This window comes from Phocoena sinus, chromosome X, assembly GCF_008692025.1.
Source record: "Phocoena sinus isolate mPhoSin1 chromosome X, mPhoSin1.pri, whole genome shotgun sequence".
Classification (NCBI taxonomy): domain Eukaryota; kingdom Metazoa; phylum Chordata; class Mammalia; order Artiodactyla; family Phocoenidae; genus Phocoena; species Phocoena sinus.
The window spans coordinates 5,361,238-5,505,416 of NC_045784.1; the positions used below are offsets into that span (position 1 = coordinate 5,361,238).

The following is a 144,179-nucleotide window of genomic DNA, read 5'->3' on the forward strand; positions in this document are numbered from 1 at the left end:
AGCGCAGAGAGTCCCATACAGGATAAATCCAAGGACAAACATGGCAAGACACATATTAATCAAACTATCAAAAATTAAATACAAAGAAAAAATATTGAAAGCAGCAAGGTAAAAGCATCAAATAACATACAAAGGAATCCCCATAAGGTTAACAGCTGATCTTTCAGCAGAAACTCTGCAAGCCAGAAGGGAGTGGCAGGACATATTTAAAGTGATGAAAGGGAAAAACCTACAACCAAGATTACTCTACCCAGCAAGGATCTCATTCAGATTCGACGGAGAAATTAAAACCTTTACAAACAAGCAAAAGCTAAGAGAATTCAGCACCACCAAACCAGCTTTACAACAAATGCTAAAGGAACTTCTCTAGGCAGGAAACACAAGAGAAGGAAAAGACCTACAATAACAAACCCAAAGCAATTAAGAAAATGGTAATAGGAACATACGTATCGATAATTACCTTAAACGTAAATGGATTAAATGCTCCAACCAAAAGACAGAGACTGGCTGAATGGATACAAAAACAAACCTGTATATATGCTGTCTACAAGAGACCCACTTCAGACCTAGGTACACAAACAGACTGAAAGTGAGGGGATGGAAAAAGATATTCCATGCAAATGGAAATCAAAAGAAAGCTGGAGTAGCAATTCTCATCTCAGACAAAATAGGCTTTAATATAAAGACTATTACAAGAGACAAAGAACGACACTACATAATGATTAAGGGATCAAACCAAGAAGGAGATGTAACAATTGTAAATATTTATGCACCCAACATAAGAGCACCTCAATATACAAGGCAAATGCTATCAGCCATAAAAGGGGAAATCGACAGTAACACAATCATAGTAGGGGACTTTAACACCCCGCTTTCACCAATGGACAGTTCAACCAAAATGAAACTAAATAAGGAAACACAAACTTTAAATGACACATTAAACAAGGTGGACTTGATATTTATAGGCCATTCCATCCAAAACCAACAGAATACACTTTCTTCTCAAGTGCTCATGGAACATTCTCCAGGATAGATCATATCTTGGGTCACAAATCAAGCCTTGGTAAATTTAAGAAGATTGAAATAATATCAAGTATCTTTTCCAGCCACAATGCTATGAGAGTAGATATCAATTACAGGAAAAACTGTAAAAAATACAAACACATGGAGGCTAAACAATACACTACTAAATAACCAAGAGATCACTGAAGAAATCAAACAGGGAATCAAAAAATACCTAGAAACAAATGACAATGAACACATGACGACCCAAAACCTATGAGATGCAGCAAAAGCAGTTCTAAGAGGGAAGTTTATAGCAATACAATCCTACCTCAAGGAACAAGAAACATCTCAAACAACCTAACCTTACCCCTAAAGCAGTTAGAGAAAGAAGAACAAAACCCCCCCCAAAGTTAGCAGAAGGAAAGAAATCATAAAGATCAGATCAGAAAAAAATGAAAAAGAAATGAAAGAAACAATAGCAGAGATCAATAAAACTAAAAGCTGTTTCTTTGAGAAAATAAACAAAATTGGTAAACCATTAGCCAGACTCATCAAGAAAAAAAGGAAGAAGACTCAAATCAACAGAATTAGAAATGAAAAAGGAGAAGTAACAACTGACACTGCAGAAATACAAAGGATCATGAGAGATTACTACAAGCAACTCTATGCTAATAAAATGGAAAACCTGCAAGCAATGGACGAATTCTTAGAAAAGCACAACCTTCTGAGACTGAACCAGGAAGAAATTGAATATATAAACAGACCAATCACAAGCACTGAAATTGAAACTCTGATTAAAAATCTTGCAACAAACCAAAGCCCAGGACCAGATGGCTTCATAGGCGAATTCTATCAAACATTTAGAGAAGAGCTAACACCCATCCTTCTCAAACTCTTCCAAACTATAGCAGAGGGAGGAACACTCCCAAACTCATTCTGCGAGGCCACCATCACCCTGATACCAAAACCAGACAAAGAAGCCACAAAAAAAGAAAACTGCAGGCCAATATCACTGATGAACATAGATGCAAAAATCCTCAACAAAATATTAGCAAACAGAACCCAACAGCACATTAAAAGGATCATACACCATGATCAAGTGGGGATTTTTCCCCAGGAATGCAAGGATTCTTCAATATATGCAAATCAATCAATGTGATATAGCATATTAACAAACTGAAGGATAAAAACCATATGATCATCTCAATAGATGCAGAAAAAGTTTTTGACAAAATTCAACACCCATTTATGATAAAAACTTTCCAGAAAGTAGGCATAGAGGGAACTTACCTCAACATAATAAAGGCCATATATGACAAACCCACAGCTAATATCATTTTCAATGGTGAAAAACTGAAACCATTTCCACTAAGATCAGGAACAAGACAAGGTTGCCCACTCTCACCGCTATTATTCAGCATGGTTTTGGTAGTTTTAGCCACAGCAATCAAAGAAGATAAAGAAATAAAAGGAATCCAAATTGGAAAGGAAGAAGTAAAACTGTCACTCTTTGCATATGACATGATATTATACATAGAGAATCCTAAAGATGCTACCAGAAAACTACTAGAGCTAATCTATGAATCTGGTAAAGTAGCAGCATAAAAAATTAATGCATAGAGATCTCTTGCATTCCTATACACTAATGATGAAAAATCTGAAAGAGAAATTAAGGAAACACTCCATGGCAAGAAAAAGAATAAAATACCTAGGAATAAACCCACCTAAGGAGACAAAAGACTTGTATGCAGAAAACTATTAGACACTGATGAAAAAAATTAAATATGATACAAACAGATGGAGAGATATACCATGTTCTTGGATTGGAAGAACCAACATTCTGAAAATGACAGATTCAATGCAATCCCTATCAAACTACCAATGGCGGGCTTCCCTGGTGGCGCAGTGGTTGGGAGTCTGCCTGCTGATGCAGGGGACGCGGGTTCGTGTCCCAGTCTGGGAGGATCCCACATGCTGCGGAGCGGCTGGGCCTGTGAGCTGTGGCCGCTGAGCCTGCGCGTCCGGAGCCTATGCTCCGTGATGGGAGAAGCCACAACAGTGAGAGGCCCGTGTAACACCAAAAACAAGAAACAATAAAAAAACAAACAAACAAAAACTACCAGTGGCATTTTTCTCAGTACTAGAACAAAAAGTTTCTCAATTTGTATGGAAACACAGAAGACCCTCAATAGCCAAAGCAATCTTGGGAAAGAAAAATGAAGCTGGAGGAATCAGGTTCCCTGACTTCAGACTGTACTACAAAGCTACAGTAATCAAGACAGTATGGTACTGGCACAAAACCAGAAATATAGATCAATGGAACAGGATAGAATGCCCAGAGATAAACCCATGCACATATGGTCACCTTATTTTTGATAATGGAGGCAAGAATATACAATGGAGAAAAGACAGCCTCTTCAGTAAGTGGTGCTGGGAGAACTAGACAGCTACATGTAAAAGAATGAAATTAGAACACTCCCTAACACCATACACAAAAATAAACTCTAAATGGATGAAAGACCTAAATGTAAGGCCAGACACTATCAAACTCTTAGAGGAAAACATAGGCAGAACACTCTATGACATAAATGACAGCAAGATCCTTTTTGACCCACCTCCTAGAGAAATGGAAATAAAAAGAAAAATAAACAAGTGGGACCTAATGAAACTTCAAAGCTTTTGCACAGCAAAGGAAACCATAAACAAGACAAAAAGACAACCCTTAGAATGGGAGAAAATATTTGCAAGTGAAGCACCTGACAAAGGAATAATCTCCAAAATATACAAGCAGCTCATACAGGTCAATATCAAAAAAAAAATAAAATAAAATAACCTAATCCAAAAATGGGCCAAAGACCTAAACAGGCATTTCTCCAAAGAAGATATACAGATTGCCAACAAACACATGAGAGGATGCTCAACACCAGTAATCATTAGAGAAATGCAAATCAAAACTATAATGAGGTATCACCTCACACCAGTCAGAATGGCCATCATCAAAAGGTATACAAACAGTAAATGCTGGAGACGGTGTGGAGAAAAGAAAACTCTCCTACACTGTTGGTGGGAATGTAAATTGGTATAGCCACTATGGAGACCAGTATCAAGGTTCCTTGAAAAACTAAAGATAGAGGTCCCATATGACCCAGCAATCCCACTACTGGACATATACCCTGAGAAAACCATAATTCAAAAAGAGTCATGTACCACAATGTTCATTGCAGCACTATTTACAATAGCCAGGACAGGGAAGCAACCTAAGTGTCCACTGACAGATAATTGGATAAAGGAGATGTGACACATATATATAATGGAATAGTACTCAGCCATAAAAGAAATGAAATTGAGTTATTTGTAGTGGGGTGGATGGAGCTAGAGTTTGTCATACAGAATGAAGTAAGTCAGAAAGAGAAATACCATATGCTAACACATATATATGGAATTTAAGAAGAAAAATGTCATGAAGAACTTAGGGGCAAGACGGGAATAAAGACACAGACCTACTAGAGAATGGACTTGAGGATATGGGGAGGGGGAAGGGTAAGCTGGGACAAAGTGAGAGAGTAGCATTGACATATATACACTATCAAATGTAAAATAGATAGTGCAAAGCAGCCGCATGGCACAGGGAGATCAGCCTGGTGCTTTGTGACCACCTGGAGGGGTGGGATAGGGAGGCTGGGAGGGAGACGCAAGAGGGAAGGGATATGGGGATATATGTATACGTATAGCTGATTCACTTTGTTATACAGTAGAAACTAACACAACATTGTAAAGCAGTTATACTCCAATAAAGATGTTTAAAAAAAATAAAAAAGACAGTCTCACTTAATGAACTAGAAGGGACAGATGTTCCTAAACTATTCACAGATTAACTCAGAAATAGATTGCAGCCAACAGACCTGCCAGGTCACATCCTCTGCATTTCTCATCCCCGCCCCCCCCCCCCACCTTTTTTTTTGTTGAAGTATAGTTGATTTACAATGTTGTATTAATTTCTGCTGTACAGCAAAGTGATTCAGTTCTTTGGCAGGAACGAGTCTGTTCTCTGTGTCTGTGAGTCTGTTTCTGTTTTATAGATAAATTCATTTGTGTCATTTTTTAGATTCTATATAGAAGTGATATCATATGGTGTTTGTCTTTCTCTGTCTGACTTACCTCCTTTAGTATGAGCATCTCTAGATCTATCCATGTTGCTGCAAGTGGCATTATTTCATTCTTTTTTATGGCTGAGTACTATTCCATTGTGTATATGTACCACATCTTCTTTATCCATTCCTCTGTCAATGGACGTTTAGGTTGTATCCTTGTCTTGGCTATTGACAATAGTGCTATGAACATAGGGGTACATGTATCTTTTTGAATTATAGTTTTGTCTGGATATATGCCTAGGAGTGGGACTGCTGGATCATATGGTAGTTCTGTTTTCAGTTTATTGAGGAACTTCCATACAGTTTTCCATAGTGTCTGCACCAATGGACATTCCCACCCACAGTGTAGGATGTTTCCCCTTTCTCCACACCCTCTCCAGCACTTATTATTTTTAGACTTTTTGATGATGCCCGTTCTGACCGGTTTGAGGTTGTACCTCATTGTAGTTTTGATTTGCATTTCTCCAGTACTTAGCGATGTTGAGCATCTTTTCATGTGCCTGCTGGCCATCTGTATGTCTTCTTTGGAGAAATGTGTATTTAGGTCTTCTGCCCAGTTTTCTATTGGGTGGTTTGGTTTTTTGTTGTTGAGTTAGATGAGCTGTTTGTGTATCTTGGAAATTAAGCCATCATCAGTTGCCCCCGACTTCTAAACAAGCCTTGCCGTTTTCCCATACACCAAATCTTCCTCCTAATCATAGACAAGTCTGGTCCTGATTGTCACCATCTATATTGGGTTGAGGTGATGAGAATTCTTAAAGGTTTTTTTTTTTTTTCCTCATAGTAAATACTGCTTTATAAATGATCATGCATATGTGTTGATGACACATATTTGGACTTGACCTACCTAGTCTACCTCATTTGGGCACCCATCAGTCATACTCATTATTTAATCTTGGCCATGATGACAATGATACTATTAATATATTGTGGCCTTATGGATATCCTCTTCCATGTCACAAAGCCAAGTACGTCTTCTACGTCCACACGTCTGGGACTCTGGCTGAAGCGCAGACAGGGTCAAAGTCACCCCACAGAAGGATCTTCAACACCATGTTGTTATATGTGGGAAAATGAAAAGCAAAGGGTCCAAGTACCCATGGTACCTGCATAAAATGGATATTACGCAGGTGCTCAGAATGTTTTCAGTGCATTTCAGTTCACGGGTAAGGGTTCAAAAATAGAATATTAATCGAAAAATACAGGCTATAATGCTATCTCTATAGAATCAATTAAATTTTGGAAGATCTGTATGTACATATCTAGAAGACCTATGTCTTTGAGACCCCTATATACACTCCCTCATGTACATCCCCATCCACATCTGACAGAGACAGAAACAGAGAGAGGCGGAAGAGGGAGGAAGGTGGAGAGAAGGAGGGAAGGAAAAACATTCAGAATCTTGAGAGATATTAATAAGTATCTCTAGTAAAGACATCATAGGTTACTTTTACTTTCTTCTTTGCCTTTCAGGATTTCTAAAATACAGTTAAATATGATCTGACGTGTGATTTTGTAAAATCAACCATGTATGACAATGCTGAAACTGCACAGTTTCTGCAAAGCATGACATGGGAATCAAAACCTGCCGAGGAAAAAGAAGTACTGCCCCAAGTACGAGAGAGTCAGTGTTTTCTGATTGATGTGACACTGGGGTTCAGACGTGAGATTCTGCCCTTGCTCTCAGTAATGGAGGGCAGGACACTGCATGCTCATCTAAGAGTCAAGATTAGGGACTACGGCTTCCTTTTAACACGTCCCAGGGCCCAGCATGGCCCCTGTCTCCCCAGCAAGCTCCCATTAATTAGCCAGGAGGCACAGAAAGGTCACAACAGAACTTAGCCCTGGAATGATACCAGCCACCATCAATGTAGAGAGGACATTCGGTAGATTCAGAAGCCAGTGAACGCTGCTATAAACCTGACTGTCCTGCACACAGTTGACTTGGTGTCCTGCTATGTCTCCCCGAGAAGTGCCTCTCGCCCTGATCATCAGGGAGAATAGCGACGTGTGCTTTGGACGTGCATCAGGAAAGTACCAGTCGTTAAATCTGTGGCTTGAAAGCTCACCCAGAGTACTCTGCTCTTACACAACTAGTGGTAATCTGAACAGTTTTCCTATTCCAAGGTGTTGTTTTAGGAGGGAACTTAGATGATCTTGACCAAACGTCAGCAGATGCATAATTGCCAGGCAGGTGTCGTTTCAGCCTCTCTGTGATGTCTGACGTCAGGCTGAGTTGCCATCTGGCGTTCATTTGAGATGGTCACCTGGGAAGCCTAAATTAACGGCATGGCAGAGATCAGGTAATGGGGTACCATCATTTGTCAGGTAGGCACTCTGGATTTGAAGCACCAAAGATGAACCTGGAAGGTGCGGAGGTGATGGTAGTGACATTGGAAGAAAGACCTTGCCCTTGACTTCTTTCTGTCGACTCAAGAAAATAAAGACGCATATTTCAGAACTTAGATCTCTCACTGGAGCAACTGTCAGGAAAATTAACCTCCTCATGCTACGTGAAAAAGATTTCTTTCAGAAGTTTTTCGAACAGCGGAGATTCCTTTCTTTGACACACACACATACACATAAACAGGTATGAAAAATAGAGATGTGTATGTATTTTATTGTTATAAATTTGACTGCTCTTAAGTTAAACCTGGAGAATTTTTTAAAGCGTTTTAAATTCTTTAGCTGTGATTCTTCAGTTTTATTCTTCTTTTCCATCAAACCATTTCTCTTGTAAACACGTTTTCTCATCTCTGGTGGTAGCACACACTTACACAGTTTTTCTCACGTTCTTTGCCACCTCCTCTTCCTCTGAGTTCTCACGGTGGACTTTCCCAGGGCTCCAACTTTGGCCCCCATTTTCCCTCTGGCGGTGCTGTCTCCAGAGGCAATGTTATATAGCATTTACATCACGATGACTCCCAAATTCTCATCTCTGACCTCGTCCCTAAAATCCTGAATCCAACTACCTAATTGATCTCTATCCTTGGACACCTACAGGGCAACTCAACAGGAATGTATCCAAGATAAAGCTACTGCTTCCATAACCCACCAATACTCAAACTCTCTTTTCCCCAGTATCTCCATGTCATTCACCAGCATGGGACCCCGGATTCACACATGTGATTCCTTTCTTTCTCTCTTCCCACATCCGTTCATAGACTCCATTACTAAGCCTTGTCAACTCTACTTTTAAATTGTATTCCAGATCAGTCCAGTTTTCTTCATTTCGACTAGTGACAGCTTTCTCTAGGCCGCCATCATTTCATCTTTGTTGTTACAAGAGCTTCCGAGGGGCCTCCCAGTCACCACTCCTACACAATCCCGTATCAGTTTGCCAAAAATTCCACAGTTTGCGTGATAAATTATCACTATTGCTCCAAACCCTGCAGGACTTCAGTCACACTTCGATGAAAGCGAAAACTCCTAGACTAGCATAAAAGGCCGTCCATGACCTGCCTTTCCTCACCTCTTCTAGCCCATCCCTCCACGACGAGGTTTCAGCTCCACAGGTTCCTCCAACATGCTATGCTAATTCCTGCCTATGGGCCCCATCCCTGAGGGCTCCCTCTGCCTGGAATCATCTTCCCCAGTGTGTCCACATGCCTGAGTCCTTAACTTTCAGGTTTCAGTTTATATATCCACTCTAAAAAAGCCAGCCTTAACCGTACAATATGAAGGAAATCTACCAGTCAGTCTCCAGAACGTTTTCCTGATTTATTTTCTTCATAGCACTTACCACTTTCTATTTATTTGACGTTGAACAAAGGATCTTTTTACACCTCGTTTTCTTGGTCTTTAAAAAAGGCACAATGATACTTCATAAAGCTGCTCTCAGGATTAAAGGAGTTCATACACAGCAGTTAATTAGAGCCGTGTTCACATTGGCAATCAATACATTTATTTGTGTACACAGAATTCAATAAATATTATCTGTCTAGTATTAAGTATCATATTATCAAGGATATGAACTAACTCTTTTATTGGGGCACAGTTGATTTACAACGTTATGTAAGTTTCAGATGATTCAGTAGTTTTATAGATTATAGTCCATTTAAAGTTATTATAAAATATGGTTTATATTCCCCGTGTTGCACCCTACAACCTTGTATTTTTTTTCTATCCAGTAGTTTGAACTAACTTGTTTTAAATCACAGGTAATAATTAGGCAATAATTCTGCAATGAAGTGCCCAACCAAGGCCTTAACTTCACTCTCAAAAGTCTGTAGCTTAAAAATACTACAGAATGGCCCTCTAACCATTCCTGCACGTGTCTTTTGGTGAACTCACATAAAAACACGTTGCATATTTACCCAGGAGTGGGGATGCTGGGTCACAGCATAAGCATGTCTTCAGTTGCACATAGCTCCCGACAGTTTTCCAAAGTTTATTTTCCCAATGACATGCTTACATTATATTTTAAGTTCAGTCAAATGGTTTTCACATTAGCAATGTTGCAAAATAAGTCCTCCAGAATGTAATCCATATGACAAAATATATTCCTATTAGCTCAGAAGCTTATTAGAATTAAGAAGAAATGTATCAGCATAAAAACGATAAAGAAATTACAAACGACCTATCACTCTGCATTTGTATTGCATGAATCATTTAGAATATCTCATTGTTTTAATTGCAACCAATTACCCCAGTCGCAACAGACACAGTATTATTATATATTTTAGGAATAAATTAAATATATCATCTAGTAGCTCATCCTAATATCCTGCTCTTGGACTCATTAAATGATCAGAGCTTCCATGGATGCTCATCGGAATTTCAAACCCACATGAATACATCATTGGGCTGAAGGTGAACGTCTTGAAGGCAGATTTACCGGAAGGCTAGGATGTTAGGACGATAGGTCATGTGCATTTCTATTTCTATCACGTGCAGCAACACGCATAGCGATTGTACCATCTGGAAGGTTTAAAGATAACTAAACATGAAGGTGATATCTGTAATTGTTTTATTGGGTTTTTATTGTATGTGAATCCAATATTGCCTTCATCTGACTCCTTAGGTAAATAACTAATTTTCCAGTTTCTTAAAGTAGACAAATACATTTAGTCAATAAGAGAAATGAATATTTTGAGAACAATTTTGAATAGGAATATCCTGTGTTTGAGACAGAATTTCACAGACTGTGGTGTGACGTAATCATTGGATCTAATAATGTGCCTTCCTCCTTCACTTCTCCTCCAAAATGAAAATCCTTAGAGGTCACCTTCATGGTTTGGAGCTAGTATTAGAAACTTATTGCTTTCTTATATTTTGGTACTTCTTCCCAGCCTACCAGCACAACATACTTAATCTGAGTTGTATGAAATGTGTTGTTCGGTTAACTCACCGTCCCAGTTGATGCGTAGGTTTGCTAATTATGTTTAGTTTGACGTTTCACTTTCGCTGTTTAACCAGATTCTAGCTACATCAACAGCCCGCTTTTAGGTAAACTCATTCTCTTCCTGTGTTTTCCAACTGCCCTTTTTTTTTTTTATCAGTTTCCTCTTTTGTTTGTACTGTTTCTTGTGCGTCTTTAAATTGGTGTACATTAATTTATAAAGATTAAGAAACAGATCTTACAAAAGTAAAAATATATTTCTCATAGGCTCAGTATTGGGGGAACTAACCAGTTTAGCTTCGTTGTATGGAATTTGTGCCTTTCTTTTCCATTGTGGATTTAGAAGTGGATAGAAACTAAATCCGTTTGGAACATAAGCCCAGTGTTGGTCTAAACTTCTTCACAGGTGGTTTGTATCCTAACCCATGAAAAACCCAAACCCCTTGTCTTAGTTCATTTGGGCTGTTATGAAAGAATACCATTTGCCTGGGTGGCTTATAAGCAAACAGACATTTATTTCTCAGATATCTGGAAGCCTGGAGGTCCAAGATTACAGTGTCAGCAGACCCAGTGTCTGGTGAGAACCCACTTCCCAGTTCATAATCTTCTCACTCACTGTGTCTTCTCTCTGGGGTCTCTTTTTTAAGGGCACTGATCCCATTCTTGAGGGCTCCACCCCCATGATCTCATCACCTCCCAAAGGTCCCACCTCCTAATCCCAACACGTGGCGGGTTAGGATGTCAGCATCTGGCGCTGGCAGGGGGTGGGGACACAGACATTCAGTCTACAGAACACATTTTAATAACACAAAGCATTATTGTGAAGGAATCAGAATGCCATGGCGTGTTTCCCCATAACATTGTCATTTCTTAGAGGAATACCAACAGTGATATTTTGTACAACGTTGGTATATAGTAGCTATTTCTAAAATAGATGTGCATTCTGGTGCCTAGTTCTTGCATTATAAGCAAGTCCCATTTTTCTATAAGGAAAACTCAAGCACCCTAACACTGTGTGACTTGTATTTGTATCTCGGCTTTGGTGGGAGGGAGCTGCAGTGGTAAGAAGAAGAGCTTGGAGCCAGGCAGATGTGGGATCAGGAGCAAGCTCTGACATGGGGCTTTAAGTCCATCCCTTTACCTCTCTAGGCTACCATTCCATCCTCTGTGGGACAGAGACAATAAGACTTCAAAACATATCTGTAAAGCACTTAGCAGAGTGGAAGGCGAATTGCCCTTCAAAATAGCTGTAGCGATTGACAGCCTTCCGGGGCCACGTGGGGATTCCACTGAATCCTCTCCCTCGTGGCCCATAACCAAGCAGCTGCTAAGTTCCTACTCTTGGATCTAGAGTAGAGTGAGGAAGGGCGGCATGGCTGGAGCTTAGACTGCGCAGGCGGGTGGGTGATGAGAGATGACGCTCAATGATGCTGACAGCCCGGCAGGGTCTAGTTCATGGAGAGCCTCAGGTCGTATTCAGTTAAAGCCAGTCTTGACCCTACAGGGTGAGACCTTTGAGCGTGTTCTTCCCTCTGTCTGGACATCTTTTGTCCCATTTTCACTCACTCCTCCCTATTCTCTCTGCATCTTTACATGTCTAATGCCAAGTGCTATTTCAAGTCTTCCCCAAGATGGAACCTCTTTCATTTTTCTGTGATGCACTTCATCTCGTCCTTTTCAGATTCCTGCTTCGTCACAGATGTGATGCTCTTCAGAAAACTTGGCTAGTATCGGTAGTTGACTGTGGGGCCTCTGAGTGAATGAGCATGGCCTTAGATTCAGACATTCATCACACAGTCCTGCAACAGCTTTTAAAAAATGTGTCTGTTTCTCCCATGCACTTGGCATCCCAGACAGGACTGGCTTCACCACACTACCATCCTTTCCCCACTCCTCCACAACTCTCTCTGGTTAACACCCCCTTCCCCTTCCAAGACCTCTGTCCCACCAGCCTTGGGCCTTCCTTTGACAAACTCACTCTCCTACTTGAGGACTTGAGTATCGTTCCTTATGGGAACAAGCCCCAACAAATACTGATTGAATGACACAAGAATGTGAAAAATACATGGAACACAGGGCTGTTCTTGACATGCCTTGAATGAGCTGTGTTTACAGCTTAGTTTATTGTTGTTTCAGCTACTATTTACAACTCAGTTTATCATTATTTATGCTACCGCTGCTTAGAATTTGCTTCCTTTTTCTTCCATTTCCTTTTTAGTGACTTTTCTAGTTTTCCCTAAAGACATATTTAATCATAGATATTGTAGCACTTAATTAATTTCTATTGACTATGGTCTCAAAATACCTAACACGTAAATGCAAAGTCTACTGTTTCCATCAGTGACTTCCTTGGCAAATATTGAGTTATTTACCCACAGAGCAGTAAATGTAAACAACCTCATTACTCTCTACTCTGCCTGACCCAGGGCCCCCTCCTCCCAGACCTCAATGTAAAACTTACTGAGTATCCAGTCTCATATATTATTTACAGAGTACCATTGATTTATACAGCTTTTCCTAGGTCAGAAGTCTGGTGATTCATTGGCCCCATATCCAGTTTGACTGCAGGAAGAGGAACCGTTTGCGAGGATACTATTTCCCAATGCGTGAAACTGTTGTAGTGGGTTTCTTCTGGTTTAGCCAAACAAGAATGCTCTGTAGGAATAATAACCTGAAACATGTGTGGACTCTGGCGAATAGATTCTCTAAGTAACAACTGAAAAGAAATTGCAACAACTATTAAAGTGAAAAGCCTTACCCAGAATCAGAAATTATTTCATCACCAGTGCTTACGTGAAGATATTTGAAGGCCATATAGACATTTCTAGACCTTCCGGCAGTAGGGATGAACAAATAGGATATGTACAGAGCTACCTGCCACTTTTTGTATTAGACAAGTGCCCATTCCCTCCTCAGAAGTCCACAGGAAACTTCTACTGTTGCTTTCTTGTGCTTGTCTTAAAATACGGATATTAGCTCATTTAACTTCCTGAAGTTATCTGAACACAAATCTTGGCTCATTCTGTATTTTTTTAAAAATATTTATTTATTTATTTGGCTGCGCCGGGTCTTAGTTGCGGCACGCAGGATCTTTAGTTGTGGCTCGCGGGATCCAGTTCCCTGACCAGGGATCAAACCCAGCCCCCCTGCAGTGGGAGCATGGAGTCTTCACCACTGGACCACCAGGGAAGTCCCTCATTCTGTATTTTTTAATGTTTGCAAATTAAAAAGAAAATAAAATGTAAATAGGGCAGGAAAAAAATGCCATAATCTTAACACACATGGAAAAGAAAGGGTTAGTGGCAGTCTGGGAATCCATTGTCTTTTTTTAACTAGGGACACTGAGAAAAAGAATGAAAGGTGACCAGGGCAGTACTTCCTGTGAGCTTGTCAATGTCAGACCTCTTGGCAAATCACTGAAACGGTAGTTCCTTATCGTAGAGTCTATATCCATCCACTTTTAGCAGAATGTAACTGGTCTACCTGGTATTGTTTATGAGTTCAGGGACATGGCTCCCCAGATGATGTTACATAAGTGATGGAAATATCTGAGTATAAAAAAAGGTGGTTCATGAAACTAGTTGCTCCCTTCTGTATAGAGGATACGCTTCCACAATTTCACAAGCATCACTTAGAGACCTTATATGTTAAACCTGGATCAGAGTGTCAAATGAAACAAAAAAGGATTCTACAAGTATTAATGATCCGAAAACTGCTTTGCCCATGTGGAATTATTAGTGAAGTTTGATACTAGGTAAGATTTCAGAGTGAATCTCATTTGATAATCCGGTGCATCTTATCTTCACGCTGATTTTATTTTAGTAGATATTCCTCACCTTTGTCCGTAAACACAAATATGACATTTTAATATTTCGTACCATAATGTTCACGTAGCTCTGTCATTTTTTTTTTTAAAGAAGAAAGACTCAACATTAAAGCAAAAAGCATCCAACTTTAGAAGATAAAAGAAGAAATAGTAGCGATAGGTTTCCTTAAATTTCCCTTTCCTCTGAGTTCCGTTTTTATCTCCTTTTTGTTTGTTTTTGGTCTATTCACCTTGTTAAAACTTAGGCTATTTGGTCATCCTGAGCTATCCAGTCCATGTGGACAGTGACACACTAAAATGTCACCTGACAGCTTTTGTTTTCTCATGGTGGACTTTAAAATAGAATCGTTTTCATCATAGTGAAAGCAGGACAGTTTTATTAAATATATACATAACTTTAGTACACGTTTACGCTAAACATTTTTATAAAATAAAAAGATTGAGACACTCCCGCTTTCCAGAAACACCCTCAATTTCCAACTCCTGAATGGCTTTTCTACCACAAGCACCCAAACCATCCTCAATGTATGAAATGACTCACAGGAGGATATAATCACTTTGGGGCATCACGTGATGGTGTTTTTATCTTACTAACTCTTTCTGTGAAGTACGAACCAATCTCAGTTTTTTTTTTTCATACTGCCAAAGGAGTACATGCATTGTCCTATGTAAATGAAACAGTTTAATTTGCATAACCTTTTAAAATTCTGTCACTTCTAAATTTTGGTGCCATTCAGCAAAGCTGTGTCCCCCTGTTCTAAAGTTCTCTACCGGGGAACAAAGCCTGTCAAAATCTGGCCTCACTTTTCTTTTTTAATTGAAGTAGAGTTGATTTACAGTGCTGTGTCAGTCTCTGCTGTACGGCAGAGTGACTCAGTTATACACACAGAGACATTCTTTTTTTTAAAAAATTCTTTCCCATTATGGTTTATCCCAGGAGATTGGATACAGTTCCCTGTGTTCTACATTTGGACCTTGTTGTTTATCCATTCTAAATGTAACAGTTTGCATCTACCAACCCCAAACTCCCAGTCCATCCCTCTCTCTACTCCTCTCCCCCTTGGCAACCACCAATCTGTTCTCTATGTCTGTGAGTCTGTTTCTGTTTTGTAGATAAGGTCATTTGTGTCATTTTAGATTCCACATAGAAGTGATATCATGTGATATTTGTCTTTCTCTGTCTGACTTACTTCACTTAGTATGATCATCTCTAGGTCCATCCATGTTGCTGCAAATGGCATTGTGTCATTCTTTTTTATGGTTGAGTAATGTTCCATCGTGTATATGTACGATAGTGGCTGCACCAACTTACATTCCCACCAACAGTGCAGGAGGGCTCCCTTTCCTCCACACCGTCTCCAGCATTTGTTATTTGTAGGACTTTTTGATGATGGCCATTGTGACTGGTGTGAGGTGATACCTCATTGTAGTTTTGATTTGCATTTCTCTAATAATTAGCAACGTTGAGCATCTTTTCATGTGCCTGTTGACCATCTATATGTTTTCTTTGGAGGAATGTCTATTAAGGTCTTCTGCACGTTTTTTGATTGGGTTGTTTGTTTTTTGTTGTTGTTAAGTTGCGTGTGCTGTTTGTATATTTTGGAGGTTAAACTCTTATTGGTCGCATCATTTGCAAATATTTTCTCCCATTCCGTCGGTTGTCTTTTCGGGTTTTTTGTTTGTTTTATGATTTTCTTTGCTGTGCAAAACCTTGTAAGTTTGATTAGGTCCCATTTGTTCATTTTTGTTTTTATTTCTATTGGCCTCACTCTTTTTCAGATTACCTTTGTTCCATCCTCTCCCTTGTCTCCACCTTGGCCATGTTGAAACTGTCCCTAAGCTTTGTCACACCGTGCACCTTCATTAAGTTCCTTGACTCACCCCAAGAGAATGAAGAATTTACAGCGCATTTGGTAAGTTTTTAATCCTTCAAGACCAGTCAGTTCCTTCCTGCCTTCTCTGCCCACAGTACTATGTAGTTCCATTCTCTCTCCCTTCCCCTGAGGAATTAATACTTAAGCATTTACATGTTTTCCTTTCTGAACTGAGAACCTCAAAGGTAGAGAAGGAGCCTTCATCGTCTTTCTGTTCCCAAGGTCAGCGCAGGACAGTACCAGACTCTTAGCAGAAATGCAGTCAATGAATAAAGAGTGAGTGAATATATGGCAAGGAGCTTAGTGGACAAATGACCAGCCTCCATATAGCGTAAGGAGAGAGGGGTCGTGATTCTTCTTGTACGTGTAATATCTGCCCAGGCACTACTGTCGGCAGTGTCTGGAAACAAAACATTAAAAAACAAAAAAACTCCACAGTGACACAAACCATTGTTCAGACACTGTTTTTACAAAGACAGAAAAGAATTAGCTCCTTTATCAATTCTCCAAACATGCCATTTTGTGCAAAAATATGATGCCATTTTAATGAGATAGTTGCCATACTTGAGGTAATTGTGTCTATCCACAGAATAAAACTGTTTCTATAATGGAAATCAAACAAAATACCACAAGATGTACGTGTTCAGTCAGCCTGAACTCCCTGAAATAGTTTTCTTGAGATATCATTGGTGTTTTACACTTTGTCTGTCCTCGCCATATAATTATGCATTATACAGATGGAATATCAGTCACAGAAATCGTTTCTGAATGTTCCAGGGAAATTATGTGCAAAGTTCTTTGAGTTGATTGTGAGCTGCTGTTAAACTTGTCTGGTTTTTTAATGTGTGGAAGGGCATGTTGAGTGTGATAAATCTGTGCATGTTTACGTGGAGTTCTGTGCTTGTCCCGTCTTAGCAATGGAAACTGAATTGTTCTCCCCCTGCCCATCCTGTCTTTCACGCACATCATTGTAAATGCACTGACCAGGGGGGCTGAGTCCCCAGTCACTTTTACACACTCAGCACCCAATACACTGATCGTGTGTTGCACAGTATGTGCTCATTAATTTTTTAAAATGAATTAACGTAGTGAAGAAATGCAGGCTCTATAGATGAAGGAAACTCAAATATACCAACATGTTGATGGTGATAAATTAAAAACGAAATAATTTCTTTTTTTTCTTTTCACATTTCGGTATGTCTTCACATTTCTAAAGGTTAAAAAAACACCCTCTCAGGACCCTCTGCTCAAATCGTAGCCCAGTTGTGTTCTGGATATCACCTGGGAGCCTGTTAGAAAGGCAAATCCTTGGTCCTCTCTCCAGCGCTGCTGAATCTGAATTTCCAGTTTAATAAGATCCCCATGTGTTTCATATGCACATTTAAGTTTGAGAAGCACTGCTCCAACACATTTTGTCTTAATATCTAACGAAATGTGTCTCCATTAAGAAAAGATGTACTTGATACGGCTAACACCACTTTCAGTTTTCTTACTGTAAATTCAAAATACTGAGAAATACTTGGTGCAAAGTGTCACTGCCTATTTCACTGGACCATGGAGGAGGTCACATTTCAGACAACCTAGAAGGTGGTGAAGAAGCAGCCATGCGGCTTTCTGGGGAAGAGCATTCTGAGAAGCAGGCATCCTCCATGCCTTGGAAGGGTGACTGGAGTGTCCAAGGGTCAGCTCAGGGCTTATGTGGCCCCTTGCTGTGGGTGGAATGAGCAAGAGAAGAGTGATGAGAAGTCACGGAAGGTGGTCGTGTAGGGCCTTTCAGCACTTTGTAAGGACATTGATGTTTACTGGCAGGAACACAGTGAACCATTGGAAGTTTGGGCCACAGGCTGGCATCATCTGTTCCGTGGGTCTCTGCCTGCTGTGTTGGAGGTAATCTGTAGGAGGGAAAGTTTGGAAGGAGGAATCCAATTAGACTATGACTCCTGTCCCCCAGGAGGGCAATGATGATGCTCCAGAGAGGGTGGTGAAGGAAGCAGATGCTTTGTGTCCTTGGAAGATGGATGCTATAGGGCTTCAGAAAACAATGCATGGGTGGCTATGAAGAAAAGAAAGCTCACAGATAGTTCCTGAGTCTTGGTCTGAGTAGAGATGACACAAAGGTGGAGAAGAGTGCAAAGGAAGCGAAGACCTTTTCTTTTCCTTTTTTCCATGTATGTGTTTGTTGGTGGGGGTGGGGTGGGATTATGGCGTGGGTGAAGTGATGAGGACATTAGCTTTTTTAAAAAAAAATTAACTTATTTATTTTTGGCTGTGTTGGGTCTTCAGTGCTGCGTACGGGCTTTTCTCTAGTTGCAGCGAACGGGGCTCCTTTTCGTTGCGGTGCGCGGGCTTCTCATCGTGGTGGCTTCTCTTGTTGCGGAGCACGGGCTCTAGGCACGCGGACCTCAGTAGTTGTGGCCCGCGTGTTCAGTAGTTGTGGCTCGCAGGCTCTAGAGAGCAGGCTCAGTAGCTGTGGCTCACGGGCTTAGTTGCTCCGCGGCATGTGGGATCTCCCCGGACCAGGGCTCGAACCCGTGTCCCCTGCATTGGCAGGCGGATTCTTAACCACTGCGCCACCAGGGAAGTCCCGACATTAGCTTCTGACATGTTGAGATTAGGATGAGTAGTTTCTTCTTCCTCATGGCTGAATAAGCCATTTGTGACAACATGGATGAGACTTGAGGGCATTCTGCTAAGTGGAAGAATTCAGACAGAGAAAGAAATGCTGTTCTGTGGAATCTTAAAAGGCAGAACTCACAGAAAAAGAGAATAGAATGGTGATTGCTAGGGCTTTGGGGCATTGGGGAAATGGAGACATGACAGTCAAAGGGTACAAACTTCCCAGTTACTAAGATGAGTAGAAGTTCTGAGGCCTAACGTACAGTATGGTGACTGTAGTTACCAATTCTGTATTAGGTACTTGGAAGCTGTTAAGAGGGCACATCTTAACTGTCCTTACCATAAAAAGGAAATGGTAATTATGTGAGGTGATGGAGGTAGTAACTAACCCTATTGTAGTCATCATTTCACTATATGTATGTGTATCAAATCATCACCCTGTACAACTTAAACTTACAGTATGTTATATGTCAATTATGTCTCGATAAAGCTGGAAAAAAAGATGGAGATGAGTAGCATCCATGTAAAACTACCAACAGAGAGTTGAATGCGTGAATCTAGCACTCAGGGGAGAGATACAACCTGAAGATAGAAGTATTGTCAGCAGAGGTAAGGTTTCGAGCCATCAGGCTCGCTGAGATCCTGGAGGGAGTACGTGTAGATTGGAAACAATCAGTATTCACAGACTGAGACTGGACCACAGCAACGTTTCAAGGTTGTGAAGCTAAGGAAAAGAGACAAAGGAGCCTGGGGAGAAACACCCAGTGAGGGAGGGAGGAGAAGAGCAGAGAGCAAGCAGCCAAGGTATGCACTTGAGGAAAGCTTTCCAAGGTAGGGAAAGGGATGCTTGTATCCAATGATCCTGGTAGGTCCAGTCCACGGAGGACTGAGTTTGGCATTGCCTACAGCAGCATGGAGGTCACTGGTGACCTCAAAAACTCCAGTGTCGCTGGAGAGGTGTGAAGAAATCCTGGTTTAAGAGAAACATGGAAAAGAGAATTAATTGGAAGGTGACAAGATAAATCATTTTTTCCCGAGGTGCCTTAATGTCAAGGAGAGAGCTTAGGGGCAGTTCCTGAAAGAGAAGGTGGGCATAGGAAGAGATTTATGTTTTCCCTTTTAGGGGGGTGCAGGGTTATCCTAGGAGAGTCATAGCCTACTTCTGAATGGAGGGCTCTAGTTCAGCATGTGTATAGATAACCATAGAAAGAGAGGGAGAATCGTGGGGGTGATATAGAAGTCCCTTCTGGTGTGTTTTCAGTCATGCGAGCAATGGGTGGTCTGAGGTCATGAGAGGGAATGGTGGATGCTGTGGGCTTGAAGGCTGGTAAGTGGGTAGACTGGAAGGCAGAGCTTGAGGAATCTCTCTACTGATGGCGTGGATTTTCCCCCCGACGTAGGACGGTCATGAACTGAGACCAAGGATGGGGAGAAGGGATTGGACTACTGGACCCTGAAGGAGAGAGGACAAGCTGGGATCCTCTAGACCCCTGCCATTCAGAGTGTGGTCTGTACACCAGCAGCAGCAGTATGACCCGGGGGTTATGTATTTACCACCAGCCTCTGCTGCACTGAACAAACCAGAATCTGCACTTCATCAAGATGTCTGGGTGATTTCTAAGTTCTCGGATTTGCGCTCCATTGTAGCTGTTCTACATTTTAGTTTTCTGAAAAGATGTAAAAGTAAGTTTTTAAGAGTTGAATGTACTGCTTTGCACGGTGCTTCTTTTTACTGTGGTCATCAGATTTTCCCATCAGAGTTAAGCAAACATCTGATAATATAATGGATTCCCCAATCCTGTGTGTGTGTGTGTGTGTGTGTGTGTGTGTGTGTGTGTGTGTGTGTGTGTACATGTATGCATGGGATTGATTTTATTGTTTGAGCTGAATAAACTCAAAAACGCATCAGTAAATGTATGTGACCCCAGAGCCCTGACTATCATATCTTTTCTTTTTTTTTTTTGTTTGTGGCTTTATTTCCTTTTTTTTTTTTTAAACTGTTATTGCTTTATACAGATTTCCAACTTCTTCTACAATTGTTGATTTAATCTTGGTCATTTGTATTTTTCAAGGATATTGTCCCTTCTCTAAAATTTTCCAGTTTATCTGTAGGGATTTGTACATAGTAGTGCCTTATAAATCTTTCATCTCTTCTCCGTGTCTGCCACATTCAGTTCCTCATGCCTAACGGTATTGATTTCTTTTTCTGCTTTTTTTCATGCCTTTTCATTAAAATCTACAAAGTTGTCTATTTGTTTTAAAAGTATTTTTTCTTTAAGCATGATTTATTTATTTACTGAATTTTATTTTTGGCTGCACCACGTGTTAGTGGTGGCATGCGGGGATCTTCATTGAAGCACGCGGGATCTTTCATTGCGGAGCGTGGGCTGTTCCTTGCAGCACGCGGGCACCTCTTTAGTTGTGGCACGCGGGTTTTCTCTCTAGTTGTGGCGCGCAGGTTTAGGGCGCAGGGGCTCTCTAGTTGTGGCGCGTGGGCACCAGGGCATGTGAGTTCTGTACTTTGCGGCACGCAGGCTCTCTCACTGAGGCGCGTGAGCTCAGTAGTTGTGGTGCACGGGCTTAGTTGCCCCCCGCGGTATGTGGGATCTTAGTTCCCCGAACAGGGATCGAACCCACGTCCCCTACATTGGAAGGTGGATTCTTTACCACTGGACCACCAGGGAAGTCCTGAGTTTTGTCTGTTTTACTGATTGATTCAAAGAATAATTTCCTGGGCTTATTTATAATCATTAGGTTTTCTTCTTCTATTTTATGAAATTTAAAAAATTATATATAGTATCTTTCTAGTAGACAAATTAGACTGTACATGTAGGAACAAGGAGGGGCAAGCAGTTATTAGAGAGTACCTGTGTGACATTTGATAGCTCTCTGCAAAGATGTTTTCCTGTGCGTTTATGTGCAGACGCCATCCACCTACATGTATTTAAATTAGCCTCATAGTATATATGTACTGGCTTAATCACCTGCTCTGTTTGCGTCTTCTCAGTTCAATAGTTGAGAAAGTGATGGGGTTATAGGGAGCCTGGAATTAAAATTCTCAGCCTGTCACTGTGCTTTGTAACAAGAAGCACATTTCTTATCCACTCTGAAAGGCTCCCCCCGCCCAAGTATTTTCTGTGAAAGACAGAGTCACACCTACCCCACAGGGATGATGATGAGACCGTGGTGATGAGAAGTTTCTACCTTAGGAAATAGGCATCGATGTCAATGGTTGTTTCACAAGCATCGCCTGTTATACCTTAGCTTGCTTCGATCCTTATTATTATAAACAAATTATTTCTAAATCCCTCAATAGGCATTTTGAGTATTTATCTGACAATCTTTGCATTTTCTAGAAGTCCAACTGGTCAATAAAAGGCCTGAAAGGGTTTTAAATTGATAACCCTTCTGAAAATTCAATAGTTGATATGATAAACAATACTTGACAGTATAATACCGCATTTTCATAGGTGAAACACATCCTGTTGTTTTAATATGAGCTCATTTGAACGCGGGGGATTTAAACGTTCAGGAATATTGAGTAAGAATATACCCATGAAGAGTGAGTCCATGTAGCTGTCTCCAACCCAGATTCGTTGAAAGAATTAGGCCCTAAAGTAATGATTTTTCGTCTGTGCATCTACATTCCTACTAGTTTTAAGAAAATAATCACTAAAATCATGTTTTCACTATTTTCTGGTGCACATAAACTACCTGGTTGAGAAAAAAATAGGAAAATTTGATTCAAATTCATTTAACATATTTAAGATGAATTTTCTTTTTGGAAAATTTGGTGAATTGAACATATTCAAAGGCAGTAAATTGCCTTAGAAGAACCAACTGGTTTTCAATAATTTGGCATTAGATGAATTAAATTGTGAAAAATTGGTTATTTAATAAAGAGATTTGGAGCCACAGTTTCATATACAATAATTAATTAAATCTTATTAATTATTCACATTTTCCTTGTTTATTTTTGCCTTTTAATCTGTCACGAGCAGAATATGTTACATCTTCAACTGTCATGTTTCTGTTAATTTGCAAATTATTTTTTCTTATTTATTATTTATTTGCGGTACGCGGGCCTCTCACTGTCGTGGCCCCTCCCGTTGCGGAACACAGGCTCCGGACGCGCAGGCTCAGCGGCCATGGCTCACGGGCCCAGCCGCTCGGCGGCAAGCGGGATCTTCCCGGACCGGGGCACGAACCCGTGTCCCCTGCATCGGCAGGCGGACTCTCAACCACTGCGCCACCAGGGAAGCCCTGTTTTTTCTTTTTTTAGATTCACATTTCCCTGAACTCATTAGTTCCCACGTTTATCTATATTTAGTTCACTGTGCTTTTTCTGTTTTGTTCACTTTTCCTTTGTGTAACTAATTAAACTGAAACAATAGTGAATATATTTTTGATTTCCTGTATGTTTGCTTGTAAGTATGAACTTGCCCCTAACTACACCTTTGACCAAATCCCATGTGCATCAATATGTAGCCGTTTCTGAACAAAGACATTACTAATTCCCACTGTCCTGCTTGTCCGTCGTGTCCCAGTCACATCATGCTTCTAAAGGAGATGAGTGGGGGGGCTTCCCTGGTGGCGCAGTGGTTGAGAGTCCGCCTGCCAATGCAAGGGACACGGGTTCGTGCCCCGGTCCGGGAGGATCCCGCGTGCCGCGGAGCGGCTGGGCCCGTGAGCCATGGCCGCTGAGCCTGCGTGTCTGGAGCCTGTGCTCCGCAACGGGAGAGACCACGACAGTGAGAGGCCCACGTACCGCAAAAAAAATAAATAAGTAAAATAAAGGAGATGAGTGAATGAATGCAGTTGATATTTTGCTTCTCTCTTTAACCCAACCTCCAAATCATTTATTTAAAAATATTTATTTATTGATGCATTTTTAAAAAATATTTTTTATTTATGTATTTGGCTGTGCCAGGTCTTAGTTGCGGCATGCGGGATTTTTGTTGCCTCGTGCAGGATCTTCAGTTGCCGCATGTGGGATTTTTTAGTTGTGGCATGCGGGATCTAGTTCTCTCACTAGGGATCGAACCCAGGCCCCCTGCATTGGGAGCGTGGAGTCTTAACCACTGGACCACCAGGGAAGTCCCTTGATGCAGTCTTGAAGAAAACAAAGAGTGGGGAAATAGCCAATATATACGTAAGCAACTGAATTAAAAGATACTTCATGATCAAGACAGTGTGGTATTGGCAAAAGAACAGACAAATGTATGAAACAGAACAGAGAGCTGAGAAACAGACCTTCACAAATATAGTCAAGTGATCTTTGAAAAAGGAGTAAAGGAACCAACCACAATGGGGCAAAGATAGTCTTTCAGCAAAAAGATGGTGCTGGAACAACTAATTGGACATCCACATGTAAAAAAATGAATCTAGACACAGACCTTACACCCTTTAAAAAGTCAGCTCAAATGTGTCATAAACCTAAATGCAAACGCAAAACCAGGGGAAAGTCTAAATGACTTGGAATTTGGTGATAGCATTTTAAAGACAACACCAGTCCATGAAAGAAATAATTGATAAGCTGGACTTCGTTACAATTAAAAACTTCTGCTCTTCAAAAGACTGTCAAGAGAATGAGAAGATAAGCCACAAGCTGGAAGAAAATATTTGCAAAAGATATTTGGTCAAGGACAGTTGTCAAAAATATACAAAGAACTTTTAAAACTCAACAATAAGAAAACAAACAGGCTGATTTTAAAATGGGCAAAATATCTGAACAGACATCTCACCAAAGAATATATACAGAGGGCAGATACTCATATGAGAAGAATGTTCCACATCATATGTCATTAGGGAATTGCAAATTAAAACAATGAGATGCCACTCCACAACTCTTAGAATGGTGAAAAGCCAAAACCACGATAACACCGAATGCTGGTGAAGATATAGAGCAACAGGAACTGTCATTCATCGCTAGTGGGAATGAAAAGCAGTACAGACACTTTGGAAGACATCTGGATCGTTTCTTATAGAACTTACTCTTACCATATGAACCAGCAACTGTGCTCTTCAGTATTTACCCAAAGGAGCTGAAAACTTAGGTCCATACAAAAAAACTGCAAATGGATGCTTGCAGCAGCTTTATTCACAGTTGCCAAAACTTGGAAGCAACTAAGATGTCCTTCAGTAGTTGAACGGGGGAAATCAACTGTGGTCCATTCAGACAATGGGATATTATTCAGCAATTAAAAAGAAGGGAACTGTCAAGCCAAGAACAGACATGGAGGAATCTTAAATGCATATCACTAAGTGAAAGAAACCAATCTGAATAGGTTACATGCTGTATGATTCCAACTCTGTGACACTCTGAAAAAGGCAACACTGTGGAGATATTTTTAAAAACTATGGAGTCTCTTTTAAAAAGGTATTTCAGGTAAGTGTTTTGAAGAAAATGCCTGAAGCTAATATGATAGGACGTAGGTAGAGGGGACAAATTGTGGTCGGTTATACCTCTCAGGGTATTTAAATTCCTCTGTTTTGGGTGAAAACAGGTTGTCTAATATCCCAGGGTCTGCTTCTGCTGTTGTGGTGACGGTAGTATTGTTATTACCATATTGTTATAAAATTGTGTGTGAGTGTGTGTTCAGGTCAAAGAATATTTTCAGAATTATTCCTTTTTAGAAAAATTAGTATAAAATTCCTTATCACCTAACATAAAGATTCCTTTGGTGGCTCAGTGTGCATACACTTGCATGCTCTGCTTCTAGGACTCACAATTTAATTTGTAACTATTAACAGACATTATTGATCACAGTATACATATTCTCTACATTTTCATTTATTTCTGTTGACTTATTCTGTCAAAGGCTGGGAAATGCAAACCGTATCTTTGCATTTCAAAATACATTTTGTTAAGTACATTTCAAATGTATTTGGATGCTTTGTCATTCACCTCATAAATATTCATGACTATAATACCTCCACTGACATTTTATCTTAATTGATGAGTGGTTTCGAATTTTGTCCTTGAGATGTTTTAGTATCAAATGTTTGAGCAAATCAAGCTTTCATCCGTCTAAGAGTCCTGGTTTTTTAAACCTTCTTTTTGTGCAGATGAATTGGGTAAAGACTTGGAACATTCATTTTTTATGAATTTCAAAAAAGATTTGAAAAAAGATAAAGCTAGATAGAATTACTTAAAATCAATCTCAGTTTATTAAAATACAGAAAAATGAAAAAGAGTGAAAAATACTCATGAATAACCTGAGCTCACATTTTTTAAAAAAAAGAGAACGAATAAGTAAAAACACTGATACACACATTTTTTGGTTAAGATATTGATACTTTTTATTCACACCGCTTTCAAGTGTCTGATGAGATCATGGTTTCCATTTTACTATCTGATATAATTCCACTGTAGAGAAGATTCGTTTTGTTGCATTTACGTATTATGACACGGTTCGTTTTGTTGCATCTATGTATTATTTCACTTGGCAAATTGGTAAATATTAGTGTTTGCACTCTAAGAGGTTTAAAAATAAATGCATGCAATGTTTTCAAGTGTACAGTGTGCAAAAGGTACACAGAATTCATTTAACAACCATTATCCTATTGGAAATATAGATCAAAATTATACATACATGTGCAGGTGACAAGAGCATAGTTTTAAGACCGTCAATATCATGGGGTTTTAGGAGTAAAATAAACATTTTGTTCCTTAAACATCAACCACATAAACCCTATACATTTCAGTTTCAAATATGTGAAATCTAAGGAATTAGATGGTTGCTACTGTAGGCAGAAATAATGGCCTTTCCGACAAAGAAGTCCACGTCCTAATTCCCAGAACCTGGGAATATGTTCCCTTGGACAGCAGAGGGGAATTACAGTTGCGGATGGCAGGAAGGCTGCTAGGGGGCAGACCTTAAATAGGGGGAAGAGTGGATTATGCAGGTGGACCCATGGCATCGTGAAAGTCCCTCCACGGGGAGGTGGGCGGCAGAGTCAGTGTTAGAGGAGACACCCACGATTTGTGGGGTCTTTGCTGGCATTCTGAAGACAGAAGAAGCCCCAAACCAAAATATGTGATCCACCTGTATAAGCTGGAAAAGGCAAGAAACGTGTCCTCGTATACGGCCTCCAGAAAGGACCTCAGCTTTGCTGGCCTGTGAATTGTCATCCCCGAGAAGCCCAAGACAGACACCAAACTCCAGAACTGTGAGAGCTTCTGTACGTGTCTATCCTTTCTCTTGTTTATCCATTTGCGCTTAGTAGGTTCACTTGCTTACAATTTCAGTATTTGCCTAAAAGCCAGCAGACCTTCTGGATGTCAAGAGTTGATCTCCTTCTGTTCTCACAGCCACAGAGTAATGGTTAAGTCAAGAAATGGCTCCTTTGGGGAGGAGTCACCATTTGTACAAAGCAGCTCTATTGGAACTTCTTTTACACCCTCCATGCTTAGTTCAGACAGTCCTTTTTTTTTTTCTTTTTTTGTGGTATGCAGGCCTCTCACTGCTGTGGCCTCTCCCGCCGCGGAGCTCAGGCCCAGCGGCCACGGCTCACGGGCCCAGCCGCTCCACGGCACGCAGGATCCTCCCGGACCGGGGCACGAACCCGCGTCCCCTGCATCGGCAGGCGGACTCTCAACCACTGCGCCACCAGGGAAGCCCCAGACAGTCCATTTTTTAAAAGGTAACATGATTCCAGTTTTGCAAACTCAAGGTTTGAGAGTTTCACTGGAAACGTTTTGTGTTCTGGTCATTGTTGTCACTGCTTGCTCACATCCATGCTGCAGTTAGATTGAAATACAAGGGTAAGAGCTTAATTATTTTGCTTTCTATGTTATGATTTTCTTTTAGTTCGTAGTAGTAATGAAATGAAGCACACTTCTGAAGTTAGCAGAAAGTCTCCTAGATAATGACTTCTTTTAGGCATCATTGAATTTTCTCATTTGTCAATGATTTCATTTTATGTGGGGTTTAGTAAACCACCCCCTTCTCTGCGATTGTCTGTGTATCTCCAGTCTTCTTGTTTTAAAATGTTAGTTCCTGTCAAAACTATTTTTATTATTTTAAGATATCATAAAGACTCACGTTTATTTCCTGTTAGCATGCTATTGTGGCTATATTATGAAATACCATTATTTAGATCTGAAATTTTTTTGCGGTACGCGGGCCTGTCACTGCTGTGGCCTCTCCCGCTGCGGAGCACAGGCTCCGGACGCGCAGGCTCAGCGGCCATGGCTCACGGGCCCAGCCGCTCCGCGGCATGTGGGATCTTCCCGGACCGGGGCACGAACCCGCGTCCCCTGCATCGGCAGGCGGACTCTCAACCACTGCGCCACCAGGGAAGCCCTAGATCTGAAATTCTGACAACTGACCAGAACTCTCTTGATTTGTTCCTTCACGTTATAGGGAAGGATATTATTGGTTGCAATGATGCTGAGCTTTGAAACAGTGCTCTCTTGAGCAAATACGAGTCCTGGCTTTGCCTCTGTTTTAGCATCTGGTGTTGGCTACCATGCAGTTTGGTACAACGACCCAGGACTCCAGAAGGAAAGCAAACGTCAAGGAGGGTATGCAGGGCCATTTTCCTCAGTATGTATTGGTCGTACCCACCTAGATGTCACAGAAGGAGATTCACAGGTAACATGCAATCTCCTCTTGTGAAATTTAAGAATTTTTTTAGGGGGGGAATGTACTTTTAGTTTCTCTGACTTCGGTAAGAAACTTGGCACGTAAGAAAAAGATGAAACTTACAGCGACTGAGTGGAACTATTTTACGGGCAGATCTATCTTCCTCCTGAAGTAAAGTTTGAACATGGCTCCTCCTTCTATATGTATGTAAGGATGCTTCTCCCTGTGACAGTTCCTCCTGCCTTTTGTCTCTGCATATATCTTTTAAAAACAAAGGCTTCAGAGTTTTGCAAGCTCACAAAAACCTCTTCCGTTACAAATCTTAAACTTAAAGGAATTTTAAACCGTTTTTGGGTTCAATTCTTCTCCATAGGGAGACATAAGGACATCCTCCTTATGTCAAGGTGACTTCAAGAGTGAGGTCTGCGTAGGTAATTAATTTCTGCAGTAGAGAAAAAGCTGATTGGCATTTTGGTCCCCAAATGTCCAGATGGCATTTTTGATCGAAAAATCGACAAAGGCACTGATAGGTATTTTAGGATGAAAGGAAAAGGAAGCCGTGTCTGCCCTGGTTGGTGCTCCCCTTTGAAGGGGAGCCTGCATTTATTATTTTTCCAGGGAAGGAAACAAGTTTGTTGGGCTGCCATCCTTCCCCATGTTTGTCATCCTCATAACAACTTCAAAATAAGTCCTATATTCATTTGACAGATGAATACATTTTGGTTCAGCAGATTAAGTGATTTACAAGCTAAGAGAGGATTCAAATTTGGGTTCGTCTTTCTATAAAGTCCGGGCTTTTGTGTCTGTCTTCTCTCTTATTTTCTGTCAGAGAATAAATATGATTAACTGGGCAACACACTTCATTGTACGGCTTGCAGGGATTCTCAGACCAACCACTTAAAGCTCCCGCTTCCTCTAGGAAAACTAGAGAGGATGGAGTTAAACAGATAAAAATAGCACAGTCATTTTAGAAATCTAGATCTAAAACAGGAATAGATGCACAAGGGAAGGTGGTGTTTGATTATGATACATAATGGATTCCTGAAACGCTTAAAGGTAATTAAAGATATAAAAGGGATAGAGGGAAACGTACAACCATTATGAATATACAGCACTGTAACGAGTTGATCTTTTGAGACATAGCACTAGCTGCAGCCTCTTGTCCGTTTAAAAAAAAAAAAGAAAAAAAGAAGGCAGCTTAGGAGGACAAAGACGATGTAACTGCGGAGCTGGGTGCAGGCGGTGTTGGTGGGGAAAGGGAAGGAGGTGAGGGAAGTAAATACAATCGAGGGAGCCTTAAAGGAGACCCCCTGAACGACAGAAACACTCTCTGGGGTGCTAGGTAAATTTCATGACTTCACTGGCAATCTAACACAAACGAATACAAGTCAATGGCAGTCTATATCCTGAAGATTTAGTATATTTAATTCTATTTTGCAGGGAGTCACGAGTCCAGAATGTATGTTTGGCAGTACCTTCAAGAAAGCAACGTTTCTCTTGATGCACCTGCTCTGATAATTTGCTCATCTGACTACACAGATGCGCCTGCAACTGATAGGCGGGTCCAGTTATGCTGGATTAAAGATTCCTATGTAGTAGAGAGCCTGGAACCTTCCCAGAGTTTCTCCCACTTTCAGAAGTCACAAATTCAGATTGACAAGAGCATTTCTAAAAACTAGAGTCTTGGATTGTCTAGCTCCAGATAAATGATGGTGGTGGTCATTACTGTGAGATTTTGAAAGTCACATCTCTTGCTCCAGAACACACTTCATGAAAGGGCACTGGACTATTATATACGGTAAGGAAAAAAAAAAATCTTAAAGGTATACTCCTTTTGAGGAAAAAAAAATTGCAATTTTTAATCTTAAAAACACTACTGGCATTCCGAAGCAGTGACAAGGTCTTTTACGTGTCTATCAGTGAGAGCAGATAAGCATAAAAGGAAATTATACGTGCATTATAACTCTAGCGTGAGAGCAGGGTTTCTTAACCTCAGCACCACCGCCACTTGTGTCCAGATACTTCTTTGTGGAGGGCCTCCCTGTGCGTTGCAGGATGGGGAGCAGTACCCCTGACCTCCACCCGCTGGATGCAGTAGCAGCCCCACCCCACCCCACTGCAGATGATACCCCCACAACGACCCAGACATTGTTGACTGTCCCATCGTGGGCAACGCTGCCCCAGGTGAGAACGAACCACTGTTTTGGAGAGATGACATTGTTTCTTTTGATTCTGCTCTTGGGGGGAGTTGTTTTCCTTTTCTCTTATTTCTTATCATCCAAAAGCTTCCTACTCTCACTTCCCAGAAAATGTAAATTCCCTGAGAACAGGAAGCTTGTCCAACTTGCTTAGCGTACTCAGAGCTTATCAGCTTGAGTAAATACTTTGTGAATAAATGGATAGAAACAAAATCAAAATCAATCTGCTCGTGCTTTATCTGGGTGGATAAAACATGCGATTTCATTAACAATATGTTTAAACCTATGCGAGTTACTCAGCTTTGTATCAGATGGAATTTTATGGATTAATTTTACCAATAATAGAAATCTTTCACTTTTACCCAGTGTCCTGCCTCCGAATTGGGTTAGAAACTCATCTAATGACCATTGTGTGCAAGAGAAATAAGTAAGAAACGTAACAGATCCTGTGATTGCTTTGCAGTTTATAATCTGGGGAAAACTACAGAATCGAGGCATGATGTCGATCGAAAGGGCAAAAGCAATGCCCACATTTAAACTGTTTTTAGGCTCTGCTTACTTTTCAGTGGGATGTTCTGGGGATTGAAATGACGTGTTCTAACACACGGGAAGACATCCGTGGTGAAGGAGCTCGCAGGCTTCAAGAGGAAATGGAGGAATGAGGGCAGCTGCGGGACACGCTACCCAGGTAAGCCAGAGGGTCGAGGGTGGGAGCAAAACGAGGGCACGACCGTTATTAAATCCAGCCTCCAAGGGTGTAGGGACGGGAGTGCTAACCTCAGTCGGAAGCTAGCCGTTGCAAAGCTCAAGGGCCAGGAGCAGAAGCCCCAGCAGTATCTGAGATCTAACGTGGTTATCCGTGAGACGGTGCAGTAAGGGCTGGCAGGTTTGGAAACAGAAGGCAGCTACTGCTGGGGGTTCCCAGCAGCAGAGAAACTCCCCATTGCCGGAGAGCAGGGGTGAAGCAGGAATTCAGCCTTCCTGGGTGCCAGGGCTCCACCCTGCATGCAGACATGGGGGCTCAGAGTCCGGCTGCCTCAGAGGGCCGTGAGGGGCTCTCACGTAAGTGTGTTCTAAGACTCTCGGGTGTCTAGTTTTGGGGGTTTCGTGCTTATTTTCTCTGAAGATTTCATCCAGTTGTAGTAGAGCCATGAAGTGAGGAACGTCTTGGGCTGCAGTGGCCAGTAGGCACGTTGCAGCCGCTGCAGGCTGGGCCGTCTCCCTTCCAGCTCATTGTGGGCTCAGAGACACACACACTGTCTTTGGGGTTGCCTTTGGGGACCCAGGGGTAACTTGTTCCCGTTGTTCTGGAACGAGGGAGAATGGAAATAGGGATGGAGGGAGAAAGGAAGATAATGGGAGAACAGAATATACTCTGTAAACATAAAAATCTTAGATCGTTCATGGATTTTATGCTGAAGTTAAAAGTACAGATAACCCAGTTGCAAATCCAAAGTATGTGCAGAGTCATTTCCTGTCGTTGTTTTATGGACTCCACAACGTTCTGAGTGTAAAGAGCCCTCCCCGGAATTTTTCAGACAGAATTCCCCAGAACAGAAGTATGCTTCCTCTGCATGGTGCCAGTACCCCAGCTCCTGGAGCGGACAAGACGTGATGAGCTCTTACGGAATGCCACGTAATAAGAATGATTTCCACTCGCAATGTGATGGTAGCTTTCTACAAATGTAAGTGATTATGTCTTCTTTGACTATACATGTATTCAGCTGCACTTCGGGGACAACAGTGCTTCCCAAAATATCCCCTCAAGACAGAACTTCCTGCCACCGTATTTCATGGCTGAACAACCCAAGTGGGAGTTTCCTCTTGCTGTATCTATCTATTCAATTCTTACCCTTTCATTTCTCCTCCTTTAAAACCCTCTTCCTTGTCCCACGGCTTTCCTGAAATGGCTCTCTGGGGTCACTTGTGGACCTGCACTCCTCCTGGACTTCTTGGTCTCCGCCTGGCCTCCGAGGGTTCAGCTGCTTCTCTGTTCCCTCCTCGATGGGAACCGCATGAGCCTGAGTGACTTTCCTGCTGCCTCTCTTATGGTAAAGCTGACATTGCTGAACTCCCCGGATCCTTGCAGCCGGGCTCTCTGCCTGTGCCCCAGCAGTGGCGGGCTCCTTCCGACAGCTCCACCGGTAGTTAACAGAGCTACCTGACTCCTTGCCCTCCCGGTCTCCCTCTGTCCACTCTTGGTTCCTCCTGAGGGCACTTCACTTGAATACACCCCTTGCACGTGAACCTGGTTCTGGGAGAAGGTGACACGCCCTGTCTCCTTATCCTTCATCTCTGCCCCTCCTGTTGCATCTTTGGGTCTGGTCCTCTCCTGGTGAGTGCGTCCGCCCCACTCCTTCAGAAATCTCACCCCTCCCACAGTTCTATCCATGGCAACACAGCCTAAATATAACCTTTCTCCCCTAGCTCCCAACTGGGTTATTTTCAGCCGGGTGCCAACAGTACCCACTTTGCATTTGTACAAAAGCAAATCTACCCCACCTAGACCCATTTCCCAAAGACGCATGGCTGTTGTTGTTTATTGTGTCCTCCTCTTTTCCTCTGCTCTGGTCCAAAGCAGCCTTCTGTGCGGTGCTGAGGTTGGAGTGGGGTTTGGCTGGTTCAGTTCTGATTTGCATCTACCTTAGGCTCAAACTTAGAGACTCCAGGCCCCAAGGGTAGGGTGAAGGCGCCACTGAAACCCAAACCCAAATGAGTGGCCACAGCCCATCATCACTTGAGCCAAAGCAGCTTCAAAGCTCCAACACTCACCTGATTTCTCTGGGTTTTGGCTCTTCCCCAAAATGACTAGTCTGGCAATTCCAGAGTCTTTTTTTTTTTTTTTTTTTTAGTTATTAGAAAAAAGTTTTATTTTATAATGGAGTACACTTGATTTACAATGTTTTGTTAATTTCAGGTGTACAGTGATTTAGTTATACATATACATGTATCAATTGTTTTTCAGAATTTTTTCCCATATATAGGTTATTACAGAGTATTGAGTGGAGTTCCCTGTGCTACACAGTAAGTCCTTGTTGACTATTTTATATATAATAGTGTATATTTGTTAATCCCAAACTGCTAATTTACCCCTCCCCACCTCTTCCCCTTTGGTAACCATAAGTTTGTTTTCTATGTCTGTGAGTCTGTTTCTGTTTTGTAAATAAGTTCATTTGTATCATTTTTCTTAGATTCTGCATGTAAGTGATATCATGAGATACTTGTCTTTCTCTGGCTTACTTCACTTAGTATGATAATCTCAAGGTCAATCCGTGTTCCGGCAAATGGCGTTATTTCGTTCTTTTTCATGGCTGGGTAGTATTCCATTGTGCATATATATATACCACATCTTCTTTATCCATCCCTCTGTGGATGGATCCATAGGGTCATTACAGCTCTTGCATGCTCCTAAGAAGCCTTTAAAAGGACATTCAGTGATATCTGTTCTCCACCATTACTTTAATTCAGACCCTCAAATCCTCTCACGGAATTATAATCATCCCTACAACTGGTTCCTGAAGTCTTGTTTCGTTCCCACTCAGTGATTTCAGACTTACCCTCCTGAAATGTAACTGTGATGCCTTCCTCCTTCCACACTCAAGAATCATCGATGTCTTTCCACTGTTCAGGGAGCCATCACACGCTCCTCAGGCCGGCCAGGCCAGCACAAGTTTATTTCCAGAACATGCCCTAGTCTTATCTCCTGCGGTTCACCATCCTGTATTTAGAAGACGCTTCAGATAAATGAATTACACATTAGCGTGGGCTCTGCTTCCAGATATCTTTGTACAACCTGTTCCTTCTGCCCAGAGAGGTCCTCTTGCTTCTTCTCCTTCCCTACTACTTCACCAGCCAGGCTAGCCCACAAAACATTCCTACACACACACACACACACACAAGTTCTCGCTGCTTTCTTTTCTCAAGACTTATCTTCTACATGCCAACTGGTATCCCAGGGTTCTTTGTAATGTAGCCATCATCTCCTTGAATACTGGAGCTGTGTACCACCATTTGGGTACCCCTTCTCACCCTGCTACACGTGGCACAGTGCATACTGCACATGGAGTGACCCATCCTTCATTTGAAGCTACCCTTTTTTTGGAAAACTATTCTAGCCCATATGAATTAATCTCTGTATGCCTTTTTAACAATGAGGAAAGTGTCAATGCAGGTGAGTGTCACTCTTACCAGGGTTAATTAGGCATTAACCCCATTAACAGGCAAGCAAACCAGGTGCTTAAAAATCCTGAGGAGGGGTATAAGGGGGAAAAAAAAGAAAAGAAGCCTAAATACAAGTGGACTTTTAGAAGAGACCTTGGGGAAAGGAGATGCTGAGAGAAAGCAAATCCAGGTCTTTTAACTGTCTTCCTGTGTCTGTTAGGAGGGAGAACGCTCACATCCAAATAAGGGGGACCGAGGGACTTCCCTGGCAGTCCAGTGCTTAGGACTCCGCGCTTTCACTGCCGAGGGTGCAGGTTCATTCCCTGGTCGGGGAACTAAAATCCCACAAGCCAAGTGGCCAAAAAAGAACCCCACAAATAAGGGGAACCGAGCATGTGTGTGTCAGCACAAAATTAGCATGGGCAGAGCCAAGGCTATCAGACAAATTGGAATTGCAGGCTGAGTCGGTTAAAAACAGTCTGCACTTGGTTGTTTGTCCATTTTAAGCACGCACAGATTTCTTCTGGGACAGTAGTAGGAACCAGCAGACGAAGCGTAATAACTGCAAGTCTTAAACTCAGAAAGACCAAGAACACCTGGCTCAAGGAAAAGACAGGAAAATTACGGCCCTCCTTTACCATAAAGGATGCAACTTCTAAGCATTAACTTGAAGCCCAAGGAAGAACAGATCGCATGAGCAAGAGATGGAAAATGGTAATCAATAACAGAATTCCCCTTATTTCTACGTTAATAGCATTAACATGCCCTGCAGGCAGTAAGGTGGCTTGTTTTATTTTAATGAAAGATTGTAACCATCTGAGATGTCAGTGATTTACTTGTTACCTTGGTTCCTCAAACTTTTTCCACCCGGTCTTAAATTTTGCATCCAAAAAGTATTCCACATGCTTATATGTTGTACTTGGAGATACACTGTGACCTCGGCATGGAATCAATGTATAGTGAATGAATGAATACTGGAATGTTCTATGAACATCTCACTTGCATTTCTTCCTCTTCAGATCCTACCTGCACTTGGAATAAGATTTAAATTAGCAGAGAAACTGGATTTATTATCTTCTTGGGCATGGCACTGCTTTCCAATTCTGTTCATAATTTTCTGTAATTTTACAGGAACCCTAAACAAATATCAAATTGTTAGGCTGATGATTTGTATAATGTTGACTGATTAGTACTTAAACACATATTGACAGAGCCTGTTTGTAAAAATATGACATATATACATCGCCTTCCTTCTGAATGATAGAGATGTTTTAGTGTTATGTAGAATGCATAGCACACTTACTGTGAGATGAGCCAGCTCCAGGAGAAATATCTGTTTACACAGAAATTTAACTTTCTTATCAAAAGGTTGTCTTCAGGGCTTCCCTGGTGGCGCAGTGGTTGGGAGTCCACCTGCCGCTGCAGGGGACACAGGTTCGTGCCCCGGTCCGGGAGGATCCCGCATGCCGCGGAGCGGCTGGGCCCGTGAGCCGTGGCTGCTGAGCCTGTGCGCCGCAACGGGAGAGGCCACAGCAGTGAGAGGCCCACGTACCCAAAAAAAAAAAAAAAAAAAAAAAAGGTTGTCTTCAGATTTTAGGCACCTTTTGGGAAACTGGCAAATTCCCTTTGTCATGTAAAAAAGTATTCTTTCTGATCTCATGTTAGAAATATATCTAAAATTAGAAATATTAATTCAAATATCACATCATGCTTATGATTTTTGGTTATATATACACAATCTGAATCAATGTAGCAACTGTCCTCCAGTTGGATACCCTTTGGGTACAAAGAAATCCAATATGGTAAAATTTCACAAATCAGATTCATCGTGTATGAGCACAATATTTGGCTCAAATACTTTGAGGACCAGGGGGTGTTAGTATTTAAGAGGACAGGAGACGTATGCTAAAGCTCACACAAAGGAACTCATGTGAGGCTCGGCATGAAGTCTGTGTCTCCAAATTGTAGGATGTCTTATGTATTTGAGGATGAATTAGCCTTGAAGAATCTTCTCACCTCCCAAGCCACCCCGACCCCATTCCAACGTTAGAACCCGCCTTTGGAAAAACCGGAGCCAGCAGAGCAAGTTCCAAACGTAGCTGCCAAAGCTGGACACATGCAAGATCATAGTCTTTGTGACGTCTTTCACGCAAAGAAGAGAACCAGAAGGAGGTGGGCCTCCTGTGTGTGGACTTGGCAGGGGGAGCTGGCAGGGAGTGAGCTGGCCTCTCTCTGAAGGCAAGGGTGAGCTTCTGAGAGAGAAAGGGAATGAATGAGAGTCTGAACCCAGGGCCACGCCAAACGTCCTCTACATGGGGATCACCTTGGAGAAAAGTTGTCTGAGACAGATGTGAAAGGAGGAGTAAGAAAGAGGTAGTGCAAGTCTGTCCCCGGCAGGCATCCCTTTTAAACCACGGAGCAGAGGATTTGTTCTCGATGGAAATAGGAAAAGGAATAATAGGAATAATGGAATAAAGCAATAATGCCTGACCTCCCCCACCAGGACCAAGAAGCAAAGAAACACATTACTAAGGAATTCCAAGAGAACACATGGTGTTCTTACTGCGTGAGTTTCTGAATATGGACAAAGTGGATCCCACAGACCCAACAGAAGATTAATATGTTCTCTCTATTAAAACAAGGTGCACATCCCATTTACTTTGGTCTACATGATCACCAAAATTTGAAAAGATTGATACTATCCATTGTTAATAAAGGTGGGGAGCAAAATGCTCTCAGAAGCTGTTTAGAGCGTGTGTCTTCCTACCACCTTCTTTGAAGGGGAATTTGCCTAGAACTTTTCAGAGTTTCAATTATGTATTCCCTTCGAGCCAGCACTTCTTCCCGTAGTGGTTTCTCCAATGGAAATATTTGCAGAATGCAGTGATAGATGCATAAAGACTGAAGAGACTCTAAGGGACCACGAGTAGGAGATGATAGTGTCAGTGTCCGGGTACGCAGACAACGGCAACTTAAAACTAACAAGTTAATTCAAAAGAATTATTTCTTTAACAGCAACAAAAACAACCCAATCAAAAAATGCGCGGAAGACCTAAATAGACATTTCTCTAGAGAACACATACGGATGGCCAAGAGGCACATGAAAAGATGCTGAACATCGCTAATTATTAGAGAAATGCAAATCAAAGCAAACTACGACGAGGTTATCACCTCACACCAGTCACAATGGCCATTATCAAAAAGTCTACAAATAACAAATGCTGGAGAGGGTGTGCAGAAAAGGGAACCCTCGTGCAGTGTTGGTGGGAATGTAAGTTGGTGCAGCCACTATGGAGAACAGTATGGAGGTTCCTCAAAAAAGCTAAAAATAAAACTACCATATCATCCAGCAATCTCACTCCTGGGCATATATCCAGACAATACTCTAATTCAAAAAGATAAATGCACCCCTATGTTCATAGCAGCCCTATTCACAATAGCCAGGACATGGAAGCAACCTAAAGGTCCATCAATGGATCCATGGATAAAGAAGATGTGGTACCTATATGCAATGGAATATTACTCAGCTATAAAAAAGAATGAATTAATGCCATTTGCATCAACATGGATGGACCTAGGGATTATCATAGTAAGCGAACTAAGTCAGAAAGAAACAAATACCATATGATGTTACTTATATGTGGAGTCCAAAATATGACACAAATGAACTCATCTACAACACAGAAACAGACTCACAGACATAGAGAACAGACTTGTGGTTGTCAGGGGGAGGGGGGCAGGGAAGGACTGGGAGTGTGGGATTAGCAGATGCAAGCCAGTATATACAGAATGGACAAGCAACAAGATCCTACTGTATAGAACAGGGAACTATATTCAGTATCCTGTAATAAATCATAACGGAAAAGAATATGAAAAAGAATGTATGTATATAACTGAATCACTAGGCTGTAGAGCAAAAATTAACACGTTGTAAACTAAGTATAAAACTTAAAGATTTCTTTGAAAGGGTACTGAACAGGGAAAAAAATTAAAGTTGCAGGAGAATATACATTCTATAGAAAGTATGAACCAAATCTATTTTTGTGCTAAAAAAATAAAGATGTACTTTTGTGTCCATGTTTCTGCACTCAAAGAAACAATCATATGCCTAACAGATAATAATGAATATTCCTAATATATGCATATTGGAGATATTTGAAGACTTTGTTTTTTAATGTACATACACTTGTTTTCCAATGTGCCTATACCATTCTGAATGAAAACACCAGGATTATTTTCAAGTAAGGTTTTCTGTCAGATGTGAACATTCTAAAAACCCTCAGAATCCATTGTGTAGAAGGCAGCTATCCACTGCAAAACTTGTAGCTTGAGAGCCTCAAAGCTTCTCCCGTATTTTTTTTTTTTTACTAAGTCTTCTGACTTGTGTGAAGGAAGTAAACGCACCTGAAACTAACATGTCGCATGTTGTCAGGCTCGGAAACTTCTCTATCTTCAAAATAACCCTGAGGGGGGAAATACTTCAGCCCACGTGATAACAGTTTGGAAATGCTTTGCATGTAGAAGGGGGATATAAAAATAAGTGACGTTTACCTCTGCAAAATTTTAGGACTACAGTATTTTTATGAATATTGTTGCAGATTATCTGGTGTTATAAGAGGTAAAAAGATATGGAAAATGTACAGAACGTGAACAGAACTTTAAGAGTATTCATCAAGAGTATGAAGATACATCGTTTATAAAAACACCACCACGGTCAAAAGACATTAGCCAGTACAAAACTAAGGGTACTACAGGTGTCAATACCTATGTGTAGTAATTCAGTACCTTGCATTATTCTATAGCCATCAATTCTGCTTTGTATCATTCTGTATTCATCGATTTTCTACATTTTCATAAGCCATAAATAAAAATTTGTTTCCCTTTTTCATGCCTGTTCTCCCAAAAACAACCTTCTACTGATGGTCATAGATTATTCAGGAAGAACAAGAAAAATAATGGGAACTAAAATAAGTAGGTAAGGAGTATTTTTCTCTACCCTAAACATTCCATCTGTGTAACTATATTTATGGGATGTAAAACACCTGTTTTTATTTCTAAGGGACCAGTCTGGTTCTAAAGTCGCAGCTGGTGATAGTCTGTGAGGGTGTTCAGATACTGTTTCTCGAGCTAGGCAGATGGCAGTGAAAAGCAACTTCATAATTTATTTCTTACCACCATCCAAGAATTTGGACAGACTCCTGGGGACAGAACTGGCAGTACGTCAGCTTAAACGGTGCAGGACATGTGTTCCGTATGTGTGCATCAGGGATAACTGTAAGCATGTACTAGTCTAAGGGACCAAACACCAAGGATGATAATCTCATCATAATAATGGTCAGTAATCACAGAAGTCAATACCCAGGACTAAATTGCAGATGGGAGAGAACAGTAATTTCGAAGAGCACCACTGACCTAAACTTTCCGACGTAAATGGGCTTGACTAGGTCCCCCTCAGAGCAAGCAATGGCAAAGAAGGCTTACTCCAGTTTGTATAATGAAGGGAAAGTGGTACTAAATTAAGGTGTTAATGAATTGTACTAAAGAGCTGAGATGTCCAGATCAAGTGACAGCTTGGGATAAAAGCTGGGGTTACCAGAAAATACAACTGACCAACTATTGGGAACAGTGATTTGGACAGTTCCTTATATAAAGGACAATAGTGACCTCTAAAAGGAGGGCCTCTCTTGTTGAGTCAGGAAGTCAGGTAAAATCACCTTGGAAGACGCAAACAATCCTCATGACCTACACCAGGAATAAACTGGTTGATAAATCAGATCTTTCAACTGTGGGCAGCTAGAATGCTCATCTTTAGAGTGTGTAGGATTATTGAAACACTGGACACGTGTACAGTTGGTGAAACTGATGAAAACAAGAGAGACAACCCTAAAAATGAGTAAGAGGGAGTAAGAATATAAAAGTAAAGAAACACCCTTAAATCTATTAGCACTTTTGACCTGATTAGCCTAAGTGAACCAATCCAATTTTCAGCAAGTTTAATAGTATGTGTGTATTGTGTCTGCTTCATACAGCACTTAAAGCATTTAAGAAAATCAGACACAGCAGACTGTGGTTTGAACTAGAGAAAAATTGATCAGGTGTGCAATCGACATTTAAGTGCTGATAGAAATCTAATCTGTTTAATAAGCTTTTGCTTTATTGATTATAAAATATGGATATTTAGAAGAACGCTATACAGGTAAATTAGGTATCAAAGTAAAAACAGTGGTCTATCAAAATTAAAAAGGACGGACGCAGTAATATCTCACATGGTTTACAGCTAGTAGAAATGGATAAGATTAAAACTAAACTCTGGAAATACATGTTGGTAAAGGACATAAAACTAAGGATACAATGTCCTCTGGAATATGGTCAGTAGATCCTGTAAATGCAGAGGATATCATCACTAATTGAAAATATGTGATCTAAAAATATTTATATTAGGTAACAGGACACAAACAAGATTACTCCATGAAAGTATTTGTTGGTTATTAATAGAATTAATTCGTAACACAGATGTTCACTGTCGAAAGGAAAGTAGGTGGTATAATTCAGCATTTGAAAGAATAAGATGAAAAAACGAAAAGTCAAAGGACAATAAGTAAAATTGAAGACTATATATGCTTAATCCTACATCTGGATGGAAGGTGGGTGCGACTTGAAAAAGAAAAACATAACTGAGGGTTTCAAAGCCATGGTGGGGATAAAGGTAAGTTTAAGCTGTGTCAGAGACCGCCACATTGAGGCATATTCAATAGGCAGTTGGATAAATGGGGCTAGGGGTCAGATAATGGCAAGTCTGGACCAGAGCTAGAGCTTGGGTGTCGTCAACTGATCACATCTGTAGTTCCACTAACCTACTAAGAGTGAGTGGGAAAGGCTAAGGGCTAGCAAGATGATCTGAGATGCCCCAACATTAAGAGGTTGTGTTGAAGGAAACAAAAAGCTAACACAGGATGCTAAGAACATCATCTAGGGACATAGGAGGAAAACCATAGGAGAGCATGCATGTTTGGGGAGAGCATGTGGAATACTGCCAGGACATCAAGCAAAATCAACAATGAAAACGCCCCTGGGTTTGTCTCCTTACACCTTTCCACTTGGCAGGAGTAGTTTTGATGGAGGGACAGTGCACACGCCAGACTAGGGTTTATGGAAAGTAAGCAATGGAGGTGGGACGAGTCTGGCTCTGAATAGGAGTACAGAGAAATGGTGGTGCCTCAAAGGCGAGTGGGGCCCTGGAGAACTTTTTTTCACTTGTCATGTGAGAGATACTGAAGCCTGGTGGTGATGGAAAGTATGAAAGAGAAGGGGAGAGGTTGATGATGCAGGAGAGAGTAGGTGAAGGATAGAAAGAGCTCCCTGAAAGGGTAAGAGGTGTGGGGCAACAAACTAAATGCACAAATTTTGCTTTAGGAGGCAGGGAGAGACATTCTCTCCATTTTAGTAAGAGGGAAGGAAAGGAAAATAGGAGTGAGTACAGGAAGATTTAATAGATTGACTACGAGAAGGGGATGGAGTTCCCATCAGATGCATTTTATTTCCTCATGGTGTGGAAGGTGAGGATACAGGCTGATTCTGAGAAGGACTGGGGGAAGCATGATATCTAAGCAGATGAAGAAGGGAACAAAACTGTTATGACAGTGGAGTAGCAGAAGAGTGAATTCACTAGGAAACATTCTGAAACATTAAAACTAATTTAAGGGCTTCCCTGGTGGCGCAGTGGTTAAGAACCCGCCTGCCAATGCAGCGGACACACGTTCGAGCCCTGGTCTGGGAAGATCCCACATGCCGCTTAACAACTAAGCCCGTGAGCCACAACTACTGAGCCTGCATTCTAGAGCCCGTGAGCCAAAACTACTGAAGCCAATGTGCCTAGAGGCCGTGCTCCGCAACAAGAGAAGCCACTGCAATGAGAAGCCCGCACACCACGACAAAGAGTAGCCCCCACTCATGGCAACTAGGGAAAGCCTGGGCACAGCGACAAAGACCCAACACAGCCATAAATAAATAAATAAATTTTAAAAAATTAATTTAACAGAATTTAAAATCAGAAAAATCAGTTTACAATTTAAATTCAGTTTAAAATCAGGAAACTGATTTTTGCAAAATTTGGGTACAATAAAAATATAACACAAACTATTTTGTAAAGTCTTAAACTTTAAATTATTAAGTAAACTGCTAACGTGATTCTACCATTGGTGGTAGAAAGATGAATACTGTCATTACTAATCATTAAAATAAGTTACTGCAGAAACATCCTATCACCTATTAATAGACTTTTTCCTCAAATGGTCATGGAATTTGGATATTCATTTTCTATTAATGTCAAAGGTAAAGCAGTTTTCTCTAATGAGTTTAGAATCTGGCTCACCAACACTACAGTTCTATGTACAGAATGTTTTATGGACTTTCACATCAGAAGGAATACATCCTGCGGTTGTGGTATTTCCATGTTTCTCTCCCAGACCCACACCCCATTTCTCCCAATCAGTTATTCCATCCATCCGTATCCAGGGCAGCTCTGGCACCAGAGTGCTTTCTTAGCATCCTAGGATCCTTCACATCATGACCTTCCACTCTCCTATCTCCAATTCCCCACCATCAGAGTCCTTATTCTGTTTGCACGTGTTGGCTCTTTAATTGTGGTACAAAGCAACTTACTGGTTTCATGAATAGTCAAAATAAATGATCTTGGCTAGTCTGGCAGGCACACATTTTGTTTTTTTTTGTTTTTACATAGCTGTTCTACACTTAGATGCTTTGTCTTTTGTTCTGAAATGAAAGCCAACACCCTGTTCACTCTCTCTTTTCTACCCAACCAATCTGTTCTAGTCCATGTCTCCCTGCCTGAGATCTTGATTCTCTAAAGGAGCTCCTTCTCAGTCTTGCACCAGTGCCTTCGACTCAGCCTGTTCCAACTTTCACCAGAAACTTGCTCAATAAATGGACACTCTTGGTGTTCTCTTCCTTTCCTCCATCCACAGGATCTTGCTCATGTGCTGACAAAGATGCCAGATACTTCTTTCCCAATTTCCTTACTGACCCCGACCAAAAATAACATCTATCCACACATCTAACTTTCAAGTTTACTCTCCTCTCTCCATCTCTTTAATAACAAGCACCTTGGAAAAATCAGTCTATAAAATATAGCAGCACAGTATAACCTGCCATTTACTACCCTCGCAGAACAATTTCTTATTCCAATCACTGTGGAATGCACCATCTAAGAAGCATTTCTCAAGACTCAATGAATCTCTTGGGAATGTAGTTCAAATGCAGACTCTTGTTTGTGAGGTTGGGGATGAACCTTGAAATTCTACATTTCTAACAAGTTGCTAAGCAACGCCCAGGACCACAGTTTGAAATGCAGGAGCCTAAAGCATCATTACTCAAAGACATATTGGGTTTTTTCCCACAAGCTGTCATTTCACAATGAAGATTAGAACTTTGTTTTCATACTTTCATCTCTTTTCACTCTTCAACTCATTGCTATTATTTTCCAGAGCCCATCCCTCCAACAAAACAGGCTCTCACCACTAGTCTGTCTCTATGATGTCACATCCGGTGGCTTTCCCATCTGTATTTTAAATGACCTTCTCTGTTGAATTCAACACACTTGACTACTCATATGATGAAAATGTACAACTCTGGCTTCCCTGGAGGAAGAGATTCTTTTAACAGCATTACTGAGCAAACATCAATTTTATTCTTTATAAAAAGCCAGTAATGAAAATATTTCAGTATTTACCTCTTTCCATAGTGTTTGAGCCTCATGCCAAAAAGGTGAACATGGCCTCAAAGCCTGAAGTGTCAGAATATCCAGCCCCAAGCCCACAGGACATCAGAGATGGCATGTGACCCAATCACACCCCATCAGAATTGCCTCTTGGAATTTTCTATTAAGTCTATTAAAAACAATATTCTCCTTATGCCCTGTGGCCACTAATATGGTAAAATACAAGTTTTGCTCAGAGAGCAGCCACTTTTCTCACCTTCTGGGGAGAACCGGTACTAAATATAGTGACTACCTGGTGATTTCACCTGGGCAGTTGTGTGTTCCAGATAGATCCTGGTCTGTGTGCCATATGTTCCAGTGATTCCTCCTCCTTTCTTTTAACCGTCTTTGGCTGAAGGTCATTGGAACCGGGGTTCCCTCATGTGCAACAAAAAGTTTTGATAATTAATTGTCCTAAAAATTATCTCTTTATTTGGCTTCCCTTAAATAAGAAACATCCCTAATGCTTCCTTAGAAAATCAGACAAAAGACACTAAGAAATTACTTATCCTTTTTTGCTGATTGTTTGGATTTGTTTTTCTGTTTGTTTGTTTTTGTTTCGGCTGCGCCACTCGGCTTTTGGGATCTTAGTTCCCTGACCAGGATATCATACCACAGCTGATGGCAGTGAAAGTGTCAAGTCCTAACCACTTGACTGCCAGGGAATTTCCTATATTTGTTTTTGTAGTTCTGTTTTCTTCCTTTCTTCTTTTGTCCTCTTTAATCAAAACGTGTGAGCAAAAGCAGTTCTAAGAGGAAAGTTTATAGCAATACAAGGTTACCTCAGGAAACAAGCAAAATCTCAAACAACCTAACCCTACACCTAAAGCAACTAGAGAAAGAAGAATAAACAAAACCCAAAGTTAGTAGAAAGAAAGAAATCATAAGATCAGAGCAAAAATAAATGAAATAGAGACTAAGAAAACAATAGAAAAAAATCAATGAAAGTAAAGGCTGGTTCTTTGAAAAGATAAACAAAATTGATAAACCTTTAGCCAGACTCATCAGGAAAAAAAGGGAGAGGGCCCAAATCAATAAAATTAGGAGTGAAAAAGGAGAAGTTACAACTGACACCACAGAAATACAAAGGACCATAAGAAACTACTACAAGCAACGGTATGCCACTAAAATGGACAACCTAGAAGCAATGGGCAAATTCTGAGAAAGGTTCAATCTTCAAAAAAAAAAAACCAGGAAGAAAAGAAAAATATGAACAGACCAATTACAAGAACTGAAATTGAATCTGTGATTTAAATACTCCCAGCAAACAAAAGTCCAGGACCAGATGGCTTCATAGGAGAGTTCTATCAAACATTTATAGAAGAGTTAACACTCATCCTTCTCAAACTCTTCCAAAAAACTGCAGAAGAAGGAATATTTCCAAACTCATTCTATGAGGCCACCATCACCCTGATACCAAAATTAGATAAAGATGTCACAAAGAAGAAAATTACAGGCCAACATCACTTATGAACATACAGGCAAAAATCCTCAACAAAAAACTAGCAAACTGAATCCAACAGTACATTAAAAGGATTTCACACCCTGATCAAGTGGGATTTATCCCAGGGATGCAAGCATTTTTCAATATTTGCAAATCAGTGTGATACACCACATTAACAAATTGAAAAATAAAAGCCATGTGATCCTCAATAGAAGCAGAAAAAGCTTTTGATAAACTTCAACATTCATTTATGATAAAAATTCTCCAGAAAGTTGGCATAGAGGGAAACTACCTCAACATAATAAAAGCCATATATGACAAACCCACAGCTAACATCATACTCAACAGTAAAAAGCTGAAATCATTTCCTCTAAGATCAGGAACAAGACAAGGTTGTCCACTCTTGCCACTTTTATTCAACATAATTTTAGAAGTCCTAGCCATGGCAATCAGAAGAAAACGAAATAAAAGGAATCCAATTTGGAAAAGAAGTAAAACTGTCACTGTTTGCGGATGACATGATACTATACAAGGAAAATCCTAAAGACACTACCAGAAAACTACTAGAGCTCATCAATGAATTTGGTAAAGTTGCAGGATAAAAAATTCATACACAAAAATCTATTACATTGTTATACACTAACAATGAAAAATCAGAAAGAGAAATTAAGGAAACATTCCTATTTACCACTGCATCAGAAAGAAAATACCTAGGAATAAACTTACCTAAGGAGGCAAAAGACCTGTACTCTGAAAACTATGTGATGCTGATGAAAGAAACCGAAGATGACACAGATAGAAAGATATACCATGTCCTTGGATTGGAAAATTCAAATTGTCAAAATGAATATACTACCCAAGGCAATCTACAGATTCAATGAAATGCCTATGAAATTACCAATGGCATTTTCCACAGAACTAGAACAAAACATTTTTAAATTTGTGTGGAAACACAAAAGACTCCAAAGAGCCAAAGCAATCTTGAGAAAGAAGAACAGAGCTGGCAGAATCAGGCTCCCTGACTTCAGAGTATACTACAAAGCTACAGTCACCAAAGCAGTATGGTACTGGCACAAAAACTGACATATAGATCAATGGAACAGGATAGAAAGCCCAGAAATAAACCCACATACCTATGGTCAATTAATCTACAACAGAGGAGGCAAAAATATACAGTGGAGAAAAGACAGTCTCTTCAATACATGGTGCTGGACAGCTACATGGAAAAGAATGAAATCAGAACATTCTCTAATACTATACACAAAAAATAAACTTAAAATGAATTAAAGACATGAATATAAGACCATATACTATAAAACTCCTAGAGGAAAAAATAGGCAGAACACTCTTTGACATAAATTGCAGCAATATCTTTTTGGGTCCATCTCCTGGAGTAAAAATAAACAAAAGGGACCTAATTAAAGTTAAACGCTTTTGCACAGCAAACCATAAACAAAACACAAAAACCACCTACAGAGTGGGAAAAAAATATTTGCAAATGATGCGACCAACAAGGGTTTAGTTTCCAAAATATACAAACAGCGTATATAACTCAATATCAGAAAAAGAAACAACCCAATAAAAAAATTGACAGAAGACCTAAATAGACATTTCTCCAAAAAAGAAATACAGATGGCCAGTAGGCATGTGAAAAGATGTTCAACATCGCTATTTATTAGAAAAATGCAAATCAACACTACAATGAGATATCACCTCACACCAGTCAGAATGGCCATTATCAAAAAGTCTACAAATAAATGCTGGAGAGGGTGTGGAGAAAAAGGAACCCTCCTACACTGGTGGTGGGAATGTAAAAAGTGGTACAGCCACTATGGAGAATAGTTATGAAGTTTCCTTAAAAAACTAAAAATAGAGCTACCATATGATCCTGCAGTCTTATTCCTGGGCATATATCTGGAGAAAACCATAATTCAAAAAGATACATGGAGCTTCCCTGGTGGCGCAGTGGTTGAGAATCTGCCTGCCAATGCAGGGGACACAGGTTCGAGCCCTGGTCTGGGAAGATCCCACATGCTGCGGAGCAACTGGGCCCACGAGCCACAGCTACTGAGCCTGTGTGTCTGGAGCCAGTGCTCCGCAACGAGAGGCCACGATAGTGAGAGGCCCACGCACCGCGATGAGTGGCCCCCGCTCGCCGCAACTAGAGAAAGTCCTCGCACAGAAACGAAGACCCAACACAGCCAAAAAAAAAGATACAGGCACTCCAGTGTTCATTGCTGCACTATTTACAATAGCCAAGACATGGAAACAACCTAAATGTCCATCAACAGATGAATGGATAAAGAAGATGTGGTAATATATGTACAATGGAATCTTACACAACCATAAAAAAGAATAAAATAATGCCATTTGCAGCAACATGGATGGACCTAGAGATGATCATACTAAGTGAAGTAAGGCAGACAGACAAGTATCACATGATTATCACTTATATGTGGAATCTAAAAAAAAAAATGATACAAATGAACTTACATACAAAACAGAAAGAGACCCACAGACATAGAAAACAAACTTATGGTTACCAAAGGGGAAGAGGGAGGGAGGGATAGATCAGGAGGTTGGTATTAACAGATACACACTACTATATATAAAATAGATAAACAACAAGGACCTACTGTATAGCATAGGGAACTATATTCAATATTTTGTAATAACCTATAAGACAAAAGAATCTGAAAAAATAGATGCATACATATATATGTATAACTGAATCACTTTGCTGTACACCTGAAACAAACACAATATTGTAAAGCAACTATACGTTAATAAAAAATGAAATATAAAGAAAAAAAATCACTTATCCTTTCTTGGCTGTCATTGAGCATTTATTCTGCCAGATGAATGTTACCATCTATTTGTCACATTTTGAAAATAAAAAATATTGATCATGTGATCCAAGTCTGTAAAATGTGTAGCTTAATAAGACTATACACCACACAGGGTATAATCTGCCTGTCTCAGAAGATTTTATGTCATTATAACATAAGTAGGCAAATATGTAAAGTTTTCATATATGTCTTGCACGTTTTTAAGAGGTTATGCATCTTTTTTGCTACAGTGAATTCACTGTTGCACTTTTTAAATTCTGCTGGTATAAAAGTACTATTAATTTTTGTATATTATTGTAGCATTTTTAATGAATTCTTTAACTTTTTGTAATACTGTTTCAGTTGATTATCTTGGATTTCTAGGCACAGAATCATTCACTGATTACTCAACTATTGAGCATCTGTGGTGTGTTACCTCATGGGCATAATGCTGGACGCAACTTACAAATGATACTGGTTTTGCTATTTTTTTCCACATTTTCTTATTTATCTTTGCTTCTGTGTTTCCTAGAGCTTCCAAAACCTGAGGCACAGTAGCAGAGATGCCAGGCATACTTGTCTTATTCCTGATTTAATGGAATGTCTTTCACACTATTACTATGCAGAGGCTTGTCATTTGCCTGTGAATAATTTTTTGAATGATTTTTTTATTGAAACCTCTTTATTCTTAATTGTCACTTTTTTATTAATCTAGCATGCATATTGCAAGTTATCAAATTAATGCCTCAGACCAAAACTTTTTTTTTTTGGCAATTTGCATATGACTTAATTTAGAATTTTACTGCTGAACTATCAAAATCCAATTGTTGAATGATGGACAGGCAAGACATCACAACCAAGTTGGCAAAGAAGGAGAGCTTACATATATTAGATAGGTAAAAACAGATACAGAGACATAGAAATAAATATACTTAGATGTAAACGTTGGTATGTCCATGCACACGTACATATACGTCCAAATTCCCTATCCCTATTCTCTGAGAGGACCTGGGAGCTGCATCCCACCAATAAGACTGTTATCTGGCTGATAAGTTTTTGTTTATAGGTACCATAAATATAAATACCATTTTCTACTATAAGGAATTACAACCTTTGGAGAAGTAGCTGATTCCAGAGCTGGGGCAGAGAAGGGACAAGATAAGCCTGGAGAGTATTGTTCCACAAAGCAAGGAATTGTTCAAAGAGTGATGAGGATATGTCAAATAGCCGAAACTTAGAAACAACCTAAATGTCCATCGACAGATGAATGTATAAAGAAGATGTGCTACATATGTACTGGGTGGGCCAAAAAGTTCATTTACGTTTTTCCATAACATCTTACGGAAAGACCCAAACAAACTTTTTGGCCAACCCAATACAGTGGAATACTATGCAGCCATTAAAAATGAAATAATGCCATTTGCAGCAACTTGGATGAAGCAATAAATGATCATACTAAGTGAGTCAGACAGAGAAAGACAAATACCGCATGATGTCACTCATATGTGGAATCCGAAATATGGCACACACTAACAAACGTAGTAAGGTAGATAGCTAGGGGGAAGCAGCCGCAAGGCACAGGGATATTAGCTCGGGGCTTTGGGACAGCCTGGAGGGGTGGGATGGGGAGAGTGGGAGGGAGGGAGACGCAAGAGGGAAGACATATGGGAACATATGTATATGTATAGCTGATTCACTTTGTTATAAAGCAGAAACTAACACACCATTGTAAAGCAATTATACCCCAATAAAGATGGTTAAAAAAAACAAAACAAAATATGGCACAAATGAACTTATCGATGAAATAGAAACAGACTCATAGCCATAGACAACAGACTTGTGGTTGCCAAGGAGGATGGGGGAAGGGAGAGGGATGGACTGGGAGTTTGGCATTGGTAGATGCAAACTAGTACATTTAGAATGGATAAACAACAAGGTGTTACTATGCAGCACAGGGAACTATACTCAATATCCTGTGATAAACCATAATGGAAAATAATATAAAAAGTATATATATATATATATATATAAAAAACTGAGTCACTTTGCTGTACAGCAGAGATTGGCCCAACATTGTAAACTACATTTCAATTGAAAAGAAGAAAAGGACAAAGGAATCGGCCAAAATAGGCTCCCATTGACCAAACTGAGGAAAATCTGAGCATAAAAATGCACGATGATCATCGATTATCATCCATTAAATAGAAGAGGGAAGCACAAGTCCATACACATCTAAACAAATGGAAATCGTAGTAAAGAACATGATATTTATGTGATTTAAAAATACTTCCCCACAAGGTAGTTAATATAAAAGGGAGTAGAGTAAGTTCATTGGGAAGAAGCTTGGCAGATATCACTTTTAACTAAGGTTAAGCCACTTCTCATCTGGTAAGATGCAATGAGAAGGTAGCATCACCTACCTCAATGAGAAGGAAGCATCACCTACCTCAATGAGAAGGAAATCACCTGTGATTTCCCTGCCAATCATGAGAACACAGCAGATAAACTCCAAAGGAGGGAAATCCTATAAAACAGTGTAGTGGGTTGAATAGTATATCCCTCTGATATTTATGTCCACCCAGCGTCTCAGAATGTGACCTTGTTTGGAACTAGGTCTTTGCAGATATAATTCATTAAGAATATCAAGATGAGATCATCCTAAATTTAGGGAGAGTCCTAAGTCCAGTGACTGATGTCCTTATGAGAATATAAGAGGACAGAGACACACAGGGAAGAATATCCTGAGAAGAAAGAGGTAGATATTAAAGTGATACTGCCACAAGCCAAGAAACGCCCAGGATTGCCAGCAACCACAAGAAGTTAGGGGAGAGGCCCTGGAGCAGCTCTTCCTTCAAAGCCTCCAGCAGGAACCAACCTCGCCAACACCTTGATTTTTGGACTTCTGGTCTACTGAACTGTGAAAGAATAATTTTGTGCTGTTCTAAGCTACCCAGATTGTGGCAGTTGTTATAGCAGCCCTAGGAAACTAACATAATAACAGAACCATAATTTTCCAAACTCCCAGGTACATGAATTCAAAAAAAAAAAAAAAAAGACTATAATATGGTCTAGACTGAAGGAAACTGAAGAGATGTGAAGACCAAGTGGAACCTAAGATTCTTACCTGAGTTCTTTTGTCATAAAAGACATTCATTCTTGGGACAACTGGTGAAACACGAATCAACTCTGAGGACACACATCAATATTAATTCCCTGATTTTATTATATTGTGCATGTGTAGGAGAATGTCCCTATTTATATGAAGTATAAGGGAAAGTGCTTGACAGCTGGTGGGACAGCAGGTGGGGGAACTGACTCACAGGTGATTGGGGATAACTTCCTACTCAATAGCCAATATTTATGATTCTTTAAAGTTGCTATTGTTTAAAAATGTCCACCTGTCTAGTAATCAGGGAAAGGTAAGTTGAAGCAAAAATAGGATTAGAAAAAATTAGTAAGTCTGAGGAAGCCGAGTATCGATAAAAATAAGGAGTGGTAGGACTTCCTGCTCAGTGCTATGTGTGTGAAAGAGGTGTGTCTGCCTTAGAGTGGAGTTGGCAGTATCTACCCAAGTTCAAGCTATGTGTAACCTGTGACAACTCAGCAGTCGCACTTGTGCATAGGTACCCTTGAGTTTTACACACATTGTACAAGAAAACATGTCTGAAGGGGGTCGCAACAACGTTATTTCTGAAGCTTGGAAACTTGAAATGACTGAAATGTCCATCGATAGAAACATGGATAAAGAAATTGTGATATGTTGATAGAATAGTTGAAAGGATTGAGCCTGACGTACAGTTATAACAGGGATCCATCTTGACGATAAAAGGTCAAGTGAGAAAAATGAGTTAAAAAGGAAACAACCCGGGCTTCCCGGGTGGCGCAGTGGTTGGGAGTCCGCCTGCCGATGCAGGGGACGCGGGTTCGTGTCCCGGTCTGGGAGGATCCCACATGCCGCGGAGCGGCTGGGCCCGTGAGCCATGGCCGCTGAGCCTGCGCGTCCGGAGCCTGTCCTCCGCAACGGGAGAGGCCGCAACGGTGAGAGGCCCGCGTAACGCATAAAAAAAAAAAAAAAAAAAAGGAAACAACCCAATCCAAAAAAAGGCAGAAGATCTAAATAGACATTTCTCCAAAGAAGATACACAGATTGCCAACAAACACATGAAAGAATGCTCAACATCATTAATCATTAGAGAAATGCAAATCAAAACTACAATGAGATATCATCTCATACCAGTCAGAATGACCATCATCAAAAAATCTAGAAACAATAAATGCTGGAGAGGGTGTGGAGAAAAGGGAACACTCTTGCACTGTTGGTGGGAATGTAAATTGATACAGCCACTATGGAGAACAGTATGGAGGTTCCTTTAAAAACTACAAATAGAACTACCATATGACCCAGCAATCCCACTACTGGGCATATACCCTGAGAAAACCGTAATTTAAAAAGAGTCATGTACCAAAATGTTCATTGCAGCTCTATTTACAATAGCCAGGGTATGGAAGCAACCTAAGTGTCCATCAACAGATGAATGGATAAAGAAGATGTGGCATATATATACAATGGAATATTACTCAGCCATAAAAAGAAACGAAATTGAGCTATTTGTAATGAGGTGGATAGACCTAGAGTCTGTCATACAGAGTGAAGTCAGAAAGAGAAAAACAAATACCGTATGCTAACACAAATATATGGAATCTAAGAAAAAAAAAGTCATGAAGAACCTAGGGGCAAGATGGGAATAAAGACACAGACCTACTGGAGAATGGACTTGAGGATGTGGGGAGGGGGAAGGGTAAGCTGGGACAAAGTGAGAGAGTGGCATGGACATATATACACTACCAAACGTAAAATAGAGAGCTAGTGGGAAGCAGCCGCATAGCACAGGGAGATCAGCTCGGTGCTTTGTGACCACCTAGAGGGGTGGGATAGGGAGGGTGGGAGGGAGGGAGATGCAATAGGGCCCAGATATGGGAACATATGTATATGTATAACTGATTCACTTTGTTATAAAGCAGAAACTAACACAACATTGTAAAGCAGTTATACTCCAATAAAGATGTTAAAAAAAAAAGATACGCAATGAATGATGACATTATATAAACATTAAAAGGCACACAGAAATACTTTATTTTGTTATATCTGTATGTGTGTTTGTGTATGCATATGGATATGTGTTTATTACAGGCCAATTTCAGTACAAGTGTTACCTTTGGGAAACGGGAGAAAAGGGGAATAAAAGAAGAGGAGCTTTCGATTTAAAATGTAATAATTTTGTGTGTTTTTTAAATGTCGAAGCCAATGTGCTAATTGCCAACAGTTGAATTAAGGTATGAAATATGAGGCTGTCCCTTTTAAGGCTGTCTATGTTTTTCTTTTTCCAGTATGGAAAAATACTGTACAAGGGAATAAACTGTTTTCCAAAGGAGAGTTCATTCTGACAAAAAAAAAAAAAAAAAAAAAACAAGGGTGGGGTCATGCCATAAAAGGAGAGATGTGTGGACATGGATGCCTATCTCTCTGATGCAGCATTCAGAACATTTCTGACCACCCACATGCAACAAAATGAAAAAGAAAATGCATTATTATTATTCATGATTTTGCATTATCTGCACCCACACCTTATCAAGCTAACCCAAGAGGAAAAGCATGCAAAGAAGGTCCATCACCAACAGTACCACCCCCACCACAGACACAGCCAAAGTACTGCAAGGCGGCATCTCTAACAACATCTACACAATGGCACCTGCGTGTGGCTGGGCAGGTGTTATGCACAACAAAAACATGGAAGATCGGCAGTACAATGAGAAAAATACAGTAACTTCCCAGCAGATGGCAAGAAAACACCTTGAGGAAATGGAGCCATGGTTTGAACTCCTAGGAAGGTGCCAGTGGAAGAAATGGTGACACTTTATCTGAGGCCACTCGTGTTATTCTATAGCACACTATTCTATTTGTTTTTGTGATTTAATACCATCTGCCTTTCTTAAACCTTGTTTATTTGCACAGCTACTTGTTACTATCTTCTACTGTCTTACCCTTTAAACAAATACTCCATGAAGTCAGGGACCTATTCCGTTTGTTCACTTTCCCATCTCAACCATCTAGCACAGATGCTGGCACCCACTAACTTCTCAATCAATACTGATGGCATAGACCCAAAAACAACAGATGAAACATCTTCTATCCGGTCCTTCTAAGGCATGTAAACATCTTGCAGATCACTGGTATTTTGAAATGTACATTAAAACTACATTGGCGCTGGGCTTCCCTGGTGGCCCAGTGGTGGAGAGTCTGCCTCCCGATGCAGGGGACACGGGTTTGTGCCCGGGTCTGGGAAGATCCCACATGCCATGGAGCAGCTGGGCCCGTGAGCCATGGCCACTGAGCCTGTGCGTCCGGAGCCTGTGCTCTGCAACGGGAGAGGCCACGACAGTGAGAGGCCCGCGTACCGCAAATAATAATAATAAATTTAAAAAAATTTTAAACTACATTGGTGCCATACCAACACTTAAATGACACTGAAAAATAATATGGATGTTAATGAATGAATTATTGCCTCTGAGCAAATGGGACAGATCAGTGTAAAACCTGACCTTTAAGCAATGTATTTCACCATATTGCATACGAAGTTGATTCTAACTCCATATGCATTCATTTTTAATAGCAAGCTTATATTCTACTGACAAGGAGAGTACAGGCATTGTAAAACATAACAAAGTATATTGTTGGTGTATAAAATAACAAATGGCAATGAAATCAACTGTACTCTTTCATACAAAAATTGTATGAGCTTGCAATACTAAATTGTTCAAGACAGAATCTAGCCAACTGATTATATAATCACTGTTCAAAGGTGACCATGACCTATATAAGATATCAACTATTTACATATTTAAAGCTAAAGTCACTATTTGAAAACACACAATGTGGCTGAAAAATAAAAATTACTTTTTGAGTTATATTATTAATTGAGTAAAGACTTACATTATGGGATTACTATCACCACTTCAGTAGATATTTATAGATGAAATAAACTAAGGAATTTTTATTTACAGCTCTCTTACAGCAGGTAGTAAAATAATATATTAATAGAAAATTGTTGCGGTTTTGGAGTAGAAGTTATTTCTGTGCAATGTTCTACAGCCATAAAATTAGATAAAATATATTTAAGAACTTAGGCTGAGATGATAAGAGAGGGAGGAACCAAGATGGCGGAGTAGAAGGACGTGCTCTCACTCCCTCTTGCAAAAACACCAGAATCACAACTAGCTGCTGGACAATCATCGACAGGAAGACACTGAAACTCACCAAAAAAGATACCCCACATCCAGAGACAAAGGAGGAGCCACAATGAGACGGGAGGAGGGGCGCGATCACAGTAAAATCAAATCCCATAATTGCTGGGTGGGTGAGTCACAGACTGCAGAACACTTATACCACAGAGGTCCACCCACTGGAGTGAAGGTTCTCAGCCCCACGTCAGGCTTCCCAACTTGGGGGTCCAGCAACAGGAGGAGGAATTCCTAGAGAATCAGACTTTGAAGCCTAGTGGGAATTGATTGCAGGACTTCGACAGGACTGGGGGAAACACAGACTCCACTCTTGGAGGGCACACACAAAGTAGTGTGCGCATCAGGACCCAGGGGAAGGAGCAGTGATCCCATAGGAGTCTGAACCAGACCTACCTGCTAGTGGTGGAGGGTCTCCTGCAGAGGCAGGGGGTGGCTTTGTTTCACTGTGGGGACAAGGATACTGGCAGGAGAAGTTCTGGGAAGTACTCCTTCACATGAGCCCTCCCAGTGTCCGCCATTAGCCCCAGCAAAGAGCCCAGGTAGGCTCCAGTGTTGGGTTGCCTCAGGCCAAACAACCAACGGGGAGGGAACCTAGCCCCACCCATCAACAGTCAAGTGGATTAAAGTTTTACTGAGCTCTCCCCACCAGAGCAACACCCCGCTCTACACACCACCAGTTCCTCCCATCAGGAAACTTCCACAAGCCTCTTAGATAGCCTCATCCACCAGAGGGCAGAGAGGAAAAGCAAGAAGAACTACAATCCTGCAGCCTGTGGAACAAAAACCACATTCACAGAAAGAGAGACAAGATGAAAAGGCAGAGGGCTATGTACCAGATGAAGGAACAAGATAAAATCCCAGAAAAACAACTAAATGAAGTGGAGATAGGCAACCTTCCAGAAAAAGAATTCAGAATAATGACAGTGAAGATGATCCAGGACCTCGGAAAAACAATGGAGGCAAAGATTGAGAAGATGCAAGAAATGTTTTAAAAAGACCTAGAAGAATTAAAGAACAAACAAACACAGATGAACAATACAATAACTGAAATGAAAACTGCACTGTAAGGAATCAATAGCAGAATAACTGAGGCAGAAGAACGGATAAGTGACCTATAAGACAGAATGGTGGAATTCACTGCTGTGGAAGAGAATAAAGAAAAAAGAATGAAAAGAAACGAAGACAGCCTAAGAGACCTCTGGGACAACATTAAACGCAACAACATTCGCATCATAGGGGTCCCAGAAGAAGAAGAGCGAGCGAAAGGACCCGAGAAAATATTTGAAGAGATTATAGTCAAAAAATTCCCTAACATGGTAAAGGAAATAGCCACCCAAGTCCAGGAAGTGCAGTGAGTCCCATACAGGATAAACCCAAGGAGAAACACACCGAGACACACAGTAATCAAATGGGCAAAAATTAAAGACAAAGAAAAATTATTTAAAGCAGCAAGGGAAAAATGAAAACATACAAGGGAACTCCCATAGGTTAAGAGCTGATTTCTCAGCAGAAACTCTACAAGCCAGAAGGGAGTATCATGATATACTTAAAGTGACGAAAGGGAAGAACCTACAACCAAGATTACTCTATCCAGCAAGGATCTCATTCAGATTTGATGGAGAAATCAAAAGTTTTACAGACAAGCAAAAGCTAAGAGAATTCAGCACCACCAAACCAGCTCTACAATAAATGCTAAAGGAACTTCTCTAAGTTGGAAACACAAGAAAAGGATCTACAAAAACAAACCCAAAACAATTAAGAAAATGGTCATAGGAACATACATTGATAATTACCTTAAACTTGAATGGATTAAATGCTCCAACCAAAAGACACAGGCTTGCTGAATGGACACAAAAACAAGACCCAACTATATGCTGTCTACAAGAGACCCACTTCAAACCTAGGGACACATACAGACTGAAAGTGAGGGGATGGAAAAAGATATTCCATGCAAATGGAAATCAAAAGAAAGCTGGAGTAGCTATACTCATATCAGATAAAATAGACTTTTAAATAAAGAATGTTACAAGAGACAAGGAAGGACACTACATAATGATCAAGGGATTAATCCAAGAAGAAGATATAACAATTATAAATATATATGCACCCAACATAGGAGAACCTCAATACATAAGGCAATTGCTAGCAGCTATAAAAGAGGAAATCAACAGTAACACAATAATAGTGGGGGAACTTTAACACCTCACTTACACCAATGGACAGATCATCCAAAATGAAAATAAATAAGGAAACAAAGCTTTAAATGACACAACAGACCAGATAGATTTAATTGATATTTATAGGACATTCCATCCAAAAACAGATTATACTTTCTTCTCAAGTGTGCACCGAACCTTCTCCAGGATAGATCATGTCTTGGGTCACAAATCAAGCCTCAGTGAATTTAAGAAAATTGAAATCATATCAAGCATCTTTTCTGACCACAACGCTATGAGATTAGAAATGAATTACAGGGAAAGAAACGTAAAAACCACAAACACATGGAGGCTAAACAATACGTTACTAAACCAAGAGATCATTGAAGAAATCAAAGGGGAAATCAAAAAATACCTAGAGACAAATGACAGTGAAAACACGATGATCCAAAACCTATGGGATGCAGCAAAAGCAGTTCTAAGAGGGAAGTTTATAGCCATACAAGCCTACCTCAAGAAACAAGAAAAATCTCACATAAACAATCTAACCTTACACCTAGAGGAACTAGAGAAAGAAGAACAAACAAAACCCAAAGTTAACAGAAGGAAATAAATCATAAAGATCAGAGCAGAAATAAATGAAATAGAAACAAAGAAAACAATAGCAAAGATCAATAAAACTAAAAGCTGGTTCTTTGAGAAGATAAACAAAATTGATAAACCACTGGCCAGATGCATCAAGAAAAGGAGGGAGAGGACTCAAACTAATAAAATTAGAAATAGGAGAAGTTACCAGAGACACTGCAGAAATACAAAGCGTCCTAAGAGACTACTGCAAGGAACTCTATGCCAATAAAATGGACAACCTGAAAGAAATGGACAAATTCTTAGAAAGGTATAACCTTCCAAGACTGAACCAGGAAGAAACAGAAAATATGAACAGACCAATCACAAGTAATGAAATTGAAACTGTGATTAAAAATCTTCCAACAAACAGAAGTCCACCAGGACCAGATAGAATTCACCTGTGAAGCCATCAAAGATTTTGAGGAGAGCTAACACCCATCCTTCTCAAACTCTTCCCAAAAATTGCAGAGGAAGGAACACTCCCAAACTCATTCTATGATGCGACCGTCACCTTGATACCAAAACCAGACAAAGATACTGCAAAAAAATAAAATTACAGACGAATATCACTGATGAATATAGTTGCAAAAATCCTCAACTAGCAAACAGAATGCAACAACACATTAAAAGGATCATACACTATGATCAAGTGGGATTTATCCCACGGATGCAACGATTCTTCAGTATATGCAAATCAATCAATGTGATACACCATATTAACAAATTGAAGAATAAAAACCATATGATCATCTCAGAGGCAGAAAAAAATTTTGACAAAATGCAACACCCATATATATTAAAAACTCTCCAGAAAGTGGGCATAGAGGGAACCTACTTCAGCATAATAAAGGCCATATACTACAAACCCACAGCAGACATAATTTTCAATGGTGAAAAACTGAAAGCATTTCCTCTAAGATCAGGAACGAGACAAGGATGTCCACTCTCACCACTATTATTCAACATAGTTTTGGAAGTCCTAGCCATGGCAATCAGAGAAGGAAAAGAAATAAAAGGAATACAAATTGGAAAAGAAGAAGTAAAACTGTCACTGCTTGCAGATGACATGATACTGTACATAGAGAATCCTAAAAATGCCACCAGAAAACTACTAGAGCTAATCAATGAATCTGGTAAAGTTGCAGGAGACAAAATTAATGTACAGAAATCTCTTGCATTCCTATACACTAATGATGAAAAATCTGAAAGAGAAATTATAGATATTATGGAAACACATTTACCATTGCAACAAAAAGAATAAAATATCTAGGAATAAAACTACCTAGGGAGACAAAAGACCTGCATGCAGAAAACTATAAGACACTGATGAAAGAAATTAAAGATGACACCAACTGATGGAGAGATATACCATGTTCTTGGATTGGAAGAATCAACATTGTGAAAATGACTATACTACCCAAAGCAATCTACAGATTCAATGCAATCCCTATCAAATTACCAATTGCATTTTTTACAGAACTGGAACAAATCGTCTTAAAATTTGTATGGAGAGGCAGGCAGAAGATGGTGGAAGAGTAAGAAGTGGAGATCACCTTGCTCCCCACAGATACATCAGAAATACATCTACACGTGGAACTGCTCCTACAGAAGACCCACTGATTGCTGGCAGAAGACCTCAGACCTCCCAAAAGGCAAGAATCTCCCCACGTACCTGGGTAGGGGAAAAGAAAAAAAACAGAGACAAAAGGATAGGGACAGGTCCTGCACCAGTGGGAGGGAGCCGTGAAGGAGGAAAGGTTTCCACACACTAGGGGAGCCCCTTCGCGGGTGAAGACTGCAGGTGGCGGAGGGGGATGCTTCGGGTCCACGGAGGAGAGCACAGCAACAGGGGTGTGGAGGGCAAAGCGGAGAGATTCCCGCATGGAGGATCGGTGCTGACCGGTGCTCACCAGACCGAGAGGCTCATCCACTACCCTGCCGGGGCAGGCGGGGCTGGGAGCTGAGGCTCGGACTTCAGTTGGAGCAGAGCGCAGGGAGAGGACTGGGGTTGGCTGCGTGAACACAGCCTGCAGGGGGTTAGTGCGCCACGGCTGGCCGGGAGGAAGTCCGGGGAAAAGTCTGCACCTGCGGAAGAGGCAAGAGACTTTTTCTTCCCTCTGTTTCCTGGTGCGCGAGGAGAGGGGATTAACAGCGCTGCTTAAAGGAGCTCCGGAGACGGGCGTGAGCCGCAACTAAGCACGGACCCCAGAGACGGGCATGAGACGCTAAGGCTGCTGCTGCCGCCACCAAGAAGCCTGTGTGCGAGCAGAGGTCACTATCCACACCCCCCTTTCTGGGGAGGCTGTGCAGCCTGCCACTGCCAGGGTCCCGGGATCCAGGGACAACTTCCTCAGGAGAACGCACGACGCGCCTCAGGCTGGTGCAACGTCACGCTGGCCTCTGCCGCTGCAGGCTCGCCCCGCACTCCGTGCCCCTCGCTCCCCCGGGCCTGAGTGAGCCGGAGCCCCTGAATCAGCGTCTTCTTTAACCCCATCCTGTCTGAGCGAAGAACACACGCCCTCTGGTGACCTACATGCAGAAGCGGGGCCAAATCCAAAGCTGAGACCCCGGAGCTGTGCCAACAAAGAAGAGAAAGGGAAATCTCTCCCAGCAGCCTCAGAAGCAGCGGATTAAAGCTACACAATCAACTTGATGTACCTGCATCTGTGGAACACATGAATAGACAACGAATCATCCCAAATTGAAGAGGTGGACATTGAGAGAAAGATTTATGATTTTTTCCCCTTTTCCTCTTTTTGCGAGTGTGTATGTGTATGCTTCTGTGTGAGATTTTGTCTGTATAGCTTTGCTTCCACCATTTGTCCTAGGGTTCTATCCGTCCATTTTTTTTGTTTACTTAAAAATTTTTTTTCTTAATAATTATTTATTTTAATACCTTTATTTTACTTTATCTTACTTTTTAATTTATCCTCTTTCTTTTTTTCTACTTTTTCTCCCTTTTATTCTGAGCCGTTTGGATGAAGGGCTCTTGGTGCTGCAGCCAGGAGTCAGTGCTGTGCCTCTGAGGTGGGAGAGCGAACTGCAGGACACTGGTCCACAAGAGACCTCCCAGCTCCACGTGATATCAAACAGCGAAAATCTCCCAGAGATCTCCATCTCAATACCAACACCCAGCTTCACTCAACAACCAGCAAGCTACAGTGCTGGAAACCCTATGCCAAACAACTAGCAAGATAGGAACACAACCCCACCCATTAGCACAGGGGCTGCCTAAAATCATAGTAAGGCCACAGACATCCCAAAACACACCACCAGATGTGGACCTGCCTACCAGAAACACAAGATCCAGCCTCAGCCACCAGAACACAGGCACTAGTCCCCTCCACCAGGAAGCCTACAAAACCCACTGAACCAACTGGGGGTAGACACCAAAAACAATGGGAACTACGAACCTGCAGCCTGCAAAAAGGAAACACCAAACACAGTAAGATAAGCAAAATGAGAAGACAGAAAAACACACAGCAGATGAAGGAGCAAGATAAAAACCGAGCAGACCTAACAAATGAAGAGGAAATAGGCAGTCTACCTGAAAAAGAATTGAGTGATGATAGTAAAGATGATCCAAAATCTTGGAAATAGAATAGACAAAATGCAAGAAACATTTAACAAGGACCTAGAAGAACTAAAGAGCAAACAAGCAATGATGAGCAACACAACAAATGAAATTTAAAATACTTTAGATGGGATCAATAGCAGAATAACTGAGGCAGAAGAACACATAAGTGACCTGGAAGATAAGATAGTGGAAATAACTACTGCAGAGCAGAATAAAGAAAAAAGAATGAAAAGAACTGAGGACAGTCTCAGAGACCTCTGGGAAAACATTAAATGCACCAACATTCGAATTATAGGGGTCCCAGAAGAAGAAGACAAAAATAAAGGCACTGAGAAAATAGTTGAAGAGATTATAGTTGAAAACTTCCCTAATATAGGAAAGGAAACAGTTAATCAAGTCCAGGAAGCACAGAGAGTCCCATACAGGATAAATCCAATGAGAAACATGCCAAGACACATATTAATCAAACTGTCAAAAATTAAGTACAAAGAAAACATATTGAAAGCAGCAAGGGAAAAACAACAAATAACACACAAGGGAATCCCCATAAGGTTAATAGCTGACCTTTCAGCAGAAACTCTGCAAGCCAGAAGGGACTGGCAGGACATATTTAAAGTGATGAAGGAGAAAAACCTACAACCAAGATTACTCAAGGATCTCATTCAGATTTGATGGAGAAATTAAAACCTTTACAGACAAGCAAAAGCTGAGAGAGATCAGCATCACCAAACCAGCTTGACCACAAATGCTAAAGGAACTTCTCTAGACAAGAAACACAAGAGAAGGAAAAGACCTACAATAACAAACTGAAAGCAATTACGAAAATGGGAATAGGAACACATATATCGATAATTACCTTAAATGTGAATGGATTAAATGCTCCCACCAAAAGACACAGACTGGCTGAACGGATACAAAAACAAGACCCATATATCTGCTGTTTACAAGAGATCCACTTCAGACCTAGGGACACATACAGACTGAAAGTGAGGGGATGGAAAAAGATATTCCATGCAAATGGAAACCAAAAGAAAGCTGGCGTAGCAATTCTCATATCAGACAAAATAGACTTTAAAATAAAGACTATTACAAGAGACAAAGAAGGACACTATATAATGATCAAGGTATCAGTCCAAGAAGAAGATATAACAATGTAAATATTTCTGCACCCAACACAGGAGCACCTCAATACATAAGGCAAATACTAACAGCCATAAAAGGGGAAATCGACAGTAACACATTCATATTAGGGGACTTTAACACCACACTTTCACCAATGGACAGATTATCCAAAATGAAAATAAATAAGGAAACACAAGCTTTAAATGATACATTAAACAAGGTGGACTTATTTGATATTTATAGAACATTACATCCAAAAACAACAGAGTACACATTTTTCTCAAGTGCTCATGGAACATTCTCCAGGATAGGTCATATCCTGGGTCACAAGTCAAGCCATGGTAAATTTAAGAAAATTGAAATGGTATCAAGTATCTTTTTGGACCACAACGCTATGAGACTAGATATCAGTTACAGAAAAAGATCTGTAAAAAATACAAACACATGGAGGCTAAACAACACACTACTTAATAACGAAGTGATCACTGAAGAAATCAAAGAGGAAATCAAAAAATACCTAGAAACAAATGACAATGGAGACACGACAACCCAAAACCTATGGGATGCAGCAAAAGCAGTTCTAAGAGGGAAGTTTATAGCAATACAATCCTACCTTAAGAAACAGGAAACATATAGAATAAACAACCTAACCTTGCACCTAAAGCAATTAGAGAAAGAAGAACAAAAAAAACCCAAGTTAGCAGAAGGAAAGATATCATAAAGATCAGATCAGAAATAAATGAAAAAGAAATGAAGGAAACGATAGCAAAGATCAATAAAACTAAAAGCTGGTTCTTTGAGAAGATAAACAAAATTGATAAGCCATTAGCCAGACTCATCAAGAAAAAAAGGGAGAAGACCCAAATCAATAGAATTAGAAATGAAAAAGGAGAAGTAACAACTGACACTGCAGAAATATAAAAGATCTAGAGAGATTACTACAAGCAACTCTATGCCAATAAAATGGAAAACCTGCAAGAAATGGACAAATTCTTAGAAAAGCACAACCTGCCAAGACTGAGCCAGGAAGAAATACAAAATATGAACAGACCAATCACAAGCACTGAAATTGAAACTGTGATTAAAAATCTTCCAACAAACAAAAGCCCAGGACCAGATGGCTTCACAGGCGAATTCTTTCAAACATTTAGAGAACAGCTAACACCTATCTTTCTCAAACTCTTCCAAAATATAGCAGAGGGAGGAACACTCCCAAACTCATTCTACGAGGCCACCATCACCCTGATACCAAAACTAGACAAGGATGTCACAAAGAAAGAAAACTGCAGGCCAATTATTACTGATGAACATAGATGTAAAAATCCCCAACAAAATACTAGCAAAGAGAATCCAACATCACATTAAAAGGATCATACACCATGAACAAGTGGGGTTTATTTCAGGAGTGCAAGGATTCTTCAATATACGCAAATCAATCAACGTGACACACCATCTTAACAAATTGAAGGAAAAAAAAAACCATGATCATTTCCATAGATGCAGAGAATGTTTTCGACAAAATTCAACACACATTTATGATAAAAACCCTGCAGAAAGTAGGCATAGAGGGAACTTACCTCAACATAATGAAAGCCATATATGACATACCCACAGCCAACATCGTCCTCAATGGTGAAAACCTGAAAGCATTTCCACTAAGATCAGGAACAAGTCAAGGTTGCCCACTCTCACCGCTCTTATTCAACATAGTTTTGGAAGTTTTAGCCACAGCAATCAGAGAAGAGAAGGAAATAAAAGGAATCCAAATCAGAATAGAAGAAGTAAAGCTGTCAGTGTTTGCAGATGACGTGATATTATACATAGAGAATCCTACAGACACTACCAGAAAACTACTAGAGCTAATCAATGAATTTGGTAAAGTAGCAGGATACAAAATTAATGCACAGAATTCTCTGGCATTCCTACACACTAATGATGAAAAATCTGAAAGTGAAATTAAGAAAACACTCCCATTTGCCACTGCAACAAAAAGAATAAAATATCTAGGAATAAACCTACCTAAGGAGACAAAAGACCTGTATGCAGAAAATTATAAGACACTGATGAAAGAATTTAAAGATGATACAAATAGATGGAGAGATATACCCATGTTCTTCGATGGGAAGAATCAACATTGTGAAAATGCCTCTGAAAATGCCTCTACTACCCAAAGCAATCTACACATTCAATGCAATCCCTATCAAACTACCACTGGCATTTTTCACAGAACTAGAACAAAAAATTTCACCATTTGTGTGGAAACACAAAAGACCCTGAATAGCCAAAGCAATCTTGAGAACGAAAAACGGAGCCTGAGGCATGAAGCTCCCTGTCTTAATACTATACTACAAAGCTACAGTAAACAAGACAGTATGGTACTGGCACCGAAACAGAAATATAGATCAATGGAACAGGATAGAAAGCCCATAGATAAACCCCCGCACTTATGATCACCTCATCTTTGATAAAGGAGGCAGGAATGTACAGTGGAGAAAGGACAGCCTCTTCAATAAGTGGTGCTGGGAAAACTGGACAGCTCCATGTAAAAGTATGAGATTAGAACACTTCCTAACACCATACACAAAAATAAGCTCAAAATGGATTAAAGACCTAAATGTAAGGCCAGAAACTATCAAACTCTTAGAGGAAAACATAGGCAGAACACTCTATGACATAAATCACAGCAAGATCCTTTTTGACCCACCTCCTAGAGAAATGGAAATAAAAACAAAAATAAACAAGTGGGACCTAATGAAACTTCAAAGCTTTTGCACAGCAAAGGAAACCATAAACAAGAACAAAAGACAACCCTCAGGATGGGAGAAAATATTTGCAAATGAAGCAACTAGACAAAGGATTAATCTCCAAAATTTAGAAGCAATTCATGCAGCTCAATAATAAAAAAACAAACAACCCAATCAAAAAATGGGCAGGGGCTTCCCTGGTGGTGCAGTGGTTGAGAGTCTGCCTGCCGATGCAGGGGACACAGGTTCATGCCCCGGTCCGGGAAGATCCCAAATGCCGCGGAGCAACTGGGCCCGTGAGCCATGGCCACTGAGCCTGCGCGTCCAGAGCCTGTGCTCTGCAACGTGAGAGGCCTGCGTACCGCAAAAAAAAAAAAAAAAGGGCAGAAGACCTAAACAGACATTTCTCCAAAGAAGATATACAGATTGCCAACAAATACATGAAAGAATGCTCAACATCATTAATCATTAGAGAAATGCAAATCAAAACTACAATGAGAGGGCTTCTGTGGTGGCGCAGTGGTTGAGAGTCCGCCTGCCGATGCAGGGGACATGGGTTCGTGCTCCGGTCCGGGAGGATCCCCCATACTGCGGAGCGGCTGCGCCCATGAGTCATGGCCGCTGAGCCTGGGCCTCCGGAGCCTGTGCTCTGCAACGGGAGAGGCCACGACAGTCAGAGGCCCGTGTACCGCAAAAAAAAAAAATAAAGAAAACAACAACAACAAAAAAGAAAAAAAACTACAATGAGATATCATCTCACACCAGTCAGAATGGCCACCATCAGAAAATCTAGAAACGATAAATGCTGGAGAGGGTGTGGAGAAAAGGGAACACTCTTGCACTGTTGGTGGGAATGTGAATTGGTATAGCCACTATGGAGAACAGTATGGAGGTTCCTTAAAAAACTACAAATAGAACTACCATATGACCCAGCAATCCCACTGCTGGGCATATACCCTGAGAAAACCATAATTCAAAAAGAGTGATGTACCAAAATGTTCACTGCAGCTCTATGTACAATAGCCAAGGCATGGAAGCAACCTTAGTGTCCATCATTGGATGAATGGATAAAGAAGATGTGGCACATATATACAATGGAATGTTACTCAGCCATAAAAAGTAACAAATTTGAGTTATTTGTAGTGAGGTGGATGGACCTAGAGTCTGTCATACAGAGTGAAGTAAGCAAGAAAGGGAAAGACAAATACCGTATGTTAACACATATATATGGAATCTAAGAAAAAAAAATGTCATGAAGAACCTAGTGGTAAGACAGGAATAAAGACACAGACCTACTAGAGAAAGGACTTGAGGATATGGGGAGGGGGAATGGTAAGCTGTGACAAAGTGAGAGAGTGGCATGGACATATATACACTACCAAACGTAAAATAGATAGCTAGTGGGAAGCAGCCACATAGCACAGGGAGATCAACTCGGTGCTCTGTGACCACCTAGAGGGGTGGAATAGGGAGGGTGGGAGGGAGGGAGACACAAGAGGGAAGAGATATGGGAACATATATATAGGTATAACTGATTCACTTTGTTATAAAGCAGAAACTAACACACCATTGTAAAGCAGTTATACTTTAATAAAGATGTTAAAAAGAAAAAATTATATGGAGACACAAAATACCCCGAATAGCCAAAGCAGTCTTGAGGGAAAAAAACGGAGCTGGAGGAATCAGACTCCCTCACTTCAGAGTATACTACAAAGCTACAGTAATGAAGACAATATGGTACTGGCAGAAAAACAGAAATATAGATCAACGGAAGAAGATAGAAAGCCCAGAGATAAACCCATGCTCCTATGGTCAACTTATCAATGACAAAGGAGACAAAGATATACAATGGAGAAAAGACAGTCTCTTCAATAAGTGGTGGTGGGAAAACTGGACAGGTACATGTAAAAGAGTGAAATTAGAAGTCTCCCTAACACCATACACAAAAATAAACTCAAAATGGATTCGAGACCTAAATGTAAGACCGGACACTATAAAACTCTTAGAGGAAAACATAGGCAGAACACTCTTTGACATAAATCACAGCAAGATCTTTTTAGATCCACCTTCTAGAGTAATGGAAAGAAAAACAAAAATAAACAAATGGGACCTAATGAAACTTCAAAGCTTTTGCACAGCAAAGAAAACCATAAACAAGACGAAAAGACAACCCTCAGAATGGGAGAAAATATTTGCAAATGAAGCAACTGACAAAGGATTAATTTCCAAAATTTACAAGCAGCTCATGCAGCTCAATAACAAAAAAACAAACAACCCAATCCAAAAATGGGCAGAAGACCTAAATAGACATTTCTCCAAAGAAGATATACAGACTGCCAACAAACACATGAAGGAATGCTCAACAACATTAATCATTAGAGAAACGCAAATCAAAACTACAATGAGATATCATCTCACACCAGTCAGAATGGCCATCATCAAAAAATCTAGAAACAATAAATGCTGGAGAGGGTGTCGAGAAAAGGGAACACTCCTGCACTGCTGGTGGGAATGGGAATTGGTACAGCCACTATGGAGAACAGTATGGAGGTTCCTTTAAAAACTACAAATAGAACTACCATATGACCCAGCAATCCCACTACTGGGCATATACCCTGAGAAAACCATAATTCAAAAAGAGTCATGAAAAAAAAAAAAAAGAGTCACGTACCAAAATGTTCACTGCAGCTCTGTTTACGATAGCCCAGAGATGGAGACAACCTAAGTGCCCATCATTGGATGAATGGATAAAGAAGCTGTGGCACATATATACAACGGAATACTACTCAGCCATAAAAAGAAATGAAATTGAGCTATTTGTAATGTGATGGATAGATCTAGAGTCTGTCATACAGAGTGAAGAAAGTCAGAAAGAGAAAGACAAATACCGTATGCTAACACATATATATGGAATCTAAGAAAAAAAATGACATGAAGAACCTAGGGTTAAGACAGGAATAAAGACACAGACCTACTGGAGAATGGACTTGAGGATATGGGGAGGGGGAAGGGTGAGCTGTGACAAAGCGAGAGAGAGGCATGGATATATATACACTACCAAACGTAAGGTAGATAGCTAGTGGGAAGCAGCCGCATAGCACAGGGAGATCAGCTCTGCGCTTTGTGACCACCTAGAGGGGTGGGATAGGGAGGGTGGGAGGGAGGGAGATGCAAGAGGGAAGAGATATGGGGACATATGTATATGTATAACTGATTCACTTTGTTATAAAGCAGAAACTACCACACCATTGTAAAGCAATTATACCCCAATAAAGATGTTTAAAAAAAGACAGCCCTCAGAATGGGAGAAAATACTTGCAAATGAAGCAACTGCCAATGATTAATCTCCAAAATTTACAAGCAACTCATGCAGCTCAATATTAAAGAATCAAACAACCCAATCCAAAAATGGGCAGAAGACCTAAACAGACGTTTCTCCAAAGACATACAGATGGCCAAGAAGCACATGAAAAGCTGCTCAACATCACTAATTATTAGAGAAATGCAAATCAGAACTACAATGAGTTATCACCTCACAGCAGTTATAATGGGCATCATCAGACAATCTACAAACAACAGATGCTGGAGAGGGTGTGGAGAAAAGGGAACCCTCTCGTGCTTTTGGTAGCAATGTAAATTGATACAGCCACTATGGAGCACAGTATGGAGGTTCCTTAAAAAACTGAAAATAGAATTACCATATGACCCAGCAATCCCACTACTGGGCATATACCCTGAGAAAACCAGAATTTAAAAAGACACATGCACCCCAATGTTCATTGCAGAACTATTTACAATAGCCAGGTCATGGAAGCAACCTAAATGCCCATCAACAGATGAATGTGTAAAGAAGTTGTGGTACATATATATACAATGGAATATTACTCAGCCATAAAAAGAGCTAAATTGAGTCATTTGTTGAGATGTGGATGGACCTAGAGACTGCCATACAGAGTGAAGTCAGTCAGAAAGAGAAAAACAAATATCGTATATTAACGCATGTATGTGGAACCTAGAAAAATGGTACAGATGAACCTGTTTGCAGGGCAGAAGTTGAGACACAGATGTAGAGAACAAACGTATGGACACCAAGGGGGGAAAACTGAGGTGGGGTGGGGATGGTGGTGTGCTGAACTGGGTGATTGGGATTGACATGTATACAGTGATGTGTATAAAATTGATGACTAATAAGAACCTGCAGTATAAAAAAACAAACAAAAAAACAACTAATACTAAACTTTCTTTGGGTTATTTGTATGGAAATATGTTAATATAAATGTTTCAGGCATTACATGAAATTTCTAAAAGTCTTATATGTTCTGATATGTTATATGTCATAATTCTAGTTATTTAAAATGTATATCTCAGAAATAACTAAATTTCCTTGTCAGTTGATTATGAACTTTCATCAAATATTTAACCATGGTCACTTTTAAGTCTTTTGTCATTTACAGACTGTTCTGGGTGTACTCTGATGCTTTTGCAAAAATGTTCCTATAAAAGGGTTTCATCTTCAAGGAATTCATGGAAAAGACTGTGACAAGTACAGGTTTCCAGTAACTGACCATACTGCTGAACTGAATGAATAAGCGTTTTCAGAACTCTAATGGAAGACTGATGAATTCATAAAAGTGCTAACAAAAGATCAAGATGAAAAAAAATAATTAAATGGGACTGAGTGAACTGGTGAGGATGATTGTAATTTTCGTGACTTTCTGTTTGAATAAAGAAAAAAAAATCCCACACAGACAGAAAAAGAACTTAGGGTGAGAGAAGAAATAAATATTTCAAACATAGTACTGATTATTTATTCTACCATGCCATATATGAAGGGTGATTTTTTAAATTTAAATAAAGGCATTTTAAACACAAATTGAGAACCTCAGTGACTCTGATGTTCTAAAAGTTGGTTAGAATTGTGTTTTCAGACTCTAGCTCCTGACTTGTTAGCAGCTGTGAAGTCATTTAAATGTCATGATAATATTTTTTAATAAAAAATATCAAAAAGAATTACACATAATGAGAGTATTGTCTTATAAAATTATTTTTAAATTTATGTATACATATGTGTATGTAAAATATACGCATATAGGTATTGGATCACCATATAAAGTAGGTCATATTCAAGCAAGGTTGGACATTTACAGACTCCCCTGGTGGTGCAGTGTTTAAGAATCCGCCTGCCCATGCAGGGGACGTGGGTTCAAGCCGGGGTCCGGGAAGATCCCACATACTGCAGAGCAACTAAGCCCATGTGCCACAACTACGAAGCCTGCGCTCTAAAGCCCACGAGCCACAACTACTGAGCCCACGTACCACAACTACTGAAGCCCGTGCTCTGCAACAAGAGAAGCCACCGCAATGAGAAGCCCGCACACCACAACGAAAAATAGCCCCCGCTCGCTGCAACTAGAGAAAGCCCCATACAGCGAGAAAGACCCAATGCAGCCTAAATTAATTAATTTTAAAAAACCTTATTTACAAAAAAAAAAAAAGAGGTTGGAAATCTCTGAAGAGAATGGTGTACCAAGCATCACAATATACGGGGTGGTTATAACGGGCAATCAAACAACCTTACTGTGTTTGGAAACAAGTTTTCGGATTGTGAAACGGGAAAACCCGTTCAAATTCAATCACGTATTCAGTTCTCAGTGTGCTAGGCAGGGATTTGCAAAGCTGCTAATCTAACAACACACTTGATAGTGAAATATGAAGAATGATAGTAGAGCAGCCCGTACAACGTCCTTCAGCTTTAGTGTGTTAAAACTATCATATTCAAATGATGGTTCTCCTCATCCTGCATGTAAATTCCAATGAAGCATCACACCCCTCATTCGGAGACAAATGGCGAGTCTCTGTCTCTGTAACTGACAACCTAATTGAAATCCTTTTGTGTTTACCAACCTCTTAATGCTTTAGGAAGACAGATATCCTACCGTAAAAGCCTGCTTCCTTTCACAGGGATTTTTAAACACAAGACATTATGCGAAAGATAATTTGCAAGGCTTCATCTACTTTTTCCCTAGCTGTTGAGGAGGAATTGATGCATTTTAACTATATCAACTATACTTGGGTAGCAAGTAGAAGACAGTGGCTCTGGCTATCTTAAAGTCAGAGAGAGGGAATTCCCTGGCAGTCCAGTGATGAGGTTTCCGCCCTTTCACTTTCAATGGATCAATCCCTGGTCAGGGAACTGAGTTCCCACAAGCCAGGTGGTTGCTGCCAAATAAATACAGTCACACAGAGAGTGCACTCAAAGGACATGACCAGGAGGCTCCCACAGTCAGCAGTGATGGAGGCCCGGGGTTCTGAACAGTGCCAAGGATTGACTGTCTTGCATCAGGTTGGCCGTCCCAGAGCACTGCTCCTGCCTTGTGCTGCAGGGTACCTGCCTGTGGCTGTGTCACTGCTCCTCAGCCAAGTCTCACTCCGCTCACTCATTCTCCATCACGCACTCTCTCTGCTTCCACCCACACCTCTGGTGATCAGAGCCCGTCCTCCAGTGCAATGACCCAAATGTTCAGTCCTGACTGATCTGTACTCTTGCTTCTGCCATAGACAGTTGCAGTAGTTTTCCACTAACTAGTCCACTAGTGATGGTAGTAGAGGGGATACCCAAGGGAATTACCTGGGTTTCATGGACATTCCTCCCTCCCCTCGTTGTACAGCAGCAAATCTACCTCCCTTTGAGCTACAGATGGCATGTCTGTGTCCCGCCGACAAAAAAACCGTAGGTTGAAATCCTAACCCCTAAGGTGATGGTAACAGGAAGTGGGGCCTTTGGGAGGTGGTTAGATCACAAGGGTGGAGCCCTTATGAATGGGATTAGCGTCCTTAAGAAAGGACCTGGAAAGCTTACTCACCCCTTCCACCATGTGAAGACAGTGAATCGGCCAGTGCCTTGCTCTTGGACTTCCTAGGCTTTAGAACAGGGAGCAATGTCTGTGGTTTTCTGTTACAGCAGCCTGAATAGACTAAGATGCCTTGCTAGGGATGATAACATCCTCCGTCTACTACCATTGCTTCTGTGCATCCCGTGCAAGGAGCCATGAGAAGTGGCAGCGAAATGCATCCCTTCCCTCGCCTGTGCTTCCAACAAACTACCTTTACCTTATTTCAAGATCAAGTTGGATATGCTATTATGAGTTGTGCAAGACTGCATATTCAGAGATGCTTTCTATATATAACAAGGAAAAGATTGAATCCTATTCTTGCCCCTCTTGAAGTCCGTCAAGAGAAAGGGATATTAAAAAAAAAGAGAGAGAGCAGAAGAATTATCCCAAGGGGACGTATGTGAGGATATATAACTATATGTATTAGCATTTAGTCAGCAAAGCTTTGAGTTGTGTCAATAGGGGCAAAAGTAAGTGCAGAGGTGAGCAATTACATGAATTCAGCCCACCTAAACTGTCAATCTGTGAACAATGATAATAACTACTTTTAACAGTACTATAATATAAAGTTATAATGAAATAATACTGTTACTCGTATATAATAGCAATTATTATGATTACTGAAGTTTATCCACTTTTCCTCATCTGCAGTAATTGCTTTTCCTCCCACTTCAAGTTATGTGGATAATTACTTCAAATTTCAGTTTTATTTTGCTATAGTGTAGACATAACTCAGTCCACAAAAACCTCAAAACCCCGAATTTCCCTAATCATTGGTTCCTCAACTGTTAAAAGTAATGCCCTAGATCCAGAAACATTTCTATGACTTATATATATATATATATGTGTGTGTAATTATATGTATGTGTTTTAGTCATCAGGGAAAAAAGCAGCATAAATGAAATGTGTCCATGTTAACTGCCCATGTCTGTTTAGAATCATAATTCAATGCTCAGAGCCTCACAGCTCTTTCTTTGCAAGCTTCTCATATGCACACACAATGCCCCATATTGGGAAACCAGAATGTAAGAGAGTTTTGTGGGGGGTTTTTGTTTTTTTGTTTTAAATATACTGCTTGGTTCTTTCGCACATTACTTAACTTCAAAACCAAATCTATTTTCTCTAATTGTCAGTGGAAGCAGTGGGTTACCATAGTTACAAAGTAGAGACTGTTACTGAAGAGAAGACTAATGAAATTTTAAATGACAGATTCAAAGATATTAGGAAATTACTCCAACAGGGAAATGGGCACTTATCAAGCTGCCAGTCCCAGTAATTACCGAGCAAACCTATCAGGAACTGGGTCAGAAAGTCTCTTCAGATGTTCCATACACCAGCGCTACAGCGCTTTGAAGGGCTGGTCCCAATAACATGGGCACCCTGTCGTTAGCGCCCGTTTCTGTTACTACAGCTGCATGAGGATGCTCCGTAGCCACCACGCAGCGTGGGCTGTGACAGGCCTCAGGTGAGGAGATGGCACAGCACACCTGGAGGACATTGATGCAACAGATGAGGTGCTGTATTACGGTGCCACGTCTCCCAAGTGTTAGAAAGTTGCTGCCCTGCAGACCCATCTTTCCACCATCTTACAGGATTTTTCAAGGCAAGTACCATCCACTCACATGGTCAAAGACATATGTAGAAGGTACGATATAGTTTTTAAAAGCCTAACATATGAAGGTTTGGTTTTGCTCGGGGAGGAATCGATAAGTAATTTACTGAAATAGCATACAAATAGATTATTCGCAGAAAATAACAGGTAAGGGGAAAATCTAGTGAATAAACAGATGGAAGAACGGAGAATCCATCCACTTCAAGTCACTTATGAGAACAACATATTAAGATTTAACTACGTGTTTGCCAGAGTAGGAAAAAACACAGACCCCCAAGAAACATCACTACTCTCCGAGTCCTGGCATGACTCGTAAGAAAGCAAGCAGTAGTTGGTGTTTCTGTGCTAAAAGTTGTGTATTTTGGGCAAGAACCATAAAATTGACTTAAAGAATGGTTTCAAATGGTAAAAAGAGAAATGCAAAACAATTAAAGACATGCAATTAAACTGGTTTGTGTCTCACTGCTTCATAGTAATTAAGAGTTCCTGCTTGGGAAAGCACCATGAAAACGAGTTAAGATTTAAGACGGGTGTAGATGAGTCAGTGTAAACCCACACATGAGTCCTCAAGTGACAGGACAACTACTCAAAAAATGGAAGAGCTGGGGTCAGTATAGCATGATTTAAAAATAATGAAGGAATGATGATTCTGGATTGAATTGTTATTTGCTAGGCTACTTGGTTGACTTGGCTCTTCATGTCTAGTAGTATCTTATCCATTTAAGTTCTTAGAGTACCTATGTCTGGTACACAGAGTAATGGCTGAACAATTGGTGAAGTATGGCCTTGAAGGAATAGGGAGAGAAAGACAGAGAAACCAGGACAGAGAAAGAGCTGGGGAGGTAAGGACAGAGAATATTAACAACAGGGAGGTGTCAGAAGAGCCTGACAATGACGTGAGCTGGCGAGCAGGTTTCCGGAGGGCGAGGGCTAAGGAAGACATACCTAATTTCAAACTCTGGGCTTCCGGTTACTCTCTGCTATTCACCTTTCTACCTCCACCCCAGGAACAACTGTACACACCTAGGAAAAGCAAGCCTGTGTTGCTCCACCCCTTGTTAAAGGCCTTTCATGATGCTATTTCTCACATCCTTCCTGGCCCACCTGAGAGGGAGTGGGGTGCAGCCTGAGAACATGCTTCCTTCCATTCTGGAACTACAGGACACCGGTGTCTCCTGGAAACGCCCGTGCTTCACGTCTGAAGGGTGCTTCCACGTTATTTGTGCAGAGAATGTGTGCACCACGAACCTCATTTTCAGCATTCCACGGTTTCCCCAGAGAACCCCTTACATTCCCAGCGGGCTTTCAAAGGATGTGGTGGTTCTCTTACAACGATTCCTCGTCACCTGAGTGTAACCTTCTTAATGACGCTGCCAAATTCAACCAAAATGCCTCATTTCCTTGCACCAAGTAATGATTTAAATATTAAAAATTACAAATATTACAAAAACTAATAACAAAACAGATAGAGAGTTATGATAGGCTTTTAAAAAAGGATTAGAAACCTCCATCAAGAACGGTCTGAAATGTGTTTTGCGTTGTAAAGTTTTAAGCGTTGTATTCAAACCAACTTTCTTTAAGTAAAAATTTGATGGCGTCATCAAAGCCACGATGATATAGTGATTCCATTATCGTCTCGCTTGGTGGGAAAAGGGCTTGGTGAAGCCTCACCAAGTTTGCCGTGGACAACTAGGATAGAAAGACAAATGGAAGCTGGAGGATATTACGGTACAGGTAAATGGACATCATCTCTGTAACCGAAGCTTTCTTATCATAGATGCTATTAGCAATTTAAAAAAAATCAGGAGGAAGAAAATTAAATTTAAAAATTCACCCCCACCCATACACTGCATGAGGGTTTCTCAGCCTGGGGACCACTGACGTTTTGGGCCAGATGCTTCTTTGTGGTGGGGCCGTCCTGTGCACTGTAGGATGCTGAGTAGCATCCCCGGGCTCCACCCACTAGATGCCGGCACACACCCCAGACGTGATGACCAAAACCGTCTCCAGACACTGCCAGTGTCTCCTGCGTACAATATCACCTCCTGTTGAGAGCTATTCGACGAGATTAAGGGAATCCACATTTTTATGTAAGTTATTCTGTTAGGTCCTAAGTTTTTCTCTTACCTACTTAATTCCTGCCATCTTTTAAAACAATTAAGTGATCTAATTTAAAAGTGCACTGAGGGCTTCCCTGGTGGCGCAGTGGTTGAGAGTCCGCCTGCCGATGCAGGGGACACGGGTTCGTGCCCCGGTCTGGGAGGATCCCACATGCCGCGGAGCGGCTGGGCCCGTGAGCCATGGCCGCTGAGCCTGCGCGTCCGGAGCCTGTCCTCCGCAACGGGAGAGGCCACAACAGTGAGAGGCCCGCGTAACGCAAAAAAAAAAAAAAAAAAAAAAAAGTGCACTGAAATCCTGCCCAGTATACTGACCTGAAAAATAAGTGAAGGAATGGAAAATGTTTCACAAATGGACTGTTGATAGTAACAGTCATGTCCATATGCATGACACATGTAGATTATTTAAAATCTTTGTGCAATTTGTATATAAAACTGAGTTGCCGAAGTTCTGGAAGCATGTGGAAAGTTTTCGGAGATGAGTCTTCAGTTATCAGTGAACATCATTACTCACCAGTATGTCCTGCTTGGCTATGGTCACATAGAAATCCAGCGGCCCTTCGTCCTGCGGGGAGATGTCCACTCTCCCGCTGAATGCTGAGACGGTCACTGTCCGGCCTACAGGCAGGAGGGGCAGGCTGTTGGTAAAGCATCCGTCTACCCATTTCTGTGGAAAGCACACCGCTTATCAGCACCTGTCGACAACATCCCTCCCACGTGAAGAAAACGAGCAGGCATTTCCCCAAAAGGACTCTTTCCTTCTAACAAGGCATGCCTTGGGAACGCCCTTAACTTACGATTTATCAGGACCCATCAGATCAGATTTGTTTTGGAAGCAAAGCAAATCTTTGTATGCATATCATTAACCCATATAATAAGAACCCTGAACGGAATCAAGAAGTCTCTCCAATTGTTTAAAAGCTTTAAGTAGATCATTTCACATAAGAAGTACCTAAATTTTTACTGATGACGGTGCTTGCATAAGAAGCCATGTGTAATTAGGCTGGGATTCATTATCTAATCAGAATGCAAAGCCAGGTTTACTCTGACACTGAGCAAACCGTCCCCAAAACAGGAGTTTGTGCTGCTGTGGCTTGTGGGATATTAGTTCCCCGACTAGGGATGGAACCTGTGCCCCCCTGCAGTGGAAGCACGGAGTCTTAACCAATGGACTGCCAGGGAAGTCCCAGGAGGTTCTACTTTTATCCTAAGAACTGGAAATCGGCATTTTCTGTAGCAAACTTAAAAATAAATAGAACCGCCAGAAACCCTTCCATTTCCAAAGCGGTTCCTGAGTATGTAACGTCTTCAAGCCTTGAAGAATTGGGGAGGAGAGGTGCTGTGTTAAACAGGAACATTACTCAGAAGAGATTCTGTGCTTTCAGACCCAAGCCTGAAGGAAAGGCATGGACAGAGCAGGTCAGAGAAGCTTCTAGAGGCTTGTGCAGAATTGTACACTGGGAAAGGATTGAAGAGACACAAAGATAATACTCCTTACACTGTTTCAAGGCAAAATAGTCTCCATCTTTCCTTGAGCCCACATGTTAACCGAATCAACTCTAACAATAAATAAACAAGCAAACATGCAACACTGAAGTTCCAACGCTCCCAGCTGTATCTGATGGGGAATACCCTGCAGGTGATGGGAGAAAAAAAGCGGGGGCTGGACAGTGTGGAGAACGCTGCACAGAAGAATCTTCTGTGGAGAAAGCAAGAAGGTGGGGTGATGAGCAAGAAACCAGTTAGAATAAAGCATCCTGGGGCTTCCCTGGTGGCGCAGTGGTTAAGAATCCACCTGCTAATGCAGGGGACATAGGTTTGATCCCTAGTCCAGGAAGATCCCACATGCCACGGAGCAACTAAGCCCGTGCACCACAACTACTGAGCCATGTGCCGCAACTACTGAAGCCCACGTGCTGCAACTACTGAAGCCCACAAGCCACAACTACTGAGCCCGCGCACCACAACGAAGAGTAGACCCTGCTCCCCGGAACTAGAGAAAGCCCATGCCCAGCAACGAAGGTCCAACACAGCCAAAAATTTTTAAAATAAAAAAATAAAATAAAGCATCCTTAACTCAGTTAAAACTGTCCATTCCTCTTTTCTAACATGTCTTTTTTAAAATCTTTCTTGTTTTGATTTCTAGAGCTGGTTACTAAATGATCAGTACAGCATTGTTTACAAAGGCCTCAGCCAGCCACCAACTCCCCCCAGAGGGAATAAAAGTAAGTAAATAAAAGGTGAAAATGTGTTGAAAATTTCTGTTCAGGGAACAGCATTTTGGTGGAGCAGAAAACATAAATAGATTAGATTAAAATGAACCTGGCCTAGATAATTTGCTTATTGTCATTATTTTTAAAAGAACAAAACACATATATAATTATGTTTATTATAGAGCACACATATATGTTTGTGTATAATATGTGTATGTGGAAATATGCATACATATATACACACGCACACGACTATACAAACACAGTCTAAAAAAGGGAGGTTTGTAGTGAGAAGGCCCCCAGATATCTGGTTCTGTGCCTTATTGACCTGGAGCTTTTTTTTTCTTCCCTGATTGCTTTGGGTGTAGACACCAATTTCTGGAATAGGATAGTACCTAGAGAGAGAACAAAAAGACACCTTCCAAAATTACCTTTCTTATCCTCACTAGAACATCTCACCAATGATGTAAAAATTCATACAGGTTTCATCAAGGGAAATTAAAAATATGTACCAAGGGTCATATAACTTAACTGAGAGCTCACCTGATGTATTCAACTTAAGGAAAAGAAGGGCAGTCTGGCTCATTAAATTGTGAAGTGTGCTAATCTACCATAGGGCTAATGACTGAGATTTCAGGGAAATGAAAATCTTTTTTTTTTTTTTTTTTTTTTTGCGGTACGCAGGCCTCTCACTGTCGTGGCCTCGCCCGTTGCGGAGCACAGGCTCCGGACGCGCAGGCCCAGTGGCCATGGCTCACGGGCCCAGCCGCTCCATGGCATGTGGGATCTTCCCGTACCGGGGCACGAACCCGTGTCCCCTGCATCAGCAGGCGGACTCTCAACCACTGCGCCACCAGGGAAGCCCATGAAAATCTTTTTTTCCAAGTTTCGTTTGCTCTTGTTAGCTTATTGTGATTGGATAAATGACTAGGGAAAACATATAGCTTATCCAATGACTTGATTCAGTTTCCAGCGTTACTGACTCCTCTGTCACCATAACCCCACCAGCTCAGTTCTAAATGCAGAGTGCATCTTACTCCTGGCTCATGCTCTCCTGAGCTGTATCACTCCCAACAACCACACACACACACTCGGGCACTCAGATTCTAGCAAAACTGCTGGAAACGACGCCAACAGCAGCCAACGTTCCTCCATGCAAATATACTGCATGTGGTACAGACGGTTTAAAATTCTGCATTTTATATACTCCTGGCCATGATTCTCTGACTGTTTGCAATACATTCCTCCAGGTCAGTCCCCCATTCCCACCTCGTGGACAGCAAAGCACTCCATAAGCTGGGAATTACTGCCATGAGTCCTAGGATTCCAAAATTTTCCTCATGGGTCTTCCCAGGGTAGCATTGCCCTGTGTTGGTTAGTTTCAGTACCTAGTACCATCATCCTCAAAGGAAAGGGAATGCCCAAATGTGTAAAAAAAAAAAAAAAAAAAAAAAAAATTCCTGGGCAAAATGTGTTTCAAAAATCAAACTTGCAGGCTTCCCTGGTGGCGCAGTGGTTGAGAGTCCGCCTCTGATGCAGGGGACGCGGGTTCGTGCCCCGGTCCGGGAAGATTCCACATGCCGTGGAGCGGCTGGGCCCGTGAGCCATGGCCGCTGAGCCTGCGCATCCGGAGCCTGTGCTCCGCAGCAGGAGAGGCCACAACAGTGAGAGGCCCGCATACTGCAAATAAATAAATAAATCAATCAAACTTGCTTCTGTCCCCGCAGTTGTTGTCACTTGTCCTAATACCCTTGATTCCCATATTCTAAACGTGCTCCATGGTAAGGTCCACTGCCTAAGCCCAGAGACTTGTGAAGACACAACTGCTCAGTAGAGAAGAAAATCTCGTGCCCCGTGGTGGGGTATGGGGTCTAGTGTGACTGTCCTCTGAGGGTGACAGCACTGGAAACCAGAGCTAATGCAGTTATTCTAAAGGGTGATGGCACCTGTCACACCCAAGCCCGGCAGGGTATTCATCTGTCAGTACGTGTCAACTTCTGCCTTACACATGACATGTTATGGGTACATGCGAGGCTCACGAATTCCAGCAACCCTTGTTACATAATTAAAGAGGAAACTTTAAAACCTGAGGTGGGCACTTGAGCTGAAAGGGCTTATTTGTTCATCCAGCAAGTCCTTCCACAGCACCCAGTGTGTGCCTGGGTGTGCACTCCACACTGCGACATGCTCACGATAGAACCGCGATGCAGGGCTGAATTTGCTTCAAGTGTATTTTGCTCAAAAAGCAAGTCAAAAAAAAATACTTTTGTCAGAAAGACAAATACCATATGATATCACTTACATGTGGAACCTAAAATGTGACACAAATGAACTTACCTACAAAACAGAAACAGACTCACAGACCTAGAGAACAGACTTGTGGTTGCCAGGGCGAAGGGGGGTTGGGGAGGGAGGAATTGGGAGTTTGGGGTTAGCAGATGCAAACTAGTATATATAGAATCGATGAACAACAAGGTCCTACTGTACAGCACAGGGACCTATAGCCAACCTCCTGGGATAAAACAGAATGGAAAAGAATATGAAAAAAGAATGTCTCTGTGTATCACTGAGTCACTTTGCTGTACAGAAGAGATTGGCACAAGACTGTAAATCAACTTTACTTCAATTTAAAAAAAAAAAGAAAATATTTGCCGGCCCTGCTGGAAAGCACGCTGGCAAAAGGGGTGGAGCTGGTCCATTCACTCCACACTCACTGTTCTTCCTCACACACTGTAAGACACAGTGGAGGCGGGGAAGACCAGAGCTGCTTCTGCAGGGCTGAGGGGAAGCGCACCAGGGGAAGCGGACCAGGGAAGTGAAGGAGGTTTGAAAAAAAATATTTTAGTTACAAACATACCTTGTTTGCTGTCAGGATATAGAGAACAAACAGTCACGCCTACAGAAGGTTCTTGGGCATGACTCAAAACAGAGTGGGGAGAGGAGGGGGAGAGGGAGGAGGGGGAGAGGGAGGAGGGGGAGAGGGGAGAGGGAGGAGGGGGAGAGGGAGGAAGGGGGAAAGGGAAGAGGGAGGAAGGAGGGAGGGGGAGGAAGGAGGGAGGGGTTGGAGGAGAGGAGGAAGAGGGAGAGGGAGGAAGGGGGAGGGGTAGAGAGGAAGGGGAGGGGGAAGAGGGAGGCAGGAGGGAGGGGTGAGAGGGAGGAAGGGGGAGGGGTGAGAGGGGGGAAGGGGAAGAGGGAGGAAGGAGGGAGGGGAGAGGGAGGAAGGGGGAGGGGTAGAGAGGAAGGGGATGGGGAAGAGGGAGGAAGGAGGGAGGGGTGAGAGGGAGGAAGGGGGAGAGAGGAAGGGGATGGGGAAGAGGGAGGAAGGGGGAGAGAGGAAGGGTGAAGGGGAGAGGGGAGAGGGAGGAAGGAGGGAGGGGAGAGGGAGGGGGAAGAGGGAGGAGAGGAGGAAGGGGGAGAGGGAGGAAGGGGGAGGGGAGGAAAGGAGAAGGGAAAGAGGGAGGAAGGGGGAGGGGGAGAAGGGGGAGAGGGAGGAAGGGGGAGGGGGAGAGGGACAAAGGGAAAGGGGAAGAGGGAGGAAGAGGGGGAGGGGAGAGGGAGGAAGGGGAGGGGTGAGAGGGTGGAAGGGGGAGGGGGAGAGGGCCAAAGGGGGAGAGGGAGGAAGGGGGAGGGACAAAGGGGGAGGGGGGACAGGGAAGAAGAGGGGAGGGGGAGAAGGGAGAGGGAGTGTGTTTATGTCAAATAGATACCCACCCCCCAGGACACAGGTCAGAATCTACCATTTGGGATGAAGAAACACAGGAGGGGACAAGAAACAGGAGATTTTTTAATGAAAGGGTGATAGGTGAAAATAAATAAAATTTAAAAAATGAAAAACTGGTTGAGAAAACCTGCAATACTGACTTGTACTAAATAATGATTTTTGGTAAATTGCCAACTTAATTTTTGGATTTCTGAAGGTTGCTCAAAAATGGTCATTCTATATACCCAACTTTCAGAAAACTCTAGCAGTTGAAATTCTACAAGTGCTATTTATTAATAGAAGATGTTCCCTGGAAAACTAACCTATTTTTTCAAAAATCAAATAGACATGCAGAATTTAAAAAGCAGATGAAAAATAAGAGCTTCTATTTCAGCATAGCTGTAAATTGATAACCAGGGTTCCATCAAGCCAAATCTAGCTGGTCGCCCAGCCAGCCACCACCGTTCGCTGTGACAGTGATTGAGATATGTATCCTCGTGGCATGTCTAAATCATGAAGAAACAGAAGCCAAAGGACTGTAATAATAATAATTGTATATAAACACATAGTAACAGAGTATTCTACAATTCTCTTTCCCACAGATATGCCAATAACGAAAAGATTAATAATTCATAACCCATGCAAAAGGCTCAATGACTAGAATACAATGATAAATATTCTCTATACAATACACTGTTAAAATATTACTTGAAATCTAACTCAGAGCAAAAAACAAACCTATAGCTCTTCTTGTGATCTGCATCACAGTTCCGGAGATTAAAATATCAAAATAACAATAAAACAGTCACTTGCCGACACTAATGCTATGTCTTAAAATGAAACAAAAAAACAAACAAAAAAACACTGATCAGGGATCTCCCTGGTGGTCCAGTGGGTAAGACTCCGATCTCCCAATGCAGGGTGCCCGGGTTTGATCCCTGGTCGGGGAACTAGATCCCACATGCTGCAACTAAGAGTTCGCATGCTGCAACTGAAAAGATCCCACGTGCTGCAACTAAGACCCGGCAAAGCCTAAATAAATAAATATTAAAAAGCAAAAACAAAAACTGATCAGTTGAGACCTCCTCTTGAAAATCCTTATTCTTGTTCCACATTGATGACCAGAACCTGTGAAAACGTGCTCTGAAAGTAGCACGTGCCCACAGCTTATTCAATCACTGGAAAGAGGCCATGTACACTGAAGGAAAGTCCACTGGTCAAAATGATAAGATTGAACTTCAGTTTATTTCCATTTATTCAATTGTTAATGACTATCAAGTATAAGTAGGGTGCTAAAAACAGTCTCCTAAGATAAAACCAGAGAAAGCTACAAAAACTTTTTCAAAAATTAGGAAAACCAGGAACTTCCCTGGTGGCGCAGTGGTTAAGAATCCGCCTGCCAATCAATGCAGAGGACACGGGTTCGAGCCCTGGTCTGGGAAGATCCCACATGCCGCGGAGCAACAAAGCCCGTGCGCCACAACTACTGAGCCCGTGCACCACAACTACTGAAGCCCACGTGCCTAGACCCCGTGCTCTGCAACAAGAGAAGCCACTGCAATGAGAAGCCCGCGCACCGCAACGAAGAGTAGCCCCCGCTCTCGGCAAGTAGAGAAAGCCCGTCCGCGGCAACAAAGACCCAACACAGCCAAAAATAAATAAATAAAAATTTAAAATTAATTAATTAATTTTAAAAATTAGGAAAACCAAGCCGTTTTCCAAGATGTTGTACCACTTCACACAACTGGTAGACAGTTTAGGAAGGAATCATGCTGTTATTTACTGTGGCTTAAGTCAATTTTAAATCTTATGAAGGTATGAAACTTCTACATGATTAATAAAAGATTTTTTTCAATAAAAATATCAGGTCCACAAATAAGTATTAGTAAAACCCAGTATGTTCCATAGCTAAGTGACACTGGACGTGGAGATGAGTGGTCAGCCGGTTGAACAGGAGCTGCATGCAGAAGCAGCTCAGGACACCAGTGGCTCTGCCTCAAACCCAAGTGAGGCTGAGCTCTCTCTGCCCCCCTGCTGCTGCAACCTCCATCGCTTCAGAAAAACCACCAAAGCCCACCAGCAAATCAAAACCTGACCTCCACAAAAGCATCAAGACCCAGAACAGGAGAAAGCGTGACACAAAGTTTTATGGAATTAGGAAAAGCTCACACCCACAGCAAAACACTGCATTTAAAGCAAAGTTCGCATTTCCCTGAAAATGGAGCGATTCTACAGACTAACCTGGTCTAGAAAGCATATTTAGCTGGGGGAAGGGAGGGGCCTGACAAGAGTCCATAGCAAGCACACAAGGGCACTGGCAAGTCACCACTGTGTGGCTGTAGACACGAAGCAAGGTCTCTGAGGAGCACACTGTCAATCATCGTGTGCACAGGGGCCCCTCTTCCTGGACTTCATTAAACACCCAAGGTAAACCGAACGCTTTCTGGAGACATTAGGTTCTATTCAACAATTATGACGTGCCAACTGTGCACAGATGTCAGTCATCAGCAAGGCCGTGTCCCGCCTCCCAAGGTCCCTTTTTTCTCACACCTCCAGGTGCTGCATTCCCTTTTAATTGAGGCTGCCCTTTCATGTCCCCGTCTAAGTATTCAATCACATAGCAGGAAATTCAACTGAGAACATCTCACCCTTTAACTATTCCTAGGCTTCCGGTCATACACCTGGAGCAGTGGGGATGGGGCGGGACAGAAATAAAATAAGGGAGATATTTTTTTAAAGGAATGACCAAAGCAAAGTAAAGCAAGAGGCACAGCACAGATGCAAACATTAGAGATCATCCTGGGAAAGTTGCCCCCTTACTAAGCTTGGTGACCTCAGTGAAGTGAATGAATGTTTCTACAACTCAATTTCCTCATCTGTAAAATATGGGGGTAATAATCCCTACAGCACATGGGAGTGGACTCTCATGCATCCAATAGAAAGCAATAAAAACAGGAAGTTTTACTTTTCCTAATAAAAGAAATACAGAAGGTGGCCTGGTAAGGTCCCCCTCCTCAAGTCACTCAGGGCCCAGGTCTTTCCATCTCATTATTTGTCTCTATCTAGGGTGTGATCTGTGACCTCATGATCCACAACAGCTGCCAGAGCTCTGGTCGTCACATCTAAGTTCCAGGCAGCAGGAAGGAAAGAAAGGTACACAACCTCCCTTCCTGTAAGTCCCACAGTAATTCGGCCTACCTCTCACTGCCAGCACGTAAGGGGATGGCCACACCAAGCTGCAAGGGAAGGTGCAGAATGTGGCCTTTTAGCTACACGGTAACAGGCCCAGAAAAAAACTGGGTTTCTGTTACTAAGGAAGAAGAGGACAGTGTATGTTGGAAGAAACTAGGAGCCATTACCACCTGCACCTCCTTCATAATACAGTTATTACTATTTAAACACAGGAAATGTTCAGCATCGTCTTAGAATATACTAGGCTTCTGGGACTCGGCTCTGTTCTAGCCTTGATTCCATCCCTCCTTTCCCCCCCATCTCCTTTCCATCACTTCCTTACTATACCTACATCCCACGTTCTCTGTCACCATCTCTTAATTTATCTATCACAACAGAAATTCTGTTGATTCTTGGATTCTGAGTCCCCTTTTCATGATCATATACAATCTCATGAAACACCTGAGCATTTTGCATATTTTTTTCTACCATTTAGCCATTTCTGTCATGATTATATATTATTAAGCAATAGCGTGAAGTAAAATCATTACATTTCAGATCATAAAGTTCATAATCATAATGTAAAGTTGATTTTGATAGCATCTGTATTCGAAATTTATATGTAAAAACAAATGTTGATTTTTTTACGGCTCTAAGAGAAAATGCTACTTAACTTACTTTAAAATCATTATGTAAAGGGGGATACCTCTCCAATTTTCAAATGACAGCAAAGATCATACTCCTTGGTAACTGAGTATCTGCTAGCTCTGAGAGGCAGTATCCAAAATAGGAAAAAAAAAAACCCAAAACAACAACAGCAAAAGAACACCTGGGTTTCCATGAGCTTATGTTTATTTTATGCTGCTTTAAAAAATTCAATGTATATTACGTTTCTACTTGGTCACGAAGAGGGTTTTAGCCTACAACATGTAAGCCCATCACTGCAAATAACGTACTGTATGCATATAGGTAATAAAGAGAGTCCAAGTTGGACCTGATGGTCCACTCTTAGGCTGTCCATCTACATGGCCTCATCCAGTTACTCAACCTCATCCTCATCTGCCCGTTTGAGACAACCGTCCCAGGGCAGACTGCTTTGGGCCAAGGATCCTATGAGAAGCACAGAAAAGGGCAGGAATGACCAGGAAAACTCAGAGAAAGAAAATCACAAGGCCTGACAAGGTCAGAACACAGACAGATCCCCAATCACATTAGCTAAGAGATTTGCAAAAGTCAATTCCTTGGTTGTAAGATCATGCATTCACTGAGCACAGGCCCTTTGCTGGGCCTTCAAAGTGAAAGAATGAAAGACAGCTATTAAACGCTTTTCCTGTACACATTTATGAATGAATACGTACATATCATGTATATATAAAACAAATGGCATTAATCATCCATGGATATGTGCCTGATCTTGAGTAGGTGTTAAAGAGACAGTGTATTTGATGACAAAAAGTACGTATCTCTGGCGTGGGTTAAATAGATACTGCATTTGGTTCTGAGATGCGTGTCTCCGGCTTATGTATTAAATAGCTACTGTGTTTGATGACACAACTTTTAACTCTGGTGTGTGTTGAACAGATACTGTGTCTGGTTATCAGTGTGTGTGTGCAGGTGTGCAGGCGATAGGGTGCACCACAGCACCTGCACTTGATTTTTTTTTGTTTTTTCTCCTAAACAGAAACAAAACTATGGGGAAACAAGTCATACAAATGGAGTTGGAGCCACCAGAATAATAGTACAATTGGATCTTTCGAAGGAAACATATGAACACGGGATTTATTGATCATTTGTCAGTTGTAAGCATCTTACCTGCCCTTTGTATTCCACTGGTTTTAGTCCTGCGTAAATGGGCACAAAGCTGCTGGCTAACAGGACCTAGACGGATAAAGAAACAGCTTGTGAAAGGAGGCATTAACACTCCTACGATATATTTCATGTCCCCTACTATGAAATTAAAATCGTTTAAATGTACAAAAATTTGCTATAACAATAAGTTCCATGTATTTCAAGGGCACAGTGGGACACACTTAAATAGAAAATAACATTTATTGATATCAGAAAAGACCTTAAAGAGATATGCACAAGTCATTGTTCTCCAACTCCATCCACTTCACCCGAGTAATACTGGCACTTAAACTGTAGACAGCCAAGTCATTACACAATTAAAGTACAGGTAAGTCTAAATTCCTGAGTGTGTACAGGTTGCAAGTAAGTTCTTTACAATGTTCTATCCTACAATGTAAGAGTTATTTGAAAGTTTCACTCTATCTTCCAGAGAAACAAACCTCTCTGGTTATTATGGCTCAGGGGATGTTTTCATTTATGTCACCAGCATGTAGCACATTTCATGGGTTAGTTACATGGCCTGGATATGTAATGAGACACTGGCAGGGAGGGGCACCAATTATACTTTATCTTCCATTTAAAAAGTTGAAAAAGATTGCCATTTAAAATATTACCATTTCTTCCCACAGAAGAAGCTGAGCTCTGGGAGCTTTTCTGACATGTGCAAGTTTTATTCTGCAATGCAGTTTTCAAATCGCTAGTGTTCTATTTTGAAAGATACAGTATTAGATATGGAATACATAAGCTCCAATCCTTCAATTGATAATTGAAGACTCCATGGCTGTTTGTTGTCAAAGAGTTCACGAGATTTTTTTTTCCAAGTAGATATTATTCAGAACTGGATTATGGTCCCCAAAATGATTTGTACATCATCCACTTAGAATTCTTTAGAGATCAGAGGGCATTTCCCCCAAAGGAAGAATGGTATAAGTATGATTTGTGAGGTCTGCTCTCAAAACCCAGCAATCCCACTACTGGGCATATACCCAGAGAAAACCATAATTCAAAAAGACACAAGCACCCCAGTGTTCATTGCAGCACTATTTATAAGAGCTAGAACATGGACGCAACCTAAAGGTCCATCAACGGAGGAATGCATAAAGAAGATGTGGTGCATATATACAATGGAATATTACTCAGCCATAAAAAGGAATGAAACTGGGTCATTTGTAGAGATGTGGATGGACCTAGAGACTGTCATACCGAGTGAAGTAAGTCAGAAAGAAAAAGACAAATACTGTATATTAACGCATATTGTGGAATCTAGAAAAATGGTACAGGTGATCTTATCTGCAAAACAGAATCAGAGACACAGATGTAGAGAACAAACCTATGGATACCAAGGGGGGATAAGGGGGGATGGGATGAACTGGGAGATTGGGATTGACATATATACACTATTGATACTATGTATAAAACAGATAACTAATGAGAACCTACTGTATAGCTCAGGGAACTCTACTCAATGTTCTGTGGTGACCTGAATGCGAAGGAAATCCAAAAAAGAGGGGATACATGTATACGTATAGCTGACTCACTTTGCTGTACACCTGAAACTATCACAACGTTGTAAAGCAACGATACGCCAATAAAAGTCTTTAAAAATAGCTGATTTATTCTGAAGTGCAAGTAAATGAGAGACCCAGTCACCAGCATAACGTGATTTCTATAGGACACTCCTCTGTGGGCGGCGACCTGACACAACTGTGTTGCGACACCGCTGGGACTTGGCACAGACTTTCTCATGCGGTGGCTGCTCGTGACCAAAGATCCCACCGACGGGACAGGGTCTGCATCTCCTTCACAGCCAGCGCTGATACCTGCAGGTACCCCCCGCTTCTCCACAGTAGGAATGAAGACCCTCCGTAGTGGGGAAACAGCATCCTCCCATGCTGCTGGAGTACGTGAGCGCCAGGGCATCGGTCCTGGGTGCCAGCGCGGCCTCAGCCACGGGTCCCTGACGGCTGGCCCGAGAAGCATGGCGCGGCTTCAGACTGGAGTAGAAGCAAACTCAATGGTGTCAAAGCACAACAGAGGGACTCTAGCAGGAGACAGGAAGGGATCGTGCCAGGTGCTACTGCACGTCTCTGCTGTGCCAGGCTGATGCTGGGTGCCAGAATCGGCTACACAACATCTGGGCCCCGTGTGGAGCGAAAATGCAGGTATTCAGAACTGTAAGGTGTCGAGAGCAAAGCATGAAGCCATGGTATGAAGACACCCTTGCACAAGATTTCTCAGCCTTCTAAGAAGGGTCAATGCAAACGAGCCCCCCACTTAGGCATTCATTTCAAAATCTCAGCTTTCGGTGTGGGGCCCCCATGACGTTACCCACACCCTCTCCACAAAGACGCCAAGCAGGAGTGAGCATCCCCTCCGGTGATTTGCGGAAGATCACATCCATCCGCGGGGCCCGCAGGATAGAAATCAAGCCTCTTCAGGCCCAACCTCGTCAGCCCCCTGGTAGCCCCGACCTGAGCAGCTGAGCATGTTTCAGAGCAAGGCTGTTCACAGTTACGGTCACTGCCTTCACCCTAACTAATCTGGCCCTATCATCAGTTGGCTACTCCTTTAAAAAGATAGTTACAGACCCTAGGTATGTTCTGCAAGCACAATGCAGCTATTTAATGAAGTTATTCGGCAAAAATGCAACACCGCACCATAGTGATAACAATTTGTGGATAGCACACATAGTGGGAAATTACAGTACTTAGACGCCTTTAAACAGCCAAACACACTCTATAACTGTAAGGACTTACTTCACTATAACAGACATGTGGCCTGCAAAAAAAAAAAAAGGAAAAAAGAAAAAAAATCACTACCCTTAGAAAGAGAATCATGTGGGTTTTTTACCTCCCGTGTGTCAAGTTATAATGTGAAGTTCACAAGTTAATGCTTAGAACTCTTTTTGAGCTGTTTAGATGAAAAATGCTACCCAATTACTTTGATACAGAGAGTAACAGTAAGAATCCTCTGAACTGACATGAAAAGTGCGGTGAACTGGAAAATACCCGTCATCCCCCCCCAAATCGGTGTATTTGTTCTGTCATAGTGTATACGGGCTAGTGATTTGTATATCAAACTATGGTTAGTGGGAAAATTAGCTTTTGATAGTTAGGAACTAAGCGGCTTGTCTTATTCGATGTCAGCTTACTGCCATTTTATTGCAAGCAAACAGGATTTTCTAAGGCGGGAGACAGTTCATGAAATATGTACTATTATGCTTCAACATGCTTCTACTGTCTTACCTCACTGGTGTTCCAGTGAAATATTTCTCACCAAAAAATATCGATACATCTAGGGCAGTGGTTCTCAAGTTGGGGGGGGGGGGGCGGGGGGGTCTGAGCCCCCTGGGGACATTTAGCCATGTCTGCAGACTGTTTTGGTTGAGGACACCGATACAGAAGGCAGGGACCTAGTTAGTGTTCCTGCCCTGTCACTTAGCCCAGCACTTTAAGAATTACAAGTACGTTAAACCATTGATTTTTTTCTGTTTCCTTCTCACCAAATACACAAGGATAAAAATAAACGTCAGCGACTTACTGTAGCAACTGTATAAAGCATTGCCAAGTGTGGATTCAATACACGTTCAGATTAGCTTTTTTCGTTTTACATTTTATAGAAAAGGGGTGTTTAGAAAATTATGTGGCCTGGCTTCCTTAGAGAATAAATCGTCAACCAGTTTCATTTATGCCTAAAGTTGACTGTGGAGTTTAATGAGAATCTGGCTGTGTATTCAGAACCTGCTGCTGTAGTTGAAATTCAAAGACAGATTCAAATTTGTCTTACCCAGTCTTCAAGATAATGACCAATCTTAAATTCAGTCCTTATTTCACCTTCACAGGGCTAAACGTGAGAAGGTCTTGCTGTAAGAGTATGCTCGCCGTGTGCAAGGCAATTCAGGACATCCTGGCAATGGAGACGGGTGGGGGGGACACCATTCTGCAGGAACGCCTTCCTGGGCGTATGTGTGTCAAAGGGCATTCACGGATGTCAAAGGACCATCTCAGAGCACATACACGGGGCGTCAGTGTTAAACACAAATTCGATGATTTGTACCAATTCAGACAAGGGCCAGAGCACTATCCCTCCCGCTCCGTGGCACGGTTAATTTCAAAGCCATTCCTGCTGAGCTGTGGAGGTGGCATACGACTTTCTTGTAAATAAAGGGTTTACTTCCCTAAGTATGCGTTGCAGGAGGCTAATATTGAAATATGTTTGAATTTCCTGATTGCATGTTGCCTTCTGAAGAAGGACAGCCCAGTATAAAATCTGGAGCCTAAAATGGGTGAGTTGAGGTGCAAGATGTATACATTGGGACATTCGGGGCACAATATGTAAACGGGCCCACAAATCAAGGAGTTGCTAAGGACCCATGACGAGTATTTGCCTCTGTGCCTGGGCCTCCTGGCCGATGCTCCCCAGGGCTAGAATCAGTGCTCTACAGTATGGGGTTATGGGGCAATGTGGGGCTGAGCCCCGCCCCCATGGCTCTGCAGGGCACTGCCCTCGTGGGACGTCTCTGCAGTGCCCTGTGCTGGCGGGGGTCCTGGCACTCGGGGGCCTCTGGTGGAAGGGAGCTGCCCTGATGATCTCTGAATGGCCTTTGTCCATGGTCTTGGACTACATATAGGTCCTGGCTTCTGTCTAGACGGCCAACTCATGGAACCTCCTTATCACAGGGTTATCTGGCCAGATGGCCACACCCCTCCTGTTGTGTTCCAAACAGGCTCTCTTATTCTCTTCAGTATGCACAGGCTGAGAATGTTCCAAATCTTTAAGTTCTGCTTTGCTTCTGAGGAACAATTCCATCTTTACGTATTTCTCTCTTCTTGCGTTTTACTCTAAGTAGCCAAGAGAAACCAGGCTGCTCCTTCAACACTTTGCTTAGAAATCACCTCATCAAATATCCAGTGTCATCACTTGCAAGTTCTACCATCCCCAGAACACGAGGACATGAACATAATCCTGCTATTCTGGGTCAACGTATAACACGGGTGACCTTTCCTCCATTGTCTGATAGCATTTCGTTGCTTCCATCTGAGACCTCATCACTATGGCCTTTACTATCCAGGTCTCTCTAAGAATATGGAGGCTCTCTCTACGGTTTGGTTTTTTCTTTCTGAGTCGTCACCAGAATCACCAACGGCAACGCAGGGTTTTTCTAACATGCACCTCTCAACTCATAGATCCCCTGCCCATTACTCAGCTCCAAAGCCGCTTCCACACTTTTAGGTATTTGTTACAGCAGCATCCTCACCTGTCAGTGCCAAGTTCCTGTCTCAGTCTGCTCAGGCTGCTACAACAAAATGCCACAGACTGGATGGCTTAGAAAGGACACAAGTTTATTTTCTCACAGTTCTGGAATCTCAGAAGTCCAAGATCAAGGGGCTGGCAGATTCAGTGTCTACTGAGAACCCACTTCTATGTCCTCACATGGTGGAAGAGGTGAGGGAGCTCTCCGGGATCTCTTTTACAAGAGCACTAATCCCATTCATGAGGGCTCCACCCTCATGACCTAATCACTTCCGACAGACCCCTGACTCCAAATACCATCATATTGGGGGTTAGGATTTCAACACAGGAATTTGGGGGGGGGGACACAAACATTCAGACCATAGCACTGAGTTAAATCACCATGGACATAAGATCCCAAATACTATGGAAATCCAATCCCAAATAAAATGAGTCATTGGACCACATCATTGATCCAAAGAGGTTCTCAGAAAATAATCAACTATCACTGCAGCTATCAGATGAAAGAATAATTTTTTCATGCCACCAAAAGTGAAGTTAATATAATTTAAGTATGAATCATCACACAAGCACATTGGTGAATGTACACCAGGTCAATGGTTGAAGAGGTATAAAAATCAGACGCCTAAAGGCAGAACTTGGTCATAATCCATTTCCCGAGATTTTACAGATGTAGGTGAGCACGTTACTCATGAACAAAGATAAGGGGTAAAAGAAGAAAATGTTTAAGAAAGGGTGAAGCCTACCCAGTCTGCAAAAAGAAAGCTGGGACCTTAAAATTTCATGACACACTCACACAGGGATGCTGACCAGTGATGTGTGTGGCTTATTATCTTATTTGTTCATCATTTACTAAATATGCACTGTAATTAACAAGCTTATAGGACTTGACGATTTCAAGCACACTTTTACATGATTTCTTCAATTTACTCGCCATGGTAACACCGATTACCTTTCATCTCCATTTCACAGTTGAGAAAACTGAGGCTCAAACGTAATTAGCCTCAGAGGACACCATCAGGGAATGACAGACCTAAACAGGAACACTGGGAGATGCACAAAAAACAAGTGATAATCCAAGACAGTGTAACAAGACACAGACACACGGACACCCATGCACACACTGTGAGATACAGGTTTCTAGTTGGATTTTCAGGTACACAGAGAGCCTATCTATAATAAAAGGTAGCAGTCGGCTGGTGGATAATGAAGAGCTTGGCATTAAAAAGAAAAAAAAATCTAGTAATTAAGGGAATAAACGAGGCATTGATTAAAAATCACCAATATTTAATACTCTCCCATATTCCTGTCCCGGCTAGCTAGCAATTGATCCTTGACATGCTCTACCTCTGGTTTCAATCTTAATCTCTGTCTGTCACCTACAGACTTCCAAGATCACAGACATTAAACCCAAGGCTGAGGGATCAGAGCCAGGCAGGCAAAGCTCCCAGGAGACGCCAGTTACAAACTGTGGGCTGCTTCTCCTCTTGGCTTCTGGAACTCAGCGCCCTCCGGTCTCTAGCTAAGGAAGTGGGGGAGTGGCCGGCGCCTTTCTTCTCTCCCCTGACACTGAATGAAGCGGTCAGAACTACCACCCCAGACAGCGGTCTCCCACTGGCCTCTGATCAGAACACAGCACGTCACTGCCCAGTGTGTGTGTGTGTTGGGGGGAGGGGGAGATATTTTCCCTTCATATTCTTCTCCCTCCCTCCTGCAGTCTTCACCAGTCTTCCTTTTTGAACTACATGCTCATGAGTATTCCAGGCATACATTTCATACATTTTTATAGCCACCATCTGCTGTCAAGGAACCATCTATCCTTCCTTTCTTTGAGTTTCTGCAAAAGGTTAGAGCATTCTACTAAACATTTAAAATGCTTCTTGTATAACCTAGGATACATATTAATTATTCAATTATTCTCCTTACAAGGTATTATACATTTGTGCCAACTAGTTCTCTTCTGTTCAATGAACTCAAGTAATTTCACCAGTTCTCTGAGTAGTTATTATCCAAAACAAAGCAAATCAAAAAGTCCTGTTTGCTTACTGCAGTAGTTTGCTATGGCTGCTATAACAAGTTACCACAAATCGAAAGGCTAAAACAACACAAATAAATGTATGATCCTAGGGTCTGGAGGTCGGGATCCAGCACGGGCCGGATCCACCTGGGCAAAAAAATTCAGGTGTTGGCAGGGCTGCATTCCTTCCTGCGGGCTTGAGGGGAGACTTGGTTTCCTGCTCATTGAGATACTGGTAGCATTCAGTTCCACTGGCTGTAGGACTGAGGTCTCTCTGCCTCGCTGGCTGTCAAGGGGAGGACCCATAGTGCCCTCCTCATACAAAGGCTCCTGCGTCTCAGAAGCAGCAAACATCTCCATTTTTAAGGACACATGTGATTAAATTAGTTTGGGTCGGCCCAGCTAACCCAGGATCACCTCCCCATCAAGACCCTCACCTTCACCCCATCTATACAAACCCTTTTGCCATGTGAGACGCCGTATTCACAGGTCCTGGGGATTACAGTGTGGACATCTTTGGGGGACGTTATTCAGCTCACGACACTCCCACATGAAAGGAATTAAGAGGGTGATTTTATCTCGCATTGGGAGAGGGGGCCATGGCTACCAAGCAGAATGTTAGAGGCCTGGACTGTGGTCCCAGCTGGGCCACTAGCGAGCTGAATTACATTTTGTCCAGATCATTGAACATGAAGGATCCAGCTTCTTCATTCTTTTAATAGATGCCATCTTCGTTCATTGATTTATTCACTCCCATTCACTCATGGAGCACAGGTTGATGGACATGACACTGTACCAGGCGCTGGGAATACAGCAGCGGACAGAACACAGCAGTCCCTGGACCCTCCTACCCCCCACCCCCACCCCGAGCTTACACTCCCGTGAAGGAAGATAGACAAAAACGAAGTAAACAGAGCAGTAAAATTCGTATGCGGAACAGTGGTAAGTAAATCAGGGTGGGATACAGGAAACATCAGGGGCTCGGCCACTGTAGATACAGTAGCCAGGGACAGACTCAAGGAGAAGGTAGTAACTGTGGGTAGAATTCCCCTCTTGTTTCATGATAGGATGATAGTCTTTTGCTCCCAGCCTTGTTCTCTTACCAACAAGAAGAGGTATTCCAACCACTGCGAGCCTGATATATCTGCGTTGGCATTGACAATTTGTGACAATTCAGGCATGGATTATCAGCTTCTCCCTTTCTATTTTTTAAGTCTACACAAGAGTATAATAATATTATAGAAAAATATTTTTCTAAGATGGAATGACTATTAATGTATAAGTGAGAGACGGGAGTGAAAATATTCTAATCTCTTAAGTCACAAAGTAATTTTACTTGTCAGCTCAACATTTCATTAGGTATTTCAAATCATATCATTCAAACATAAAATTCGAACCGTGAGTTTTGATAGTAAAACTCAATGCATTTATCATCTAATTCAGGTGGAACTTGTAGGTCTCTCAATCCATCGCCTGCTGCCGTATCCAAACACGCGTCCTCTGTATCACCTGAAGCTCGCTACAATTCCCACAAGAGGAAAAAGGAGAAAATAGCCTGGCTTTTCTAAGAGAAGTGCACCCTTTCAAATGTAAAATATTTAATATATTACCTTAGCAATGCACTGTTATTTGCAAATCAGCTGAACTATCTCAGAGACAATGATTTCCCAACTGACTTTCACATGTGTTTGGATAGAAAGGCATCAACGCAAAATGGAAGAAAGGAAAGGGAACATTAGAGTGAAAAGGTAAGAGACCTGGATTCCCACTGGCAGTCAGTACACCCTGGGGTGTGTCACACAAAATCTTTCCAGCCATTTCTTCTCTTAAAAAAGCGACAAAAGTACAGTAATCTCACCTGTCCTGCCTGATTTACAGGGCTGTGGAAGGGCCGAATACGGTAGTACTGAGACAAAGTCTTACACAAACTGCAGAAGTATTATCTACGTCAATGTAAGGAATGGTTCTTGCTACTCAAGTTTAAGCCCAGGATAAACGTGAGCACACGGAACATCACAAGAAAAAACACCGAGCTACTCCGGAGGTCTCTGGGAGCCGCCTGCCATAAGGTGGCCTCGGAGGGATACTGGCGGATGCATCCTTCAGACGCATGATTTATGCAGCATATGTACCATCTATCAGGCATGGTATGCAATGCTGGATCTAAAGAACGCGGGCGCGCTCACTGTTTGTGGAAGTATGTACATCAGCACTTGCTCATTTCCTCCAACAAGGAATGCGGCAGTGTTACCTTAACGAGGTCCTCCCGGGAGGGAAAACTGGAGACTAAGTAGTTTTCTCTGGTCTTGGTGTTGGTGATGGAGACGTGCAGGCGGTTGTGAGCCAGCTCGTGCGCGTTGGGAGGGAGAATCGCCTCCACTCCGCTCCTGAAGAAGAAAAAGGGACCCGCTGCGCCCCACTGGCCTGCAAGCCTTGTAGCTGCCCAGACTGGAGACCCGAGAAAGAGCCCGGAGACAGTGACAGCGGCACCTGTGGCTTACTGCATGGGGGATCTTACATGTCCAAAGCAAAAGAGTCCTGGAGAGACACCCCATCATGTTCGGCAGCCGGCAGACAGGACAAAGCAGCCATCTTCGTTACCCGCGGGCGAAGGAGGCCACCATTTATATGGGGAATTGATGTCAGGTGGGCTCATGTGTTACCACAGAAACTAGCAGCTCACAGCCCGTCAGGTTAACACCCACCGTGGAGGGCAGGTATCTCCCTTTAATAAACTACCAGGTGGAGCCGCTCTGGCCCAAGGATGAGGCCAGTCACGTGCTGGGGCAGGAGGCCACTCACGTTTGTGAGACTAGCGTGTGGATGAAGCAAGGACTGGTCGAGCAGGGGATGTACAGAGAGCAAGAGAACAGCCATCTTGAGTGGCTTGGCCACGCCCTGCATGATTCACCTTTAATTACTGACCGCCTTGTAAATGTTTCAGGAGAGAGAATGCTGACTGAGCTTGCTACAATGTATCCAGAGCGTCCTCTGTCTTCACAGGCTTGGGGGAGGGGGCGGGGGAATGTACTCTATGTATGTACCTCAATCGGGCCATGAAATCATAGCCGGGTGTCACTGCCCCGAAAGTCTGCCTTCGGATTTCTTCGGCAAAACCGTAGGTAAAGTCGTTACATTCCTGAAAAAGAAAATTAATAGGTGACCCTATGTTTTGTCAAAAACATTACGATTCTGGTTCCAGAACCCTGTGCCTATCACACAAGGCACCTGGACCGTATAAAGCCAACCCCAGGTGTCGGATGCTTCACAGGCACGCCTCCCCACGAGGCCTGTCCCTCACCCACCATTCCTGGGCCCCAGGCAAGCTATATGGTCTGCCAATTGCAATCTTTTTTTTCTTTTTCTTTTTCTTTTTCTTTTTAAACCACCTCACATGGCTTTGCCCACCTGTGGAAAATCCTTGACGGCTGGGTTCTAATTGTAACTGAGCACATTTCTCTACAGGCTTCTCCAACATAATTAAATTCCTCACCCACACCAATCCTGTGGCCTCTGGAACATTCGGACTGCAGCTCTACAACAGTGCTGACGATTCACACCACCACCAACAACAGAGAAAGGCCTTGCGATGACTCTACCGGATCAGAGTCCCTGGAGATTAGCCTGGGGCACTGGTCTTTCACAAAAGTCCCCCCAGTCGGGGCTAACAGGCAGCCAGTGCTGGGATCCATTGATGTGGCCTCTGTTGCCTCGTCTTCATATAACAATGCAAGGTGGGTATAATCACCGCACTAGATGGGTAAGAAAACTGACATTTGGAGGGTTAAGTATCTTTCCCACTGTGCCATCAAAAATGAGTGTCAGTGCCAGGATTTAAACCCAGGTCTGTCTTTCATTTATTAGTTCATCCATTCAGCAACCTACTGGGCACCAGGCGGTGGGCTAGGAACTGGGATTCAATGACTGAGCATGAGATACACAGAGCCCCTGCCTTCCTGGGACTGAGTCGTCCCTCGGTGAGGAGATGGCGGGGCGCCAGGATAGCATCCATGTATGGGGCAGATTCACGTCCCCTCCTTCCCCCGAAGGTTAGGGTAGCCCCGGACCCTGAGAATCGGTGCCCTTACACAGCAAAAGGGACTTTCCACATGCGATTAAATTAAGGGTTGCGAGATCAGGAGATGCTCCTGGATTATCTCAGTGAATCCAATATAATCACAAGGGTCCTTGTAAGGGAGAGAGGGGGGCAGGAGGGTCAGAGTTGGCGAGATGTCAAGATGCTATGCTTATGACTTTACAGATCGAGGAAGGAGCCAGAGCCAGGGAAGGCAGGACGCCTCTAGCACCTGGAAAAGGCCAGGACACACACTGTCCTCCGCAGCCTCCAGAGGGAGCATGGCCCTGCTGACACTTTGATTGTAGACAGTGAGACCTTTTCAGGCGTCTGACCTCCAGAACTGTTAGGAAATGAACGTGTGTTGTTCAGAGCTGCTATGTTTACTGTCATCTGTTGCAGCAGCAACTGGGAGCTAACACAGTGGGCATCAACCTCCAACCTCACTTTGCTAGGCTGAGACCCAAGATACAGACAGGAGGTGGACAGGAGATGGAGGTGGCAGACGATGACAGGCAGAGGTAGTGGCGAGAAGAGTGCAAGCAGCTCAGACGGGGCAGAGGCCAGAAAGGCAACCTCAGTGAGCCATGAGAGGGCTAAGGTCCACGTGGTCCTGGGAGTCGTACTAAGAAATCTGCACCCTAGGTGAGAAGGGAACCCTCCTACGTTGTTGCTGGGAATGTAGATCTCAGCCACTATGGAGAACAGTATGGAAGTTACTTAAAAAACTAAAAATAGAGCTACCATATGATCCTGCAATCCCACTCCTGGGCATATGTCTAGAGAAAACCATACTTTGAAAAGACACATGCACCCCTATGTTCATAGCAGCACTATTTAAGACAGCCAGGACATGGGAACAGCCTAAATGTCCATTGACAGATAAATGGATAAAGAAGATGTGGCACATAAATACCATGGAATATTACTCAGCCACTAAAAAGAATGAGGCAATGCCATTTGCAGCAACATGGATGGACCTGGAGATTGTCATACTGAGTGAAGTCAGAGAAAGACAAATATCACATAATATCACTTATACGAGGAATCTAAAAAGAAATGATACAAATGAACTTATTTACAAAACAGAAACAGACTCACAGACTTAGAGAATGAAATTATGGTTACTGGGGGGAAGGATGGGGGAGCGATAAATTGGGAGTTTGGGATTGACATGCACACACTACTATATTTAAAGTGGATAACCAACAAGGACCTTCTGTATAGCACGCGGAGCTCCGTTCAATATTATGTAACAACCTAAATGGGAAAAGCATTTAAAAAAGAATAGATACATGTATATGTATAACTGAATCACTTTGCTGAAACTATCACAACATTGTTAATTAACTATACTCCAGGGCTTCCCTGGTGGCACAGTGGTTGAGAATCTGCCTGCCAATGCAGGGGACACGGGTTCGAGCCCTGGTTGGGGAGGATCCCACATGCCGCGGAGCGGCTAGGCCCGTGTGCCACGGCTGCGGAGCCTGCGCTCTAGAGCCTATGAGCCACAACTACTGAGCCCACGAGCCACAGTTACTGAGCCTGTGATCTAGAGCCCACGAGCCACGGCTACTGAAGCCCGTGTGCCTAGAGCCCGTGCGCTGTAACGAAGAGTAGCCCCCGCTCACCGCAACTAGAGAAAACCCACAGGCAGCGACAAAGACCCAATGCAGCCAAAAATAAATAAATAAAAAATAAAATAAAATGTTAAAAAAAAAACTATACTCCAATATAAAATAAAAAGTAAAAAAAAAAAAAAAAAGAAATCTGCATCCCATCCTGAGTCAACAGGGATCCCGGGGGTGGGAGAGGGGGAGGTCACAGGATGAGATGTTCAGATTTGTGTTTGGGTGAAATCACTCTGAATGCTTAGGTAGGTGGATTGTAGGCAGCAGGGGCAGACGCAGGCCTGCCTGTTCAAGAAGCCGCTGTAGACTTCTAGCTGAGAAATGGGGGTGGCCCTCCCCAGTGTATGCGCTTTCTACTAAGCCACACTGCACACCCAGCTTATTTTCTTGTATTATTTTTGGTTACACACACACACACACACACACACACACACACACACACACACACACACAGACACGGCCCCTGACCAGACTGGAAACCTATTAAGGAATGCACTTATCTTTGAGTTAGCTCCCTGCTGTGTCTAACGCCATGCCTGGCAAATTCTGAGGGCTGAGGAAAGGCCGGCTGCGCTGAGCTTTTAACATATCAAAGTCTAAATCTGCCTGCCACCTAAAATACACCAGCGTCGTCAGGTGCTGGTCTTAATTATCCATGCACCAGCTCGGAGCTGGATTCATTACTCACATCTCTGTCACAACACCACGAAGCTCGAAGAACTTATATACCAACAGGGAGAACTGAGCTAACAGGGACTTGAGTAGGTAGAAAACAGTTTCCTAAGAAAGCTCAAAGCCATCCTTCAAGGGGTAGATTTCAAATGCTCGAGAAAAGAAATAAAGGAACCTCAAGGCAAATGGCTGAAAACTGATTTTGAGAAAAGAGAAACGAGGATGCCCTAGGTGAATCCAGAGAATCATTTTCCGCTTGCCATCGTGAGCGGCCGATAAAGAGTTACCCCTAGGGCCTGACTAACACAATGAGACAATACGACTGGATCTCCAATTTACCGAAAATGTAAAAAAGAACAGGTAATCGGACTGACATCAAAAGTCTCAAATTCAGCTAAAGGATTCAATGTCTGAACATCGCAGAATTTCAGTGAAGGGGCTATATGATCACAGCATTTCCAAATCAGTCTAATTCTAAATCACACTTAATATATTTCAAACTGCTGAGGATTCGAAACCAAATCTACCCAAATCCAAAGCTCTGGATTTGCTCCCACCTAAAGGAAAGACTGCCCTGAACAGGAGTAAACAACCTCTTAGTAGCCCTGTGCCTCAGAAAGGAAATAAAGAGCTGGGAGGGACTAGCTTGCACTTCAAAGCACATGAGTCTGCTACTTTGGGGGGAGTTTGCACACTTCATGTATACTTTCCCTGACTTCACGTTCTCATCCTGTACAATCTCTAAAATTTTCCATCACTTTTCTAGTATATAAAAAAGAAAAAGAGCAGTGGATTTCTGAATAACTGGTCTAAAGTCCAGTTTCTCTTCCATAAGCAGCTCATCAGAGATTTGAAAACAAGATTTCTGATGTTTAAAATGTGGATTTCAACATTTAAATGTGACAAATGCATCCTTGGGCATGGAAATGTTAATCATTATTTGATTACTCTTCCAAGCTGCTAGAGAATGTAAGTAATTAACAGATAGAATATTCTCCACCTGCAGAAGCCAGTTCTCACAGTCAGAGAATGCATGATGGCTGTCTAGAAGCAGAAAACAGACTTTAAAAACATAGATTACATTAAATGAAATACTTAATGCTTATTTTTATTACTTCTAGATAAACTGCTTGGAATTCAGGGCTTCTTCTTACTGTGGGAATGAAAAACAAATTAAATTCCAATATCATTCCTCTTAAAAGAGATTACAGGGACTTCCCTGGTGGCACAGTGGTTGAGAATCCGCCTGCCAATGCAGGGGACACAGGTTCGATCCCTGGTCTGGGAGGATCCCACATGCTGCGGAGCAACTAAGCCCGTGTGCCACAACTATTGAGCCTGCGTGCTGCAACTACTGAAGCCGGCGTGCCTAGAGCCCATGCTCTGCAACAAGAGAAGCCAGAGCAATGAGAAGCCCTCGCACGGCAACAAAGAGTAGCCCCTGCTCGCTGCAACTAGAGAAAGCCCGCGTGCAGCAACGAAGACCCAACGCAGCCAAAAATAAATTAAAAAAAAAAGTATTACAGGCCAACATTTTAGTTTATATGCCTGTCTGTAAATAGGAGCAAGCAAAGACTTATCAGCCCCATGTTCAAGGCCTTGAGAACAGGCTCTGTGCTCGTCTCATGATCAGTTAATGGAGAAATATCCTTTGCTTGAAAGAAACAAAGCTGGAATCTTAAGACTAAATAAACACTCAAGAGTAAAAGAAGGGATTTTATTTCCTTGTCTTGTTGTCACCCAAAATAATAATCTTTTCCCAATGGAGAGCAGAGATCCCGAATGATTAAATTTTAAAAGAAGTCAACCTTTTCCGTTTCCCAGGCAAAGGATTATTTCTCTGCAGTCAACTTAGTAGATAGTTAACAATCATCTTCGTTGTTTGGGCGTAATTTCTGGATGAGAAACACAGCCTAGTTACTACTTAATTACCTCTATTTTTTGTGGCGCTGTTAGCAGGACAGAAGCAACCAAGGATCCCCCAGAAGCCCCGGCAAAGGCCTTGACATTCTTCAGGAGCTTTTTGCCGTGTTTGTAAAATGCGGATGCTGCCCCCAAGTGGTAAATGCCCAGAAACCCACAGGCTGCAAACGACAAGTTGATGTGCTTCATTCTAGCTGTGAAATTGGTGACACAAAACCCAAAAATGCCCGTTAAGTTGGTATAGTTTGTTCCACATGCTGTGTACTCTTATGCTAGTCATCATTCCAAGGCTTTCTTTTATATACAGAATTCTCTGTTCTAAGCATAATCTTTTCAATTAAAGTCTAATTAATCACCCAAATCTTTCAAGGAAACTTTTCCCTCTCTCACCGTGACCCACTACAATCATAGTAATTAAAAAAAAAAAAAAAACTACAACAGTCTATATTTGTTCAGTACATAGACTATGCAACCTACTTTTTAATTACTTGGCAAAAACTAAATGGTTAAATTCCCATTGGCAAGGCATTTGGTCCTTTTTTCTTGACCTTTTGATACTTTTGGGGGTGTGGGCTACTGGTAAAATCATTAGAGAAGGTTGCAAACTTCAAATGAAAGACACATTTGCTCTTTGCGAGTGCATCAGTGAATTTAAAACATATGTCTCGACTCCCCACCGTTTCCATCCGTTTTTTGTTGCTGTTTTGTTTTGTTTTTTTAACCTGATGCTCTCAATTATTCAATAATGCAATACTCAATTATTCAACGATGCAGTGTATTTCATAGCCAAGTTTCTCAAGACAAACTGAGGTCATGACTGGCGAGGGCAACTGGAGGCTCAAAGAAATGACATCTGCATCACCTGATACTTGCAACAAATCTAACAATGAAACTATATTTCACGAAACTTCAGGGGGAACGATTTCACCACGTGTATAAAACAGTGCCCCCCCCAAACTGCTCCCCCTGGATGCCCTCAGGGGTTTCTTGGGGGTCCCGGGACCTTCAGATTAGGCACTTGGCCCCGGCCTGGAATTTAGGAACCGAAAACACTCGTTCTGATGCGCAGAGCCAGGCCCTGTGCGAAAGGAGGCGCAATCGCTGCAGCCGAGCCCCGGTTTGAGTTTAATTTCTTCAGACTGGAGAGGGGAGAAGGGGATGGGTCTCCGGGGGGCCGACCCAGCGTACGCAGGCCCAGTGCCCCCCCTATCCTGTGATCTGGGGGTGGCGGGACGAGGGTCGCTGCTGCAACACCCCCAGGGATGCCTACGCGGACCCACTCCCCCGAGAGCCACCTCCGGGCGGCCAGAACCTGCCCCTCGCCCACCCCGCGCTCCGCCCTACCAATGCAGGTCTGAGGCACTTCCGTGTAGAACTTCGTCCCCCGCCACTCCTACCCCGCCGTCCCTTATCCGGAAGGCGGGGCCGGGCCGTCAGTCAACCGGGCCCTGCCTATCAGGGCCGGACCACGCCCACCCAGGAAGCTTCCGCAGAAGGGATTGAGTCCGGACTACCCGCGCGGGTCTGTGACGTCATCGCGCCGATGCGTGCGTCCGCTAGGCTCCGCCTGCTCCAGTTAAACCGCTGGACTCGGCATGGCGGCGCGCCCTCGGCCGCTTGACCTTGGTGTCCCCTAGGGCGGGTAAGGGATAAGACTTTCTCGTCTCGAGTCATACTGTCTTTGGATACCTCGGGATGTATTTTAGTCCCTATGCGCCACGTGCGGGCCGGCCCTCACCTGCAAGTCTGCTGACCCTGAACGACCCTCATTTTCTGTGCACCGGAAGTGCTTGGCCTTCTTGGCGGCTGCTCCCCGGCAGTGGTTTCCCTCCCGCCTCAGCCTCGGGGCGGTCCAGCTGTCCGTGTAAGGGCGGAGTCTAGGGGCTACGTTGGGATTGAATGCCCCGCAGCTTTTGGAAGACTACCTCAGATATTTCCTTAAGCATTGTTGGAAAGTTCGCACTATGGCTTTGGGCAGCGTTCACATCCTTAGCCCGCCTTAAGCTGTGTGGCCTTGGGTGGGTTATATGACCTCTCTGAGCTTCCCAGGTGACTTCTCTGCAAAACGGGATGGTAAAATCCGAGTTGGTGCTAAATCGTAACGTTCATGCTGCATAGCAGGGCTTCAGCAGACCAGCCTGTGTCGTCTGGTAGCACCAGTGGCTCTGGGTAGATCTGAGAAGCAGCTTAATAAGGTGGCCCACTTGGCTTGCATTCCCTCCCGGATTCAAAGGACTGACAATTCCTTCTCTCCCTCAACAGTGTCTTCCCTATCTAATCCTAACAAGCAAGCCTTAAGGAATTGCAGAGTTTCTGGTTGAGGGTTCTCCAGGCCCCCTTGTTAAAGGACAGATTTACGCTCACTGAAGTACAGAAGAGAATCCGAAAATCGCGTGTCTCTACCTTAAGCAGGAGAGGGAGTGGGTGGGAGCTCCCCAGATGGCCTTTATCTTGGCCTTTTTTCTTTCTCCCTCATTTGGGATGCTAGTGACCTGGGCTCTGGCCCACAACACTTTCTGTGAGCAAGAACCCTGGATGTCATGACTAAGGAAGAGATCTCGTGTTTATTCTTGTAAGTAGACTTCTGAGACAGCTGCTTCTGCAGGCACCCTAATGCCTATGCATAGCACAGCTGCATTACTCTGAATTGTTTACTACTATTCGAATTTACTCACGGGAAGGGCAAGTGTGTGTATATCCAGGAAATATAGAAGGACAAGCTGTTCATTCTTTTTTTTTTTTTTTTTTTGCGGTTTGCGGGCCTCTCACTGTTGTGGCCTCTCCCGTTGCGGAGCACAGGCTCGGGACGCACAAGCTCAGCGGCCATGGCTCACGGGCCCAGCCGCGCCGCGGCATGTGGGATCTTCCCGGACCGGGGCATGAACCCGTGTCCCTTGCATCGGCAGGCGGACTCTCAACCACTGCGCCACCAGGGAAGCCCAAGCTGTTCATTCTTGCATCCTTCCATTGCCTTCTAACTCTGGTAGGGTGTGGTCTTCCCAAGAGAGCGTCCTCCAGGAAACTTATTAGAAAGGAAGAATCCCAGGCCTCAGATCTCTTGAAGCAGAGTCTGCATTTTAACAGAATCCCCAGGCATTGCTCTGCACACTAAAGTTTGCAAAGCCCCGGTCTGACTCCTGGGGTGGTCTGGTTTAAAGTGATGCGGTGGCATCGAAAATTTAAGGAGAGACAAGGTCCACAGAGCCAGAATTTGCAGTGGTGGCAGGGCCACCTCTTTCCTGCTTTTGGGCACTGCCAGCAGGTTGATTCAGAAGACGGGTGAGAAATTTGTCGCTGGGGCAGGCAGGACGCACACCACGGCTTTGGGATCCTTTGCTTAAAGGAAAGATGAGATCAGCTGTTATTACCACCCCTGCCGGTGAGTGAGATCCCGCCAAATTTAAGGGTCACAGGAAAAGTGTCCACAGAGCTCCATAATGTAATTCTTAACAATTTAAACTCTTTTTTTTTTTAACTCTCTCCTCCTTTCTCCCTTCTACCCCATGTCATACCCACAATGCAACTAATTAAAAGGTTCCGTTTCCTAAGGTAAGGAAGAATATCAGATTCATTCACATTTGTCTTTATAATCTCAGCGCCATGCATGGCACTTGGCACATAGTGTGTGTTTAACAAATATTTGTTTTGATTGTTGGATTTAAGCAAATTACTCTTGTGATGTGAGTATATAGCAATTTAATTGCCTTTTCAGAACATTTTTCAGTAAATCTTTTGCCTGGTTTTGCCTCTCTTTTTTCCTTAGTAATTTATAGTTTTTTTTTCTTTTATAAATTTATTTACTTTTATTTATTTATCTTTGGCTGCATTGGGTGTTCGTTGCGGCGCACGGGCTTCTCATTGCGGTGGCTTCTCTTCTGGAGCATGGGCTCTAGGCGTGCGGGCTTCAGTAGTTGTGGCTCGCGGGCTCGGTAGTTATGGCTCACGGGCTTAGTTGCCCCGTGGCACGTGGGATCTTCCCGGACCAGGGCTCGAACCCGTGTCCTCTGCGTTGGCAGGTGGATTCTTAACTACTGCGCCACCAGGGAAACCCCGTAATTTAGTTTTTTTTTTGTTTAAATGTATTTATTTATTTATTTATTTATGGCTGTGTTGGGTCTTCATTTCTGTGCATGGGCTTTGTCTAGTTGTGGCAAGCGGGGGCCACTCTTCATCGCGGTGTGCGGGCCTCTCACTATCGCGGCCTCTGTTGTTGCGGAGCACAGGCTCCAGATGTGCAGGCTCAGTAATTGTGGCTCACGGGCCCAGTTGCTCCGCGGCATGTGGGATCTTCCCAGACCAGGGCTCGAACCTGTGTCCCCTGCATTGGCAGGCAGATTCCCAGCCACTGCGCCACCAGTGAAGCCCCGTAATTTAGTTTTGAACTGGTTTATTTTCTAGCCATTTATCGAACATTTAAGTATCCATTGTTTAACAAACACAGTGCTGGTTCAGGGCACACAAAGTTGACAGGAATTCAGTTCTTCCTCATCTAGAGCCTAGAGGGTAGGGAGACAGTCAATGTGTAATTGCAGAGGCGTGATCGTGTGCTCGTACAAAGCCACACACGGGTGCTGTGCATGTCCACACTGAGCTGGGGGGCAGCAAACCTTTAGCTCTGGGAGGTACCTACGAGAGCAGCTGGCACAGAAACAAAGTGCCCAAGGCTTTCCACATCCCCAGCTTCCTCCCGCAAGATTTGATCATGTATTCTCCTAAAGAGAGAAAGGTATGGGGTAAGGGAGGGATAAGGGATGCTTGCCACACCTCGGCCCCAAGGACTGAGCCTTATTGCAAAGTGTCTGAGTGTAATCTCATGTTCCAGTCTACTGTCCACGAGGTGGCATTTATTTTCCAACCTTGGCATCTTAGTACAGGTGAACAGCTCTGTGGGGCACATGCCATCGTTCCCCGCGACACCCATACCCTCCCTTCGTGTACGAACTCCTCACCCCTGTCACCCCCTCCCAGAGCCCTGCAAGCTGAACTTGATGCACTTTAAAGGTTAGATGCACAGCCTTTAATTTCAGAGGATTGTGGCCACACCGTTGGCACACAAAGCAGCGCCCTTTGCCACAGGGGCCTCAAGGTGATAGCTCGTGTCACCACACCCTCTGTGCCTTGTTGAAGCATTCCCTTCTTTTGAGACCACCGTAGAATTCTGAGCAAGGCAGTTCTGCAGTCGTGGAGTAGAGCGTCCCACGTGAAGCCACAGAGGAGGCTCCATGCCTTCCCACAGGTTGTTGTTTTCTCTAAGGAGGCGTCGCGAAGGCCACCGTGTGGAGGGGCAGCCCGGGAATAAAGGCAGTTTAGAGGGAGTCGGGGCTGAGAGAGGGAGAGAAGCTGGCCCAGTAGGTGTGATGGCATTTCTTGAGCCTGGGGATGCAACTGCGACCATCCCTGGCTCACTCCCACACCGCACCCACCCTTTGCTCTTTGTTTTCTTAAGTGAGTTAGAACCGAGTTTCTAAATCTTGCAAGCTAAACAGATCTCACTAATGTAAGGGCCTTTTCCATTGCACCTGTTTTCTCTCTGTTAGAAATACGCTAGAAGAACCAACAACTTGAAGTAAAACTGGGTGACTCTTCTTGCATAGAGCTGTGATGGTACTTTTGTGATTATGTTCATTTATTTATTTTTTCATTTGATTTTCTGGCCGCACTGTGCAGCATGCCGAATCTTAGTTCCCAGACGAGGGATCGAACCTGTGCCCCCTGCATTGGGAGCGTGGAGTGTTAACCACTGGACCGCCAGGGAAGTCCCTTGGGTGACTCTCTTCTAAATGGAAGAATACTTTTTTCAAAAAGTATATGAATTATATATGTAATATATTTTCTGTTATATATGTACATATATATGCAAATGTATGTATGTAACCAGACTGGTGACATTTGAAAACAATTCAAAGCTAGGCGTCCTTAAGAAGTGTAATTTACTTGAGATTGGAGACATCTGAAAGTGTACACTATAGATCATCTTAACATGGCATAGAAGCTAAATATCAAGCTATTTCTATTAGAAAAAACATTAAAAAAATGTAACCTGTATGTATAAGCTTTGTTTTAATTTAATATGTGAAAGGTTCCAAATGTAATATACACTGAACTGAGAGATCAAGGTAGAAAGATTTTCTGAGTGTTTCTGTTATTGTATTAGAGTTACTTAAGTACAGTGCTTACAGTTGATATTCTGCATGAGTGTGAGATAGAGCAGAGAAGCTTTCAAAATGTTCATACTTAAGAGATATCTTTTATACAAAGGGGGTTTTAGATCTTTGGTAGCCAGGTGTTGGTGTTGTGAAGTGATGGTGGGAGTGGGATACCAAATGCCTGACAGAGGAGTCCTGAATATTTTTAAAAGCCCAATAAAAGAAAATCTGTATTCTCTCTGCCCTGTTTTCTTTGTTGCTAAACAGCTCTGCCCTTGACCTGGCCGCTTGTGGTCCACAATTGGTATAGATGGTCGGGAATAGTCCTTCTCCTTACCCTTCAGATAATTATCTTCCTGGAGGGGATTATTGGGGAAATAATATCCGTGTCAAACAAGTGATAGCACTGAGTGATAAACAGGATGTCAGCTTTGGTGCCGTATGCTTCATCAGATTCCCCAGAACACTACTCTGTTTTAATTTGGAGTACAGGATCTCATCATTACTGGTGCTGTCATCAAAAGAAACAGCCTAATTGCCAAAACATCCAGTTATCTAATCACCTCACTTCAAAGGGAGAAAATAAGAATTCTGGTGTATTTTGTTTCTGCATCTACTCCTATTTGCTGGAAGCTTATTATTAATAATTATGACACCTGTTGAGGGCCCATTCCATGCCAGTCCTTTGTACCCATTATCTCATATAACTTTTACAATGGTGCTGACAGACCTTCCTCCCCTACAGTGGTTCAGAAGTGAATTAATGAGCTAGTAAGTTCTTATTATGTGCCCAGGATCGTGCTCTTTGGCCCTTGACGGGTCGCAGAAACTTGTTATTCCTTCAGTCCTTTCTTTGGTCAGAATTTGTAATTGGTCTTCACATTTAGGCATTTATAATTTTACTAAAAAGTGGTAAAAGTGTTTAATAAATGTGATGTATAAATTTATAACATTTAGGAAACTTGTTTGCATCTGGAAAAGAAAAAAGAAAAAAAGCAAGTGTAGCAATTAACTCAAGCTACCCTTTCTGCATTTATCAATTACAGCAGTAAGTCACTCTGATTACTCCTTTTCCTGGAAGCTGTGTCATAAAGTAGGTTATTGTAAAGAGAACATAATTTCCATTAGGAACAGTGTTATAGAAGGGGGTCATGTCATTGACCAGGGTCCTAACTCCAGATAAATCATGTATCTAATCAATTGTATTCATGCCTTTGTTCACTCTTTAAATATACTTTAGTGTCTATATGACAAGGACTGGAGTAGGCATTAGAAAATTTAAAGAAAAAAATCTTAGTGGATAAACTGTCCATTTTTAGTTCACTGTTTTTTCTTACTGGAATGTACTTTCACATTTTTCTACTCTATTAAGTTCTACTTATTCTTCTGGGCCTAAAAAACTCTTTTGTCTCAGTATGTCCTTTTGGATTAAATTCAAACACCTTCTGTCAATATTAACCACACCCTTCTCTTTGTTACCATGCTTGAGGCATTGCGATAGTATTTTTCACCTTTCATTCTGGTTAGGAATGCGGTTGCCTCCACCTTCTGCATTCAGAGTTGATTTGGAGCAGGAACTGTCTTGTACTTCTTGGATTTTATTTATTTATTTGTTTGTTTATGGCTGCGTTGGGTCTTTGTTGCTGCACACGGGCTTTCTCTAGTTGCGGCTGGCGGGGGCTACTCTTCGTTGTGGTGCGCGGGCTTCTCGTTGCGGTGATTTCTCTTGTTGCGGAGCACAGGCTCTAGGCGCGCGGGCTGCAGTAGTCGTGGCACTTGGGCTCAGTAGTTGTGTCTCACGGGCTCTAGAGAGCAGGCTCAGTAGTTGTGGTGCACGGGCTCAGCTGTTCCGCGGCATGTGGGATCTTCCCAGACCAGAGCTCGAACCCTTGTCCCCTGCATTGGCAGGTGGATTCTTTTTTTTTTTTTTTTAATTATTTATTTATTTTTTTTTTTTTAAACATCTTTATTGGGGTATAATTGCTTTACAATGGTGTGTTAGTTTCTACTTTATAACAAAGTGATTCAGCTATACATATACATATGTTCCCATATGTCTTCCCTCTTGCGTCTCCCTCTCTCCCACTCTCCCCATCCCACCCCTCCAGGCTGTCGCAAAGCACCGAGCTAATATCCCTGTGCCTTGCGGCTGCTTCCCCCCAGCTATCTACCTTACTACGTTTGTTAGTGTGTATATGTCCATGACTCTCTCTCGCCCTATCAAAACTCACCCCTCCCCCTCCCCATACCCTCAAGTCCGTTCTCCAGTAGGTCTGGCAGGTGGATTCTTAACCACTGCGCCACCAGGGAAAGTCTCTACTTCTTGGTTTTTGCCGGCATCTAGAAGGTAGCTAAATGTTTATATGAGTTGAGAATCTTGAGTGTATGTTTCAGATATCTAACTGGCTTAAGCAAAAAGAATGTGCTAGTTCAAATATCGGGAGGTTTAGGGACGTCCCTCGTGGGTAAGACTCCATGCTCCCAATGCAGGGGTACTGGGTTCGATCCCTGGTCAGGGAACTAGATCCCACATGCGTGCCGCAACTAAGAGTTCGTATGCTGCACATACCGCAACGAAACATGCCGCAACGAAGATCCCGAGTGCCGCAGCTAAGACCCAGCGCAGCCAAAATGGATAAATATCAAATATGGGGACGTTTAGAGGTAGGACTGACTGTAGAGATGGCTGGATCAAGCATGCAGTGGGTGCTGGAAGGCCACCATTGTGCCATTTCCTGTTTTTCTCATCTTAGTTTCAATCTGCAGTCCGGACATCCCCAGGAGGCTGCTGGCAGCCTCACAGACTCTCAGCATATCCGCGGAAAAGTTCTTTCACTACCCACCTCTCAAACTTAGAAAAAGACTCCTGCTGGTTCTATTTTTGTCGCATGCGTGTCCCTGGAAGAGTCAGCGTGAACAGCAAATGGTGATACAGTGATGTGAGCCCATGAACGGGGGAGCGAGTACTGCAGACGATGGACAGAATGAAGGGAAGCATTGCCAAGTCCAGATGGAGTCAGCTGGGCAAGCCTAAACCAACACATCCACTGCAGTACCTGATAAATATTTGTTGAGTTAAACAAGCAAAAATGCAGCTATAATCTCTATATAAGACAGGGAAATTCAGTCTTTTCGATGTATAAAACTTCATGATACGTATTCATCTGGCGAGCATTTCCCCAAACAAATAAGAACACGACTGTGATGTTGGGGGCGTTGAAAAGTTGGTTGCGATTTTAGGTATGTTTAGGTGAGCAGTACATGCTGCTTGGCATAAATGTTCACCATTGAATTAATCAGTAGTTTTGTTTGTCTTTTTTGAATTATATGAGCTATTTTGGATATTAGAGATGGTACAAGACTTGCTCACCAAATCGGTGTAAATGGATGCAAATGTTTCCCTGTGATAAATTTCCATGTAGGGAGCTGTGGTTCTTGGAGTGCTCCCAAGGTTCTTATCCTACACATAGGGTCAGAGAAGTAGAGGCTAAATAAATGTTTGTTTTTAACAGCTGTGACAATAAAGACGATGCCCTTCTACCAAAAGCATTTTGTAGAGTGGGAAGTGATCTCAAAGGTCCTCCCATCATCCCTTACTTCTGAGCATTTGGGAAGAGAGTAGAGTCACCATTTAGTGAGTGTCCACTAATGTATTTCATACTTGATTTTAAAACCACAAGAAATATACCACTGACATAAACTTTCAAAATCATTCTTTACATCTTCACAGAATTTCTAAGACAAAAGTGATGTGTTATAGCAAACTATACACAGAAACATTCCCTATTCACAAAGCTACAAAATGAATGGGTAAAATTGGTTAGAAGTCTGAAATGGAGGTCAAAGTGAAAGTTTGAAAGGACCCAGGCTGACATGGAAAAGACAGCTGTAATTTCAGAATCTTCTGTTAGGGCTTGAATTCTCAGAAAACTAGCGGCAGGGTAGTGACTGTTAGAATGTGGTAGTATTTTGGAGCCGTACTTCTTGAATCGTATGGACTGATTCCGTTTTTCCTGGGGGGGGGTAAAAAAATCCCAAGTTCTGACGAACTGTGCTATTTCCCAGTAGGCAGATATATTTAAAAGAATGAACACACAGAATTCATTCTCTGTGAATAAAAGAGATGGCAAGTTCAAAGTCATTTCAACAGCATTCCTTGCTTGGGGAAGTCTACCTCCAGCCTAACATTAGTTCTGTATTTCTGAATCCCCACATTGAAGCCAGAGAGCCCTATTTAAGCTGTCATTTTAAGCGCCAAACTTTCTTTCCCGTATTTTATTCACTCTCTCCCCTTGAGGGAGCACGACTGCACTCTTAGCATGCTTTTGAAGGGCCATTGTCAGCAAGTAAACTTTTCCTAACAGAGTCCTTGGAGCAGCTGCATGGCCACGTTGCACTTAAAAAACAGCTGGAAAAGTAAAATTGTAAGGTCAGGGCTCTCCAAAAGGTCTTTGTAATTCTGAAATTTAATTTTCCTGTTTTTTCATGCACATGTACTCCAAATTTTATTTTTAATTCACTTTTCTCATATACTCCAAGTTTTAGAAAATCAGCTCATCACCAACATGACCCCATTTTCCCAGTTGTATTATGGAAAAAATTTGGATTCTGCAGGGTGCAGAAGCATTCACAAGATAATATTTAAAATATAAGTTAACTTCATTTCAGCATTCTGTGAACACAGACGAGTGTAAAGGTTATTTTCCTTCAGTTAGCAAAGAAACTAAAGTAACGTTTTTGCTTAATATTGAGTGAGAAGGATCTCGTAACCACGTAGACTTCATTTCAGTGACCCCAGTTGTATGGGCCACCCACCCGAGGTGTGTTTTCATCAGATGTTGACGCGTAATTGTTGAAATCAGAGGCATTTCTATTAGTTACACATTTTTCTTGACATTTGACTTAGGCCTTTTTTTTTTCCCCTATACTTTCTATGTTAGAGTGGCAAGTGACTGACACTTTCTGCAGCGCAAAGGCTCTCTGGGCGTGCTTTTTATTTGGTTTCTATTTCTGTGCTCAAAGGCGTGGAGCAACGCCAAATTTGCATTCGCTGCTGCTTGTTGAACGTGCACTTGTGTGGTCTTTGTCCCCTCCAGGGGCCTTGCCCGCGCCCATGCACATTCAACGTCCCTAAGAACCCTGTGGGGCGACCGATGGTGGCGCTCACGTGGCAACGATGGCTGAATGAGGCACAAAGAGACAAAGTAACTTTCTCGAGATCGCATGCCTGATCGTTGGCTCAGCCGGGATTCATTCCTTGACTGCTTTGCTCTACTGTCCCCCCAGATGTTCAAAAGGAGATGTCCGCTCGCGGGGCGTTCACGACGATCGTTGTCATAAAGACATTGCTAAGTGAAGGCAGCAGTGATCCTGTCCAGCTGCACCGTCACCCCAGGAACTTTAGAGGCTCGTCCTGCAGCAAACCGTTAAACATGGAAGTTCTCGCGTCTCAGGCTTGGGGGTCTCTTCCCTTCCCTATTTGTTCACACGAGGCAGCACTGTTCATGCCCGAAGCTTTGGTGCAGCCTCTTTGCCTAGGGCGTCCACGTCAGGTGCTGTGATGGCACGAGGACTGTTGATTGGGATTGGCTACCTGTGGATGAAGAGGACTCAGGTTACGACTTAGGGCAAGTCCCTGCCTAAGCAAAGGGGGAAAACCCATCCCACCCCCTGGCACAGCTGAGTGAGGGAAGGAGGGGTGTTGAGGTAGAAAATCAGTGTGCTAATCCCCCACTTCTCACGTCTGTATGTTGGGGTTTGTAGACAAAGATCGCCCTGCCTGTTTCTGCAGACATAGCCTTGGGAACTGTGGTACACCAGTACAGTGTCTTAATTCTGCTCCTTTTGATGTGTGTAGGATGGAGCCTGGACATCAATATTATCATTAGGAAGACACAGCTCCCAGGTGAATCTAAGGTGTAGCCAGGGCTGAGGACCACTGTTCTTGAGAAGTTCTCAATTTGGCCACTGTGACACCAGAGCCATGTTGCGGGTTTGGGCGATGGAGGTGCCCACATAGAAAGCCAGTGCTAAAATAAGCCTCAGCCTGGTCATCAGGGGGTCTAGAAGATTCTGCACAGCCTGTTGACCAGTCCACGTTGGTCATTCTCCACCTGATCAATGTGCACGGACTGCAAGGAAAACAACTAGAGTTACTCTTTCACTTTTCTTCTATGTCATCGCTTCCAGGTTAAGAGATTGGCCAATACAGGGAAGTGACCTCAGGAAGAAAGGGAGTAATAGGGTTCTCTCTTGGTCATTTGTGTTTCTTAGTACCCTTGTGCCTTCTTTCTGCATTTGTAGGAAGTTGTGGTGGGGATGAATAACGTGTCCTCTTGAGGCTGGCAGCACCCCTGCCGGCTCAGTTCCGGGTGTGGCGTGCTTACCTTGTGCTGGCTGTGAGACCGGGTGTCTCCCACACGTTGCGGGTCCACTGGAATTCTGTGCCTGTTCATGGGCACCGCAGGCCCTATGCAAGAGAGCGGTGGCAAGGGAAAGCAGAAATGCACATCGCATGCATCCTCGCTGCTCATTTGTGTGTACGTTTTACTGTCCCATCGGACTTCACTTGTAAAACGCAAGCTCAGAGGTAAAATTATTAAGAATTTCAAGATGGTGACAGCAGAGCAGTAAACCAGGTGTGAGAGCCTTCTGAGCATGGGGCCCATCTAGCGAGCCCTGCTCGGAAATACTCTTCCGTATACCCAGATATCATCTTGGAGGAAAAGGGGAAAAAAGAAGTATTTTGCTACGCCTGAAATGAGTCTGTCTTGATTATTGGGTTCTACTTATAAAATAATGAGCTATTTAAAAAAAAATTCTCTGTTTTTGAGATTTGTTGCCTTAGTTAAGACTCCCTTGGTTGCTGAGAGAAAAAAACAAAAATCATCATATGTGGATAAAGAAAATTATTGTTAGAATACAGAACCCAAGGAACGATGGAAGTCTAGAGGGGATGGGCACTAAAAAGGGGAAAGCTTGCGGAAACCATGCTTCTGCTTTGGATTGCCAGGGTCTTTATTTTTAACATTTTAATTAAAATTAATTTTTATTGGAGTTTGGTTGATTTACAATGTTGTGTTAGTTTCAGGTGTACAGTGAAGTGAATCAGTTATACATATACATAGATCCACTCTTTTTTAGATTCTTTTCCCATGTAGGTCATTACAGAGTATTGAGTAGAGTTCCATGCACTATACAGTAGGTCCTTATTAGTTATCTATTTTATATAAAGTAGTGTGTATATGTCAATCCCAATCTTCCAATTTATCCCTCCGTCGCCCCCCCCCCCCCACCGGCCGCTTCCCCGCTGGTAACCATAAGTTAGTTTTCTACTTCTGTGACTCAAATTCTGTTTTGTAAATAGGTTCATTTGTACCGTTTCTTTAGATTCCACAGATAAGCGACATCATATGATATGTCTTTCTCTGTCTGACTTACTTCACTCAGTATGACAGTCTCCAGGTCCATCCGTGTTGCTGCAAATGTGGAATGCCAGGGTCTTGTGGATTCTAATGCAGCATCTCTTTTATTTCCCTTCCTCTCAGGAGATCTGCTCTCTCTGCTTCTCAAGGTGCATGTGACCAAACGTGGGAGCCCCTCAGTTCAGCCAAACGGCACAAAGAATAGCCTCCCTTTCCCTCTAGGCTGCGTGTCCGGTAGAGAGAATATATGATTGGCCAGATGTGTATCAGGATCCATCCCTGGTCCAAGCAATGAGGAATGGCGAGGGATGGGTGCCAAGGCCTGGAGGCTCGTGGGCTGGACAGATACTCCTGACACTTTCTGCTGCACTTTTGCACTGGATTAAATGTCCTGTGCATGAAGAATAATCATAATTAATAGTAATCAGGTAATAGTTACAGAGCCCATACTGTGTGCCAGAGCCTTTGCTAATTGTGTTATGTTCCTCATCTCCATCTCCACAATAAATGCTCTGAAGCAGGTAGAGAAAGTGGCCTCACACACGCTGAAGCACTTTTCCCAGATTACCTGGCCGAATAGAGGGAGCAAAGGAAAGAGACCCAGGTTCGTCAGAGGGCAAAGCTGTACCCTTAGCTGTTTTACTGGGAAGTAGTAAACTGCGGTTGTTTTAGTGCACATTGTTGAGAGACTATTATCACTATCTTATAGTTTCCCTTCCCCCCGGTTATTCATTGGCTGCTCTCAAAGTGTTGAGACAACTTCTGATCCTTGATTTTATCCAAGGAACTCGATTAAAGGAATAGTAGCAGTTAAGCACAGCAGATTCTCAGAAATGTTTGCCTTTAGTTACGGAGTGACTTTCAGAAGAGTGGGGCTGCATCCTGCAAGATGACGTGCAAAATCCCACAAACGTAATGCCAGATGGAACTGACCCATATGTGAAAATAGGTTTCCTCACAGGGTCCGAGTTTATTGTTTTCTATAACTGTCTACAGGCTGCCCCCTGCTGGCTGATGTGAGTGAGACACCGCAGATCCCAGAAGGATGTAAATGGCAGAGAGAAGCCCCAATTCCCAGGGTTGGGAGTGCCAGGGAGGTCTCACTTTAACATGGCCCTAGTCCAGTTAGAAACCAGCGGACTCTCCCTTGCCTGTGCTTTATCATTCCCCACATCACCTCCAAAGAGAAGGCAGTCAGCTTTCAGACCCAGTTATCATCCGCTTGAGTCTACACATGCATCAAAGGGCACACATGCTCTGTGTGCCTTCCTTGAGACATGACTGAGATCCCGATATAAAATCAAATATGTAAACATTCAAAAGAAGAAGAGGCAAGAGGGAAGAGTTATGGGGACATATGTATATGTATAACTGATTCACTTTGTTATAAAGCAGAAACTAACCATTGTAGAGCAATTATACCCCAATAAAGATGTTAAAAAGAAAAAGCTGAGATTAATATGGTCATTTCTGTCCCTCTCATCTCTTGCCTCCTTCACCTTTATAGAGTACTGGTTGATTTAAAGGTAGATGAATTAGGTTCTGTCCTGAATAAAAGTCACATGGCTATAGAGTATGTTACTTGTTCAGACTGTTCCTGTGTTTATTTGTATCTAAAATGTTCATTGAGGTTCTAAATAGCCGTTACTTAGAGTCTACTTTATGAACTCATTTTTATAGTGAGGAAAACTAAATTTTAAAAATAAGTATAATTTCCAGGGGCTTCCCTGGTGGCGCAGTGGTTGAGAGTCCACCTGCCGATGCAGGGGACACGGGTTCGTGCCCCGGTCCAGGAAGATCCCACATGCCGCGGAGCGGCTGGGCCCGTGAGCCATGGCCACTGAGCCTGCGCGTCCGGAGCCTGTGCTCCGCAACGGGAGAGGCCACAACAGTGACAGGCCCGCGTACCCACTACCGCAAAAAAAAAAAAAAAAAAAGTATAATTTCTATATTAACTAGTATAATTTCCTATTAATGAGCTCTCATAATTAGAGCTATTGCTAATGTAACTTCTAGGTCATGAAAATAGGCTTTTGAACTATGTTTGTATATGGATATACACACGCACACTCAAGGGGGTATCATTATTTCACAAAAGAAGTGTGAGTTACTTCTACTCCTGTAAGAGTTTAGTTTCTTAAGAAATAAAATATTTTTCTTATTTCTAAAGAAACACATATTCTTCATAGAAAATGTAAAGGATACAAACAAATACAAATTTAGATAAAGTAATAACTACCCATGTAAAATTAATATGTATGATGTATATTCCCAACACACATAGGTACATGTAATGTATAACTTACTTTCTAGAGATTTCTATCTCAAACTTAGTATGAAACATTATATAAAAAGCCATCAATATGAGATCATCTAACCCAGTAACTGCCAATAACTTAATTGATGATATAGTCAGTGACCTAATATTAAATGTATGTAAGACTCCTGTTTGCATATCTTGCTTCCAGACATCTTATCAATAACCTAGACTTGTGAAATCATTTTAATGCATAATAGTGTCCCTTTGTGAATGATATAAAGAGAAGAAAGATTATATTAGATATCAATGTTTGATTATTTGCTAGGCTTTTTCACCACCTAAATGATGTCTTCCCAACAGCTTTAACAATGCTGTCTGAACTTGTGTCTTACTAAATTTAGAAATTAAAAAAGGCCATGGGTGTCAGTGCTAGAAGTATTAAATGCACGAAGAGCAAGGCTGTCTATAAAGTAATATGATAGATTTTTTTAACACCCGTCAGAGCTCATACTTTGAAGTAAGTGTTTTATTCCACACAGTCTTGTTGAGAGTTTATTAACTGTCTCCTTAATCTATGAATGTATTTTTTCAGCAATATTCACCTGTGAGTGCTCTGTGTGTTGGCATTTTCACAGGCCCGTGGATATAATAATGAATGAGGCAGGTAGGCTAGTCTAATGAGGGAGAAAAGATGACACCAGCCATTGCAAGACAGGAGTGTAAGCGTTAAATTAAGGTGGCACCAGTGATGTGGAATCCTGCCTAGCCCAGTCCCTGGGGTCAGGTCACATGTTAAAGCAGCATGACTCCTGATCTGTATCCTGCCAGTGGAATTTCACAGTATGGGTAAAGAGTTTAAAAGTGCGTTCATCAGAGAGTCAAAATTATTATGATTATATAATATCTTGGTGTGGTGACAGATGGTAACCAGACTAATCATGGTGATCATTTTGAAATGTATAGAAGTATCACATCACTGCGTGTGTAACAGGAACTAGCATAGTGTTGAAGGTCAATTATAATTCAAGAACAAACAGACTCATAGAAAAAGAGTTCAGACTTGCCAGAATTTGGCTTCTCCAGCTGGCTCTCCTGTGGACTTGATGGTTTATTGCAACTGGATTACAACTGGTTATACTAATCAGTGTTTTAATTTGTTCTTTGTTTCCAAATTGTTTGTGCTTTATGTCTCCCTGCTACACTATGGCTTTGTCAGTGTTACTAGCTGCATTACTTACATCCTGTCTATTTTATAAGATTGTTGTCTCTTAAACAGTACCCAGTGTGTAACCAGGTCTCCAACAAAATTGTTGATGACTAAACATCTTGAGGAAATAGACCACATTTATGACTCTTATAAAATAATTGTAATAATGTGGCTCTAGGTATGGGAAGAAGCAATAAGGGAGAACATTTCCTGGATCATAACAGAGGATCCAGAGAATCTTTAATTATCAACAGGGCCTAATCCGGAAATTAGCACCTGGAATGGCATATCAAGAGTTTTCTCCTGATCTGGGATGAGCCTCCCAGCACCATGGGACTAAATTGGGTCATGCATGTCTCCCAAGTATTGGTCGAATTCCTGACCAAGAGGACGATTTGAGAAATCGGATATTTCCTGCCATATCAGTAAACAAAGGATGTCACAGCCATCAGTGATTGCAGCCAGGTGAGAGGGTGAGCCCCGAGGGAACTCAGGAAGGAAAGAATACCTGCCATCTAGCAGCCATCAGACTGCAGCTACTCCCCGCGGTGAGCCCTGTGGAAACTCAGGATATGAAAACACAGGATACTGGCCCCAGATAGCTAAGGTGCATATCAAAGGAAGGATTTCAGTGAGCCCAGGCTCTTGCATCTTCCCATACATAGAAGAGCGCTAAATTCCTTAACTTGAGATGTCTGGTTTTCATTAATTAACAATAATCTTATGACATTCAGACTACCTGCCCTTTGTTGCAAAACTGCCTGGCTCCCCGCTTGCCTCTTCGGAGCAGTTTCTCAGAGCTATCCGAAACAGTGTCTCCTGGGATGCAGTCCTCATTTCGCCCCAAATAAAACTTAACTTGCAAAAAAAAAAAAGAAAATCAGATTTGTGATTATGAGGTGGGGGGTGGCAAGAGGGGGAATGAGATGAAGGCAGTGGAAAGGTACAAACTTGCAGTTGTAAGATAAGTAATAGGCATGTAATGTACAACATAATAAAGATAATTAACACTGCTGCACATTTTATATGAAATCGTTAAGAGAATAGATCCTGAGTTCTCATCACAAGGAAAAAATGCATATTTTTTCTGTTTCTTTAATGTATCTAATATATGAGATGATGTGTCTTCACTACACATACTGTCATCATTTCATGATGTGTGTAAGTCAGACCATTATGTTCTACATCTTAAAACTTACACAGTGCTCTATGTCAATTCTATCTCAGTTAAACTGGAAAAAAGTACATGATCAGGACTGCATCATAGTCACAGAAAAGGCAGGCAGCTCTTTTTTTTTGGAATCGTCTTCAAAAGTTTAGGGTATTTTACTGACTATCCCGTAGAGGGGCAAATGATAAATGTTTGACATAAATTGGATTCTTTTTCTGTGAATACTGCTGGTTCAGTAGAGTCATACTTACCTTTTAAAAGCTCTGGGATTTAGCTGAGGGAACGGCATACACTAGGTACTTAATGACTATTTACTGATGATTGACTGTGCAAGAGGTCTGGCAAAATGATTGATGCACAACTGGAAAATTCTGGTTCTGGCCTAGAGCCAGACAGGTCTGAGTGCTGAGCTGGCTTTTCTTGTGGAGCTTGCTGATTCGTTTCATCACTTGCAGGAGCTCTTCCGCGAGGTGAGAGACTCATTTGAACAAGAGAGGCGGCTGCCAAAGCACACTGAACATGCCTTGGATATTCAGGGTGAGTACTCTGACAAAGACCATACTCGTTTGGATTTTAAAATTCAGATGCATTTGTTGAAGTCAAATCAGTTTGATTTAAAATTACTCAGTTTGCATGTGCATTTATATACAGACACACAGACTGAAAGTTAAATTGATGTGGCTTAAGGTGAGTCGGCATTTCTTTTCCTGGTTCATGCAGACTGTTTGGTTCAAATCCAGGGTGTACCACATGTAGCTGTGTGACCTTGGGGAGGTTACTTAACCTCTCTGTTTTTTCAGTTCCTTAATTCATACATCATGGGTAATGATTACACCTAAATTATAGAATGTGTATGAGGCTAAATGAGTTAATATATGTGAGAGCCTAGAACTTTGTTACATAGTAAGAACTGTTTAACTATTGCCTAATTATTATCTTCAACCATAACAGTACTAACATTAAAAATACGTAATTTACCAGATCAAATAACCTATAAAGTGTTTGTCAATGTGTATAAGAAGGTAATGATTATACTTAAAATGTAAAATGTTTCTGAAGCCAAATGGATTAATACATGCAAAGAGTATAGAATACCTTTTGTCACATGGTAACTATTTTATTGTTATTATCCTTAACCATAGTAATATTAACGTTAAGAACATTTAGATTACTAGGTCCAACTAGTATTTTAAAATAGTTTACCATTTAGCTTTTGCTTGTTTTTAATGTTTTCCTTATGTTGAAAAATATGAATTACAAAAATGAGAATGAAATAACATGGTTAAAATGGAAACACAGTGATTTAGAATACCTTTTCTCTGTAGGTGAAAAATATATCCTCAAGAAATCCAATTCCTTGAAACTGAATGCATTTTAAAATTCTCATTCATTTTTCTTGCAATTTATAGATCTGGCATTATTAAAAGATTCATATCTTCGAGCTCATGTGGCATAACAAATTTAATTTGCAAAACAAAGATGACATGAATAGAACATGATCCATAATCACTTCTTTTTAAGCCTCATGTTGTAGGCACTTCATTAGAGAGACAGGTCAGACATACTTTATAACTCCATAGAGCTTTCCAAATAACCTCTTAGAAAGTCATGAAATAATACAATTTTGGAACAAAACGTTTTGTATTGTTTTCATGGTTTCTCAGTTGTATAGGGTACCACCCCACCGTCCTCGACAGGGTTGTTAGACATGTATGGGGGTGCTTTGTGTTATTTTTCACCAGAAGGTCTTTATACCACAGTGTAATCGGATACTGTGAAAGGGGGGATGGAGGACAAAGAATCACAGATTGCATTCCTGGTCCAGTGGCAGCTCGGGTGCAAGGATGGCCCTCGAGTAGCAAGGCACTGGGCAGAAATGGCCAGACCCTCGTACTGATGACCATACTCTGTCAATGGGGAAAGGCTGGGGGCTTCCGCCCGGAGTGTGGGGCTTCCATTTAAACACGGGAGCAGACCCTAGGGGGCTGCCACTGGAGGCTGCCAGCTAAGTGTGCTCCTTGCAGCTGATAAATATTGGGTTGGCCAAGTTCGTTAGGTGTCTTCTGTAAGACGTTACGGAAGAACCCAAATGAACTTTTTGGCCAACCCAATAGGTTCTGCCTCGAAGGCACATTCGCGTAGCACATCTGCAAGGCTGCTCTCACCCCGGTTTCTAAATCCAGCTGAGCATCTGTCTAGAGTCTGACGGTTTGCTGTGTATACCAAAGACTTCCAGAGTTCAACATTGTTACATGGCTGGGGGTGTCTGATTTCACAGAGTGTCTCATTTGAAGAATACTCATGTTTCCTTTTGGTTTGGGGGCAGAGTATGTGGGAAGAGGGTAAAGATTAGCTCAAAGGGTTTTCCTGTGATTAAGGTTGTCTCTTTGCAGGGCCAGTGACTCTGCCTATAGCAGGGATGATTGTTATTAGTTCTAGCAGTAGTAGTAGTAATAGTAATAGTTATAGCAGTAAAAGGAGGGTGAAGAGGACGAGGAGTAACAGTAACAGCAACAAAAGCAATGATACAGTTGTTACTGTTTCTTTGACATGGGGCTAAGGTCTGCCATGTAACTCCCACGCAGTACTTCCCACAGCGCTACAGAACAAGAGCATTGGCATTATTTTAATTTTAGACGTGATATTTGCAGAGGTTAAGAAACTTGCCCCAGCTTATCAAGCTAATAAATGACAGAAGTGGAATTCAGACCCGTGTGGCAGGAATCCCAGACACCTGCTCCTGTCTGCTGCCGTTGCTGATCAAGATGTGGGCATGGTTATTCCCTATGCTTCTTGTAGAAGACGCCCGGTACCTGTGTATTTGATCTTTGAAACCTCAATTTCCTCACCTGTAGAAAGTCAATAATAACCAACCTGACTTTCTCATGGAGTTAATGTGAGGAAAAAAAAAAAGATGATGTTGAGAAAGTGGTTTGTAAAGTATAAACTCTTCATAAATACGTGTTGGTTATTATCGTACTGGTATGAAATATTCTGTGTTCTAGGAAGGAGACTAAAAGTTTGACCATAGCAAGGGTGGGAACTTCATTCTCAGGAATTATACTCCCAGAATTTGAGATCTGGAAAAGCTTTGGAGAGTGTCCAGTTCAGTGGTTCTCAGCCCAGCTGCTTGTTTGTATCACTTGGGGGAGCTTTTAAAAATTGTCGATGCCCATGATTCACTCCGTTTTTAGAAATCTTGTTTAATTCGTCTGTAGTAGGGCTTAGACATCTCAGTATATGTATATGCATATGTATTTGTGCATGTAAACATGGGTATGCATATGTAGGTATAGGTGTATGCTTGTGTATGTCTGTTTTCTCCAAAGATGATTCTAATGTGTAGTCAGGGGCAGAAATGACTGAGTGGAACCAACAAGCTTGTTTCTGACAACTGGGGTAACTTTTTGTTTACCCAGGACAGTTGCAGCTGACACCTGTTGCCCATTGACCCAGCTGATAAGCCCACCCCCTTTCCCTCTCACGTGCCCTGGTTGGGATGATAAATTATACCATCTCCTGCTGATAAGGAACCGAGGCTTTGGGAGGCTGTTTTCCTTCTAAAGGGAATTGAGTATAGTGCCCACCTTGGGCTTTCAGGGGTTGCTTTGGAGTCGTGTTGGACACCGTGTAAGTAAGCAGGATGCTTCTTGACATTCTTAAGCTGAGAGAATTTCTTAGTTTTGCTATGATAAGGAGAGCTCTTTAAAAATAGAACTCTGCTGTGTTTCCACGTGACCCACCTAAGTTTTGCAATACCGAGGTCTCATCATCTCATCTGATTCATTTATGCAGGGAACATGTCATCACTGTTTCGGTTCCTGAAAGCACCTTCTCGTGAATGCTAGCAATTGTTATTTAGGGAATTAAATTTAGAAAACAGAGTGACTTCCATGGTGGCGCAGTGGTTAAGAATCCGCCTTCCAATGCAGGGGACGTGGGTTCGAGCCCTGGTCTGGGAAGACCCCCACATGCCGCGGAGCAACTAAGCCTGTGCGCCACAACTACTGAGCCTGTGCTCTAGAGCCCGCGAGCCACAACTACTGAGCCCACACGCCACAACTCCTGAAGCCCGCACACGTAGAGCCCGTGCACCGCAACAAGAGAAGCCACTGCAATGAAAGCGCGTGCACCGCAACGAAGAGTAGTCCCTGCTCGCCACAACTAGAGAAAGCCCGCGCACAGCAATGAAGACCCAACACAGCCAAAAATAAATAAATAAATAAATTTATTAAAAAATAAAGAAAGCAGATCAACAGCTTTATCAGCTGCCTCGGTACAAGTTCTCTTAACACCATGCAGGGCAACATGGACCCTGCTGCATATAACATGCCTGATGACGACATTTATGAGACCTCTGTCCAAAAGGAAATTTGACATTGACCAAGAGATCTGACCTGTAGTTGCTCTGACAGGCCTTGGTGCTGTCTTCTCGGTTGAGACTTTCTCAGCCAATGTCAAATCTGATATTGGCATTAAGGTCCGCATAACCTAGGATATACATGCCCCAGCATAACTAAGGTACTTCTCAGCCAGTAGTCTGGCTTTACTGGAAGTCTGTGTTCAGTACACACATGAATCCGTGGATGTGGGTATGTTTCTGTGATAATAATAAGCACATCTCCCCATCATTGGAGTTATTATTCTGGGATGACTCAATCGGAAGTGCAGCTCTCGGAAAGTGGAATGTTTCCATTGACATCCATCAGAGTGAAACCAAGGACGGTAGGTGTTCCTGTTACCCAGCATTGATGGCTTTACCTCCTTGAGGAATCCAGGGATTGAACGGTACCCTGAAGATGCAATGCGTCGTCCAGGAGACTGGAGTATTCAGTTTTGTTTGTCGTATATTGTAGGTGAGGGTCAGAGATTGATTTTGACGTATTAGAGATTCCTTCATTTACAAGTCTCAGAAAAACTCTTTGCAAACTATACTGACACCTTCCTTGATTTCAGAATGGCAGTGGTCTCCCTCCTGATGTTGGAAACGCGTTTGTCCCAAATGGCTCCTTGGCAAACAGTGGGCCCCTGTTACTCAAAAAAGCAAAGTATAACTCCTATTGTTAGGATTTAGAGTCCAAGAAGTTCATACTGTTACTATTACCTAGTTTGAAAAAGAAAGGTTAGCAAATTTCCCCAGACATTGTCTGAGGGAGGGGGTCAATTAAAAGCGACATTTAGTGCCTTCCAGTTCTCTTTCCAGAGTCTCCCAAGACATGCTGGCTGTCCCTACTCTGTATTCTTAGTGCACCACACACATTCCTTTATCATGATTCATAGCACATTGTACTGGAATTACTTGTTTGCAAGTCTTTCTCTCGTGCTAGACTGGAGAACAGAAACCATGCCGTACTTGTCTTTGCATCCCCAGCACTTAGCAAAGAAATGAACACATATTGGACATACAAAGAACCTTGAGTGAATTAATAACTGACCGCAGAACAGAAAGGAGCTTGAGTATCAATCAAGAATTACGTCCTTGTGTAACCGAAAGTGGGGTCCGGCTGCTCGCCCCTGAAAAGCTAATAAAGAGGCAAGGTTGATGGAAAGGAAAGTTTGTTTTATTTTGGGTGCTGGCAACTGGGGAGGAGGGTGGACTTCTGTCCAAAAGCTGACTCCGCCCCCCCTCCCCCGCTCCCGACAATCAGTGGGCAAGAGCTTTTATAGGCTGAGGGAGGAGACTGCATGTAGAAACAGCACAGTCAGTTCTGACCATCATCTTGAAATTGGTCATCGGTGGTTTGACCAGCGTCATCTTGATAGTTTTAAGTACAGTTAATCTCCAGTCCAGGGTCGGTTTGTTTCCATTTCTTTGAGGCCAGTTCTCGGAATTGTGGCAGCTTATGTCATGACTATGGTCTGGCCATCACGCAGTGAACTTCTTCCACCTGCTGGGGCTTTCCGTATCTGTAAGACAGCTCACAGGATGTGGCTCAGAATATGATCTATAGCCCTTGAGGAGGAACTAAAAGGTCCTTGACTTTGCTTAATGACTAAATTATTATTATTTGGTCTCTTTTGACTGTTTTCCTTTGCTTCTGCATTTTCTTACTTCTCTGATTAAACTTATTCTTTGGCTAAAGTGTTTCCACAGACAAAAGGCAGGGGGAGGACATGGTGGGGAAGGACCATAGGGTCCTTTCACTTGGAGAGGACACATAGTAAGCTGCGATATTCATGCTGAAATGAAAATACAGAATGAAACATCATGGAAACCAGACATTTCTTCTGAATAAGGAGCTAAGACTCATTCAGTATTTGGAGAGAATCAACTCCCTACTATACCTGCTTGGAAGAACTCAACTCCCTACTATACCTGCTTGGAAGAACGAGGGAGGTAGGGAGAGCTTATCAAAATCTAGTTTTGCTCAAATTAATCAATGTGTTTTGACGCCTCTCTACTACAGATGCTGAAACAGTCTCGCTCATCAGAGTCCGTTCTGCGTTAATCTGATCAGTGCGGAATGTCTTACAACATGGAAATGTCCAAAGCTTCATGATACACTTTCTGGAATAGTGGGATTATGAGACCAACCAAGGATGACCCGGTGAAACGATTTTAAGAAGTCCTAGAAAATTCTGGCTCATTAGCTAGGTGAAGATCACTGCACACATAACAATGAACGTTAATTGCTAAGTCCCTTGTCACCTGCTTAGAATGCTCATCTGTGACAGCTCAGTTGTCACCCCCAAAATGAGAGAACTCTGAGCCTTCCTGAGTCCGTTAGGCTTTCAGTGTGTTTTTCTTACCTAAAGGTATCGGTTTCTGAGCATTGCATCACCTACGTGGCAAAAAAAAAAAAAAAAAAAAAAAAAGTTGTATATGGAGTTGGACCCTTGAACAGAGAGGTGCCTTTTTATAATACCAAGCAGCTACTGATTTTCCTGTGTGCATTCAAGGGAGCATAAACCACCTGGCTGAGTTGAGTTGCGCCTATCCATCAAGCATCACATGGCCGCAAGACACCAGCTTTGCTTACTAATCAAAAGCAATGTTGTCGATGTACCAGGTTAATGCACAGATTGATAAAGTTAGGCAGTTATCGTGGAACTAGGGAAGTTTTATAACCATGCCAGGTTCTACACTTTTACAATTCATAGTGTTTACAGACCACTTTGGTTATTTTTCTCCAAGGATAAATCAGTGCCTTTAATCTTGTTATCATCTATACATCACTGAGGTATTTTGCTCTGTGCTTCTACCTGTTTACAAGATTAATGAAGCTCTTCCTTTGGATCTCAAACCAGCATATGATGTAAGAACCAACTGGCAACTTCCGACTCCTGCGAACCCCACACACAGCTAGCTCTCTGACATCCAAGCCATCAACATTTTAAGAAAACTAATAGGGATTTGGAACTATGTTGCTGTCCCAAAACCATATGGTAGCGGAAAATTTCCCTGACGTTAGCCCTGGGCTTGGTGGCAGGGTTGACCACCGCACTTGGCCTTTCTTCAGAGGTCTTTTCTCTGCCTTTCTGCTTGAAGGGGCGGGGCTTGATTGTCTACTGTCCTCTACTGTCCCCTTGAAAGGAAATCTTGCAAATAACCCACTTTACAATTTACCACGAGCAGTGAAATTTTTTTTTTTTTTTTTTTTTTTTTTTGCAGTACGCAGGCCTCTCACTGTTGTGGCCTCTCCCGTTGCGGAGCACAGGCTCCGGACGCGCAGGCTCAGCGGCCATGGCTCACAGGCCTAGCCGCTCCGCGGCATGTGGGATCTTCCCGGACCGGGGCACGAACCCGTGTCCCCTGCATTGGCAGGCAGACTCTCAACCACTGCGCCATCGGGAGCCCTGAGCAGTGAATTTTTAATATGACTTGCGTAATGGCGATTGTATATTTCTGTTTCTCGAAAAACAGGAGAGACTTTAAAATATGATAACCTTGGACAAGCAGTGTGATTTTTTAACAAGAATATGTTATGTGTGGGACTTCCCTGGTGGTCCAGTGGTAAAGAATCCGCCTTCCAGTGCAGGGGACATGGGTTCAATCCCTGGCCGGGGAACTAAGATCCAGCATGCTGAAGGGCAGCTAAGCCCATGTATCACAGCTACTGAGCCCACACACTCTGGAGTCTGCGCGCCACAACTAGAGAGAGAAAACGTGCACGCCACAACTAGAGAGAAGCCTGCGTGCCATAACGTAGAGCCCGGGCACCATCATGAAAGATCCTGCATGCCGCAGCGAAGATCCTGTGTGCCGCGACTGAGACTCGATGCAGCCCAAATAATAATAATAAATGAAATAAATATTAAAAAAGAATATGTTATGTATAAGCTGCAGTGAAAGAATATTTAATTGTCTAATACATTTCATCTGAATATTGTTCCATTATTTTTATATTTTGGTGGTTCTTCATATTTTTTAATCTAAAAAAAAAGATGTATTTTAGGAGTAGGTAGCTCTGACATCCAGTTCTAATTTTCCAAGTAGACATTTCTGAGATGATTTTTCTAAAAAGTCACATTTTGGCTTTTGCACAAGCAATTGAGTTACACTTCCCAGGAATAAAACTCTTTTTCAAAAAAATTTACACTCTAATATCCCTGATATGATCAATTTCAGATTTCAAAATAATGAGGAAATAAGTATGCTAAATTAATTTCAAGAAGCGTTACTTTTAGAGCTTCCTGCTGCTCTGGCGATAGCAAAAGTGCATACCTTTCTACAGTGGAGAACTCGTTAGAATCAATTTTTTTTTTTTTTTTTTCGGTACGCGGGCCTCTCACTGCTGTGGCCTCTCCCGTTGCGGAGCACGGGCTCCGGACACGCAGGCCCAGTGGCCATGGCTCACGGGCCCAGCCGCTCTGCGGCACGTGGGATCTTCCCGGACTGGGGCACGAACCCGCGTCCCCTGCATCGGCAGGTGGACTCCCAACCACTGTGCCACCAGGGAAGCCCCTAGGATCAATTTTTTAAGTGGCTTGATAGGGAGTCTACAGTGACTACAAGACCCAAGAATTTGCTTCTTTGGCCTTTTAATAAGATTCTAGTAGAGATGTGGCTTACTATTTCTAGGCAAATTGTTCCTTACAATAATAGTGAATATTCTTTTGTGTTTCATAGACTTGTGTGTTCTGCGAAGTTCAGGATTTCAGATAGAGCCGAATAAAAGTTGTTGTAGTATTTGGTGACTCACTAGGGCTGTTGGTTTGTCCTTGTCCACACCATCAAGAAGCAGTCATAGCCTCTTCAAATCAGGGTGCTGCCCACACTCCATGCAGGTGTTGCAGCCCCTCTCTGGCCTGGTGTCTGAGTTTATTGCCGTCCTTCTCTTGGCAGAAGGTCCACCTGCTTTCAAATCCCATTAAACTCAAAGTCATAAGGAGAGCAAAATGTTGTGACTGTAAACACAGCTTCTCTTTCATATCTATCCAGGTATTTCTGTTACACTTCAAGGAATCTCTGTCAGTTGAAACTCGTTGCGTACAGATGGCAGACAAGCATATGTCATCAGGGAAATGCAAATTCAAACAGTAATGAGATAGCACTACACAGCGTTAACATGGTGGGAATCCAGAACACTGACAGCACCAAACGTTGATGAGAAAGTGGAGCGACAGGAACTCTCATCCATGCTGGTGGGAACGCAACATGGTGCAGCCAGTTCAGAAGACAGTTTGGTGGTTTCTTACAAAACAACATACTCTCATCATACAGTCCAGCAAGTGTGCTCCCTGTGTCTATCCTGAGGTAGACATCCACACAGAAACCTGCACATGGGTCTTTGTAGCAGCTGTATTCGTAATTGCCAAAACTCGGATGCAACCAAGATGTCCTTCAGTAGGTGAATGGATACGTAGACTGTGGTGTATCCAGGCAGTGGAATGTCGATGCCAAAAAGAGATGAGCTATCAAACTATGAAAAAACGTGGAGGAACCTTAAATGCATGTTACTAAGAGAAAGAAGCCCATCTGAAAAGGCTACATACTGTATGATTCCACCTAGAGGACATTCTGGAAAAGGAAAAACTGTGGCTACGGTAAAAAGATCACTGGTTGCCAAGGGTTGGGGCTGGGGAGGTGAAGCGGGAGGGATGAATAAACAGAGCACAGAGGAAACTTAGGGCAGTGAAAATACTCTTAATGATACTATAATGATGGATACTTGCCCAAACCCACAGAATATACAACCCCAAGAGTGAACCCTAATGTACTATGGACTTGGGTGATAATGCCGTGTCGGTGTAGGTTCATCGACTGAAATCAGTCACCTCTCTGGTTGATAATGGAGGAGACTCTACATCTGCAGGGGCCGAATGTACATATGAAATCTCTGTACCTTCCTCTCAAATTTACTGTGAACCTAAAACTGCTCTCAGAAAAATAGTCAATAAAAACAAAAACAAAACTAGTAGAGTAGTCACAATTTGGTGTAGAATGTTCGATGATTTTAAGAGGTTGGAGCCTTAATTGAGTATCTTTAAATGCAGTTTAATCCTCTGGTTGTTGTAAAATTAAAAATACCCTGTGTTCCCCTCTCTTGGTTTACTGCATAGTTTCTTTGCAGACATTCTGGCTCTAGGCCTGTGTTTGGGTTATTTTATGAGTCTACCTGTGTGTCCTAGATCCAGAAACATGCTTCCTGCCGGTACCTTCCAGGCTGCATGCCTTGCCTTTCCCTGGGGTTGCCTTGACACCGTCTGAGTCAGTGCCTTTCTGTGTCCTGGCATGGGTCTCCCTGGATGCTACACCCTCCCAGGCACCTCAACGTGAATTTCTACTCCAGCGTCCACAGGAACCCTTATTTCCATCTTTCTGTGCAAATGTGTGGCGTTTTAATAATTTTAGAAACAGTTTACTAAGTACCCACTACGAGCTAGATATTCCACTCAACACTAGACATCACGGTGTCATGTGTTCTGCCCAACAGCCTGGACAAGAGGTGGGCAGTTATCTTATCCCTTTTGAGATCAGGAACCTAAATTTTACCAGCGTTCAGTAACTTTCCCAAGGTTATACGGCTGAGAATTGGACGAGCCTGAACCAAAGAGCTCTATGATCCCAAAGCCCGCACTGTTAATCACCACGATGCCTCCGAGTGGAACACTTTGCTTCCGTCACTGGCTTTCTGCCAGGTCTAGTGGGGTCTAAGCCGTCTCGGACCCCGGCCCTGTTTGCGGCAGCATCCCGTGCTTCTGTGTGTGCACGCTCAGTTTCAGAGCTGTTTTCTCCTGTTCCACCATCCGTGTTCTTTCATTCAGGCCTTATTCGCACACGTGGTTCCCTCGGTTGTACCGCCTGCTTCCCCCTCCTCCGCCCGTGTTGTTCCCTCCTCACCCTAGGCGCCTGCTACAGACTCACCCATCACACGTAACGCTTCCTCTGCCGTCGTCTGCTAAGCTACCTTCGTCGCTCTGAGCTCTCTTCTGTGGCTTCACGCGTCGTTTCATGTGGTTTCTTTCTGGTGTGGCTCTGTGACACTCTGAGTTCCTTATAGACCAGATCATGTTTCCTTCATCTCTGTTATCTCCAAGACCACCCCCAGTGCTGAGACCGTGGTACTTACTGGTGTGACAAATGCTTGCTCAAGTTATCCATGTGAACATTTCATGCCACTTTGCTCCCCCAGCCCTGTTTGACGCTAGTTCTTAATGTCACATCATCAGAATGTCATGGCATCTAAGAGTGTCTCTCTACTGCGTCTTCTCCACTGTCTTAAAAGTGATCAGCTCAGCATCTCATCACTTCTGGTATAGATGGTGAACATCTCATAGGCGACTTGCCTTCAGATCTTTTGTTGATACTATCTTCCTTGTGTACAGACCCTTGCCTCCGACTTCACCCTTCATCAAATTCCACGTGTCCTACTTTTCCATCAGTGTCTGCCTTGGCGCCCGCCTTTGCCCTGTGCGTTCTTGGGAATACTTCTTGGTGATGCTTTTACCCTGTGGCATGATTTTACTGGCTTGGCCATGAGACCTTATTGTGTGTGGTCTCCTGTATTCCCAGCAAGATAGAAGGACCTTGAGAACCTTGAAACACCTGTCTTTTGCCCCTTGGCATAGTTTGTTTTTCAGTGATGGTGACATGCCTTGTGTTAGTCCATCAGTAAGCTCCAGTAACTGTGTATTCAGCATCTGGAGTTAATAGAAGATCCGTTATTCTCATTCTCTCTCCCTCTCTCTCTCTCTCTCTCTCTCTCTCCTGGCCCCCCCCTTGCCATCCGTCCTTCTTCCTTCCTCTTTTTAAGTGTTGATCTCTGATCTTCAAATTACAGATTAGAAATAGAAATTTAAAAATAAATAAAAATTTTAATTTAAATAAAAATAATTAAAAGGAAGTAGTAAATAATACCCACCGGTAATACAAGGATAGCCATTGGTGGGCACGTGTGAGAAGGGTCCCTCTTTTTGCCCCCCTCCACGATTCTGCATCACTGTCTTTCTTCACTGGCACCCACCATGTGTCAAGTGCCTAATCATGCTCAGTTTTCAAGGATCGTGAGTTCTGTTGTGCTTCTGCCTTTGCACAAACTGTTGACTTCACTGAGCAGATCCTCCTCCCTTGTCTGTCTCGATTGTTTGGAATCTCCCCACCGCTTCTTTGGACCAGCTAAGACTCCCTTCCTTTGGGTTGGCATCTCAAATCGTGTCCTTCCTGGTTGAGGTGCACAGAGATGCTCCCTCCTGCCTGTCTTCTTGATCCACTATTATTACATTTCCCCACTGACTCATCACTGCTTATTTACATAACCGTATTTATGTATATCACTGTTTATTTACAAACCGAGTTTAGATTTTATCTTGTTCCTCTTTGTGTCCAAACACCATGTGAGCTGCCTAGTCCATCCTGGCCAGGAAGCAGTTACTGAAAGGTCCTTCCAACTGCACATACACTTTAACGACTTGATTACTTATCCAGCCTTGGGCTACCTTGTGATGGAAAAGAAGTGACCTTCTTTCATGAACAATAAGCACAAACATCAACATCAATAATTTTTTTTTTTTTTTTTGCGGTATGCGGGCCTCTCACTGCTGTGGCCTCTCCCGTTGCAGAGCACAGGCTCCGGACGCGCAGGCTCAGCGGCCATGGCTCACGGGCCCAGCGGCTCCGTGGCACGTGGGATCCTCCCGGACCGGGGCACAAACCCGTGTCCCCTGCATCGGCAGGCGGACTCTCACAACCACTGTGCCACCAGGGAAGCCCCAACATCAATAATTTTTGCCTCAAGAATTGAATTACTTATTTTTAGAAAAACCCTCCCATTTTTATGTGTCAGTGAGTTAGTGACTTTCACCCAAACCATAATGAGAGAGCTGGTAATTTTCTTTAGGTAGGTGTTGGTAGAGTTTCATTAGAATGGGGTTATATAGCTCCTTAAAAAAGCAGGTATTTTAGAGGGCCGTGGAGAGTTCTGCTTTCCCCAATTCCTGAGGGACATGACTTTGTGGAAACACTAGGTTAGCTTTCCTGAGACTGCAGTGGACATCTCAGTTTTCCTTTCCATCTGCTGTACGACTGGGGCGTGTCCCTCCAAGGTACAGTTCCCTCATTTGTAAAATATATCATAATTTTTGATCTCATCTCATAATTTTACAAGATGATTTATAAACATGAAGTGGTATAAAAACATAAGGGTCGGGCTTCCCTGGTGGCGAAGTGGTTGGGAGTCCGCCTGCCGATGCAGGGGACGCGCGTGCGTGCCCCGGTCCGGAAAGATCCCACATGCCGCGGAGTGGCTGGGCCTGTGAGCCATGGCCACTGAGCCTGCGCGTCCGGAGCCTGTGTTCCGCAACGGGAGAGGCCACAACAGTGAGAGGCCCGTGTACCGCAAAAAAAAAAAAAAAATAAGGGTTGAATAATATCTAGTTACTCAAACTTACTTCACTGCATTTTCCAATATATATACTTCAGCTGCGTATTATTACTATTATGTTCTTATTTCTTCTTGCTCACCTGGACGTGAGGTTTTTGCTCTGTAGTTCACTAAGCTGCTCCCTACAATAGGGGACTCTAGGAATTTTAGTCAAATACATTTTTCTTTCCAGAAGAAAGCTGAAAGATAAAAGGAAAGGTAGGTCACATTTATGGGCCACCTCCCCATCTCAGAAAGTGTTCCTGCTGCTTTCTGCTCAGTGATTCACGTGGTCCTCTCAGCCCTTCAGGTGGACAGAGCTGGCTTCCGTGTGCCGGGAGGAACATCGCCAGCGTGCTACCCAAAGCCTGTGCAGGAGAGTGTAACGCGTGCCTATGATACATTTCACCATTTAGCAGCATTTGGAGAGTAGTTTGGGGGCCCTGGTGGAAAAAGTAAAAATCAAACTCAGTCTTCATGGGTGGACGTCTTCCCCAGATCTTTATGTGGGATTCATGCAGCAGGTGACCTAGCTGCGCCCTCGGCTCTGTTCTGAACTGTTGAGTCCAAGTAATTTATTCTGGCTCCTTATCTTGTTACTGTTGACAAGCTTAGTACTTACTGTAAATAACAAAAAATTCTGCAGAGAGAAAAATGTTGCTGACAGCAGGCACACTAATTCACCTTCTTTCCTTTTTCCTATCTGTGTTGGAACTGATATTTCCATATGAAATATTCTTCTGTCTAAAAGTAAAAGACCTCTATTTAATTTCCTTCAAGATAATGAATTGTTTCCAAGGAAATGCTGTTTTCTGTGGGGCCTTTTTTCTGTTCCTCCACCTTGCCGCTGCTTTGTAATGTATTTACTGTTCTCTTCTTTGATGAGAACACAGCTTTGCCATATGTCTCCACCTTTGTTTTTCCTGCAAATGGCTTTCCCCCCCTTCGTTTAATTTCTCTGCAACAAGTGTGCTCTAATACATTTTCACATGTGTCTCATGGTTATTTGATTCCAAATCTGCTCCTTGCATCACGCATGCACATCCACGTGGGAATTCTGTGGAATGTCTGACACTGGTGAGGTTGGTTGACAACTCAACATTGGTTCCCACTTTTTTCCTAAGTGTTTCTGAAAACTCATAAAAAACAATCATGTATAATATCATCTATTTGCATTTTTCTCCTTAAAAAGTTTTTTGTGTCTATTTGATAGGACACGTGTCCTTGTGAGTCAGTTTCTTGTGTTTATGTCTTTCATAACATTTGTTTTGAAAGTAAGATCGACAGATCTTTGTAGATGTTTGTTTGGAAAGTAAAGTGACATTGCAAAAATAGGGGCATTTGAAATATTGATAGTTGACTGGAAAGAGCAGTGGTTCTAGAGTTTACCAGTTCACTGATGACGTTTTTTTCTCTCACTTCAACCATATCTGCTTGTCTAATCCTTCTCTAAGGGCACTTAGTAAAGTAGACAACTTTAAAAGTTTATTTGCTCCCCAGCAAGGAGGTGGGACATATACATACATACACACATACACACCCACACAAATATATACATAGCTATATATGTCTGCACATGTACACACCCACATACATACATATCCATCATACCTACGTGTGTGTATACGTACATACATGAGTAATAGTAATGCATAGTTAGGCTGCAGCGTGACTAAATAGCTGACAGTGGGATCTGCGTAGAGGTGAGGAAGAGCTGAAGGGCGGAAGGCCAGAGGAGTCCCCATCATCACACCCATTTCTAGCTGATTCTAGGACAGGACAGAGTGTAAAACCTAGGATGTAGGGCCATGGGGAACAAGGGCTTTTTGATAGCTTCAGTAGTTGCCATTGAAGGTTAGGGGAATCCATAAAGATTCAGGCAAGAGAAAGCAGAAACTGAGTCCATCTGTGAGACGGAGGGAAATGCTTAGCAGGAACAGTCCCTGTGGGTCATTGTCCAAACCATCCAGCTTGGAATTTGGGTGTACAGCCTATTACCAATAGGGGACTGAGTTGGAAAGCAGAAATTAAAGCACAGGTCAACAGGAAGGCTTAGCTATAAGTGGACCTGTGGCTCAGCAGTTTCTAAACTTTCTTGTTATCCAAAAAAAAAAAAAAAGAAAGAAAAATGTGTATTCACTGAGAAAAACACTTTTCAGAATGCTCATGGGATGATATTGGTGGAAATGAAAAGAAAAGAAAGACTTGCGTGCTCTCAGGATGTGGAATGCACATAACGTGGCATTTGATGGCCGAAGGACAGACATTGAGAGACGTGAGGTTCCGTGTCCCCTTCAGTGACACTATTCATGGGCTTAGCTGTGAGGCAGTCATGGATCTTAGTGTCTGGCATTCAGGGCAAAGGCGGAGAGATGGGAACAAACTGGGCCAGGCTGAGGAACTAGCTTCATTTGGGAAATGGCCTCATGGAGGGTAATGTGGAGCCTGAATTCCTACTGTCCATGCAGGTACCACTGCTTCATTTCTTCATAATTTTTATGACCAAAGAAGATCAGGGCATGTGTCAAAATAATGCTCTGATAAATGAACGAAGTCTGTGTTTTCATGACATTTTGTGGACTGTTTGCCATTTTTCTTGGGGTCAAGATTCTTAATGCAGTGTCCAAAGGTCCGAAGTGGGTATTCCAGCTGAGGAGTGGAACGTGGCATTGAAAATACACTCCAGTCCAAGAAAGATGGGCTGGTTGAAAGCTACTGTAAGAGCCAGCCAGGAAACGTCAGGAGGAACAGATCAGTGCGCCTAAACGCAACACGAAGGTCCACTGTGCGTGATGCTTCAGAAGCAGCCCTCAGGAGTAACAGATGGCGCGAGTGAGGGCACGATGCAGGGGAAGGGCCGCAGTGATTTCCAGCGTTTGCGCGCAGGGACTTTCAAGTCTCTGGTTATGGATTCCGTGACGTTATGACAGATCCTCAAGCATGATGCTAGAATGGCGTTTAAAACAAGCTCCTTCGTTTCATTCCTTTGCCTTCAGGCCCTGGCCATTCTGTTGAGGCAGAACTTCAGAATAGGATCTGCAATCCTCATTCTCACGTGGGTCACGCGAGAGCATGCTCTGTCCACCGGTCCCACTGGGGCGACATAGAAAACATGGTGGATACTGAAATAGCCGAAAAGCCGGTCTCTGTCAGCTGGATGTTTTATCCTCAGGGGACACACAGTACTACCCTGACAACCTCCCTATCTCACCTTTCTCTCTCTTGCCTCCTGTTTGTATCTTTAGTTACGCAAACGTGATATCAGCTTAGACTTTAAAGACCCAGATAGCAAGGATGGAAAAACTGGTAACTGGTTGTAAAGTAGATTGGAAGTAAAATCAAATGCAAAATGATTACATTACATCATTGTACTTTGAACATTAGAATGTAAGTGAACTAGCCATCATGCTTTATCGTTCGTCCAAATAGACTTTTCATCAGCCTGAACGTTACAAAACAGTATTTCCAATGACAGAGATAATTTGCTTTCAGATATTTTGCACAAGAGAAATTGTTTAAAAATTAATTTAAAAATACTGTGTGAAAGGGCATGAGGTTTTGAATTAGAAGTCTTGGGTTCTGGGTTGACCTTCAGACTCTTCATCCTCAGTCAGTTCATTGTCACACAGGACTTTCAGCTAAATCATCCATAAAGAGGTACCGCCAGTAGCAATGCTTCCATTGTGTTACTGCAAGAGCCTCACAGAGAGCTAGTGTGTGTAGAAGAATGTAGCCAGCTGCAGAGTTCAGTGTGAATTTAGAGATGTCATAAAAGTATATGGTCCTTGCTTTAAATAGCAATATATATATACATTTTTCTTTTAGAACTTTATTCGTAAGAAATTAATATGAATAGTAATAGCAATTCTGTTACTGGAATAGTAATTCTAATTCCTTGAGTAGTAAAACTAAGTGTAATTTCTCTTCCTGTATATGCCATTTGATAGCAAGACAATAATGTTTAAGGCTTTCATAGGTTTAATAGATAATGAAGATTAGAACTCTTTTAAAAAATGATTAAATTTGTCCTTGAATAATAAAAAGACATTGCAGTCAATTTAGCATTCAGTTGGCTTTTCTTATCCCAACTTTCTGAGCTATTTCCTAAAAATATCATTGAATGGTTCTTTTGAAACTCACAAAATGATATTTAGGGAAGGATTCTGTTTCAGAAAGACACAAGGTAAGCAACATTGAATGAGTCTCTATAGTGTGCAGAATATCTAGAAAGTATTATATAACTGGAATTTTGATGGGGCTCAAAATGAGGATACAATGGAACTTTCTGGTGAAGCTTGGTAAAGCTTTGCCCTCTCTACCCACCTCGATTTCACTTGAATGAGCTGATGTATTTGGGGTGGTAGGAACACCAGAGACAGGACAGGAAACCTCAAAACGGGGCCAGCATTTGCTACACACAGATAACTGTCTGGCGGACTGTGGGCAGGGGTGGGGTTGGGATAGGGTGGGTGGGGGGAGGGACTGAGGCAGCCTTAAGAGCCAGATCCCAAAAGTGGCTTTCGTGGCCACTGAGGTCACACTCGGTCGTAATAAAGGGAGGAAGCCTTCAGCACCCCGGTGACAATGTTGGCAGGGCAGGCATGTTCCAGGTTCATCCACCGTCCCCATGACATGTGAGGATGCTTGGAAGCAGAACTCAGTAAGAGATCAAAGATCTGCTTCTGGGAAAGCAGAAGCCTACTAGAAAGCAGTACACCGTCTTCTCCTGGATGTAAGCCAGTCTTCGTGAGGCCTGGAGAACTGCAGTAGCTTCCCCTGTGCCCTGAAGGGCGAAGGGAGTCTTGGAACTGCCACAGTTTCCTTTCCTGTTATATGAAATAATCATTTCCCTCATTATAAAAGCAGTTTGAAGTTAAGACTTCCTGACTTAGAGCTGAAATCGTCCCACATGATACGTCTTTTTTTTTCCTGGATAAAATTGGGTTATTAGAAGACCCAGGGAGAAATGACAGGGATAATCTGCATGTACCTGGCCTATATTCTCTCCACCGCTGCCTGTATCTTATGAGGGACTGAGGTAAGGAGGAGAGAGGAATGATGGCATCGCTGCTTCCTTCTCCTCTCTGGTCGGCCTCTGTGCCTTCGTTCTGTATCGGATGTCTAGGTGCAGTCTTGACTCCTTGATGATAGCTTGTCCTAACACACACCTTGGTCAATTAATGATGCACTTGCAGAGGGCATCCACTCCATGCTAGTAATGCTGCAGGTCATGGGGAACCGTAAGCCAATGAGTAGACCTGGTGTCTTCAACCACAAAGCTTAAAGGGAAAATAAAGTAGAAATATCATCTGGATGAGAATGTTCTTCCTACCATTCAGTATTCTCAATGGCTTCTCACAAAAGGATGGAAAAGAAAAGCATGTTGTGGGACTTCCCTGGTGGTCCAGTGGTTAAGACTCCCCGCTTCCACTGCAGGGGGTGTGGGTTTGATCACTGGTCGGGGAAGTCCCGCATGCTGCAGTGAGGCCAAAAAAGAAGAAGGAAGGAAGGAAGGAAGGAAGGGAAGGAGGGAGGGAGGAAGGGAAGGGAAGGGAAGGGGAGGGGAGGGGAGGGAAAGGAAGGGAAGGGAAGAGAAGGGAAGGGAAGGAGAAAGCAAAGCATGTCGTATTGCTGGTACGTGCTGAGAGACATGGTGGGAGAATTAGAAATCCTGTGAGAGGGCTGGATTGCTCTAACATCACCCAGATTCTCCTGGCCAGGAGTTTACACCCATCAGATTAAAAATAAAGACGTTGCCTCAAAAACAGTAAAAAGCATTGCCAGGCATCCTGGACCACCTTAGAATTTGTTCTTCCTGGAAATGATTCCTTTGGGTTTTCCTTCCAACGCTGTGATTCTCTTCTTGACTCTAGTTTTGGCAGAACTTTTACTTAAGCCTGTGGTGTCCAAATTAAGCTCAGGGCTGTGATGTTTGCCTTCCAAGAAGTCACTGGCAAACACCCACTCTTGGTTTGTTTTCAGATTTGCTGCCCGGCTGATCTCCAAGCTTGTCGATCAGCCAGAAAGCATATATCCTGCAAATCACAACTGGAGTCCATCCCTGGAACAAAGCTGGGCTGCCAGTTTCAGAAGATAAAGCATGTTTCACTCAGGAATCACTTTTAATTATGCAGAATATATGTGTTTTATTTTTCATAACTCTTGAACGTTAAGCCGTAAGTGTGAGCTAATGACAGAAAACGTGTGTAAAATACCTAACAGGTTAGGTGGGTAGTAGACACGCAGAATACAATCCTTTCCCTTCCTCTTGTACTTCTCTCCCTTTACTTTGCAAGTGGATACATAACTTGTTAGAGGTGGTTAACTAATACAAGCTTCTGAAAAGCTTGTCAATCCAAAATGGTGCACATATGTGCATGTGAAGGTAGATGAGGTAGATGGAGGGTAAGATTAGAATGTCTTATGGTACATTTCTTGGTGGCCAGGGTTAAGGCATGCAGTATGGTGAGAGCATTCTAACGATCAGAACATAATCGCGCTCACGGTAGTGTTACTGCTTACGCTGCTGCCTTGAAAGCTGATAACTAACCTCTGTTTCAAATCTAACTTAAGAAATATCTTAGGAGCATCCAAAGTGCACGAGGAGCAAACATGGAAGCGAAGAAGATGCACTGAACGTCTCCACGGCTCCACCACCACCAGGGGGTACGTTTCAGAATTCAGCTCTACCAACGCCACCGGTGCTTTACATCTCCTCCCCCTGGAGGTTTTCCCAGATCCAATTTGGAATGTAGAAACGGCTCTTACTGTTAGTATTGAGGAAGAAATAAATAAATAAGTGGAGTACGAGGCATGACATAGATGCATGGTGATGAGAGTGCCTATGTGATGCACTTATGGAATTTTAGTCACACTTGTATTCACTTGAACTTTTATCAATTGGTAATTGGATAAACGAGACAAGGAGGTCTTTAAGAAGAAGATACGAGGATTTTGTACTTCCAGTATACTCTATTTCTAGATCCAAAATTTTTTGATATTGCAATGCATAATAAATTAGAACTATCTTTCCTGGGTGCAGAGGCAAAGTTCAGTGGGATGTAATGAATTTCCTGGAGGAGTTGAAAGCATAAATTTAATAACTCCATCATCAGTTAACCTGCCAGCTAGAGAACATTGCTAAATCCTGTACAAGTTAGAGTCAGAGGAAAGTGGGACTGGAATTACTTGCCAAGCTACTCTAAGAACATGTGACTGTGAGATTTTGCTCAGTGACAAGCAAGAAAGAGGCCATGGCCAATCCAAGAAGCCATGTGTTCCACAGAGTAAAATTATAGTGCCTGCAAATCAATAAGGCCAGTTGGCATAGCACTGTGTAGCTTCACATGGTATCTGAGTTAGAAGCTTTGTGACCCAAGTGAAGTGAAGGAAGCCAGTCGGGAGACAGATACTGCTCTTGCTAGAGGTGGCTTTGATGGAGATGACTACAGAGCCGTACCAATGCAGGCCATGTGATGGTGGAAACATAACATTTATGGAAAGAAAAATGTTGCAGGGGACTTCCCTGATGGTACAGTGGTTAAGAATCTGCCTGCTACTGAAGGGGACATGAGTTCAAGCCCTGCTCCGGGAAGGTCCCACATGCCGAGGAGCAACTAAGCCCGTGCACCACAACTACTGAGCCTGCGCTCTAGAGCCCGTGAGCCACAACTACTGAAGCCTGTGCGCCTAGAGCCCGTGCACCGCAACGAAGAGTAGCCCCCACTCGCCGCAACTAGAGAAAGCTCACGTGCAGCAACGAAGACCCAACGCAGCCAAACAAACAACGCTGCAAATAAATCTCATGCCTCTGTGTGACTCTCTTCATTAAAACACAGATTACTAGGGGTGTTACAACTAGAAAGGATGGAATCATCTAGGCAAAAGCTGAAGAAAGCAATTAGCAGGCATAATTCACTTAAATCCAGATCTAGGGACGTTGTTTAGAGAACTGAACAGCAGTTCCTGGTCCCATGGATTGTTGCCCGAGGGCAAAGAGCACGGAAGCTTCCTGAGGCTGGGGGGAGCACTCTTCATTTCTTTCCACCATTTCTTCCTGAATCCAGTTACATGCTTGGCATGATGGTTTGCGTAGGGGCCACTCAACAAATCGGGTTAAATATTTAAGAATCCGATGGAATAATTTCATGGGCTCTAAAACCAGAAGATATTTTAGCTGTCGTCCTCTTCAAACATCCTCTTCAAATTCGGCAGACGAAGTGCCATGTAGGGGAGGAAACTAATCTTTTTCCTCTTTCCTTTTTTTTTTTGCGTTATGTGGGCCTCTCACTGTTGTGGCCTCTCCCGTTGTGGAGCACAGGCTCCGGACGCGCAGGCTCAGCGGCCATGGCTCACGGGCCGAGCCGCTCCGCGGCACGTGGGATCCTCCCGGACAGGGCACGAACCTGCGTCCCCTGCATCGGCAGGCGGACTCTCAGCCACTACACCACCAGGGAAGCCCTCCTCTTTCCTTTTAAGTTATCGACTGGGATCCATGTAACAAGAGACAGACTAACAAGAGAAAAGCATACACATTTATTTAGTGTAAGGTTTCCCTGACATGGGAGCCTTCATAAGGAAATGAAGACCCGAAGAAACGGTTAAACCTGAGTGTTTTTATGCCAGGTTTGATGAAGACTAGAAAATGGTGGAAGAGATGATAGAAGAGAGGTGAGCTGAGTGTAGTGAACTGGGGGAACCTCTGCAAGCC

At 42.5% G+C, this 144,179-nt stretch overlaps 1 protein-coding gene across 5 annotated transcripts; it reads right to left on the bottom strand.

The window, feature by feature from the left end:
• Positions 1 to 26,118: 26,118 nt before the first annotated feature.
• Positions 26,119 to 104,874, bottom strand: PNPLA4 (patatin like phospholipase domain containing 4). Of its 5 annotated transcripts, none has more exons than XM_032620574.1 (7): positions 104,804 to 104,869; positions 103,469 to 103,653; positions 98,203 to 98,297; positions 97,410 to 97,545; positions 87,853 to 87,918; positions 77,471 to 77,623; positions 26,119 to 27,556 (listed from the first exon to the last, which is right to left on the bottom strand). In XM_032620574.1, exons 2-7 carry the CDS (start codon positions 103,646 to 103,648, stop codon positions 27,485 to 27,487), a joined length of 702 nt encoding a protein of 233 aa, XP_032476465.1. In that variant the 5' UTR covers positions 103,649 to 103,653; positions 104,804 to 104,869; the 3' UTR covers positions 26,119 to 27,484. The 5 variants fall into 5 exon arrangements, with proteins under 5 accessions (XP_032476465.1, XP_032476468.1, XP_032476464.1 ...); XM_032620577.1 differs by lacking the exons at positions 26,119 to 27,556; positions 103,469 to 103,653 and adding exons at positions 74,100 to 76,528; positions 98,652 to 98,927 and having other exon boundaries at positions 104,804 to 104,839; XM_032620573.1 differs by lacking the exon at positions 26,119 to 27,556 and adding an exon at positions 74,100 to 76,528 and having other exon boundaries at positions 104,804 to 104,836.
• Positions 104,875 to 144,179: the final 39,305 nt, after the last annotated feature.

Excerpts from the sequence above, each read along its gene's own strand:
- PNPLA4 (XM_032620573.1), bottom strand. The coding sequence starts at position 103,648 with ATGAAGCACATCAACTTGTCGTTTGCAGCCTGTGGGTTTCTGGGCATT. Across the intron at positions 87,919-97,409 it reads CCCGGGAGGACCTCGTTAAG|GTCCTGTTAGCCAGCAGCTT; the intron begins GTAACACTGCCG and ends TTATCCGTCTAG. Across the intron at positions 76,529-77,470 it reads TAGCCAAGCAGGACATACTG|TTGTCCACGGCAAACTTGGT; the intron begins GTGAGTAATGAT and ends TTTCTATCCTAG.